General features: G+C 36.7%; 1 protein-coding gene across 9 annotated transcripts; it reads right to left on the reverse strand.

Moving 5' to 3' along the window:
• Window positions 1–42,410: 42,410 nt before the first annotated feature.
• Window positions 42,411–114,711, reverse strand: SS18 (SS18 subunit of BAF chromatin remodeling complex). 9 transcript variants are annotated; one of them, XR_004957051.1, is made up of 12 exons: window positions 114,433–114,563; window positions 111,518–111,594; window positions 104,260–104,344; window positions 78,724–78,877; window positions 74,499–74,720; window positions 65,084–65,251; window positions 64,035–64,139; window positions 61,204–61,296; window positions 60,377–60,499; window positions 56,957–57,090; window positions 44,050–44,216; window positions 42,411–43,970 (listed from the first exon to the last, which is right to left on the reverse strand). XR_004957051.1 is itself a non-coding variant. In XM_036244553.1 (11 exons), the coding sequence occupies exons 1-11, from the start codon at window positions 114,499–114,501 to the stop codon at window positions 44,190–44,192; spliced, it is 1,257 nt and encodes a 418-aa protein (XP_036100446.1). In that variant the 5' UTR covers window positions 114,502–114,711; the 3' UTR covers window positions 42,411–44,189. The 9 variants fall into 9 exon arrangements, 8 of the variants coding, with proteins under 8 accessions (XP_036100446.1, XP_036100443.1, XP_036100447.1 ...); XM_036244553.1 differs by having other exon boundaries at window positions 42,411–44,216; window positions 114,433–114,711; XM_036244550.1 differs by lacking the exons at window positions 111,518–111,594; window positions 114,433–114,563 and adding exons at window positions 93,734–93,823; window positions 101,812–101,890 and having other exon boundaries at window positions 42,411–44,216.
• Window positions 114,712–121,896: the final 7,185 nt, after the last annotated feature.

Consider the following 121,896-nt stretch of genomic DNA (forward strand, 5'->3'; position numbering starts at 1 on the left):
ACAGCTGACCATCATGTCCCCATCACTGCCCCTTAATCTGGGTTAGGATAAACATTCCATATGTGACTTTTATAATCTTTGATATATTTGATTGCAAGCATTTCTTTACTCTGTCTCCCCCACCAACCAGAGGTTGTGAACTAACGCATTAGGCACCACGGCTATCTTGTACACGATTGTATCAGTATTTTGTACTGCCTAGCACAAAGTAGGTACTAGATACTACTTTGTAAATGAATCAACACATAAAGCTCTGAAAAAGTGTGATCATCTAGCAATCCTATTTCTATCATCTATTCCTGACAGCTTCATTTTTTAATTTATAGAATCAAAGATCACAGTATTTCAGAGAGATAGTGATACTTAAAGATGATCTGGTTCACTTACTTTTAGCAACATTCTTCTTTTTTATTCGAAAACACAGTCTTTTGAAGGCTCTGATCTCTAAGTGAGGTACAGAAGAGCTGCTCTGTTTGAAGCCTAGGAGGAGGGAACCAGAGCCGCGTCTGTTCTGCCTCTCATTTTCAAGGAGGTGCACCCACATATACCCCACACAGCTCCTCAGAAACTTAGGGCTCCATGGATGGCACTTTGAAAATTCTAGGACTAGATTAATATCCATAATATATTAAAAGCATCTGGAAATCAATAAGAAAAATGACAATTTAGCCAATACAAAAAAAAAAGTGTGCAAAGGTTATGAAAAGGAAATTAATTGGCAAAGATATTCTAATGGCCAATAAAGATATGTTAAGATGATGATCTCTATTAATCAGGAAATTATAAGTTGAAACAACAAGGAAAAAAGACTTTACCCGTAACGCTGGTATAATACAAATATTGATGTTTTCAAGAAGGTGAGAAAGCACTGCTATGGAAGTAAAAGTTGAGGAGCAACTTCAATTTTAAACTGTATTTTGTTCTTTGAACCAGAAATATTACTTCTAAGAATCTATTCTACAGAAATTCCAAACATGTGCATGAAGGTAAACATCCTTGAACATATCTTTGTGCTTTATTTGTAATAAAGAGAAAGTGAAAACTGCCTCAATGACTATCAGTAGAAGATTTAAATAAATTATAACAATCATACTATGGAACATTATGAAATCATTTTTTAAAGAGTAAATAACAACAAAAACAACAACAAAAGTAATAGCCTATGTAATAGGAGGCTAAATTAGAAGTTTTAACTGAGGCACCAAGATGCAGTAAACAGAGCCTGTTAGTGAATTCCTAAACATACCACTCTATTCAAAGATACAAAAAGATCAACTTATAGGAAGTTAAGAGGATGTCAGGAACACATCTTGGCTGAAAGCTATTGATGCACTATGAGTATCACCAAGGAGGAAGGATTTGGGGTGCTCCCCGAATATCTCAAGTTAAGAGGGAAGAACTCCAGAGACACTACTGAAAGAAATAACAAGAGATACAGAGAACTTGATGTCTGATCCCATGTAAGAAATAGCAAAGGAGAGGCAGGCTGTCTGGCTATTGATGGATGAATTGAATGAGAGGTGGCTGTATTGGGGGTGGCCTGCACTGCCAGAGTTTATGGAAGCAAAAAGATTTGAGTGATTTCCAGGGGCCAGATGTGGGCTGTTGGGAAATTCAGCCAGCCTGATGTCTTCTTGGGACCTGTCCAATTGGGCCAACTGAGAGGGTGGACAGACCTCAGCAGAGAGAAGCTGGAGGTAGCAATGTATTTCTAGGGAATGCATAATTGGAAAGCAGCCAATTGGAAGCCAGTTCATCATCCTTTTCAAGAGAAATACAGGTGGGACGTCCCTAGTGGCTAGGGATATCCCTAAAGAACCCATGCAAACATTCGTAAGAAAGAGTACATTGTTAAAAGCTGCCAGATTCAGAAAGCACAAAATCATCCAACCATGAAATAACTTTCCTGCCTCCTCACGGCAGCTTACTCTCCTGTTTCAACCCTGGAAGTGTCAGAGACCATGGAAGACGCCAGAAGAGGGGTAGAAGGATAAGACGGAGAAAGAATGTGGAGAAAGAACTTGAAAACCCACCTTTCCCAGAAGGAGGCTTCCCACAACAGGTCCTAGCTGAACAAGGGGAGAGGTTTGAGGTTTAACTGTCAGTCAGATTTGGAGTTTTGTTTCTCACGTGGTCTTGGATATTGTTAACTTCTGAATTGGCACTGAATTTACAACTTAAACTGACTCTAGAAATTTTATTGCCCAAAGATGCTCAGAAGAGATGTGGGACTCCCAGAACTTGCATCCAGAAGCTAGAGTAAAGGCATTCCCCACTGAATAAAGGCTAAATGGTCAGGAGAAAATAAACAATTGTTTTCTGATGACAGCCCTGTATGCTCCATGTAGTGATGCGTTAATATTTATCAAGTGCTAACTTTGCTAAGCACAGTGCTGAACACTTCACTGCATAAGATCAGATAAAATGTAGCTACTATCATAGAAAGAAGAACCAAGTGAATAAATCAAATTGCAGGGCAATAGAATCCCATTTAAGTTCAAGACAAACAAATAAAAGGAAGTGTGTGTGTGTGTGTGTGTGTGTGTGTGTGTGTGTGTGTGTGTGTGTGTGTTTGAGTGTGTCTATTTGAAAATATTCAGGAAAATGATGGGAAGGTGTATTAGGGTTTTCCAGTCCTCTTGAAAGCTCAGCCCAGAACTAGACGCATTCTATGATGTCACATTCTTCTGCCGTATTCTCTGGGTCAAACCAGTCCTGCCCAGACCCTAGAGCCTCTGTTTCCCAGTGTGGGAGTAGCATGCACAAGGAGGGAAGGAATTGATGGCAGCCGTCTTTAGAGTCAAGTTACCACAGGATTCCTGACCAACATTCAAATAAACTTGGGGTCCTGTTGACAAGAAAATAGTGGAGAAATAATCGTTCAGAGGTGGGTCTATAATCCAGCCTAATTATGGGACCCCCTCCTGGATCTCAAACCAGAATGGCCATTCATGAGAGGACTACATAGACTCCTTTGATGTGTTCAGTGGCTCACTCAGTTTTAGCTACCATCATTTTTTAAAAAACATAATATATTTTAGCTAATAGAAATTCAGAGATCATTTTATTCAACAAAATATTTTATAGGTGTAAAATCAGGGAGTCAGAGAAATTATATGTTAAGTCCAAGATAACATTAAATGGCAGAGCCAAGTCACTGAGCACAAGTCTTGGGTGTTTCTCAGTCCCACATTCTGCCTCTACCCTATAGGGTTCACAGCATCAGCTGTGTGGTAGAGTTAAAAGAGCACTGGATTAGGAGTCTGAGACCAAATTCCATGTCATAGACTGTTAGTGGCCCCTCAGTACTCAGCCTTTCCTTTTCCATATAAAAGTCCTCCCGTTTTTTTAGGGCTTGTGTGTAACTTCAGCACTGCATTTCCTAACTTCCCTTGTAGCTAGATACAGCCGTGTGACAAAGCTCTGGCCAATCAGATCCAAGCATAGTGTGTGACTTCTCGGCCATCTCTTGACAGCCTAGCTTTCATCCATGGCCTTTTTCTCCCCCTCTTTGCCCCTCCTCCATTCTGGTGCCGACTCCACAGTGCCAGCCAGAGCACTGGCAGCTGTTTGGCACCACACAAACAAGGGCCACACCCCAGGAAGTGGAGGGAAACCGTGCAACTGCCCAGAAATAATTTTTTTTTCCTCTCCAATTTTATTCCTCCCAGCTTTTCCAGTCTTCAGGTGCAACATTACTACCCTCCCAAACACAACACTACTCATCATTTGGGCATCATCTTCAGCTCCCTTGTTTCTGTCATCAGACCGAAACCCCTTCACTACATCTTTCTGATTCTCTCATCATGGTATCTTTTGGCTCTCTCCCCTCTAACCTGGCTCTGCCTAAGCCTCTAGCTGCTTGGTAGTGACAGCTGCAGCTAAAGTGACTTGTCAACCTCATAAGAGGAGGCTTTGCTCACTGTCCCGGCTGTATCCTCTGTTTTTGTCATCACTGTCCACTATGTTCTCTGAGGGCAGTCCATCTTACAAGGCAGAAAAGAAATGGCAGGGGTAGGACCTTCCTTCAATGAATGTACAGTCCTACCGAAGAAACAGTATGCCATTCATTCACTCACTCAGTCCATTTTTATTACATGTTTGTTTTGTGCCAGGACCTGAGCTGGTGCCAGAGACAGAAAGATGACCAAGATATGGTCCTTGAGGATGACTCCTTCCAGAAAGAAAGACAGTAATGTATAAATAGAAACCAGAAACAAATAAACTAGATGAAAATTTATTTTCAAGAAGAAAGTCCCAAAGCCAAGTTTCTGTTTGCCATTCAAGGAAGAACAATGCAAACACCACCCAGAGTCTCTCAGGCCCAGTCTACGCATTTGGAAGAGAGTCCCATTGAGCCCATGCAATAACCTACAACGTGCTAACTTCTGTTGTAATCTCTTAGTGGTTGCAAAATGCCCATCTATCGTCTTAGCTAAATGGGATTTGGGTGATTACATTCCTTCTAGCTCTAAATTTCTATGTTCTATGAAATACATAACTAATGACAGTTATGGTTACCCAGGCACATATACATGAGTGCTTAGGGGTGCTTAGAGTGATAGGAGTGTCTGGAGAGGAGCAAGTTAATCTAGGCGGGTTTAACAGAAGAATGCCCACATAGGCGTTCCAGTAGGAATGAGAGTGCTTTCCAGTCAATAATGCTTCCAAGTTAATAACAGCTACAATCAGAACCCTCACTTCTGCTAAATACAAAGAGTTTATACATTTATGATTCATTAGAAAATAAGACAATACCATTTAATAAAACATTATGGTTTCATTGCACATATTTATTTTCCACACCCCTACTGTTTCTAAAAATGAATTTAAAATCACTTGCAATGAAAAACATCTATACAGTAGAAGGACTTTGTAAAGGATAAGAGAGCATGAGATGTAATAGAAAACTAGAATGACTGAATTGATGAGAACAGCGCAGGTCCTCAGATAACGTTGTTTCGTTCAACATCGTTCATTATGGTGATGAGATGCTGTAGGAACTTTTCTTGTTTATATCAATTGGCCTGTGGTAAAACTGGTTTCATTAAACATCTCGCTGCAGTTCCAACAACCTACCAGTCAACTACATTAGTTAGGGCTTAACCGTACTTATCTCTGAGCTTCAGGGTAGCTGAGACAAAATGTAAAGCATCCTGGGTTACACAGTTCTCATTAACTGATAAAAAGAAGGATATCAGTTTATCAGGATCTCTTTATAATTTTTGAGGATAAACTATTGTATAGATCTTTGTGAAAGGGACATTGAACAATTTGAGAAGAATGTACTCAAGAACAGATTTATAAATACCTTAAATCAATGTTCAATAAAATACCAAAGCATATAATCAAATTACAGTCTGTGTAGGTCCAGGTAATATAATGTGGCTGCTAACAATAGAAACTTATTTTTAGAAGAATTAAAGATCCTGTCCTAGAGGCTCTTTTGTAAAACTGAAAATCTTAAGCTCAATTGCCCACCCAGCTAAACTGTCACTTTGCACAGATGTACTTCTTTGTAATCTGGAACTTTGCCACGGGACTGTGAAAGGTTCTCTGAATTCTCGGTCAACACTTAATGACCTCTTGAGACAAACTAGTCCACCAAGTCCTAGAACATAAGATCACAAAGAGCTCTCAGAAAGGAAAAGCCTCCATGCTCAGTGGACTTATCCTAAACTCCACTGAAAGCCATTGGCAGCACTGGATAACCTTCCCAGTGGACTGGCTCATTCCCATAATGCTGGATGACAGACCAGGGCTGCTGATGCTTCTTTCTCTTTCTGAAAGTTCAAGAGCATGTATTCATGGACAGATGCTGATTTGTCCCTTTAACAGCTCAGGCTTGGTCCAACTCTGTTCACTAGACATCTGCCCGCGGGCTACCTAGCTTCTCTTCCCTAGGACAGGAGCAGCAGTGCTCAGCACCCAATTGCTATTCAAAGAACAGGGACTTCAGAGACCAAAAGTGGACCTTCTGGAATAACACAGGATTCCAACAACTGCTCTCCAAACTTGATTACATGAGAATTTTCTGGAGGATGTAGAATCCATTTCTTACCCTGAAATCTCCAGACTTCTCTAGATCCACAAAGCAGATGCAGAAAGCCCAGCAGTCTTTAAACATCTTTCCCTAAATACTCTGGGCTTCAAAGATCCAATATGCAGCCAACAGAGGAGTGCAGAAAAGAAGGTGGAACAGGTCTTTGTGCCTTTGCACTTGCTTCTTCCAGTTGGATGCACCTGCCTCTCTCTTGTTCATCTGTCAAACTCCTATTCATCCTTCAAAACCCAGGTCAGGCATTATCACTTCCAGAAATACTTCTCTAAAAAAGTCTCTATTATTTTTACTTTGTATAGACTTTATTACTGCCTGTATCATTTCATGTATTTTTTTCTCATGTTTTACTCTAAACTCCACAAAGACAGAGATTTTTATCTTTCTTTGTAATCCTCAATGCTAACCAAGGGCTTTTCATTTTCTAGGGGCTTAATGAGAATTTGTGGAACTATTTGCACAAGAGTTTTAAGTCTGATGAAAATTTTCAAGTGTTGCAGTAGAGATGAGCCAGGCTCCCAGAGGCCTGGGTGCGGTCTTCATACTTCCAATGATGTCTACCATACTTCAAATTAGGTTCTTAAGACTCTTTAGAGTTAACCTTTCAAGACTTGCACTGGTGAGAAGTTGGGATAAGGGAGAATTGTGTGCTCAGTGAGGTTACGGGACATATTTAAGAAAAATGTTTTGAAATATTTACTCTATTGTTGCCTGCTTCTTCCCATTCCTACCACAAATCCACTGAATTCTTCCACTTAAATACTGAGAGCTTCTTTTCTCTTCAGTTGATGGTCAAAAATCTCTCTCACGACAAACTGGCAAGGACTCCTTCCTGACCAAATGGTAGTTAGGCTCCTGAGACTTCTCCTAGGCCCAACTGAGTAGTTTCTTATAAAATCTGATTTAAGCAAGAGCCTTGCTAACTCAGCCTAGCCAGAATCCCCCCTGCCCAATATCTTATCACCCTGATATCTAATTAGGTTTCTCACCATCCACCATCCCCCAAGTGACTTCTGATCATCCGGTCCTGTCTCAGCAAGAATCCTGTCTGGTTGGTTTAACCAGAACTCCCCCTTTGCCCGATGGTTCCTTCTAGTAATTTTCCATACACTGACTGCACCCCCTGCCCCGACTCTGCTCTTTGGTTATAAATTCCCACTTACTCGTGCTGTACTTGGAGCTGAGTTCAATCTCGTGCCACCACTGTAAAATGCCATTGCAATGGCCCCTACGCCTATCTCGACGGTCCTGAGTAAAGTGTGCTTACCATCTTCACAAGTGTCATTGAATACTGTTGTTGTTTTGTTTTGTTTTTCTTTTGCTTTAATAGAACCAGAAGAACACTTCAGGCACTTAACTATTGGGGGGGGGGGTCTTCTAACCTGAATCCAAGGAAAAAGATTCAAATGCATACTTGCAATGTAGGTTTTTCTGTTCTTAGAAATAGGAAAATATTCTCTTCTCGGTTTCACATGGGAGAAAAGAAGGGAAAGCAATCACACTGAGGGAGTGTTTGAGAAGAAAACTGCTGGAGCTTAGAGCACCCCCCGCCCTGTCTGTTCTAGGACTCCCCCCTCACCCCACCGACAGCAGCCAGCCAACTGCCCGACATTCTCTGGGTTGGAGTGACTCTCATAAAGCCACCAGAATTTTGCCAACCTGCATCTCCCCACCCATTCTCTTACACAACCCTCATTTCTTGATGGCCCAGGACATTAGTAAGCTCTTCTCAAACAGAGAGGGAGCATCATCACCTTCAGGACGATGGCAGGAAGGGAAAGCCCCCTAATAGGCAGGAACATATGGAATCCTTTGAAACCAGCCACCCATCTGCACAGCAATGGGAACTATCGTCTCCGTTACAACAGCCGTACAACTGTACAGTGTTCTGAAATATAGACTTTTCCCACGTTCGACATTAGGTAACTCAGGTGCCAAGGTTCCCTTGGTCCCTGCAGAACTCGAGTTAAATGATCTATGGCTTGAAGAAGGAGGTGTAGTCTCTGTCTCCAAGCGATGTGTTTACCCTTGTGTTTCTGATTGTAAGGACACCCTCAGATCCTATCACCCAGCTCCCAGCTAATACCCCAAGTGCTAACATTTTTAGTACTGGGGGCTTGCTTCAAAAATGTGCTTAAAGTTAAAATCTAACCTAAAATATACATTTTCTTACTTGGTGACTGAGGCGTGAAATGGAATCATGTGGGATAAGGAAGTGGCAGAGTAGAACAAAGAAACAATACCAACAACACAGAAATTAGTGTTTTGTGAGCTCTGGGAAACACATGTTTGAGAAAGTTAATTCCCAGGGAAGTGCTTGTGTCTGTGTTGTAGTTTTTTTCTGTTCTACTCTACCACTTCCTTATCCCATGTGATTCTGTTTCCTGGCTCAGTCACCGAAAAGAAAATGTATATTTTAATTTTGAAGTGTGAATTCTGAAACGTCTTTGAAGTGTGCATTGGTGCAACAAAGCTGAATCCCTAGGCCTGACAGATCAGCAGCTGAGGTGAGACGACTAAAAAGAAAGTTGACTTGGCAAGAAAATCCTGGATGACGTTAGGTAGCGAGAAGTAAGTAAGTGGCAAACTAACCGACTGTGGCTCAGAATTGGGTAAATATTAAGACCACAAAATAATAATAATAATAATAATTCAGGCACCTCTAGAAGGCAGGTGGTAGTAATTAACAAGAGAACAAAGACGAGTTTTTGCATTTATTTTTCTGGAAGAGAAGCTCTGCAATGTTCGAGCTCAATTAAGAGAATTCTAATATCAATCAATTCACTTGCAAAGAAGAATAAATCCAGAAGAAAGGTGTGTACCATAGGTTGTTGTTGTTTTTTAATCAGAAGTACCGCCTTTTAAGCACCCAGTCATATTTTATAATGGCGAAGAAGATTATAATTGTTTTTTCGAGACAGTTAGTCAATAATTCTCACAGTTTGCTGTTATAGAGGAAATCTTTGAAGAGAGGGAACTGGTGACTGTAGAGGCACAAGACCTGCAAAAGGTCCAGCACAAAAATGTTCCTTATGTCAAGTTGACAGTTCTACCAACATCAACAGCCACTTGGGGCTTGAATGTCACTCACTATTTGTGTTCTTAAAATTTATTTATCATCATTTCTTTTTGCTTTCCCCCAAAAAAAGGAAAGAAAAATAAATGTAGTATCCCGGGAAGTAAATTTTAATCTCAATAGGAAAGGGCTTTATGCTCATGTGTTATTCTAACAGTATAATAATAACATTTGTATTATCCAAGCAGACCCCTCCTCTGCTCTACAATAAAAATCTATTGTTCAAAAAGAGATGTGATTCCTGAAATAATAGTTATGTTTCAGTCTATTTATTGCAGTAGAGGAGAAAGAATGTTGATTCTCAAGACCTCACTGAACTTCGGTTGGGGGGAGGAGGGGAGGTTGAAGAGGAGATCAAATAAATGGTGACAGAGGAGTCTTGACTGGGTAGTGAGCCCATAATGCAATCCTTAGATGATGTATTATAGAATTGTACACTTGAAACATATATTAGTAACCAATGTCACCCCAATAAATTTAATAAAATAAAAGGGGAAAAAAGATTCCAAAAGTTGATTTGATGATTTTTTTAAAAATTCTACACTGTTGTATGTGGAAAGTCATGTTTATCTAACAGACTTGAATGTTATGGACTCACCAAAACAAAGATACAACTGAAGAAGAGAAGTCTTGAAATAGACAAAGAATCCCTGGATAGCAATGGGCCAGCTGTCCCTCAAAAAGGCTTTCAGTTGACAGTACATCTTTTTGGACCTATTTGGTAAACTAGTTCAATTATCTATTAAACCTCTCCTGAACCTTTCACTAGCAACTTTTCACTGCTATCTGTACTTAAGACAAAGTGAGACAAATAGCCCAAACAGGAAAAATAATCTATAGTAACGCTCACTAAAACTGAGACCTTGGAACATTTCTCTTAAAAGTGAATCACGAAATTTTCAACTCATGACTTTGGTCATTTATTATTTTATTTAAGAACAAGTGTATAGAATCTGAAGAATGTATATGTATGTGCAAAACTGTATGTTTATATGTTTAGATTCTATATGAATCTATGTTTAGATTCAGAGATTCAATCTCTTTAGTGTTTCACATGTTTGAACTCACGTAAGTCAACAAATTTTGAACCTATGAGTTTCTAGAGCAACAAGAATTTTTCAAATCCCCCAGAATGAATATTTTATACTTTTAAAGCTATATAAACAAACCCATATTGGGAAATATTCTACAAATAACTGACTTGTACTCTTCCAAAATGTCAAGGTCATGATAAACACAGACTGGATACTGTTCCAGATTGAAGGAGACTAAAGAGACTTGATGGCTGAATACAATGCATCATCTGGGATTTTATTCTGCTATAAAAAAAAATTATTGGTAAAGTCAGCAATTTGAATAATGCAGATAATAGTCTTAAATCAATGTTCATTTTGTGAGTTTGATGACTGCATTGTGGTTATGTAAAAGAATGTCCTTGCTTTAGGAAACATACAGTGAAGTATTTAAGAGTATAGGGACATCATGTCTGCAGCTTACTCTTCAAAATACAGTTCAGAAAAACAATTATAATTTGTATATGTGTGTATATATATATACACTATGCACACTACACACAGAATGGAGGCAAGTATAAAGCAAATGTGGTATAATATAAAAATCTGGAGAATAAAACTGAAGGACATATGGGAATTCTTTGTACTGGTCTTGCAAGGTCTCTGTAAATCTGACACTATTGAAACTATGTCAAAGCAAAGAACAATTTAAAATATTTTAAATAAAAATGTATAAAATTAAAATTTTTACTATATGCACTCCTACATGACCATTAGCATTAATTAATTAGAGGAACGAGGGTCAAGGCTCCTACTATGGTGTTTTACCCTAAAAAGATGAAGAAGCACTATTTCAAGAAGAAAATGTCCAACAATGAGAATTTTTAAAAAGCAGGGATCATTGCATTCACAGCTTGATATCTGGAGATTCTAGAATATGGACAGGTTTTTTTATGGGTTAGCAATAAATATATGATAAAAATTGAAGATTACTCATTTCAGAAAAATATTATTAAAGGAAATCTCCCCATTCCCTACTATGCTAAACATAGAGGTAGTTTTGGGAGAGTAATGATGGGGATGGAAGTAGCAATATGCATCATCGAAAGAAGTCCCAGCACAAAAATCCCCTAAACTGGACCCTAGGCTTGGGTTCATTGGGTAATTGCTTTAACAAATAGTTTTCTAGGTGTGTGTAAGAGCTCTTCAATGTCCTTTATACCAGTTAATGGATCCCTCCTTCTGAAAGATGAGACTCACTCTCCCTTTTATTTTAACTCCAACCCTTGGGATAGAGAAAAACAATAGTGCAGATGAATGTATTTAGAACAAAGAAGTCAAGTAATGGCCCTAGACAGTCTGTAAAATCTAGTAGAAAAAGCATGTTTTATGTATTTAATATTAGTCATTTGGTCAGAAACTTAATGACTTTATTTTTTTATTAAATTTATTGGGGTGACATTGGTTAAGAAGTTTATATAGGTTTCAACTGTACATTTCTATTATACATGATCTGTATGTATATTGCATTGTGTGCTCAGCACCCAAAGTCAAATCATCTTCTGTCACCATATATTAGACCCCCTTCACCCTACTGCTCCCTCCCTCTGGTAACAACCATACTGTTGTTGGTGTCTATGAGTTTTTGTTTGTTTGTTTTTCTTGTTTACTCATTTGTTGCTTTTAGTTTTATATCCTACATATGAGTTCTAAACTTCTTTTGACTGACTTACTTCACTTAGCATGATATTCTCAAGGTCCATGCACGTTGTCACAACAGCAGTATTCAATCTTTTCTGAAAGCTGAGTAGTACTGCATTGTATATATGCACCACATCTTTATCCAGTCCCTACTGAAGGACACTCAGTTGTTCCCATGTCTTGGCCACCGTGAATAACGCCGCAGTGAACACAAGGGTGCATATATCTTTGCGAATGAATGTTTTCAAATACCCAGAAGAGGGGTTGCTGGGTCATATGGGGTTTTTTTTAATGTCCCCAGTTTTTACATTAACGTCTAGAAGAATGGATTGGTCTCCTCATCCACTTCTATAAAGTTCTCTAGACTAAAATAAGAAGAACTGATCATAAAATATGAATAATATGGCCACATACCAATTCTATATTTTTTCAATTTTAGCAAAATTTCAAAGTGCTTCATTTTCTAATCTAAATATTTTATTAACATAAATATTTGCATTTAACTTTATGAGGACAAAAACTCCTCAACAGAGAACAAAGTAAAGATAAGTTAATGCAAATTGTGCTTTGTTTTAGTCTTACCTGGGTATCTCTAAAAGCCATGTCAATTGTCATGGATTGTCTAAATGTCTGGACACAGGCTTAAATTTTTAGTATTCCCATCTAAGAAATATGAAACCATTTTTCTTCTAATTTGACTTCATGTTCCTTGCTCAATCAGAACTCTACTCACATTCAGCTTGAAGTTTATGGCTTCAGCTCTTTGAGTTATATAAGCTCAAAAAGGTCAGAGCACATTTTTTAGAGAGAAAAAAAAAAAGTGTGTTTTTTTTTCACAGTCACCTGACTCAAATATGGCTAAAGTGACCCAGCTGAAGCTTTCAAAAGACTCACCTACCAATTGGTTTGGAAAGTTTTAAACTGAGAAAATGTAACTATAACCTAAAATGAGACGTTTCAGTAACATATTCTCAAATTACCTTGATTACATACTCTATAGTAACATATGCAACCATTTGTTAGAGGCTTAAACTCACAAAGTTTAAGAATGTAATACAATTACTGTTTGTGTGATACCCTTTTCTAGACTTAAAAAAAGGAATCTAGTATTAATAAATTAATGTTTTGAGTAAAAGTGTTCATTTGAACAAATATGACCAGTAGTCATAAAGCAACATTATTTTTCTCCCACTCACTTTATTTTTTCCCCACCGTCCTTTCAATCAGCCCTGCCTGGAGCTAGTTTCTCCTACTTCTTTGGATAAAAAGTGTCACGGTTCCATAGCTTTTCAGGATACACTTAGGTAACAGAAGTTCCTGCGATGACTCTAGTCCCCCAAATAGTCTCAGCTCATTCATAAAATGTTCGACTCTTGATACTTGTCGAATTTTCCAACTATTCTTAAAGTTGAATGTTCTTCCCTCCTGCACGTAGGACTGATTCAGGCTAGATGTCAACAGTGGCAAAAATGAGCATGAACGACTTCTTTATTAACTCCACCAACCCTGCCCAACCATACTCAACCCAGCTCTAGCTAAGCCGGCAGCCCTGTCGGGGTTGCAGGGGAGTAGGAGAGAAGGGCCAAATGCCCTGTGGTATGAAAACTGCCCCCGAATTCCCAGCACAGTGTTATTTCTGGTTTCAAAATGTTAATGTTGTGTTAACGCTTCTTCCAGTTCTTATGGCCCTAAGTTTAATAAATATTTGCTGAATGATTGAATGACTCTCCTGCTCCACGGAAAAATGCACACTTCGAGGAAAATGTATTCAATTCCATCATCGTGGTTGGCCATAGCTTTTCCCAAGATTTGGCCTTAAGTTGAGATGGGATAATGGCTATGGCAACACCTGAGAGGACCCCAAATCCCAAAGTCCTTTTATAAAGATTCCTGTTTATCACATACTATTGTTCTTTTAGTACAACATTTTGCAGCACCGGAAGTCCTTTTTTCTAATGCCAGTGCTCCTGGGTAGGCCTTCCTTCAGTCACTATCAAAACGGTGCTTCAGAAACTTGGCTGTGCCTAGCCTTTGTCTTGGGCTCTCAGTACAAAACAGCTCCTGATTCTGTCGTGTGGGGTGGGGCCTGAGTTTCTGCATTTCAGACAAGCCCTCGGGTGATGCCGGCCTGAGGACCAGCTCTGAGTGTTCTATCTGAAATTAGCACCAAGTCTGCAGAGCCCCAGAGGGAACCGAACAGCCAGGCCCTCGGGGTCCTACTGTGGGAGGGTCTGAAAATCCTCTGGAAGAGCCTGAACGTGGTCATGAGGCACAGAAAAGGCAGGGCACCAAAACTCTCTTTTGCTTGAAGCTGCCTGGTTTAAAAAAAAAAAAAATGTGCGAAGCTGAGTTCAGCAAAGGGAATGGGTGAGTCTTATAATAAGCCATCTATATGCTTAGCACCCACCTGGGCATCGATGAGAGCCTAGAGCCCTGGATTGTTTAATAAGACCCACTTACCAGGCTCCCTCGACTTTCAAGTTAACATCTCACCGAGGTGACTAAGCGCTAAGCACGCACTGGAGTCGCACCTAGCTCCGTGGCGGCGGCAATATTGTCTGATTGGAGATGATCTTCTTAAAGGCTAGGGGACAGGAGTGTTTGCTAAGTTGGTTTCAGCGAGACTTTCACAGAGCTCCTTAAGCAGTTTGCCTCATAGCAGGCAATATTCCGTCTTCCTCCCTCTGTGGCGTTGTGCAGGGGCTTGGAGCTTCATTAGCCCCAGCTTAATTTTTACCAGATCCCTGCTGAGCATACACAGAGGCAATTTTTTTAATTGGCTATTTTTTTTATATATTTTGTACTTTTCTTTCTTTTTCTCTTTTTAAATTTACACAAATACTCTTGCACGAGGGAGATGAGTCATTGGTGAAATCTGAAGTTTTATTTGTCAGGACATTTTTTCGGCACTATGGTAAAGAATACTCTTCCCTTTTTAGACCTGGACAGCTTAGAAATATATACTTTTATCTTTTTAATGATGGGGAATATCTTTGTATAACAACATAAAGAGAATCTAGCTCTAAAATATTTTCCAAAACTATTGTATATGTAAAATTATATCATTCATTACTTTGCCAAATAAGGTATTTTAATTCCTAGAAAAGATAGTTATGCATTGTGCACTTATCCTGAAAACATCTTTTCTCTTATTGAAAAAAAATATATTTTTTAATTATTGTTTGTCATACACAAGCTTCAGACAAACTAGAGCTAATCTCATTTTTAAGTTTCGGAGTTTGTTGACACCAGTTTGCATTTCTATAACCTGTTTTGAAGACAGGATTGAGTAATGAAGGTGTTTCAATTAGTCAATAGTTATACCTCCTCTTCACAGAAAAACAAAATTTTTTCCTGGTGTTCAGTACATTCTGCGGGTTTTTCTCCAGCTCTGATCTGCACTTCCCATGTTGAAAAGTCTTCTTACTTCTTTTCTATCACTGAAAAGTTAATGTTATTTTAAAATGTCCCCTGTCACTGCCTAGATTCTCCCGAGGAGCATATTCCTTTCCATAGAATGGGCATTTTTGCAACTTAATATCTTACATTTGATTACCACTGGTGCATATTTAAGTGTTGTCTTGCTCATCCTGTTTATTACGTATATGTATTAAAAACTAATAAAAGCAAAATAATACAAAAAATGAGCATTTCATTTTGGCATCCTCCCTACTACAAAACCCCGCAGATGTTTGGCTGCCTGTGATATATTTTGGAGGATGGAATTTGCAACTGTTATAATTAAGCAATACCATTAAGTCACCCGAGAGTAAATTAGAAGCTAAACTGGTGCTGTGTGCTCAGGAACCCAAGATTATGGGCTGAGATCTCTATTCAGTGTATGAAGTCAGCTCCCTTCAAATTGATTCTGAAATAAAAGGTGTTATTTCTATTCCCCACCCTCAAAATACCTAAGTGTATTAAACATGTCCCTAATATTGATTTGGCATACCAGTTGTAATCTTAAATTGTAGGGGGAAAATGTTTTAGTAAATAGAGCTATTCCTATTTTGCTACTACTGTTTCAGTTGTAATGGGCAAGAGAAATGTGTAGGTCTGGATTATTTCCAGGAAGTTGGCTGAGATCCATAGACTCAGTAGTGGTTAAAAAAAAAAAAAAAAAAAAATCAAGAGAAAAAAAGGAGTCCTAGCACATCCTGTTGCAGTTAGAATTAGATAAAGGTAATGACACTTTTCAGTGTTTTCCCTATGTAATACCATCTGGAGAGAGACGATCAAATCCCAACAACTAAAAATACAAATTATCAGGAATCTGAATAGGACATTGATATAGTAGTTGTCATCAAAGGCAACTTAAACAACCTATAATCCAATATACTTAAAATTGTAATCATTAAAACATGTTAATGAATTACCTAATAAAATTAAAATATGTAATCATGAACATGGCACCATGCTAAACTCTTCTTTGACAACAATTTATGTTGACCAAACTAAGACACAATAGTCCAGCCCCTTGCAACTAGCCACTCACATGATGGTCTTTGGAACTGTCTCCTTGCTTTCCAAGGTATGATCTTTGAAACAGTACTATGAGCACAGTCTGGGAGCTTGTTGGAAATGCTGAATCTTAGCCCTATCAAGGCTTGCTGGATCAGAATACATTAAAATATACATTAATGTATACATTAAAATGTTAAAACAAGATCCCTGGATGCTTCCTTCATGTATTTAACTTTGAGAAGCACTGATCTAGAACCTTTGATTCCTACCTTTTTTCATGAAGGCACCCAAATTCACAAAGTTGTTTAGTCACAGTGTAACTCCATCCTTTCTCTACTTTCTCACTTGTCAATCACTTCCTTGATTTTCACAGTGTGGCTGAACTCCCAAAAGTCACACTCCATTTTGACAGGTTCCAAGAATTCTCCCCAAATACCACTGGTGTAGAGGCTAAAATCCTCTCTGTTCTTTTCAGAAGAGCTGCTTCACTGAGCTCCTCACAAAGTATTAATGCTATACATTTTCAGTTTGGTCCTTAGACTGATCTTTCTGCACCTGAAGAGCTGTTAGGATGGATTGCTTTTCTCCTCATGCCTGACATATGTCTCCCCTGATCTCACAATCTGCTGCAACTTGGCAGCCCAAGTATATGAAGTTTTCTATTCTTCTTCCAGTTTTTCTTCTAAAGATATTACTCTGCCTTTCTTCTTCATTGATCTGGGTTTCATTGGTTTTGATCTGATAGACTTTATGCGAAAGAAAACTCTTTGTCAAGTGACATTGGTCCTTTATAGTCAATCCGGAATGTGTCCTCCCTAGAATGACCCCAAAGGCATTCTTCCATGGCCTGCTCAACCTCCCACCTCCTCACCCTACTCTATCAAGAGCAATGGAACAGTGTTCCTCATTCCCTATGATTCTGTTGGAAGGTTGCAAAGGACACCAGTACATGAAGGCACATACCATCTTGACCTTTAACAAAAAAGAAAAAAGAAAATAAAAACCTAGCTGCTTGCGGTTCATTACATCAAGTTCATACAGATACAATCAAAGATTTAATGAGGGTAAAGTTCAATCAATCAGTATGATTACAAGTATATCAACCAAAAGGCCAAGGTCTATTTTATACAAGAAGCAGCCTCTGTAGATTCTTCTCTTCCCTAAATATACTTGCTTCAGCTGCCTCTATGATTATATTCTTTCCAAGACTTTGCTGCATAAAATTTGTTTTTATTTTACTTGACAATTTCAGTACTGCTATGCCTTTCACAATCTCAAGATCATGAATCACTTGAGCAAATAATGAGCCAATGAGCTCAAATCCAAGGGAAACTTCTACAAAGCTGTCTTTTGACTATTCTCACATAGAATAAAGTGTTCCCAGTCATCTGAGAAACAACCTCTGGCCAGCTCCACTACTTGGTGTCAAATTGCACACTATTTTAATGTATGAAAATAAACATTCTTTTATTCATTCAATATATATTCAGTGTCTACTATATGCAAGGAACAAAAGAACAAAGGAACAACTCCTATAGCTAAATGATTTTTTTTATTTCTTCAAGCCTGTTCTTCTCAAATCCATCACAAGGGTCTCCCAGCTAATTGAAAGGCCTCTGTGGCCCTCCCTACTCCTAAACTGTTCGCATCATCCCTGGGAGCTATATCAATTCAGAAGAGCCAGTGAACACTTTCCAGCTCCCCACAGAGGCACTCTCCCAAGCATCTAGAAGAGAGAGCTCTTGATGGAAAATCAAATATAATTTTAGTTAATATGTTTCTTAGTTATCTCAGTTTAATTTTTGTCCTCCCCCCACATGGACCATTTTTCATACTACTTCCAGTGGTAACAATTTCCCAGCCTCTTGAAACTCTGTGTGCTGAGCACTCTGGGACCTAATCAGGTTTTCTGAGCAGCTCCATGCTGTGCTCTCAGCACTCTGGGACAGTAGAAGACAATTCTAAAATAAACTGGAGGAAAATATGCTTTTCTTTCCCTATGCCCACATATGTAGTTAGTTCTCGAGAAGTTTGCTTTTGATAGAGTCACCGATCATAAAACCCTATGATCATGTTAAGAAACACTGTCCCCAAGATGCATCTGAGAGACATCTGATACCAGATGGGGACTTGCACAAGACAAAGGGGGGTACTCAAGAGACTACCTCTCTGCACTGAACACTGGATTTGTACACCATTGGCTGAATAGAGAGATGTACATAATATCTCATTTTGATGAAAGCCCTACTGGTTTAAGCTACCTGTTCCAATTTGGATTATTTTCCTATTGAGATGTTCTTTAACTTGGAAGAACTCTTCATTCTGTTTTCCTAAATGTCCCCTGATAGATTCTTCTCTTTTGTATATGGTAAGTTTTCTTTTTTCGGGAGCTTTCCTTCCAAGCTTCCCTGGAGCACCACACAACCTCTTTTAGGAGATACCATAAGAGAAAATGCAAACAGATAAAGTTCAGACAAATGCTGCCTGGTTCTAAAATGAAAAACAAATAAGATTCAGCCATCACTATGTAGAAAAACAAACCCTATTAATAATAATATGATGCTTCTGATACATTCCCTACGTTATACTTTGTAAATTAGCCTGCCGTTCGCATCAGTTGCCCCTCAGGGTTGGCGAGAAGAGCACTGGCGCCCCAGGTAATATTTTTTTGGCATCCCCTCCCCAAAACAACAAAGCCAGTCCCCCACTGCTCTCTCCTCTCCATTCCTCAGGTCGCCCCAGCTCTCTAATTGGTATTCATCCAACGCGGAACAGTAGCTATCAGTACTTGATTAACAGCCTTGTGAGACCTTGTGCTAGCAGCAAGAGTTGGCTCTTGCAGCCACCATTTAAAAGAGATGCTTGAATGTGAGATTCTTGTTTCAAAGAGGTGCAGATGGATGGGATTGTGCTCCCACCATCTGAATGATCATGGGAGCAAGGGATGTGTGAGGGAGGACATACTGAAATCGCTCTGCAGTGTCCCTTCCAACACTGCTATATACTGGGGAACATTTAAAGTTTGAGCTGATTCTCCATCGCTCAAACATTAATAAATCACTTGACTATTTAGTGTTGAGATACCTTGTATGTCAAAGAGTCTTATGATCTTTGTTCATCTGTCTTCCCCACATTGATCTTTGTGCAATCCAGCCTCTTTCACAAACACCAGCCCCGAATATGGGATTCCTGACTCCCCACCTTGCTCCCACTTCACTGAGTCACAAGAAACTGTATTTTCATCTATATGTATAGACTTACTAGAGAAGAGAGTAACCCATTACATCCAGAGTTCAACTTCTCTTCTGAATGATCCCAAAGGTCTCTAGTTACAAAGAATTTTGCCCATCAAGATTATGATCCCACCATATGGAGATCTTTGCTTTGCTTTGGCATTGGGCACCGGCTTTCAGAAACATGTTTTGGGTCTCATAGAACTACCAAGTATGTTTGGGTTGCACCCGATTTTATAAGCCATGGAGCAACTTGTAAATACTTTTGGATACTGGTGCACATTTTATAAATAATTCTAACAAAGTTTTAATTCTCTAGGACTTCAGGGGTTTGTTACATTCTATTTTTCATTATTTGTTCATTTCCATGTGCCTTATTTCTGCAAACACGACTTCTTGAAAATGGAATTAGGTCCAGATTTAGCAAATACAAAAAGATGATTTGTAACATTTCCCTTGTAAACTGGTTCTGTGCAAAGGCAAAATGAACTCATTTATACTTAGTGAAATATAATTGTAAATTTACACATAAAAGTTGAAGGGAAAATTTATATTTTAAATTTCACCAGTCTCTAAAACTGCTATTTTAACCTTTTCAGGGTGACTAGGCCTCTATCTTTTGGTCAGTCTTATGCCCAGAACCCCACAGGGCCCATATACTTGACTAGAGGAAGCAATGACAAAGTGGCCCCAATGACAAGTTTCTCTCAATAGAACGATTTCTTTTTAGAGTGCTTCATACTCATCATCCTGTGTTGGCTCTGCAGAGTGACTCAAGGAGACAGGAAATGGTTTTACTAGCTAATGTTAAAAAAATAAAAAATCTGAGCTGTTCATACAATTACATTTCCTCTGCCCTTAAACTACTCTTCCAGCAGAAGTCATGAGGGCTCACTCCCTCACCTCTTTCAGGCCACTCAGTTGTCACCTTCTCAGAGAGGACCTCCCTGACTGCCCATTGAACATTGCAACCCCAAAACCCCTATTCTCCTTCTTTACTTGTCTTTATCCAGAGTCACTGCATATGCACACACACACACGAACACACACACACACACACACCAGTACTGTGTAGGTGCCTTGAGAAAGGGGATTTTTGTCATTTCTGTTCACTCCTGTATCCCCCACTCCTAGACTAGGTTTAGTACAGGAGAGACACACTCAGTAAATATCTGTTGAATGAACAAATAAATACAAATCCATAAACATACATATAAACATATTCTCACAACCACATTATCAGTGTAAAGTCTGTACTCCCATATTCACTTTTCCCCTAGATTTCACCTCATAGGTCTGAGCCTATATTTAATATTCTTTTTAACCTGCTTTTATCTCTACAGAAAAGTTTTAAGTGGGAGAAAATGCATTTCCTGTACTTTACATTTTACTGGAGGTAAGTCATGCTTCTCATATGACTAGTCCGTGACTTTATTTTCTCAACAGGGTCCCTCTTCAACTCCCACAGTCTGGATTCTGTGCCCACCAGGCACACAACAGCACTGCCTTTCTTCTCACACAGTTGCTAAATCCAAATGGACAATTTTTCACATCTTTTCTTTTTTCCTTCCCTTCATTTCTTTCTTCCTCCCTTCCTCCTTCCTTCCTTCCGTCTCTCTCTTTCCCTCCTGCCACTTCTCCATGTGCACAATTCATCCCCATCATAGCAACTTACCAGGAATTCCCAGAATGCACTGCATGTTCTCAATACTCTGGCCTTTGCTTATAAGAGAAGCTAGCATTTCCTGGCCTGTAATGGGTCAAAAATGGCAAGGGATGGAAACTGGCATATGCATAATGGAGATTTGACTCATAATAAAAGAATGAATACAGGACTAAAACTGGTGTCAGGCTTGGCCTTACTGGGGTAACAACGATGACCTTCGGGTCCATTTTCCTCTTCCCACTTCTGAGCCTTGCATTTCTCATATTAGTATTCTGTGGGATTTAGATGGCTGTGGAAGTTCTAGCCCAATATTATTCTAGGGTCAATTCTTTCCAGAAAACAAACAAACTCAAAGGTCTCAAAACTGAGCCTTGCCAGTCCTCATGTGCCCATTCCCGAACCAGCCGCTACCATTGGGAGAATGCAACACACAGAGGCCCAGGCCTGAGACACATGCCGCCCCTGGAAGCAGGGAGTGAACTGCTTTATTGGTCAACGTATTATAGATGTCCCCAGTTTTTCCCCATTGCCCGTCCATACCACTCCCATCCCCCAACCCCCAGGCCTTCATCATACTCTTGTCTGTGTCCATGGGTTATGCATATAAAATACTTGGTTAATCTCTTCCCATGCCCCTCTTTCCTCTGAGATTCATAATACCTATCTGTTCTTGCTCTGGACAGTTCTTACCCTATTTCCTCATTTGTCTACAAAATGTGCTTAGACACAGGTCAAGTGTGACTTTCTGTCAGAGTTTTTGTAGATGCACCTTTTCTCCTACCCAAGCTGATAAACTGATACTGCACAGAGCTATCCCCCATTCCCATAACTTCCTTTTCTGTTCCTCCATAAGCCATGATGACTTCCTGTTTGTCTTCACCAGAAAACTGTAACTTATTTATTTGTAGATCCCAGGGCCCAATGCAGTGCTCAATAAGTTTCTTGAATAAAATGAGCTAATGCAGTGCTTTGATGTCACAAAACCATGAGAAATAGATTTTAGGTTCCATTCTGCACATGAGAAAACCTGAGGCTCTGAGAATTTATGTGTATCTCCCATCTTCACTGGGTCTTGGACAAGCTAGTGTGGAAACTAGGTCACCAAGGGTTGGTGCTGGGCTGGATAACTTAACTAAAAGAGGCTAAGAGTGAAGTGAGTTAGCCTTGCACTGAAGTGAGTTGGAGATCGGGTTCTAAATAATGCTGAGAGTTGAGAGAGGAACAAGACAGAAAAATAGGATGCTTGGGAGAATGTGAACAAAAACCTAGCAAGGAGAGTTCTGGATAATTGCCACAAAGCAACAGAGCTAGTTACTTGTCCGATATTTATATCGACTGGCTGTTGGATGGGATTGTTATGAAAATGCTGAGGCTGGGACTCAAAACTGAGGTCCTCTGCTCAAAGTCGAAGGTATTGTATAAAGGTTTGGTTTCCGTAATCCATTTCATGAATTGTAGACGTCATTCTCATCTAACAGTTTAACGAGGAATCAAAAATATTTATTAAAATAATTTCTCTCCATTTTTATGTTAGTAACAGAAGGGCAGAGGAGGTATAAGAAAGTTAGGAAGTACGTTGCTTTCAATACCATGGCTATCAGGATATACCTGTGTTCTCTGGATTTCAACAGGGCCATCCTTGCTGCTTAGTCTTGCCAGGGACAGAGCCTCCTGCATCTGAAAGAGCAGCTGAAGAGCTAGCTGCTCAGGTAAGATGCATTGTTCTTACTACCCATGCTTTCAAGAAGGCACTGATGTGGTGGGCAAAAAAACGCCTTCTAGGAAGGGCGAGTTATGGGGCAAATGACCTTGTGTTTCCTGGAAGGTAAAAATGATCCACAAGAGAAACATGAGTTAATATGACAATATCTTAGCCTACTAATAATGTGATTTGGAGGCTTTTATGGTTCCTATTTTTGGGATAACTATTTAAAAATATTTCACTGGCAAGGTAGACCTGGTATTTATTAATTAGCAAGATTAATTATACATCTGTCCCAACACAGATTGCTTGCAGGCATATTATTTCCAGATTCCTAAAGATTGGTGAATAGCAGTGCAATTAATTCTTAAGTACATATGAGAACATGCTCTCCCCTACTTTATATCTCATCATGTTTATTTCTTATACATGATACTCAAGCAGAACTTCCATTCAGTTCCTAATTTCTCACTAAGGCAACCTGATTCTTTGGAATACTGGAACTAAAATGTTTTTGGAATTTCTAGTACATGAATTACAAAAACTTGGAAATTCACCAAAATGGTGATCCTGAATTTGGTTTAATCTCAAATAACAGAACTGTTATAAGAAATTATCTGTTAATATTTGGTTTTCCTCATGTGGTTTTACCCTGAGACTAGATTCTCCATCCAACTCAAACCCAACTGGGGGAAGGGGGTATATGTTTTTAAAGTATTACTTTTCATGAGTTACGTTAGCATTGAACACTATTCAAATAGTAAGAATAGAAGAATACCTCTGGAATCCTAGGCCTTCAGAGAATAGGAAGATGAATTAATTAGTCTTTGCCCCCAAGAAATTTATAATCTAACAAGAGGATAAGACAGTAGCAATGATAACTTACATAAGAGAGCTTGAAACAAAATATAACATAGATTCAAAAGAAAAGGGTTGGTTGAGGGATAGAGGTTGTTGCATTTGAGAAGGTTCTTGGAGGATTGTAACAGGCCTGTATCAAGGGGAGGGGAGGGCTGGAAAGCTGGGGAGGACATCTGAGAGGGCAGGAAAGCATGGGACCTTCTCACCCCATTGCCCATGGTTCTGAACATGGATCTATAGAAACTGCATGGCTTAAGCTTTTCTGAGAAACCAAATTGAGTATTAAAAACTGCTTCATAGATTTTTATAAATTTTGTTATGTTTTAATCATCACAGTTGTTGATCATTAATCTGCAAGCAAATTCTTACTGTTACCTGGGTGTAACAATCAAAAGAACCTGAACAAATCAAGCTAGTTTAGCAGCTAATGAGAATACACTGTATCTTCTATTTATGATTCACTCTGTTATTTTCCAACTGATCCCAAAGTTGTGGTTCAGAAATAAACAATGTGTAAGGAGGGCTAAAGTCAGAACTTGCTCCTCAGTCCATGCAAATATACTGTTACATATGGCCACGACCAACTGTACCAACAGATGATCCAGCAGCTATTCCACTGAGAAAGTGGAGGGAGTACTTACTTGTGAGGTGTCATCACCCAATGTCCATCTTTCCTTTCCCAATGACATATCGTTCCTTCGGAAATGTTTCAGAGAAAGCACAGGCATGATATAAAATAAATGAAATTTTACAGAATTAACTGTAACCAAGGAGAGGAGCTTATTCTAGTACAAAAGATATAAGGGATTTACACTTGAACTCGGACACCTCAAGTGATCACCTATATCTCTCGGGGTTGCCCTGCCAGAAAAATGGGGCTAATTCAACTCACCTAGATAACTCACAGACACGATGAGAAGATTAATTATTCAGGGTTCATTGAGTGCTTTCAATATGAAAAGCACGATGTATATCAAAACCAGAGCTGTGACTTCAGGGGAGACAATAAACAGCAGGCACAGATGAACTTTTAAAAAAACAAAGGCCCTATTCTCATGTAAATACTCAATAATAAAGGCTATAAAAAGAAAGCTAGAGAAAAATAAAATATAAACAGAATATTTTCCATGAGGAGTCAGCAGATTTTATCAAGTTAATAAATTATTACAATAGAGTATATAAAATCAAATTCATGCAGAATCAGACCAGAGAATATAGTGTGTGGCTGCTGGGATTATCGGGTGGGAGAGATCTCATTGATTTTTGTAGAGCATTGGATCTGGGAGATTTTTTAATTAGGCAAGGAAGATGACCCAGTGTGGGTGGGAAAAGCTTAGAAGATCCCAAGGAACAATACAGCCCAAGAAGTCATCTCTTGAGGTACAGTTATTTTTAACCTTTCAGACCTGCAGGACATAAAGAGAATTTTGAAAACTGAATGCAAAAAGGAAATATTTTGAGAACTTCAGTATCTCTTCCTCATTGTCATGGCCCTAGCATAAAATTGAAAAGGACAGGCAAAGTTTGTTTACAATGAAATAAAGATTCGAGGAAAATAAAATTGAGCTTATTTTTATTTTTACCAGTATATGAGGAAACAAAGTTGGGTGAATCTTCTCTTGGACTGTGATTTGACTAAGAAAACATTGTACAAAATAAAGACATAACCATCAAACACAAAACCTATTAGCGGTAAATATGTCAGCTTTAAAATCAGTGGAAACATTATAGAAGCACTAGACTTAAAAAAAAAAAAATGAGTTATCAGTTAGCTATGGCCAAAACAGTGCCATATAACAAACAACCACAATAACTAGTGACAAACAACAATATGCACTGTTCTCATGGTTTTATGAATCAGCTGGCATGATTCTGCTTCACATACAAGACTGGATCTGCTCCATTTGTCTCTCATCATCCTTGAACCACTGGGTTAGCCGGGCATGTTCACCTTATGGGTCTAAACTCAAAACTAAAACTTCCACCCCATTCTGTTATGCAAAGCAAGGAACACTGCCAAGGCCCAAAGTCAAGGAGCAGGGAAGTACACTCCATCCATGTCATGAGGCTCCAGCAAGGATGTGAATGCAAGGAAGGGTAAAGAACTAAGCCCAGCCCGGCTGGTGTGGCTCAGTGGTAGAGCATCGACCCATGTACCAGGGGTTTGCTGGTTTGATTCCCAGTCAGGGCACATGCCCAGGTTGTGGGCCAAGACCCTAGTGGGGGCATGCAGGAGGCAGCCCATCAATGTTCTCTCTCATCAACGTTTCTTTCTCTCTCTCTCTCTCTCTCTCTCTCTCTCTCTCTCTCTCTCTCTCTCTCTCTCTCTGTCTCTCTCTCTCTCTCTCTCTCTCTCTCTCTCTCTCTCTCTCTCTCTCCCTCTCCCTCTCCCTCTCCCTCTCCCTCTCCCTTCCTTTCTCTCTGAAATCAATAAAGAAAAAGAAAGGAAAACAAAAAACTAAGCCCAAAAATTCAAATCACATTTGTTTCAAAGTTACGTACCAAAAAAAAACCCTCTGGAAAAATTGTTGAGAGATGGAAATCAAGATGAACCTGAGATACAGAAACAAACTTTTAACAAAAGTTTGTTATAATGATGTTTTCAATTTATTTTTTTATCTAAATGTATATTTTCACTTGTGCATGTGGTAACTCTAATAGCTGACATTAACTTACTCTCTTCTTACTGATAAAAGAAATCTAAGGGAATTTTCTTTATAAACAAAGAATTTTAGCCCAGCCAGTGTGGCTCAGTGGTTGAGCATTGACCCGTGCACCAAGAGGTCGCTGGTTTGATTCCTGGTCAAGGCACAGGCCCAGGTTGTGGGCCAAATCCCCAGTGGGGCGCATGTGGGAGGCAACCTATCAATGTTCTGTCTCATCAATGTTTCTCTCTCTCTCCCTCTCCCTTCCTCTCTCTCTAAAGTCAATAAAGAAAAAAAAAAGAATTGTATAATGGCTCTAAACTATGGAGAGTTTAGCGTACCCCCTCCCCCCCCACATGCTGAAAGGTTTGAGAGTGCCATTTCTGTATATCACAAGTAAACTCTTAAAACAGGTTCTACCAAGGTACTGCCGTCAACCATAGAGGTGAATTTCACCTCCATGGATTTTGGGAGTATTTGAAACTAAATATGGAATGAAGACAGTAGCCTCAGGATTTCCATACCATCTTAATAAACTCGCAATAGGCCCTCAGAAAAATTAACTACTAAACACACTTTTGAACTCGAATACTCAGAAAACATTTTCCACCTGCAATATCAACAGTCCTGGTGTAAGTTTCTATCTTTTATCACCAGGATTATTAAAAACAGTGCTTAAAATATAACATTAATCATATAGAAATATTAATAAATCTCTGTGTTGGTGAGATTTATTAATATTTCTAATTAGTGATGCCTAGGAAGTAAATTTATGCAAATTTTCTACAATGATGCCTTCTACAATGATGCCTAGGAAGTAAATTTATGCAAATTTTTGGAAAGCTGTCTGGCAATGTGTATCAGTTAACTGTATGTGAAAATGCCATATCTTTTGACCTAGTAATTCCAATTCTAGGAATTTATCTAAAATAATTAGCTAAATACAAAAAGAAGTATACATAGAATGGTCCATTGTTTATAATAAAAAAGTAGAATCTACTTAAATTCTCAGCAATGGAGAATTTGTTCAACAAGTAATGGTTCTTCTATACCATGGAATATTAGGTAGCTATAAAAAAAAGGCAAAACTAATCATGTTAAAATACCCAAAATACATTATTGACTGAAAAGTAGCAGGTTAAATACCAGAATGTTATGTATAATATTTATGTATATATTCTACATACACCTAAATTCCGCATGCGCTTATGTATGTATAAAAAGCTAACAATAATTATCTCTAGGAAGAAAGGACTGATCTGATGTATGGGGATATAGTTACTGTTGACTAGAAGCCTTATCAATAACATCAAAAGTCAATTAACACATACTTCATATATTGCATGTATTATATTCTGTATTCTTACAATAAAGTAAGCTAGAGAAAATACTTTTAAAATCTTAAGAGAACATATATTTACAGTATTTGTTTTAAAAGGTCCACATATATAGCCCTGGCCGGTTTGGCTCAGCGGTTAGAGCGTCGGCCTGCGGTCCAGAGAGACCCGGGTTCGGTTCCCGCTAAGGGCATGTACCTCGGTTGCAGTTTGTCCCCGGCCCTGGTTGGTTGTGTGGGTGGCGGCCACTCGATGTGTCCCTTTCACATCGATGTTTCCCTCTCTCTCTCTCTCTCTCTCTCTCTCCCTCCCACTCTATCTGAACAAAATATCAAAAAAATAAAAAATAAAAGGTCCACATATAAGTGGACTCACACATTTCAAACCTGTTTTTTTCAAGGGTCAATTGTATTTCCAACACACTAATACAATAGGTATACACTATCTCAAGAGCATTGATATTTAGAAATATGGAGCAAAATTGTTAAGAAATAATGAGTTTTCAGTATTTATTACCTTTGTTTTTAATATATTTAATTGTAAATTTACAAAATTTTAATAATGACGTTTTTAATAACTGGCTTACTAAATTCCTAAAAATTTGACAGTTGGCTCTCATGAGCTGGTAAAAGCTGGTTGTAACACACTGTTGGTCTAATGCAAAATGGAGAGTTCTAGGCTGGGACATAAAGTGTATAGGTAGCAATCAAATCCAGGATATGAATGAAATTTCCCCAGGGAGAATACATTTAATGAAATAATAAGAGAAGGTGGTGAGGATGAAACCGTGGAGGAAACCAACACTTAAAAGTCAGGCAGTAAAAAGTGAGCATGGGGAGAAGATGAGAAAGAGCCAGTGGAGAAGTACCAGCGAAGGCTGCAGAGGGCAATGAGGGGCACCGAGAGAGAAGAGTGACGTAAGAGAGCACGAGTCAGCGGTATGAAATGATGCCAAGAGGTGATCAGAAGGAATGAAAATTATCTATTCATTTAACAGATTGTTTGTTCATTCATTCAACATTTATTGAAAATTACTTTTTGCTGAGCACTCCAGGGAGGTTGGAAATCTAGTGTATTAAAGCGGAACCTCTCAGTCTTACTGTGGGCTGAGGTCCAAAACACATTCCAAATAACACTAACTCACCTAAATAGGGTTTGTTAAGGAAGCAGCATCTAAGACTTTTCCCCCAACACCACCTTAAGGGCATAAAAGAAGTAAAGTTAAAGTGCTGCAATTAGATGAAATATAGTATATTTGGTTTAACCAAGGAGGTAATATTTTTTTCAGAAGATAATTTTATATTTGAGTTTCCAAATATGAAGATATAATATGGTTTATCCTTTTCAGCCTTTTTATACTCTTCCTTGCTCTGCTGTGGCAAACTTATTGATGCATCAAGTCCAAATATGAGTGTACAGATCTCATACATGCTTACTATCTTTTTCACAGAAGAGAAATTATTCCTAGTAATCATACATGCCAGGCCAGAAGCCGTCACCCCTCATGTAAGGAAACTGTCTACTAGAGGAACTTGGAAATGCTTAGAAGCCATAAAATGTTAATAAAGGAAACAAGTTTAACAGGCAGCTTGACTGAACATGGTTGAGTGAATATTATGCAGTAAGGAAAGCCACTTGGAATGTAACAGAATGTTTGGGGAGGGTGGTGAAGAGGGAGGGAGAAACACTGGGAAATAGAAGGAACATTGTTAAGGTAGAATGGGCATGCAGCCAAGGCTATGAGAGATGTAGAGGTGGGGCTGAAGGAAGTTCATGACGGGAGATCATTACATATATCATATAGTTGGCTATGTTGGTGGATGGAGCAAAATAGCATGTTTTCCTAGCAAGTTGTAGAATCCTAATGGTTTACCTCTGGGCACAGAACAGAGGATAACAGAGACCAAAATAAAGAAAGGACTGTTGTCATCAAGGTCATCATTTTTGTCTGCATTCCCATACAAAATTTACTCTGCTAAGATGTTTTATTATTATTAACAAGGGGAAACAGTATATAGTTATGCTTACTATTTTAACCATAAAATTACTGCAGTGCTATAATTTATTAATAAATCACCAGTATGCCCAGGCAAACTACTCGTCCCATTTAAATATGAAATGTATTATTCTATTACACAGCTTAAGTATAGATATTTAAACAGGTTTACAATCCCTTATCCAAAACTCCTAGGACCAGATGTGTGCATATACAGTATGTGATATGACACCTCCAGGGGAATCTGAGTCAGATAAAGACAGACTATAAATAACCTCTACATGGGTCAGGCCAGATTTTGCAGCCAGATGACCTCAGGATAGGTCAGGGTTATAGTAGAACCATGGAGAAGGTATTATGAACCTGTGTTTAAAAGTCCCTGACTTTTAACTCGAACCCATCTACTTTATTACTTCATTTACTATATATAAATCCTAAATTTCTGCATATATCCTAATTCATAACCAACATTCCCCATATACTTTCTTTCAACTAGTATTTATGAAATAGCATTTATATTTAGTGGGTTAAGTAAAATATATTGAAATAGCTCCCATTTCTATATTTTTATTGTAGATACTAATACATTTTAAATCACGCATGGGGCTGACATATTTCTATTAGATAGAATGATTCTATAGTCTTACTGTTGTCTGAGTCGAGTTTCTGCTAGTAGTTTGAAATTCTTCCAGTACGGTTTCAGAGTTTTATATTTTTGCTTGTAATTCTCAATTTTTGCATCTATATTCCAAAGTTATTATGTCTTAAATGGTTTTTCTATTTATTGTTACTTAGGATCCTTCTTTATTCCTATTATTGCTTTTGCTTTAAATTCTACTTTTATATTAATATACCTGTATCTATTTTCTAGCTTTGTTATATTTTTAGTAATATCTCCTTTTAAAAAAATAGTTTCTCCCAACTTAATCTTTTAATAAATAAGTTTAATCTGTTTATATTTATTGTAACTACTGATTTTTTTAGATATAATTCCATCATCTTTTTTGGTGATTTTTGCCACTTTTTCTTCCTTCATTCCTTCCTTTCATCAGATTAGTACATTTTGTTTCTTCTGCCTTTTCCTCCCCTCCCTCTTTTCTGGCTCTAAATGTCTGACTTGTATTTGTTCTGTTTTTGAATGTTGACTCTTACATTCTTTTATACTAGTACTTTTAATATTACTCTTACAACTCTACCTAAAATTTTCCAAAAAAGTCTAACATATATTTTGGTCTTTCTATTCTCCTGACCATGAGAGTCCTGTGTGCTTTATCCACTCACCATGTTTCCTAGCTTGTTATTGTATCTACTACCTAATTAATGCTGCACAACAAAGAATTAAAAAATCAGTGACATTCAGTAAACACGGTTTAGCTTCAGAGCCTGCAGTCTAGTTCAGCGGGGTTAGACTTGCTTAGGCATCTGTGGTCAGCTGGCTGGTTGGCTAGGCGGCTCTACTGTTCTTCACTGGAAGTTGGCTGGTGTCAATTGTGCTGATTTGGCTTTGCCTCACACGTCTCACATTCCTTCAGCAGGTTGGCCTGGGCAGATAGATGTCCATGGGAAAGGCAGAGGTAGAGTGGAAGCAGAACTGTACCAGTGCTTTTACGAAATTATATATGAGTCACATCTGCTAACATCCCACTGGCCAAAGGAAGTCACATAGCCAAACTCAGAATCGAGGGGCAGAAAAACTAATTCTGCCTCTCCAGTGAGAGGAACTGCAAAATCACGTGGCGAAAAGGCATTAACTCAGAGGGGGTAAAGAACTGAGGTCATGAATGCAATCAACCTATTACATTCAGCTTTATTTTCATGCACCCCAGTAAGTGATGTTTCCTATGAATTTTATATGACAAACATCATGTAATCTCTACTCTAATGCATCCCTTTTTTGCTGGATTTTTCCCCCCTTGAAATACATCTATGGATGATAAACTCTCTTGGTCTTCATAAGTCTAAAAATTTTTAATTCTGCCCTCACTGTAAAAATATAGTTTAGCGGGTATAACATTTGATTGACTTATTTTCCCTTAGTACTTCAATCCTGTATCTTTCCATTGTTGCAGAAAATCCTCCTGTCTAAACTTTTTCTTTAAAGGTACTATACCTTTTCTATAAGGTAGTTTTTAGATTGTTTCTTTCTGAACACCATCATAACGTATATGGATATGGATTCAGTTTTCTTTGCCCTGACTGGATTTAGGGTGAATTTGCAATCTGAGTCTTCATAGATTCAATTGTGGAAAACTGTCAGCTTTTATTTATTATTTATTTAAGTATTGCTTTTCTGCCGATCCCTTTCCTCCTAGAACTACCTTGTTAGAACTCTGCATTCACTTCCATCTCTCTTAAATGTTCATAAATTTTGAAAATCATTATTTCTTTCTACTTCAGTATGAGACAATGTGTCAGACTACCATCTAATTCACAAATTTCCTCAACTGTGTCCAGCCTAGGTTATGCCAATTGAGTTTGTTTCAATGGCTCTACAGCCGGCCCTCGTTTATCACGGTAAATCAGTTCCAGACTCCACTGCAATAAATGAATTTCTGCGAAGTAGGATTCTTTATTTATATACCGTCGCCCCAAATATATTTGAAAAAAACCGCAATACAATGAAGCTGCAAAAGTCGAAGCGCGAAGTGGTGAGGGACGACTGTATTTTTCACTTAAGATTTCTCAATAATTTTTATACCTGTTTTACTTCTCCATGTTTTTATTTCATATCTATTTAGAGATCTATATGAATTAATGAATTTATTTCCCTGAGCATCCTAAACATGCATAATTTTAAATGTCAGACTGTTCTATAGAATTTTATGTGATGGAGACCTGGCCGGATGCTCAGTGGTTAGAGCGTCGGCCCACAAACCAGAGTGTTGGGTTTGGTGCCCATTAAGGGCATGTACCTCGGTTACAGTTTGTCCCCGGCCCCAGTTGGGGTCATGTGGGTGGCAGCCAGTCGATGTGTCTTTCTCACATCAATGTTTCTCTCTCTTTTTCTCCCTCCTGCTCTATCTGACGATAAATACAAAAAAAAAGAAGAAGAAGAAGAAGAATTTTATGTGGTGGAAATAAATGTTCTGTCAAGTAATTTACTTGACATATTTTGAAATTTTAGTTCATGGACTTAAAAGTAGGTTTTACTTGTTTTGTTTTTATCCTCACCCGAGGACATTTTTCAATATTTTGTTCAGATAGAGTGAAAGGCAGAGAGAAAGAGAGAAACATCGACATGAAAGGGACACGTCGAGTGGTTGCCACCACACGACCCAACCAGGGCCGGGGACAAATTACAACCAAGGTATATGCCCTTAGCGGGAACCGAACCCCGGTCTCTCCGGACCGCAGGCCGACGCTCTAACTGCTGAGCCAAACCGGCCAGGGCTTTACTTGTTTTTATTTTTCCTCTCTTCCCTACCTTTTCTTCCTTCGGTACTTCCTCTTGCACCCCTGGACCCTTACATCAGATCCAGAACCAAATCTTAGAGAATGTCATGCTTACAATTGTTGTTTTAGAAATACTGCAAGTCTATAATTACCAACCTTCAGTATACCTTGGTCCAGCTCCAGATCAAGAGGCATTTTCCAGCATCATTATCCTCAGCTTCCTCAAAACAAGACCCTGGGCAATGGACAGCAGAAGCAAACTTTTTAAAGCCTCCTTTTGTAGGTGGAAACAGTGCAGGGGGAGTCACGTTCTAGCCTGTAATTTCAAGCAGTAACCCTGGTCCCAATATCCAATTCTGTACAGTATTTTTAGTTTTGATTACTTCATAGAAGCCAATTTCTCAAGTACTACTACCAGCTTTTAGATTCAGAACCCAGGTCCCAGGTTTAAGGCTCACTCACTAGTTTACATTTTTGCTCCAGAGAAATGCTGGTTATCTTTGGTTTGGTTCACTTGTATTTTATCTAATAGTAGTAATATGTGTTTGGAGAGGATACATCAAAGCATGAAATAATGCCTTCTTGACCAGAAGTCTACACGGAATGTTCAAACACACACACACACACACACACACACTGAAACAAACAAAAAACCCCATATACATTCTTTCTGGCCTTAGGTGACCAACTTCCTTGCCCATTTTCTATTTCCAAAGAAAAATTTAAGTAAAAAAGACATATGTTTAGTGATATCAATGATTAAACATAAACTGTTATCTTCCAACAAATTACAGTGCAGCCATTTAATCATAGGTAGATTTTATTTCAAAGACTCCAAGAGTTAAGTGACATTGATTTGCAGCTTGGAATTCAATTCCTTCTTATGAAAATCCAGTTACAACTTATTAAAATTCAAAATCCCTTTTTGGGGGGTATGGAGGATGAATGACTTTCAGAATAGCCCGAGAGTTGTGAATAAAGAAAAACATTGCTGTGTTTATTTAGAGAGTATTACCCCTCGGAGCCAGCGTTTGCACTAATGCATTTTACATTAGCGTGCCGCATCAGGAAATCCTGACTTTTTGGTGCCAAGGGGGTAATTAATATCAGTTCATGTTTTCAAAATGGTTGTGTTTATGTGGGAATGAGGACTGAGCACTAACATGTAGAGCTTGAAGTATGAAAGCTAGCTGTGAAGTGAGATCTTGGGAAAGAATGGAATGCTGAAATTATTAAACAGAAAACAGGATTTCCATGGATAGAATGATATTAGTACTGAAAAGCCAGTTACACTTCCTTGCTCTAACTTACTAAGCATTAACAGAAATAATTCCCTAGTAATAGATACACTTCCTATTGATATAAAATTCTTTATATTGACCTAAGCTGAGTAGAAGCCACTACAAGTATAAAATCAAAATGCTTTTAGTACATCATTTTTGTTTTTTTTTAACCAAATAGAAAAGTTGGTGGGGAAACTAGAATCAAAGTACAAACTGCTTATAGTGAAAGTCACAAAACTAAGGAAACAGCAAGAAAGCAGTAGAGAAAAAATTCCAAAGAACAAATTAAAGCAGAAGCCAAAATGAAGTTAAAAACCTAAGAGAGCCCTGGTTTGGCTCAGCGGTTAGAGCATCGGCCCACAGTCCGGAGAGACCTGGGATCGGTTCTCGTTAAGGGCACGTACCTCGGTTGCAGTTTGTCCCCAGCCCCGGTAGGATCATGTGGGTGGCAACCACTCAATGTGTCCCTTTCACGTCGATGTTTCTCTCTCTCTCTCCCCCTCCCACTCTATCTGAACAAAATATCAAAAAATGTCCTTGGGTGAGGATGAAAAAAAAACCTAAGAGATTTTATGGAGACCTACCTAACATAATTCTCAAAATAAGTACATAGAAAACATGCTATTTATAAAATTTTAACTATACAGATGACAAAACGATAATACTATGTATATGTTACTAATATTTTAAATGAACTAAATCTATTAATTGTTACTAAATACAGTATCTAGTTCATTCAAGTGACAGAAATCAGAGGATGCTCTTAAAGGAAATATAAAGAACTTTTCCCTACTTCATTAATCAGGAATATAAACTGAATGATTATGAAGTACATTACACATATAATACACTATCTTGTCACTCCTAAAAACTATGCCTCCATACAGAATGTCATAGGGTAGTATGAACTGGCCCTTCACTACATGATCTAACATTACCCTCACCTGAGGACATTTTTTTTCCATTTTTTGTTCAGATAGAGGGGGAGGGAGAGAGAGGAAGAGAGAGAGAGAAACATCAACGTGAAAGGGACACATCAAGTGGCTGCCACCCACACAACCAACCAGGTCCAGGGACAAACTGCAACCGAGATATGCGCCCTTAGCAGGAACCAAACCCGGGTCTCTCTGGACTGCAGGCTGACGCTCTAACTGCTGAGCCAAACAGGCCAAGGCACATGACCTAACATTAGAGTACAGGCTTTGCTGCTATAACATATAAGACCTTAATAAGATAGAAGTGCTATTTCTTTTTTTTTTTTTTAATCCTCACCTGAGGACATTTTTGCATTTATCTTCAGATAGAGCGGGAGGGAGAAAGAGAGAGAAACATCGACATGAGAGAAATACATTGAGTGGTTGCCACCCATACAACCCCAACCAGGGCCGGGGACAATCTACAACCGAGGTACATGCCCTTAGCGGGAACCGAACCTGAGACTCTGGTCCGCAGGCTGACGCTCTAACCACTGAGTAAAACCAGCCAGGGCTAGAAGTGCTATTTCTCTCATCTTGAAGTCCAAGCTGATGGATAGTAGAAGAGTGGGCTTCATGAGGGCATGCAGGGGACTTTTGATTCTACCTAGTTGCACTGCCATTCTCTGGAGTATTTTTCCAATCTATAAAGCCAAATCTCACCACTAGTATGCCATGTTCCAGCCCTTGGTAAATGAAAAACAGAAAATGGAGCACACTTTTAAGGATGCAGCCTAGAAGTTGTGTGCATAACTCCAGCTAACATCTCACTGGCTGACCTTAAGTCACATGACCACACATTTTACAGAAAAGGAAGCTATAAAATGTAGTCACTAGGTAGTTAGCCATGTACCCATCCAAAACTTGGGGATTGTTTTTACAAGAGGATAATATTGGGGAATAATCAGTATTCCCTAACAGCTAAAAAATAATGAAAACCTCTCAGAATATTCAGGATTGTTTGTTTTTTAAATACATTTTTATTGATTTTAGAGAGACAGGAAGGGAGAGGGAAAGATAGAAACATCAATCAGCTCCCTCCTGCACGCCCCCTGCTGGCGATGGAGCCCCCAACCTGGGCATGTGCCCTGACCAGGAATTGAAGGGCAACCTATTGGTCAATAGGTCCACGCTCAACCACTGAGCTACAATGGCTAGGCTATTCAGGATTGTTTTATCCATCTATCTTAACTGTAAATAATTATTTTTAATGTAGTTTCATGAGAAACCCCTCAGTATGTTATCACAGTAAAAAGATTACAGCTTTTACAAACATAAATGCATCACTCACTTAACTATGTTCTTGAACTATGGTTTTCTATAAGGAAAAAAATTTAAAAGTACATATACATTTAGCCACATATATTTAAAAGTATATAACATACATACATATATATATACACATGCGTGTGTATGTATCTACATATGTGTATTTGTGCGTATATCATATCCCCCTTTCATTCTCAAAAGTTTCTCAGGTTGAGCAATAAACTACACGATCACTCTATTTATAGGTCTTTATTGAATTAATACAAAGTATGTTGCACTGTCTATTTCTGAAACAATGTTTTAAACAATAAAATGATTTGGTATAGATTTTTTTTTTAAATCTTTGTTGTTGAATGTAAAATATATCACAGATGTTCCACGTTTTTCCCCCATTGACCCCTTCTCCTCCCCACTCCCGCCCCCCTCCCGCTTTTTCCCACACTATTGTATGTGTTCATTGGTTATGCATATAAGTTCTTCGGTTTATTTCTTCCCACCTCCTCAAGCCTTTTCCCTTTGAGGTTTGTCAGTCTAGCAATGAATTTGTACTTCTTAATCTCTTCACCTTTTTCACCCATTCCCCCAATCCCACTCCCAACTGGCAACCAACAAAATGTTCTCTGTATCTATGAGAATGTTTCTGTTCTGCCTGTTCATTTTGTTTGTAGATTCCATTGTCGATAGATATGTATTCATTGCCATTTTGTTTGTTCATATATTTTATCTTTTTCTTCAAAAAGACCCTTCATCATTTCATATAATAACGGTTTGGTGGTGATGAACTCCTTTAACTTTTTCTTGTCTGCGAAAGTCTTTATATGGCTATCGATTCTAAATGACAGCTTTGCAGGATAGAGTAATCTTGGTTGTAGATTACTTTTCATCACTCTGAATATTTCTTGCCACTCCCTTCTGGCCTGCAAAGTTTCTTTTGAGAAATCAGCTGACAGCCTTATGGGAACTCCCTTGTAGGTAACTAACTGCTTTTCTCTTGCTGCTTTTAAAATTCTCTCTTTGTCTTGAACCTTTTGCATTTTGAGGATGATGTGTCTTGGTGTGGGCCTCTTGGGGTTCATCTTATTTGGGACTCTCTGTGCTTCCTGGACTTGTATGTCTGTTTCCTTCACCAAGTTAGGAAAGTTTTCTGCCATTATTGTTTCAAACAGGTTTTCAATTTCTTGTTCTCACTCTTCTCCTTCTGGCACCCCCAAGATGTGAATGTTGGCACGCTTGAAGTTGTCCCAGAGGCTCCTTACACTATCCTCATTTTTCTGGATACTTTTTTCTTTTTGCTGTTCTGATTGGGCATTTTTTGCTTCCTTATATTCCAAATCGATGGTTTGCTCCTTGGATTTATGTACTCTATTATTGAAGCTGTGTAAATTATTCTTTATTTCAGTTAATGCCTCCTTCAATTCTAACTGTGCATCTACGATTTCTGACTGGTCTTTTTTTATGCTCTTGTGGCCCTCACTAACTTTGCTGAGGTTCTCACTAAGTTCACTAAGCATCCTTATAAGCAGTATTTTTAACTCAGCATCTGTTAGGTTGCTTATCTCCATTTCGCTTAGTTCTTTTCTTGGGGTTTTATGTTGTTCTTTCATTTGGGACCTGTTTCTTTGTCTCCTCATTTTGGCTGCCTCCCTGTGTTTGTTTCAGTGTATTACTTAACGAGAGGTATGAGGCTAGCTGAGACCAGATGCTGCTCGTTTGAAAGAATTTAGGAAAAACCTGAAGCAGGATCCAAGACAGGCCAATCCTATGGTTAAGCAAGTGGCAACAGCTTGGGTGGGCTTGAAAGTTGGGTGGGGTGGGGCAGGGCCTCAAGGAGTCACCAGGGCAGGGCTACCATTGTGAGCCAGCTTGCTGGAGTCCCAGATATGGTGACTGTCTGCCGCCCCAGGGAAGGGCTCAAAGGCCTCTGACAGCACGTTTGTCCCGGAGAAAGCCCCCTCTCCAGCCCTTGCTCCAGTGCGAAACAGCTCAGTTCTTCCCTGTATGTCTCTGGTGCCCCTCGAGCTGCCTCCCCTCCAAGCTTAGAGGGAGAGAGTCTGATAAGTTCGTGCGGGGGCCCTTTAAGGAGCTGCCTGGGGCTCCAGCCGCTTCAGCTTCCCTGAGCCTCGGTTCCTGCTGGTTTTTCCAGCCAGAAGTTATGGGGACTCTCTTCCTGGCACTGGAACCCTGAGCAGGGCACCTGGTGTGGGACAGGGATCCCTCAGTCCTCAGGAAGGACCTTCCCAGCTGAGGTATCCTCCTGATTTTTATCCGCCACACGTGGGTGTGGGACCAACCCGTCTCGCCACTGGCCCTCGCCCCTCCGCCCCTCCGCCCCTCCGCCCCTCCTACCAGTCTGGATGTGGCTGCTGCTTTAATTCCGTAGTTGTAGGACTTCCATTCAGGATGATTCCAGGAGGTTTTGAATGATGGTTGTTCCGTAGTTTAGTTGTAACTTTGATGTGGTTGTGGGAGGATGTGATACCGCGCTTACCTACACTGCCATCTTGACCGGAAGTCTAATTTGGTATAGATTTCTTAAATTTTTTTGGTAGTATTAAAATTGAGATTATTTGGGGCATACATGGAGATCATTAGCAGGTTACAAAAAAATTAAAAAGCTTTTTAAAATTAAAGACACTTTCAACAAACAAAAATCTCTGATGTTCTAGTCATTTTACATAAAATTAAATGGAAATAATTCTCTATTAAGAAGCCAGTCATGCCCAGCCAGTATGGCTCAGTGGTTGAGCATCGACCCGTGCACCAAGAGGTCACAGGTACGATTCTCGATCAGGGCACATGCCCAGGTTGTGGGCCAAATCCCCAGTGGGGGGCATGCAGGAGGCGGCCAATTGATGTTCTCACTCATCGATGTTTCTATCTCTTTATCCCTCTCCCTTCTTCTCTCACTAAAAACCAATAAAGAAAAAAAAAAAGCCAGTCATTGTTTATACCCTTTGCAGTTAACTCTTATCTAATAGAAAAACACCTTGTTAAGAGAAAAAAACTCATAACTTTATGCCAATTAAATGAAGTAATACTTAAATGAATCCAGCTAGTCTTTGAAACAGCATAAATCAAACATGCCTTAACTATAATTGATGCTTTAAATAACTTGAATAAGGTGACATCTCAAATCATTGGTTTATTCAATAAGTGATATGAAACAACTCTATCCATAAAGAAGAAAATGTTAATGCTCTAAATCATACTATGTACAATAAATTTTTTAAAAATATAAGCAAATATGGAAATATTTTTACAAATTTGGAATTAGGGAGGTTGCAATAAGCTATGAAATTGATGACACAAAATCTTAAAACATAATACAGTGAAATAAATCATAGTCAAAGTTAAAAAATAATGAACAGACAGAATAGATGTGTAAATATAAAGATAAAAGATTAATGTATATATAGAGAAAACCATATATAATTTTATATATATATAAGTATATGTGTGTGTGTACACATATATTATTTCCCTTCTCTCTCAGAACATTCCAATAGAAAAATGGACAAAGGACATTAAAATGCATTTCAGGGCAACAAATAATAAAGTGTCATTAAGCATCTTAAAAGATGCTCAAACTTACAAATAAATCAAATGTAATTCAAATAAATTCTGAGATAGCATTTTCTAAAGCCTACTATAATTGTAAAAATTAACAAGACTAATAATATGGTGTTGGTTAAGCATTTATCTTTTAGAGGGATACTGTTAAAAATGTACATAGCCCTACATCTACCATAACAAAAATTTACCACATAGAAAGACCCCAACAAGCATACCAAAGAATAAATAAATAAGGAAAAAACCCTAGCCGGGTAGATTATAAAAGCTTTGTTTTTGCAGTAGTAAAAAATCAGAAACAGCCCTGGCCGGTTTGGCTCAGTGGTTAGAGCGTTGTCTGCGGACTAGAGAGTCCCAGGTTCAGTTCCCGCTAAGGACACGTACCTGGGTTGCAGTTTGTCCCTGGCCCCGGATGAAGTCGTGTGGGTAGCAACCACCCGATGTGTCTCTCTCACATGGATGTTTCTCTCTCTCTCTCTCTTCCCCCCTCTCTCACTCCTGCTCCGTCTGAAGATAAATGCAAAAAAATGTCATCAGGTGAGGATAAAAAAAAAAAATTAGGAACAATACAGGAATAGAGAACATTCAAAATATTTCTAACTTTAAAAAAAAGGGAAGTTGCATAATAGTATGGACAGTATAATTCCATTTTTGTTTTAAAAGACAAAGCAATAATTTATGCTGTTTTCTGTGCATAAAATGAAGTTGGAAGAAATATATCAAACCTTTTAATAATTGTTACCTTTAATATATCAAATTAAAGAGAATGTTCGCTTTCTGTATAATCTATTTTTTGTTAATGTCTTAACTATCAACATGAATGATTATTTAAAATGAAAGAAAAGACAGTGATTAATTCGTGAAATTTCTGAGATGGTATCTAATTCACTATTACCACTGACAATACAAAATTTCAGAAACAGAAGGGTCCTTAAGTACCAAGATGTTTTTTTAAAAAAATACATGTCTTTTAAAGATACTCATTGAAATAATTAAAGGACATAGTGCATTCTTCAATTTGTGGGCCGATGTATAGACAACACAAGATTGGCCATAAGTTGCTAAGTTGGGTTACTGGTATATGGGCTCATTACAGCATTACATGTTTGTTTGAAAATTCCACTTGTCTGGTGTGGCTCCATGGATAGTGCGTTGGCCCTCAACACCGCAGGGTTTTGGGTTCGATTCCCAGTCAAGGGCACATACCTGGGTTGCAGGTTCAATCCCCAGCCCTAGTTGGGGTCACGTGTCTCTCTCACATTGATGTTTTTCTCTTTCCCCACCTCTTACCTCCCTTCTACTTTCTACAAGTCAATGGAAAAACTATCCTCGGGTGAGGATTAACAACAATGAAAACAATGGGTCGCTATAGTTCTACAAATAATACTAACATATTCTCAAACAACCAAACTAGCACAGTTAAATACTTATAAATGTTGATCAATAATCACCTGTATTTGTCTTACTAGTATTTTGCTTCTGGAGATTTATGGGATGTTATAATAATCTCTTCATTATAATAATATACACTTTGATAAAATATTTGGTTTTAGAATATACTGTCTATACAGTAATATCAAATTGGTAGAAAGCTACTGGTAAAGCTCTTCTTCCTAGGTATCAGAGGAGTAAGGTAATTTTTGTCACCACCAATTAAAAACTTCTACAAAATAAGACTGTTATAAAACAATTAAACCTTGCAAATGCACTAGTCTCCAGGAAGAAAGTCCTGGAGGAAATTCTGCTTATTAAAATTGCAATTTTAGTTTCCATTAAAAGGAGAATAAGACAACAGAAGATGGGTTGGCAAGACAAATTATTTCTTAATGTCAGTTGAGCTTATTTCAAATGAGATAACATATCTACACCAGGTTGGGTTTAGTACAATTTTGTCTCCTCAACTCATTTATCTAATTCAGTCATCTTGATATAGCCTCATGGACTTCATTTTCAGAGAAAGAATTCTGTAACAAACAGCCCACACAACATGCTGATTACTGAACAGTTAATTCTAATTAACTTGGGCATGGCAAGAGAATTTTGATCAAGTCCTAGAATACAAATATAGTCCATTTATACTGGACTCACTTATATAAAATACCCACAGCATAGTCTCCAGACAAAACAAGGGAGTCAAAGAGATCTAATTTAAAGAAACAAATGAGAAAATTAAAATCACAAATAATTTATTCTTCCGTTAGAGTTGATACAGTTTTAAATAGCAACAAAGTACACAGTGGTGGAAAATTGGCACAGAACCTATAAGCATTTCAATCACAATAAGGCTGTCCATGCTTTATCTGTTCAAACTTGATGTCCATTTTCTACTGACCAAGTTGGGAAAAAATAAAAAACCTATTCCAATCTCAAAACATATACAAACACTCTCTCTCTCATACACACACACACATTGAAATTCCTTCTTTTGATTATAGTATGTTGAGAACAGTATATTTTGCTTTATTCAATGGAAAAAATTAACATAATTCAAATTAATGGCACACCCTCTGTTTTGTTTCCAGTTAGAAGTGGGAAAAACCAATTCAATTATAAAGAATACATCTTGTTCCCTGGGCATAGGCAACTGTGATGAAAATAGCAACTTACCTTTCGGCTACATGTTTTCAGATTATGCTTAAATAACTATGGTTATAAACTTCTCAATGCATGATTTCCTGCCTAATGCAATATCCCTGAATTGAGCTAAAGTAATCAGGCACAGGACAGTCTCAAGTATGATTCAATATGCCATGCTAATGAACAAAGTGATCTAGAATGCCACCTCTATGCTTTTAATACAGATCATAACTAATCTCATCAATAAGCATTTTCCTAAACATCTTTTGGAGTTTTATTAACCAACATAAAAAAGGGAAATACTTAAGTGTCCCTTTAAAAATGGTATTATTTCCAGCTAAGAAAGGTGAAATAAAGGTTTGTAAGTCTCCTGAACTATTCTATTACATAAACCAATTAACTTACTAATGTTAAAAATAAAATGACTGAATCAATGTTGACTCTTCTTTGATAACATTTATAAAATGCTTTGATATTACTACTTCCCTGATTACTCAAACAAGGTAAAATTAACACTTCCATTTTCAGTTATTGCTATTTTAGGAGAGGATTACCATTTCATTTACTTGAAACTGTTACCGAGATTCTTCAGATCCAACATGAAATAATACTTATTGCCTCACATTTTAAAACTGTATTATAAACAATCTTTATAAAAAGGTTTAATCCACAAAACTGGAAAGCTTTAAAAAAATGTCTTTACTCAAAACAGTATCACAGTGCCCTTGATTATCTAACAGATTAAGGGATCTGAATTTTCTCTAAAGAACACTGACAGTGGACACACAGTGTGCTTGGTCTTCTCCCTCAGCTTTATCTGTATAGCACACCATTTTGAGACCAACACAATCAAGCATCCACCATGTTCCAATCCACATTAACAGAGGATTTCTGATTCTGTCCAACACGTAGTGTACCGCCTTGCATATTCACCACATGAAATAAACATAATATACAAAATATTGCTACTGTAAAAAGTGTACATTTCCCTCTTCCCCTTACAAAAGAATCTGTGGAAAAGTATTAAATTCCCTTAACCTTCATAAACATACAAAGCTGTTCACACCTTTCAGTCTGTAACAGTCCATTTGAAACACAGTTCCCAAATCATTGCAAATTGGTTACATCGTATTTTCTGTCCAATGTTGCCATCTAGAGTAGAAATGTGAAATTAGGAGTATTTTTGAGCTACTAAAGCCTTTTAAACAACTAAGCCATAAAGGCTGCTTACTGATGAAACAGCCACTGAGCCACAAGGTTTTTCCAAAAACTAGATGGAATGAAAGGATCTCTTCACAGGGAGGTGTCCACAGTGCTGAGGTGACAATATGGCTGCTAATAGATACTGGCTATTGGAATGTAAGTACTTTTTCACTGCTGGTAATTTCCATACTGTCCCTAAAAGATAAAATTTTAAATACAATTAGATAATAATTTGATCATAACAGTTTGGCACAGAAAATTACAAATAAATCTTAACACTGACATACTATAAAAGCAATTACATTTATAACAAACAAAAATTGTTATATATTTAGGTACATAGTACCTCTGTAATTTCATTCACTTGCAAATGAATTTCAGAATCTTTGAGCATAGAATAGTACTTATCACAGTGATTTGGGCAACAATGAGTGAGAAATTCTGGGTCTAAATTCTGGTGTAGTATATATGTTAGTATATACATTTTATGCTAATGTAACAACTTTGTGACTGTTTACCTTATTATAATTACTACTATGAACTAACATTAAAGATATTTGGGATAAGTGGCAAGGATGAAAAGATATCTGGGAGGGAAAGGTAAAAGAACCTTATAGAGTTGGGCCTTTCTCTGAGGCAATGATAGTCAGACAGGCAGCTGATACATAAAATCAAGGGAAGTTTGTTTTGTTTTTGTTGCTTTTAATAAAGTAGACTTGAAAGCCTGTGTAGGCTGACAGGGCAGGAGAGAAAAAGAGTACAGGTATCAAGCAAGTGATGAAGCAGCAAAATTCTACAACGGAGGTAAATAATGTCCAGTATACAACTTTTAAATTTGGATTTTGGAGAAGGAATATCTTTTACTCTACAACAGAAAAATAAAGAAAAAGGTAGAAGAAAACAGAAACATATTAGAAAATATATTTTTAAACAAAAATTTCTTAGATGTTTTTAAAATAAGTACTCATAAAAGCACCTATTTTCCAAAGACAGTACTCACTGGAAAGAACATAATCAGATAATTGCTTCCCTTGATAAAATTTCCCCCTCCAAGTCACATTAACTACTTTATATCAACAAAGTAGTCTAGAGTTGAAATACCTGCATACCATAGAAAACAGTACCCTAAAAGTTTACATTTCCATAGAAATAGATATACTTGAAAATCTGTTTAATGCCACTATATATCTAATGGATTATTGTATTATAAATAGAATTAAGGTTTTTAAAAAATATTAATGTACTTTATGGCAAAATTTAAAGTCATTGTCTATCTTGAAATACTGGTGAGTAGAATATCAAAGCTAGGATTTGCTTTAAGATACTCTGAAAAGACAAAAATTAGTGTGGGGGTGTATAAAACAATACTGCAAAATATTGATAACTGTTGAAGTTGGTCGGTGGATACACAGGAATTCATGTGATATACCCCTTTTTAGCATTTGTTTAAAGATTCCTATAATGCAAAGTTTAAAGAAATATGTCAGTGCTTAACACATAGGAGTTTATTATTGAATTGTTAGATGACTTAAATACCAAAGCTGAGTTTAAGTCCCAACTCTACCGTTATCTTTCTACTTGAGTCTAAAAAAAATCTCTTTGAGACTGAGTTTCTTGACCTATAAGGTGGGACTATAACATCTCCATCTCTGGATCTCAATTTTCTTTCTAGTCATGGCTCCATTAATTCCTACCTCATTTGTTAGGACACTTAAATAAGAGAGGATATGAAAAAGGGCTTTATAAAATTATAAAGAAGTATAAATAGGCAAGTCTCAATATTGGGGAGAAATGTTCCCCTGATAAATGTGTATAATGAGATATTAATGAAAGTGAGTTGCACATATTGTGAAGAGAGGTTAAAAACGGTTGTGCTATCTATATATGAGCTATAATTTATCTACTACATTATGAATTACATGAAGATAAGAGAAAGTCTTACCTATCCTTTTGCCTCACGTATTGAAAAGTGCCTGACACATGACTTCTCCAACATATGCCAAATACACGGTTGGGCAAAAGTATGTTTACAGTTGTTCATATGGAAAATACAATAATTAATAAATAATAATACAAGAGTAGCCCTGACTGGTTTGGCTCAGCAGTTAGAGAGTCAACCTGTGGACCCAGAGGTCGTGGGTTCATTCTTGGTCATGGGCATGTATCTGGGTTGCAGGTTTGATCCCCAGCCCGGGTCGGGGTTGTGTGGGAGGCAGCCAATCAATGTGTCTCTCCCACGTAATGTTCCTCTCTCTCTTCCCCCTTCCCTCCCCTTCCATTCTATCTGGAAATCGGTGGAAAAATATTTTTGGGCGAGGACTAAAAAAAAAAAAAAGTAATAATAATAATACCGAGAATAAATTCTTGTGTTTTGGTACTACTTTTGCCCCACCTGTATTATATTTAAGCAATTATAAATATGTATTGGACAAATATTATATACTAATCACCATAAAAAATGTGTAAAACAAGAAAGGCAAGACTTACAAATAAATAATTAAAGTACAACTACAGAACATAAGTTCTATAAGAAGTTCAGTAAGGAAAAGGTTAACACAGCTAAAATAATTAGAAAAATATTTCTGAGACTGTGGGAGCCTTAAGAGCATAGTACATTTTAAATAGCAGAGAAAAGCAGAAGGGTCAATTCAAATAGAAGAAGTCGCTAAAGCAAAGGAATGGAGAAAAATAGGTATAGAATGCTTACGGAAGTGGAAATGAGAGAATATACAATAATGAGTAAAATTATTTGGTACACAGAACTTGCAATAATAGAAATAAGAAGTCTGACTAGTACTAATGATAGCTAAATCTTAATATATCTCAATTAACTAAGACTTTTTCACGTGTTAGACACTGTAATAAGTGCTTTATGTCCATCTATAACCTATATAGTAAATATTATCTCCATTTTACACAGAAGAAATTGAGGCACTATGAATTTAAATAACTTGACCCACCCCTGATTACAATGCTAGAACCAAATCAAACCACAGGCAAGCCCAAAGAAGTATACTGTATTATCTGTTACCATTAGCAAATTCTAGAGTTCAAAGTATGAGTTTGAAGCCAGCTAACAATTTCTAGTGATAACTCCATCACTTAACAGTTTCTTGTCCTTGAGTAAGTTAATAAACCTTCCTTTCTCAATTTTCTTATCTGAGAAGTGAGGATAAATATAATCATTGCCTTAAAAAGTTATACAAGGAGAAAAACATGGCCCTGGACAGGTGGTTCAGTCGGTTAGAGCTCTCTCTTGTACACCAAAAGGTCATGGCTTCGATGACTGGACAGGGCACATACCGAGGGTTACAGGTTCAATCCCCAGTTGGAGCACATATGGGAGGCAACTGATGTTTCTATCTCTCTCTTTTTTTCTCTCCCAATTTCTCTCTTCAAACACAAAACAAAACAAAAAAATCAATAAACATCCTTATGTGAGGATTAAAAAAATGAAGAACAAAAACATGAAAATGCTCTGCAAACTAAGTGATGGAGACTCAAAATGATAAAAACAGACATGGTGATGTCTTTGAAGAACTGACATTCTAAGGGAAGAAAGCATGACTATGAACAATAACTACATAGGAACTGTCATATGGAAATAAATGCTGTGCTAAAAAAATCAAAGCATCTACATCATACTTAATGAAACTTTCTCACTGAGATCAAGAGCAAGGAAGGGTGTACGCTCTCACTGTTTCTGTTCAACACTGTGCTGGAACTCCTAGCATACACAATAAGAAAGGGGAAATAAAGGTACACAGATTGGGAAGGAAAAAATAAAACTATCTTTGTTCAGAGATGACATCATCATCTAGGAAGAAGATCCCAAAAATAATCAGCAAAAACCTCCTAAAACTAATAAGCAAGGTTACAGAATAAAGGTTATTACACAAAAGTCAATCACTTTCCTATATACCAGTAATGAACAAGTGGAATTTGAAATTAAAAACACAATACAATTTACATTAGCACACCTTCAAAATTAAATACTTAGGTATAAATCTAACAAAATATGTGTAAGATCTGTATGAGAAAAAAAACTAAAACTGATGAAAGAAATAAACTAAATAAAGAGAGATATGTTGCATGTTCATGCATAAGAAAATCAATACTGTCAACATGTCAGTTCTTTCCAACTTGATCTAAAACTAACACATTCCCGATCAAATCCCCAGCATTTTGTGGATACTGACAAAATGATCCTAAAGTGTATATGGAGAGACAAACTACCTATAATAGTCACACAATATTGAAGAACAAAGTTGGAAGACTGACACTAACCGACTTCAAGACTTACTATAAAGCTACAGCAAATTAAGACAGTGTGGTACTGGTAAAAGAATAAACAAACAGAGCAATGGAACAGAACAGAGAGCCCAGAAATAGACCCACATAAAAATAATCAACTGGCCCTGATTGGTTTGGCTCAGCAGTTAGAGCGCCAGCCTGTGGACCAAAGGATTCGATTACTGGTCAAGGGCACATGCCTGGGTTGCAGGTTCGTCCCCAGCGCCAATTGTGCAGGAGGCAACCAATCGGTGTCTCTTTCACACTGATGTTTCTCTCTCTCTCTTCCTCCCTTCCTTTCACTCTACCTAAAAAAAATCAACGGAAAAATATCCTCAGGTGAGGATTAACAAAAAATAAAATAATCAACTGATCTTCTACAAATAGGCAAAGGTAGTATAATAAAGCAAAGATATTCAACAAATGGTGCTAGAACAGAACATCCACATGCAAAAAAACAAATCTAGAGACAGACCTTAGACCTTTAATAAAAATTAACTCAAAATGTATCATAGACCTAAATGTAAAATATAAAATTATAAAGCTCCTAGAAGATAACATAGGAGAAAACCTAGATGACATTGAATTTGGTAATGACTTTTTAGATACAACACCAAAGGCATGATCACTGACAGAAATAACTGATTAGCTGGACTTCATTAAAATTAACAATTCTCTGCTCTGCAAAGGATGATGTCAAGAGAATAAAAAGACAGGCAAGAAGACAAGACAATATTTTCAAAAGACACATCTGAAAAAGGACTGTTTACCCAAAATATACAGAGCTCTTAAAGTCCTAGCCAGTTTTGCTCAGCGGTTAGAGCTTTGGCCCACAGTCCAGAGAGACCCGGGTTTGGTTCCTGCTAAGGGCACATGCCTCAGTTGCAGTTTGTCCCCGGCCCCAGTTGGGGTCGTGTGGGTGGCAACCAAAAGCTGGCTTTTTGAGAAGACTGATAAAGTAGATAAAAACCTATAGCCATTTTAATCTGGGAGGGGAAGGAGAAGACACAAATAACCAATATAAAAAATGAAAGTGATAATACTACTACTGATTCTACAGATACTAAAAGAACTATAAAAAAGTATTCAACACAGGTAAAATGGACAAATCCTTGGAAAAATATAATTGTTTACTCAAAAAAGAAATAGGTAACATGAATATACCATATCTAATAGGAAATTACATTTATAATTAAAGTCCTTCCTACAAATAAAACTCTAGGTCCAGATGACTTCACTGGTGAATTGTACTAAACATTCTGGAAAAAATACTACCAATTATACATAATCCTTCCAGAAAACTAAAGAGGGGTGAATAGTTACCAACTCACTTTATAAAGCCAGTACTTTTATTTTTTTTAATCTTTACCTGAGGATGTTTCTGTTCATTGATTTTTAGAGAGGAAGGAAGAAAGAGAGGAAGAAAGAGAAACACCGATATGAAAAAGAAACATTGATTGGTTTCCTCGCATATACACTCCAACCTGGAACAGAAGCCAGAACCTAGGATTGCACCCTAACCTAGAATCGAACCCACAACCTTTTGTTTTATGGGATGACACTCTAAGCAACTGAGCCACCCAGCCAGGGCAAAGCCAGTACTATTTTGATTTTAAAAAACAACAACAAACAGACAAAGACATTAAAGAAAAGAGAAGTACAGTCCAATAGCACTCATGAAAATAAAAGCAAAAATTCTTCACAAAATTTTAGCTGATCAAATCCAACAATATCTAAAAAGGATAAATACATCATGACCAAGTGGAGTTTATCCCATGTATGCAAGTTTGATTTAAAATATGAAAATCAGCCCTGGCCAGTTTGGCTCAGTGGTTAAAGCGTCGGCCTACGGACCAGAGAAACCCAGGTTCGGTTCTCGCTAAGGGCATGTACCTCAGTTGCAGTTTGTCCCCAGCCCTGATTGGGATCACGTGAGTGGCAACCAGTTGATGTGTCTCTCTCACATCAATGTTTCTCTCTCTCTTTTCCTCCCACATTCCCTCCCACTCTATCTGAAGATAAATGCAAAAATGTCCTTGGGTGAGGATTTAAAAAAAAATACAAAAATCAAACAATGCAATTTAACATACTAACAAATTTTTTTAAAAAAATTCATTTGACAAAATTCAACATTCATTCTGATAAAAATTCTCAGCAAAGCCCTGGCCGGTTTGGCTAAATGGTAAGTAGAGTGTGGGCCCGCGGACCGAAGAGTCGCGGGTTCGATTCACGTAAAGGGCAAGTACCTAGGTTGCGGTTTGGTCCCCGGCCCTGGGCAGGGTCGGTCACGTGGGAGGCAATCAATCTATGCCTCTCTCTCGCATCTATGTTTCTCTCTCTCTCTCCCCCTCCCACTCTATCTGGAGATAAAATGGAAAAATATCCTTGGGTGAGGATTTCAAAATATAAAATCCTCAGCAAACTAGAAATACAGACAATAACCTCTACCTGATAAAGAACATCTACAAAAATCCTACATCATATGTAAAGCTGATGGCTTTCCCCCTAAGATCAGGAATAAGACAATTGTCCACTTCTCAAACACATATCCACTCTCACTATTTCTATTCAACACTGGCTTGGAGGTTCTGGGGCGGGGGATGGGGAAGGATAAAGGTGGAGACAAAGGGAAGCATTCAGATTGGAAAGGAAGAAGACTGTCTTTATTCACAGACAACATAATTTCTATGTAGAAATTCTGATGGAATCTATAAAAAAGCTACTGAAAATAGTAAGTGAGGTCATAATGTTATAATTTATTTATTTTTATTATTATTTTTTTTTTTATCCTCACCCGAGGACATTTTTCCATTTTTTTTTTTTGTTCAGGTAGAGTGGGAGGGAGAGAGAGGAGAGAAACATCGATGTGAAGGGACACATCGAGTGGCTGCCACCCGCACGACCAACCAGGGCCGGGGACAAACTGCAACCGAGGTACGTGCCCTTAGCGGGAACCGAACCCGGGTCTCTCCAGACCGCAGGCCGACGCTCTAACCGCTGAGCCAAACTGGCCAGGGCCATAATGTTATAATTTAAATGAAATAGCAATATATAAAAATATAACCGTATATAACTAGCAACTAACAAATGAAAATTAATTTTTTAAATCTACAATCGTATCAAAAAATACAGAAAAGCCCTGGCCAGTTTGACTCAGCAATTAGAGCATTGGCCCACAGACCAGAGAGTTCTGGGTTCAGTTCCCGCTAAGGGCACGTACCTCAGTTGCAGTTTTTCCCTGGACCCAGTTGGGACCATGTAGGTGGCAACCACTCAATGTGTCTCTCTCACATCAATGTTTCTCTCTCTCTCTCTTCCTTCCTCTCTCCCTCCAGATAAATGCAAAAAAATGTCCTCGGGTGAGTATAAAATATATATACATATATATAAAAGATTTATGTATAAATCTGACAAAAGCTGTCTATGTAAGACCTGTACACTGAAAACTATATAACACTTTTGAAGAAATGTCATGTCTCCCCAAATTGATCTATAGATTCAGGGCAATTCCAATCAAAATCTCAGTAGGCTTTTATATAGAAACTGACAAGCTGATTCTAAAATTCATATGGAAATGCAAATGACCTAAAATGTGAAAGCAATTCTGAAAAAGAGCAAAGTTGGAAGACTAACAATACCTGACTTCAAGGCTTACTATAAAACTATAGTAATAAAGATAATGTGAAGACAGATATATTAATCAATATAACAGCATCAACTCCAGAAACTGACATGATTATAGATAAGTGATTTTCAGCAAAGGTTTAAACACAATTCAGTAGAGAAAGATTATTCTTTTCAACAAATGGTGCTGAGCAAATTTGCTATCCATTTGAGAGGGAAAAAAACATGCAAACTTAAATTCATACTTCACACTGTATACAAAAATTAACTCAAAATCAGACTTAAATGTAAAGCTTAAAGATAGAAGACTTCTACAATAAAGCATAAGGGAAAATCTTTACGACTTTGGGTTAAAAATGTTTTACATAAAGACTATAAGAGAATTAAAAAGCAAGCTACAGACTTGATTTGAAAAAAAAAAATTTGCAAAGCACATCTGATAAAGAACTTGTATGTAGAATGTATGAAGATGTCAATATTCAATAGTAAAAAAATAACCAAATTTCAAAATGAGCAAACGATCTGAACAGTCATTTCAGAGATGATACACAGATTAGAAAAGCCCAAAAGAAGATGGTCATCATCATCAGTACTGAAGAGATATGCAAAATAAAAGCACAATGAATATCACTATAGTATATGTATTAGAATAGGTAAAATTAAAAAGACTGACCATACCAAGTGTTGCTAACGATGGGAAGGATTGAAACTCTCATACACTACTGGTGGGATGTAAAGGGGTACAATGATGTTGGAAAACAGTTTGGCAGCTTCTTTACAAGTTAAACATGTACCTATCACATAATACAACCATTTCAGTACTAGGTATTTATCCAAGAAAAATGAAAGTATATGTCCACACAGAAATTTAAACACAAATGTTTATAGCACTTTAACTCTAAGAGCCCCAAAATGGAAACCAAAACTTCCATCTATAGTTCAAAGAATAAGCAAATTGTGGTACATCCATATTATAACGAAATATAGCAATAAAGAGATTGTTGATAAATATAATAAACATCAAAAGAATTATGCTGAGTTAAAAAAGCCAGACCCCCCAAAAATGTATAAAATTTTGAAAAATGTTAACTAATCTACAGTGAAAGTAGATTAGTGGTAATCTAGTGAAATTTTGGTGGTGAGTGGAAGAATTTCAAAGGACATTGAAACTTTTAGGAATGACAAATATTTTATTATTTTGATTTTGATACTTTCATGAGTATATACACGTCAAAATACATCAAACTGTACACTTTTAATACGTGCAGTTTACTGTATGTCAATTATACTTTAGTAAAGCTGTTTAGATATATTAAGAAGAACAGGGAAACAGTGAGGCAATTGAGGGTGTTACTATTTTAGATAAATAATGAAGGACTCCTGGACATATGACACAGTGACGTTATCAGAACAGAGATTTGAAGAAAGTGAAGAAGCAAGCATTGCAGGTACCAGGGGAAGAATTTCAAGCAGAAGAGGGAGCACAAAATGTGAAGATACGGAGGTGGAAACATGCTTGCATGCACGCCAATGTGACTGAAGCAGAGTGAATAAGGGCAGTGAGTAGAGGTATCAATGCAGAGTTGAGATAGTGGGCTGGAAATGAGGACAAAGTCATGTAAGGTCTTAATAGGCCATTATAAGATCTGGATTTTACTCTGAGTGAGACTAAAGTCACCACAGGATTTTGAGTAGAGGGGTGGCATAATCTGACCAATGTTTTTAAAATATCACTCTTGGTTCTGTGTAGAAGAACCGGGATGAAAACAGTAGATGCTACTGCAGTAGTTTCAATAAGTGATAGCATTGACTTTGGCTTGGATGAGAGTAGGAGGTCATAAAAAAAGGTAAAGGAATTAGAAGTACAAATTGGTAGTTACAAAGTAGTCACAGAGATGTAAAATACAACATAGGGAATATAGTCAATAATATCATAATAACTACATATGGTGCCAGGTGAATATTTAAAGTATCAAGGGGATCGCTTTGTAAAAGATATGATTGTCTAACCTCTATGCTGTACACCTGATATTAGTACAAAATAATACTAAATGTAAACTGTAACTGAAAAACACAATTTTAAAAAATGATTAGATACTGGATATATTTTAAAGTAAGAATGATAAAATTTGGTGTTTGACAAGATGTTGGATTTCCAAGAAAGAAAGAAGTCAAGGATAACTCAGGCTTTTAGCCTAAGGAACTGTAAGAATGGATCTGCTGTTCACTGGAATGAGAAAGATAGATGGAGAAATAGCAGCCCCCTAACAAAGTTTTCTCTCTCAAATTTCCCCTCTTTTAATTCATCCTGCACATTGCTACAAGATTCATTTGCCTAAACCATTACCATCATTGTATTACTGTTGGGTTTAAGAATCTGTATTGGTTTTCCATTGTCTTAGCTATCCTGAAGAAGTGAACTGAACTACTTTCCCTAAAATAAAGAGATCATAAGTGTTTGGGGTTGGGGAATACAGATGAGGTGAAACATAAAACAAATGTGCAGAGACTACTGACACAGAAGAGCTAAAGTGGTCCCCTCCTCATAGCCTTTCTAGTGGGGAAGTGGATGTGGCTAGCAAACTTCATGGGTCTTTATCCACAGTACAGTCCCAAGTTCCTAAGAACTTAAGGGGGTGGAATAATGATGATGACAAAAGAAGTACAGTTGACCGTTGAACAATATGAGGGTTAGGGGTACTGATCTCCTGCATAGTCAAAAATCCATATATAACTATAGTCAGCCCTCTGCACAGGTGGATTCCCAACTGTGGAGTTCAAGACAGGTTTCAACTGTGTGGCTCAAATGAATGGCAGTCAATTGAAAAAAATCCACTTATAAGTGGGCCTATGCAGTTCAAATCTGTGTAGTTCAAGGGATAGCTGTATATCAAATATCTATCATATGTCAAGCATGATATTATATATCATATGTTTGCCAAGTGTCAAAAAACATATATCATATTTACCAAGTGCCCTAATATGGCTTAGAAGAGTCTTACTAATCTAACCCCAATTTATCTCTCCAATCCTGCCTCTTCTTACCCATGCTTCTGCTTTACTGAACCACACATCTCAACATGTCCTTTGTGAATACACTTCTGACTAGAATACCTTTCCCTACCCTATATCTACCTGGCTAATACCTAGTCATTACGTATTAGCCCTCACACTTACATAATCCTTCCCAAGGAACATTTTCTCTTTATCTAGGTTAGGAGCTTCCTTCCACAAAAATCTTGCCTTTCCTCATCCAAATACTTCTCACACTATATTATGTCATCTGCTTACTTGTCTGAATCCCCTGTAGACTTACGTTCACAAAGGCAGAATCCAAGTCTATCTTAGCTCCCAATACGCTGTAATCTTAGGTACTTGGCATATACATGTTGCTCAAGAAACATTTACTTCATCATGTTAATTTTGGGGATTTAGAAATACACTGATTTAGAGAGAAAATGATTAGTTTAGACCATGACATGCTCAAGTTAAAGAAAATGGCAAGACACCAAAAAAGAGATGTTCTATATACAGGTGGAAAAATGAAGTTGAAGTTGGATTAAGAAGAGTGAGTTAAGGTTAATGAAAATATAAGACAGGATAAATAAAGAAACAAAGAAAAACACTGAGCCAAGAATTGACAGGATGAAAATAGGAACATATGTTAAATGCCAAAGTGAAGTCAAAAAATGATCAAGACAATTGCTCCACAAGCTATAGGGGCAATGTCTCTTTTACCTATCTAGGACCTAATGTAATGTCCAGCACACGTCAAAAATTAATAAAATATTTTTTGAATGAGAGAATAGATGACCAGAATGTCTCTTTTTAAAAAGTTAACTTCTTAAATTGATTAGAATGAACTTAAATGTTATCTGCTTAAGAATCTTGCCCTTAAATACTCACTAGCCAAGACTTATTATGCTTTAAAAATTTAATAAATCCTCAGCCTAATCCTTTTAGTTCTAGTGTACTTTTTTCAATATTAGTCATCTGTCGTTTCCTTTACCCTTTTAGTTTCAGTCTCTTATGTCTCTTTCATCTTTATCATTTAAATAGAAAAGTGTCAGTACAAACGGGTTGTAGGCATGAAAAAGTGTTACTAAAAGAAATGCTCATTCCTCAGTATCTAATTATCACCACATTGAGTTGTTCCTCAAACAGATCATCTGACCCTGAAACCATAACTTACCAAAAACAAAAAACAAAAAAACCTACTTGAGGTAGCTTAAGTGGTGAATAGACCAGATTATCCTTACCAGAAACTCATTAGCAAACCTGAAATCAATCTAAAGAAATTGCGAACACAATAAATCATTCATACTATAATTCAGAGCACGTATGAGAGGATTCACAGAAGTATGACTGTGGCACAGGTTAAATCTGAGAAGTTTACTGTTGAAAAGACAGAACCTAAATAAACACTAGGTTCAAAAGAATACAGTTGTCTTAAGATACACATCTCTACATCTTTGAAAGTAGAAGGAAAGATAACAGGGGAAGAAAGATTATTAAGACTTGAGATAATAGATATGTGCATGGAAGGAGGCAACAGAGACAGATTGTAAGTATGAATTTAAAAAGAAGGGATATCATGGATGTTATTAAGGAAGTACAGTGCTGGCAGGAAGATAAAGGGAACGGGAATTAAATAGAGAATGAGAATGAGAGAATATGAATGAATAAAATGCTGGTGCCTTGAGCTAAGACATGTTTTACATGTTAGAGTAATTATGATCTACTGTGCTGGCATTTTATGAAAAAGAGTTAAAAGTAAATAGGTTTCATCCCTGGCCAGTTTGGCTCAGTGGTTGGAGCGTCAGCTTGCAGACCAGAGAGTCCCAGGTTCGGTTCCCGCTAGGGGCATGCACCAAAAAAAAAAAGTAAATAGGTTTCCATTGGTCAACTCATGTGTTATGAACAGGAGAAGGGAAAAAAGAGCCTTCAAGTTAAAATATTTAACCTAATCAACAATGCACAAACAATGTGGCAATCACACAGTTGGCCAAGTAACTTACCTGGTCATATCCATAAGGCCTCTGCTGTGGTGGCTGTGGTGGTCCAGGCTGTGTTGGTCTATACCCTCCATACTGCTGACCTTGTCCCTGTGGGTAGTTAGGATACTGAGGACCTGGACCACCCTGTGACGGACCTGCAAAAATAATTAATATAAACAAGAGCCCAGATGAAAACATAATTCCCTAAAACTCTAAAAAGGTTTAAAATTGGATGTTATATTTTAATATCTAAACTAAAAAGGATAGTTTGGTATTTTGATTTTTCTCAAATGCTTTTTGAAATAAATCCCAAAGGTTATCATAAGAGTGAAAATAATTTAAGGATACCACTATATACCAGATGTTTGATTCAATGTAACTTATTATGCTATGTATTAGCCATTAAAAATGTCTTCGTTAAAATGAATAAAAGAGATTCAGGAGCTGTAATGCAGGTTAATTCCATATTAAAAATATTCATCTATATTAGAAAGTTAACCAATATAAGCAAGAAGTAAGAAAAAATAAAAAAAAGATGAGAAGCAGATTCAAACTAAAATATTGAAACAATTTCTGAATAAAGTTTGGGAATCAATGATATTTACAGCTGTATGACTCTAGATTTATACTTGCAAAAACTAATGGAATAAAAAAGAATGATTTTACATGTAAATTCTAGATTTATATTTGCAATCACCAAAAAAAATGCTTTATGCTCTGCACTGACAAACTTATTTTCACAATACTTTCAAACAGAAAATAAAGAGGACTTGATAAGCTACAAGTTGCATGTTGGAAACTTGATTCCAAGATTACACTCTGTATACCAATCGCCTTTAATACAGTACTTAACCCATAAAAATGAATGATTTCAAATTTCAAGGATAGCAAGGGAGCAATTAGGTTTGCCAAACAATATGTCTATTTCATAAACTCTACTACCATTGTCTATTATAAAGCTTACTTTATAAAGCATAAGCTAAAAAGCTTTGATACTTACAAATGTTTTCTAACAACGGCTACTCAAAACCTGCCATAAAAACGATTGTGGAGAAAAGTGCCAAAAGAGAACGATAAATTTTCAGGCTTAAATAAATTACATCAGTCTATTATTTTACTTATTTAATTATACATTCAATTATTAAAACTTCTAAATTTTCTCTTAAAAGGAAGTTTGATAACTGAAGTCTATTTATAAGCAAAATGGGAACTTATTTAGGATTTCTGATGTCTAACAAAACAGTGTTTAGCTACCTAAACCAAAAGTATTTCACTTTCTTGCCCTGGCTGGTTTGGCTCAGCAGTTAGAGCATCGGCCTGCGGACTAAAGAGTCCCGGGTTTGGTTCCCGCTAAGAGCATGTACCTCGGTTGCAGGTTGTCCCCGGCCATGGTTGGGGTCGTGTGGGTGGCAGCCACTCAATGTGTCTCTCTCACATTGATGTTTCTCTCTCTCTCCCTTCCGCTCTACCTGAAAATAAATGTAGAAATGTCCTCAAATGAAGATTTAAAAAAAAAAATTAACTTTATGCTTTCTTCCCGCTGAAAATAATTATTTCTCTTAAATCAGTAAGTTTACCTGATTTAGCCACATATTCATTTTCATGCAAGTACAATAAAACCAGAATACCCCATTTATTCAAAGTACAAATATTCAATGGTCATTAAATGTTTCCATTTGAGAAGAGCAATAAAGTCTCTTTGTAAAAACAAGAAATCCATGGAATATTTCTAAAGTCATATCTGAAATTAGGAATCCAGAACTTATTTTGGGGAAAATGCCTGGCTGCCAATACCTGACTGAATTTCAGTGTTTATGCTGAAGGCAGGAGAATTTTCAGACTAATCTTAGTTCCTGGATTTGCTATCAGAGTAGAGATGGGTGTCACAGTAATAGGAGAACTCACATCAATGAATAAAAAAGTAAGAAGAGCCTGGCCAGTGTGGCTCAGTGGTAAGAGCCTAAGCCCACAGACCAAAGGGTCAAAGGTTCAATTCCTGGTCAAGGGCACGTACCTGGGTTGCAGGTTCAAACCCCGGCCCTGGTTCGGGTTATACAGGAGGCAACCAATTAATGTGCCCTTCTCACATCAATGTTTCTCTCTCTCCCCCTCTCCTTTCCTACCTCCCTTCCTCCCTCCCTCCCTCCTACTCTAAAAATCAATGGAAAAATATCCTCTGATGAGGATCAACAACAACAAAAAAAGTAAGAAGACACACTGATGTAAGAAAGAGACCATGTTAGCAAAAGATGTCAGATTAACATAACAGCTCCTTCTCTTTCATTAAAACTGTATTTTCCTATTTCAAATAAAATTGTTCTAGTAGCCTGAAATTTAAGACTGAGATATCAGCTCCTTATCATTTCCCACTCTTTATCTAATAAAGTTATATTTAAAGTCAGATATCCAGCTAGGAGATATGGGAAATATGGCTAAGATTTCCCCACACTCTGTAAGATACAAAGCTGCAGTAACTATACCCGCTCTGTGGATATAGTTATCTAGAGACTGAAAAAAATACTATTTTATGAATTCTGAATAGACCACATTTGTACTCTAAAGATCAATATTATCTTTCATAGTAATAGTCATTCATATTTTTTAATTAAATTTATTGGGGTGACATTGGTCAATAGGATCATATAGGTTTCAAGTGTACATATAAATGCAAATCAAAATTACAATGAGATACCAGCTAACACCTGTTAGAATGACTATTATCAACAAGACATGTAATAACAGGTGTTGGAGAGGTTGTAAAGAAAAGGAAACCTTCATTCACTGCTGGTGGGAATGTAGACTGGTACAGTCACTATGGAAAACAGTATGGTGGTTCCTCAAAAAATTAACAATAGTTACAAAAGTCTTTAGTTTTAGAAACAAATTTGTTTATCAGATAATGTAGATATGGTTAATAAACAACCAATTTATCAGTTTTCCAAGCACATACAAAACTATTGGCTGGTCATAAATGCCAAATAGATTTAAGAATTCGTATTTCTTGTCTATTATATGACTACAGGGCATTATCTCTGGTAAATGAACCATCTCTAGCTTGTTTCTTTTTAAATAGATTAACAGTTTATCTAAGAACATTTTAATATTTTTCTTTATTGATTTTAGAGAGGGGAAAGAAGAGATAGAAACATCGATGACAAAAAACACTGATTGGCCGCCTCTTGCATGCCCCCCACTGGAGACTGGGCCCACAACCTGGGCATGTGCTCTGACAGGGAATCAAATCAGCAACCTCTTGGTACTTGGGTCGATGCTCAACCAGTGAGCTACACCAGCGGACATCTAAGAACATTTTAAATAAACACTAATAATAGACTGAGGTAAAACTGTGAATTTTCAAAAATGATAAATATCCACTTCCATGTTTCAAAACATTAATCACCAGGTTTTGGGGGAACAAAAAAAAATGCAGTAAGCTATTACCATAGCCCTGCTGCTGTCCTGGATAGCCCTGCTGCCCTGGGTACTGCTGCTGCTGGGGTGGATATCCCTGTTGAGGAGGTGGTCCTTGGTAAGCATCTTGCTGTTGGCCATACTGTGAATTTCCTACAGTATAATTGGAGAAGAGGAAAAAAACACTGAGAAGTTTGCTTAACTAACTTTTTCCTCTAAGATGCAGAGCCAACAACACAAGAACAAAATAAAATGCCATACTGATTTTTAAAAGTTAACAAAACAAAGAAAAAACTCAAACCAAACAGAAGGATTTCGGCCAAACAAACTGCAGTTAAAGCCAATTTTGCAAGGTTGAACTGCAGCATTTTCAGCGTCTCTGCCATACGAGCATTACATTTACTGGAACATCACAGTCATAAGATCATGACTATGCTAAATAAAATAAAAAAGACAAAATTAAAGACAGCTACAAGAGCACACACTAGCTACACAAGATCAGCAAGCTGTTTCCTAAAGGCACTATACTTATATGTGAAATAATACATATGTAAACACACACACAAAAAAAGATTGAATCTATGGATTTATGTTCAAATAGAAAATTTCCACTGAGGAAAAAATTATTTTTAAATGTTTTAGTCTTTTTATTGTTGTTAGAAATGGAAAGTCATGGTTATACATTTTAAATATTTGTAAGGAAATTATTTTGATTGTTCTGGGCTCACTGTAATTTTCAAGACAGCCAGCAACTATTACTCTACAAGAGCTTTGCATGGGTAGAAGTTCTTATGCAAGAATTTTCGTTCCTGTAGAAGGGGATATATATGTGTATGTGTGTGAAGGTATATAGATACCTCCTTCGTAGTAATGTTGTGAGGAATCCTCATAAGGCCTATCGTAGCCTTGTTCAGGATACGACGGTTGCTGATAACCGTAATCATTATGACCTACATCAATTCGACAAGAGACAGGAAGAAACGTTAATGGCCACTGAGTGAAGACCCTAAATATATTTTAACTTTCAGATAAAACTGAAAAAAAAGAGAAAGAAATGGAAATACATAAAAAATAATCTCAATTGCATTAGCCAAATATTTACCAATGTGATTGTTTTCATATCGAAATAACGTGCAAGTTTTCTTAAAAGCAAAAAACAGTAATTTTAGAAACATTACACTTAGTCTTAACTCTGATAATCCTCATTGAGGGGGGAAAAAAAACTTTATCTTCCATTTTTTAAGAGAATGAAAGCATTTAGGCCTTTCACATGTAAATAACTTGAATTAAATTAGAATGAACAATGGAAGCAATTATCATATTTTGTCAAACATTTGTTCTGCTGGTTGCCAATTCCACAGCATATGCTAAATAATGCAAAATATAAAAGAGCTCCATAAGTTTTTTTCCCCTGAATAAATTTTTCACATTCTATTTACTTGAATAAAATATATGTTTCTCATAATGGTTTTAGATACAAAAATATATTGCTTAATGCTGCCATTATAGAAGCCTTTGGAAAGTATTTCTAGGGTAACATAAACATACCTTCATAAAATTACTATTGTTATTAAATGCTACAGTACACCTTTACTTTTAAGACATGATAAATTTCACCTGCAAGATGACTGGACTTCAGTGAAAAATCAATACGCGAGTCCTTGTAATTAAATTGCACAAAGAAAATGCAAGAAATAACTTTTCTGTTAGCTAAAATCTGAACTACATTTTAGTAGAATGCCTAACTAAGGAAAGAGGAATACAGTTATGAATAAATGTTATTCTCAGTGCTCTAGTATTCCAATGTTCCCAAAGCCATTTCATAAATATATCTGCATTAAGGGTTAGCAAACTAGGGCCTACAGTATAAATACAGCCAATGGACTGTTTTGTCAATGAAGTTTTAATGAAACACAGTCCTGACCACTTGTATTTTCTATAGCTATTTTCATGCTACAACAAGAGTCCAGTAGTTGAGATAAAGACAATGTGGCACACAAAGACCAAAATATTTATTCTCTGGCTCTTTACAGAAAAAAGTCTGCCAACTCCTAATCTACAAATTTACTGGCATAAATATCTAACATATCCAATGCGGTCTAAGAAAATTAGTTGTTATAAATAATCTATGTAAATGTCACACAAATATATTAATACACATTTATGCAAAATGATATTTAATATTTTAAATTTCAATGTAATAAGATGATTTATAGAACCTTAAAGTTCTGATATTTATAAAAATAAAGTATCTATTTTGAATAAAAAGATCCTATTTATAACAATACACATTTCATATTTCAAGAAATACTCAGAATCAACCAAAATAACAGGATCAAATTCAACTCAATTACTTAAAATGTATTTTAAAAATCAAACAAACCAATAATTTATATTTAGCAAACTTCCTAATAAAATTTAACAACCTAGATTTCACCTTTTAAAAATATCTATAGTCTAAAATATTACTTAATACAATGTCTACATGGAGGGGGTCACAACGCACTGAATAATTCAAGGCAAGAAAACCTGAGGTAAAAAAAAGTAAGTCATTTCTAACCAGAATTATCCATACATATCATCACTATCACTGTTTGCTCTGCCTATAAATAGGCAAAGTCTCTGCATTAAAACTAATGTCCTTACACTCATGTACCTTTATGCTTTACACACTGATAAAAAATGGCATGCAAAATGATATTTTAAACACACCAAATTATATCTTCTTGCTAGTTTACATTAGCTTCCAGTAAATGGTCCCAACACTTCAGCTTTAAATTCTTAGTTTCCCCTAGTTTCTCCTTTAAAGTAGTTTACCTTAAATACAACAAGGGAGTTTACTATATAAATGAAGACTCTGGCAAATTCTTTCACAGTGAGATAAATCATTCTGTGACATGACTAAACCACCTCAAATTTATCAATTTTATTTGTCTGAAGTCCTTTTCTTCACCATGGTATTATAAATTTTTCAAACATACAGAAAAACTGAGAAAACTGAACTGTACAGTGACAGCTTACTTGGATGCTTGGATTGTCACATCTTTACTAAGCACTTTTTCACAAACCACCTTCCTACTTAAAAAAATACACCATTTAGCTAAATAACTAAAAATGCATTTTCTAAATGACTTTTCTATTCCACTAACTCTCTATACAACTATATTATGGCTATAACTTAGCCTCTAAAATTTCTCAGATACAAATACAAATGTACAACAAACCATAGTTCTTTAAGACATACACAACATTAACGGAAATGACGAAACAGAAAAAAGAACCTTAGAAATTCTGTGTAGTTATACAATGCATAAACCAATAGGTGACCTGTACGCTATATGAATTATCTCAATAAAGCTGTTATTTTTAAAAGTACATTGGTAACACCAGCTTTGGTTCAAAGGAACAAATTCAAATATACATAAAAGGATCCTCTTTTATATAAGAAAGGATTCTAATAACAGAACATGATCCCCGATGGTACTAATATGGAATATCTAAATAAAATATACTTTGAAACAGATTATATACTAATGCTATCATTAATGCTTTAAATTACTGAAGTACTCTAAATTTAGAAGAAACATATCATTAGTTTCTTCACCCACACTGAAATGTTTTGAATAGCTACCTACATTAATATGGGGCAGGGATAGAAACTGGGAAAGTTAACATTAGGAGAGATTACCATCAGGGTAATATTGCTGGTTCATGCCTTCTGGAGGACCTTGTCCACCATGACTGTATTGGTCCCCGTAATAGTCTTCCTGGCCTGAGTACTGCTGTGGTGGGCCTGAAAAACCACAACCAGTCAAGATATAAATAATTTGTTCATTAGGTCATCAAAGGCTTTCTAATCTGATGTTATGAGAGAGCATTTCTCAGCTATAGATTCCCCTCCCATGCTTTAGCATTTCATATACTTTTAACTTCTCTTATATACAAACATACATAAACACTTAGCCAACACCACATTTCACAAAAATTAATGTTAAGACCATACAATATCAAATAATACCAACTCAAAAAAACATATTAACTTCTTAAAAAGAGGGTCAAACCAGTAGAAAACTAATTTCCTTTTTATTTTTATATTAAAGCAGTTTGAGATAAATTAGAGTTTCTTTCTGACCACATATTTAGTCCATTCTCAAAACTAAAATAGTATTTTCTGAAATAAATTAGCTTTTGATAAAAAATTTTATGATGTAATCTTTTCCCAAGAAAGAATAAAAGAAATCTGGCCCTGGCCAGTTTGGCTCAGTGGTTAGAGTGCTGGCCTGCGGTCCAGAGAGGCCCAGATTCGGTTCCACTAAGGGCACGTACCTTGGTTGCAGTTTGTCCCCAGCCCTGGTTGGGGCATGTGGGAGGCAGCCACTCGATGTGTCCCTTTCATGTCGATGTTTCTCTCTCTCTCTCTCTCCCTCTCTCTCCCTCTCTCTCTTCCTCTCTCTCCCTCCCACTCTGTCTGAACAAAAAATGGAAAAATGTCCTCAGGTGAAAATTTAAAATAAAAAGAAATCTGAAATCTAGGTACCAGGAAGTTCCTATCCAATTTGTGACCCTTTGTACCTACTTTATCCACTACCTTTCAGGAAAAAAATATAGTTTGTTTTTTTTTTTTAAATCAAGAAATAAAAGCCCTAACTTTGCCTAGATGAAAAGTTCATTAAAATGGAAAGCTTTCCAACTACTGTTGTTTATATTAAGTGGGAAATTTTCCAAATGAAATCTTACCCTGTTGAGGTGGTCTATAGGGAGGAATCTGTCTCTGACCCATCATATGGTTGCCTTGGTTAACTTGACCCATCATTCCCATAGGTGGCTGCTGGCCTTGGTAATGCTGCCCACCTCCTTGGGGCATATTGTACTGTTGAGAAGGAGGTTGCTGATGCATCATTGGACCTGAAAACAGACACACACAAAAATTATGAACAGAATATTTTTTTTCATATTAGATAAACATTTTAAGAAAAATATAAAAATCTTTTATCATCATATAGCTCCGAAAATATATAATTTATTATAATAAAAATTGACTTTAAGTAGTAAGAACAAATCTTTGAATTAAAGTACACATAACTAAAATAATCTGTAAACAAGGGAAAACATCCCATCCATGGCAGCAGATTTGAAATTCATCGGAGGAGCCTAGTAATCTTTTTATAAAACAAAGTAGATATAATATATGAATATCCTGCATATATGTATTTTTTATACTATGTGGTATATAATACCTAAGTATATTACCCTTTTAGAAAAGATAGAATCCTTATGCTACACAGAAAATATATACCAAAACACAGTAAACTTCACAAAATCACATAGCAGATGAGTAGTCAAACCAAGACTACTAATTTTTGGATATCTATTTTTTTCTTTTTCAATGACACTTATTACATAATGATAGATTGGGAAACTATGCAAACATAAATATCCTTACATTGGTGAAACTTCATAAACTTTCATTTTAGACAAAATTTTAAAGGGTCAGCTTTCCCTTTCTAAATATAAGATTTATAAACTAAAAAGGTCTTCCTGAAAACAAAGAGTTGTAGTGCTCAATAAATTCTAACACCTAGGCAGAGAATTGCAACAAGCCAGACTCAGAAATCAGAACTATGCACTTGTCAAAGTACACAATACTGAAGTAGCAAACTACCACTGCCATAGTACCACACTGGCAACAGTAAAAGTGTATCACATGAAATAGTCAACATAAAATTGTGTGTTACCATCTAACAATGTAAGCAGCTCCTCAAAGGTTCACTGGGTCAAGTTATGGTATGGGAGCTCATCATTCTACCATTATAACCATTACTGTCTCAGAAGTATGCATGAGTTATCCCCAATGTATACTGGTTAAATAGCTACATACTCCCTTTTAGCAAAAGAAGACAATTTAAGAAGAAAGGCAAAGGATTAGAGAGCCTAGAAAAGTTAATATATGCACCTCTGTGTTATAGCAGTGCTATTTACAATAGCTAAGATCTGGAAACAGCTGATGTGTCTATCAGTAGATGAGTGGATAAATAAGATGTGGTACATTTACACAATGGAATACTATGCAGCTGTAAAAAACAAGGATCTCTTATCCTTGAGACAGCATGAAGGGACATAGAGAGCATTATGCTAAATAAAATAAGCCAGTCAAAGAAAGACAAGTATCACATGATCTCACTCATACATAGAATCTAATGTACCAAATAAACTGACAAAATAGACCCAGAGACATGGAAGCATGGAACAGATGGGCAAATCTTAGGGTGGGGGGGAAGGAAATCATCCAAAGAACTTATATGCATATATGCATAACCCATGACACAGACAATAGTGTCATGAAGGCCTGGGGGGGAGGGTGTGGAAGGGACAATGAAGGGAAAGAGGGGGGACATCTGTAATACTTTAAACAATAAAAACAAATTTAAAAGAAAAAGAAATTTAAAAAAAGATAAAGGACCAGAGAGCATAGAAAAGTGTTACAGTAAAAACTACCCACATGAGCCAAAAGCTCACTCTTTATTTAAATAATATTTCAAAACAAAACACACTCACCTTGTTAAATATATAACTGACCTACAATAGCAGCAACAACACAAGCAGAAAGAATTCAACTCTCCTCCATTGAAGAACTATATTATTTAAAATAATACTCTATAAGAGCTAGCTCTTTTTCTCCTATTCGCTTTCTTCTATTCTACTACATTTCTCATTTCTTTTTCCTTCTAATTTTACCATTAATATAAGCTTTTCAAAGGCTACTCTGGGATTTTTCTTTCAACAAGGAAATAAACTCTTAATAGCAGGGAGAATGGAGTGGGAGAGAACTTAACATTGAATGCACTTAACACTGCCAGACATACTTTCACTATTTATTTCATGTAAATCATTAATAACTATCACAAGTAAGGATCCTAATTTTCAAGATTTTAGTCAAGAAATCCAAAGTTCAAGATTATAATAGATATCAAATGGGAATCAGAAAAAACTAGTTTCCAATTTCAAAGCCCATGTTTATTCCAATATTCTTCACTGCTTCTATTCAAGCTATAGCAAATTTGGTAGTTTAGAACAAGTTATGTAACAAAAGTTCCAAAATAGTGACTATTTTAATTAAGGTAGAATTTTAAAAATATATTTTATAGTCCTGGCTGGTTTGGCCCAGCAGTTAGAGTATCAGCCCTCGGACCAAAGGGCTGCGGATTCGACTCCGGTCAAGGCCACATACCTTGGTTGCAGTTCAATCCTGACCCCAGTTGGGTCATGTGGGAGGAAGGCAGCCAGTCCACGTGTCTCTCTCCCATCCATGTTTCTCTCTCTCTCTCCACCTCCCTCCCACTCTATCTGAAAAACATACTCGGGGTGAGGATTGAAAATAATAATAATATAATAGGCTGCATGATTGGGCATTTGTGTAACTCATTTTAAGTAAATGGAAGTTTTGCCTTGTCTTTCTTCTCCAACACTGATTAAAGACTTGTCGTAAAAAAAAAAAAAAATGTAACTATAAAACTAAAGCATATAATATGCATTAGAATCAAAATTAAAAACAAAGGAGGAAGAAAGCAAAACCATAATGGCCGAGGGAAAATCCAAAAGGACACAATGACAACAAAATTCTAAGCTTTGCTCTAAAGGAGAAAAGTATTTCTAGTTTAAGCCCTAGATAGAAAAGACCATGGCACTTGTGCTTTATCTTTTGGGGCTGTCAGCAGTTCCTATCCCAAAGAGCTCAATTACCATCCTTCTTTTATTCTCCATCACTGTCCTCCCTCTGAGGATCCTTGACATCACTCAGAATCAAGCCTAAAAAACACAGAGAATGCAGGACAGCAGTGCTAAAACAATGTTTTTATCCTTTTCTTTTAATTGAATTTATTGGAGTGACACTGGTTAATAAAATTGTATAGGTTTCAGGTATAAGATTTTATATCATCTGTATATTGTATTGTGTTCACCACCCCAAGTCAAGTCTCCCTCCATCACCATTTATCCCCCCTATACCCTCTCTTACCACCCCCCAACCCCTTTACCTCTGGCAATCACAACATTGTTATCTGAGGTGTTTGGTGGTTATTATTTTTTTAATCCTTGCCTGATGATACTTTTCCATTGATTTTCAGATAGAGTGGGAAGGAGGGAGGGAGGGAGAGAGAGAGAGAAACATCGATTGGAGAGAGACACACCAAGTGGCTGCTTCCACATGACCCCAGTGCCAGCGCAACCAAAGTACGTGCCCTTGATGGGAATTGAACCCGAGACTCTTTGGTCTGAGGGCTGATGCTCGTAATTATTGAGTCAAACTGGCCAGGACTAGTGGTTAGTTTTTGCTTAATCCCATCACCTTTTTCGCCCAGCACCACAACCCTCTCCCTTCTGACATCTGTCAGTCTGTTCTCTGTATCTATGAATCTGTTTCTACTTTGTTAGTTTATTTTGTCCATTAGATTACACATATAAATGATATCATATGGTACTTGTCTTTCTCTGACTGGTTTATTTCACTTAGCATAACATTCTCCAGGTTCATCCATACTGTCGCAAAAGGTAAGATTTCCTTATTTTTTTTTACGGCCAAGTAGTATTGCATCGTGTAAATATACTACAGTTTTTTAAATCCACTCATCTACAGATGGACATTTGGGCTGCTTCCAAATCTTGGCTATCATAAATAATGCTGCAATGAACATAAATGTGGATATATATTTTCAAATTAGTGTTTTTTGGTTTCTTTAGATAAATTCTCAGAAGTAGAACCGCTGGGTCAAAAGGCAATTCCAGTTTTAATTTTTTGAGGTCATTCCATACTGCTTTCCACAGTGGATGCACCAATCTCAATTTCCACAAATAGTGCATGAGGGGTCCTCTTTGACTGCCTCCATACCAACACTTGTTTGTCGATTTATTGATGATAGTCATTCTGACAGGTATGAGGTGATATCTCACTATGATTTTCATTTGCATTTCTCTGATGATTAGTGATGCTGAGTATCTTTTCGTATGTTTATTGGTCATCTGTATGTCCCCTTTTGAAAAGTGTTATTTAGGTCCTTTGCCCACTTTTAATTGGATTATTTGGTTTTTTGGTGTTGAGGTATGTAAGATTTTTATAAATTTTGGATATTGTAAATAATGCTTTTTACCTTTTTTCTTGAAGCCCTATTTTAAAAAGTATGACCTCAATTCTGATTGTTTAGGAAGTATATACTTTCCTTACAATAATAAAATATGCTACACTGGCAAATGTGTATTATTATTATTGTTGTTGTTGTTATTATTATTATTTGGTTAATCCTCACCTGAGGATACTTTTCCATTGACTTTTTAGACAGAGTGGAAGGAAGGAAGGGAGGAGTGGAGGGAAGAGAGGGGGAGAGAGGGAGAGAGAGGGAGAGAGAGGGAGAAAGAGGGAGGGAGAGGGAGGGAGAGAGAGGGAGAGAGAGGGAGAGAGAGGGAGAGAAAGAGAAACACATGGATTGATTGTCTTCCAAACGACCCAGATACGAGGTGTCCCTGACCATGGGCTGACACTCTAACTGCTGAGCCAAACCAGCCAGGGCTGTGTGAGTATTATTATCTCTTGAGATAGTAATAAAAATAAGAGAGCTAAATCTCAAAAGGTACCCCAGATAAGTTCTAAAAATCTGTACTACAGAGTGAAGATTACAAAGTGAGACTGTTATAACTATTTTCTACAAACAATAACATCACACATTTTTATATACTTAAAGGTTTCCACCTTGTACAGAAATCATTTTGATGTTAAGGTGCACTACATAGTCTGATATTGCATACCCAAAGATACTTTTAATATCTTAATTGTCTATAATATGTTCTTGAAAAAGAGTTTTAAAAGGACATATAACAAATGTTCATCACATTATTTCTTTCCATTTTTAGTTGTACACTCTACTGAAACAATGTCATATCTTAAACCCATGTAAAATATTCCCAAATCACCATATTTTATATTAGTAGAATTCTTTGCTCTGTTAATACATAGTTGTATCTTAGTTACTACTTAGTTGTCTCTTAAGTTACTGGTCAAACAAATAATTTTTAAGACAACTATTAAGATAACATTGTTTTCATTAATCTGTAAATAATTAAAATTATAGAATTTTTAAAAATAATATACATATACATTTACATCTTCAGATGCAAACCAATACACTAAAGCTCTATAAATCATATCATTAATCTATAAATAATTTTTAACTGACTTTAGAGAGAAAAAAGGAGGGGGAGAGGGAGAGAGGGCAACTGAGAGAGAAAGAGAGAGAGAGAGAGAGAGAGATTTATTGTACCACTTATTCATGTATTCATTGGTTGACTTCTCCATGTGCCCTGACCAGGGATCGAACCGTGTACTGGAACGATGCTTCAACCAAATGAACTTCCTGGCCAGGGCAATCTATAAATTATTTTAAATAAAGGTAAAAAATAAAGCTAAGGGTTAATGAGCACTTATTACGGACCAGGCTTACTAAGCTCAGAGCTTTATGTCTATTATTTATCTAGCCAAAACCTATGAAAGAGCATTATTACAAATTTCACTTTATAGGTAAAAAAAATTTATCACTCACAAGCATTAAGAATCTTTCCTAAAGTTGCATAACCAGTAAATGGTGAGAACTCTAAAGCCATGCTCTTAACCACTATGTGTACCTCCCCTCCAAAGTCAAATCATACTTCTCCCATGTAATATCTCCCAGGAAAGCAGTTCTATATAACATTTCAGTAAAACCTCAATATAATGGACTAATTCGAGTGAGGGGCTGTCTGTTTAAGCTGCAAGTCTATTATATAGTAAAGTAGATTTTCCAATGCATGTGTTAAAAAATTGACAAATTAGTTTACCTGTTTTTACTTATGTACACACGTTTGTGTAATTAAAATTGAGTATGTATGAAAAGTTTCACAGAACTTTTCACAGAAAAGTTTTCTATATTTATTACAGTAATTTTAAATTTACAGTCGGCCCTCATTTATCACAATCAGTTCCAGCAGACTCTACTGAGATAAATGAATTTCCACGAAGTAAGATTCTTTATTTATACTATACTGAATAGGTCTAATAAATTTGTGCATTCACTAGTCACAGTAAGTAAACAAATGCACATGGCTGGGGTGTGGCTTAATGCAAGCTGGAATACTGGCCTGCAGGCCTTAAAACTGCTGCAGAAAGTCTCCCCACTCAACAGTAGAACCAATTACTTAGAGTGATGCAGTGTGATCATGTGCTGATCATTCGCTGAACACAGTTTACAAGCAGTGACTCTTGTATTTAAATATGTAGACTACAGCTGTAGATATGTAGTATTTATTTATTTCGGGGAAATTACTATAGTGTTTTTTCCAACATATGGCCTATTCGCTAATATTTGTTAAAAATAACAGTGAATTAATAACAAAAATACCATGTTAATTATAAGCAAATCTTAGTAAAAAGCATTTGAAAATTAACACGGTGTTAACTTTCACATATGACATACAGACCAGAAATTTGTCTGTTAAATCCAAAGTCTGGTCAATCGAGTTCTACAAAATTGAGGGTTTACTGAATCACTATCATACAAAAAGTACAAAAATTTTCTTCACCCTTCCTATATCTATGTTATAATGAGAATTAGACTATGAAACTGCAAACACCCTCCCCAAGCCTATTTTCTCATTCATATATTATCTATTGCTCACATTTTACTAGTCATTTCTTAACCATTCAATCTCAAAATAAACCATGTACAGCTCTCATTTGAAGATATTACTACTAGTTTCTTTGCAAGAAAATAAGTCCCTATATTCCAACAAACTGAATTAGCTAGACCACTACCTAATAAATATCCATTTAAAATGACAGGAGTCTTTACTTAAAACATATATCTGTCCTCACTGAGAGTTTTAAATAGTTCATAATAAGACATTTACAAATACAAAAGCAAGAATAAAAGAAAAAGAACCAAGTAACCCTAAAAACTTAGTAAAGTCACTACAACTAGTACAAACATAGCTGAGTTTCTAAGCAACCAATGAAAAATTAGAACCATGACAAATTTTAGATAGTAAAAATGGTAGCAGTTCATTAAGAAATTTTTTGGTTGTTAATCCTCACCTGAGGATAATTTTTCCATTGATTTTTTTTTTTAAGAGAGTTGGGTGGGGGGGAGAAGAAGAGGGGAAAAAAGTAGGGAGGGAGAGAGAGAAACAAGGATTTTAGACAGACACACCAGTTAGTTGCCTTCCACATGCATCCTGACTGGGGGCTGGGGATTGAACCTGCAATCCTTTGGTGCTAGAGCCCACGCTCTAACCACTGTGCCAAACCAGCCAGGAAAGAGATATATTTTATTTTATTTTTTATCCTCACCAGAGGAACTTTTGCATCTATCTTCAGATAGAGAAGGAGGGAGAGAGGGAGGAAGAGAGAGAGAGAAACATCAATGTGAGAGAGACACATCGAGTGGTTGCTACCCAAACAACCCCAACTGGGGCCGAGGACAAACTGCAACTGAGGTACATGCCCTTAGCGGGAACCAAACCCAAGACTCTCTGGTCCCCGGGCTGATGCTCTAACCACTGAGCCAAACTGGCCAGGGCTATTTCTTATAAATGCATCTAGACTTTCACCTGCAGTGTCCTGTTTCAAAAACTACTACCATATGATCAAAAGTTCCCAAATATGTCATTTAAATAAGTAATAATTACTAACATAATTAAATAATTGCAATTTAATTGTTTCTTTTTAAAACAAATTTCTCAGAATTAGTCATTTTTCATTTTTTTTAACTTCAGAGGTCCCCCCATAAATATTTTTCCTTGACTAAAAACCCCCCAAAAACAGTAACTATTTTCCTAAATGCATATTGCTGCATTATTTTTTTCTTCTTCAAATCTTAAGTCATATCAAACTATGCCACAACAACTTTCATTTTTTTGTGTACATTCTAACTTTTCTTAACTATAGTTTCTAAGAAACGTGCCATCATTACTGTAGTTGCTGTCAGAATCACTTTCAATTTTCTTGCTCTCTCTCTCCTGGTAACCAACTATATGAAGAGACATCAGAATTCCATTCTGATCTAACAATGATTGTATCTTGCTGTTGGTTTGAATTTTTAATTGCCCTAATAAAAAGAAAATAATATTCCATCATGGGCACTAAACTTCAGAGGAATAAAATAAACCAAGCACCAGTTTTATGAGGCTACATTCAGACCACTTACTGTATTATCTCCCTTTGTTTTCAGTATATCTCATAAAAACTACAGAATATATCTTCTGTTAATATTTGAATTTAGAATATATTATTTCATCATGAATAATTATCAACAGATTTAACACTAACGTTCTTTATCTGAATTAACTTTAGTGATTTGTTTTTTCATAATCAAAATCCAGAAAATTTTATTGCAAATACATTAAATCTAACTTATACTCTTAGCCTCACCACATTTCATAATTGAAAAAGCTTTAGGCTGGCAATATGCCAAATGTTTTAACAGGCAATTAGCAGAACAGAGCGCCACTTACCGGTTTTTAGCTATTATTCACAAAAATACTTAAAAGAGAAACATGATAAAAATTTCATTCTCTGAAATTGGTAATAAACTTTAATAGACTTCACACCATTCTAATACAAGAACATAGCAGCACCTCCACTAAACACTGTAATAACAAATTATGTTACAATTACCTTTAAGTGTTGAAACTCAGCATCAGAAAACATCCATATAAATCAAGGAAAATCCATATAAATTAATATATCCATAATAAGTAAAATGAACCACAGAGTACATTATTTTTAAGGGGTTGTACTTGCAGCAATAAAATTATATTTTCTCAACTTTCTAGCTCTAAAGCAAATGTTTGGTTATTCATTAATTAGCATAAGAAAAAATTCCAAAAATATAGAATCTAAAATAAACTGTCCCAAAACACAAAAATAAATAACCTTAAAAAGCTAAATTAAGCTAGTTAATATCTAAATGTAAAAAAATATATATATTTTAAGCTAGTTTCAAATTCAACATTCCTTTTAATTGCTATTCACTTCAAACTTACATTTTTATGCATCAACGAACAACTTGAAAATTTTGTTTTATTTTCAAAGGCTGATGCAGCATTCTAGTTAAGAATAACAAAACTTCTTTACCTTGGTTTGGTTGCATATTCATATTTGGTCTGGGGCCATAGTTTCCCATGGGTTGCCCTTGACTCATCGTCATCTGATTCTGTACTGGCATGCTCTGTGATGATGGCACGGAATGGTTATAACCTCCCATGGATCCATGGCTACTTGAAGGCATGTTCATGGAATTGTTTGTCATATTGAGTTGATTGGGTCCAGGTCCCTGCATAGGCATATGGTTAGGCCCTTTGAAGAAAAGCGATCAAAACCAAAATATGAAAGTTAAACAGATGGTCTGTACAAAAAGAACCCTAGAAGTTTTTATTTTCGTATTATCATAATAATACCAAACAATAACTTTACTATTTAATCAATAGCAAACAAAGAAAATGCTTTACATGAATGATAGCAGATACAATGAGGTGAACTTATTCCCATTTTACAGATTAATAAACTAATGTTTCTGAAAAGCCAAAAACATTCTGAAAAAGAAGAGTAATGAGGACCAGTTTTATAAGAGCAAAAAATAAAGCTGGTATAATTAAGAATGTGTGTAGTATTAGCACATATATAAACTAACAGATTGCCTGGCCGGTTTGGCTCAGTGGCTGAGCATCAACCAAGAGGTCACTGGTTCGATTCCTGGTCAGGGCACATGCCCAGGTTGTGGGCCCGATCCCCAGTAGGGGGCATGCAGGAGGCGGCCAATTGATGTTCTCTCTCATTGATGTTTCTATCTCTCGCTCCCTCTCACTTCCTCTCTCTCTAAAAATCAGTAAAGAAAAAAAATTAAAAAAAAAAACTACAAGAGGTCATAAACATAATCAGAGTGTTTGCTTTGCTTATAATATAAAAAGGCAAATTAAAATTATAAGACCCATTTTTTATCTCTCAGATTGTCAAAGATCAAAAGTTTTAATCCAACTATTATGAAGAAAGAAGGTCCTTCATACATTGTTCAGGGAATATATACAATAAAATACATGTAACTTTAACTCAGCAATTTTAGTTCTGGGAATTTATCTTATAAACATACAAGTTTTTGTGTGCCTGTGTGTACACATACAAAATAGTGTGTGTTGACTTGTTTATTTATATTTTACAGACATATCCATAGCAGCATAATTTTTAACACCAAAAGAATAACCTATACTTCTACCAGAAGGAAACTGCTCACATAAATTATAGGCATCCATAAAAAAGAATGCAATGCAATCACCAAAAGGAATGAGGCAACTCTATATACTGAGCGGTCTCCAAAATATACCTTTACATACTCATGATATCTAAGTTATACTTTTAAAAGGAAAAAAAATAATATATAATACTCATGTATGCTATTTTTTAAATACGAATAAACAAATGTATATATATGTTCTATATACACAGAATATCTCCTGAAGGACAATTAAACAGCAATGACTCTGGAACAGTGTCTAGAGAGACAGAGACTGTATGCCTTTTGTTACCTTTTGATTTTGGTACCATATGCATGTACTATATAGTCTTTTTTTATAAGATCAGTTAACTTTTTTAAAGAAGAAACCTGAGACTAAGAGGTTATCTGACCAAGAACAACAGTATATAAACAGCTAAGCAACTTAGATTATAAAATATTAAAAACAAAACTAAAGTAGTAAATGTAAAGCCTAAATATAAATTTGTGTGCATAGAAGAGCTGGCTAAATGCTACAAAAACTTTTTAAATAAAGAAAATATAAGTAATTGGACTTCTAACTTCTCTTACACCTAATTATAATTATCTATAAATTGTTTTAGAAACCCAAACAGTAATCTGGACAACCTAGGTCATAAAACCTAGGTTGAAAATCTCTGGCTTATAAAAACTGTAACTACTCCAGATGGCCTTACACAAAAACCAAAATGTCATGTTAATAATCTTATTGCTGTTCCACTGCTTCTTCAGCCTTAGGCTTGAATGTTATATGGAGAAGTTAAGTCCTAATTAAAGGTAGCACTGAAAAAATAAAATTAAAAAGAATCACAAAACTTCTGACCTACTATCCTATATTAGCACTACCCTTCCAGTTTTAAAACACTGTTCCCGCCCGGTCGGTGTGGCTCAGTGGACTGAGCGTGTCCCATGGACTGAGAGATCCCTGTTCGATTCCCAGTCAGGGCACATACAGGATTGTGGGCTTGATCCCCAGTAGGGGGCGTGCAGAGGGGCAGACAATAGATGTCTCTATCTCTCTCTCTAAAAAAAAAAATCAATAAATAAAAAAGAACACTGTGTCCTGATAAACTAAATGTGGATTTAGCAAAAATTTTCCCCTGACTATACAACCTGACAAGTATGTATGCCTTTACTCCCCCCTCCAAATCACTGTGGGCCACGTGAGCCACTGACTGTGGCAGGCTTTAGCAGGAAATAGAAGACAGCCACTAAAACTCCATCAACCCACCTATGTGATCAATTACACATCTATCTTCTATAAACGAGTTACCTGTCTTCTTTTGCTCTGTGCTCTCTTTTACTTCACTGTCTACACCCACCAACCCTGGTCACCAATGCTACCAATCAACACAATCAGCTAAGATGACATTCTTCTAAGAATGCGAATTACTAATTTTAAAAATAAATTGTTGTTATTTTCATTTATTTTCATTACTGCTTTTTATATAAGTACTTTCTTTTTTTATTTTCTTTTATCCTCACCCGAGGACATTTTTTCATTTATCTTCAGAAAGAGCGGGAAGGGGAGAGGGGGAAAGACAGAAGAGAAACATCGATGTGAGAGAGACATATCCACTGGTTGCCACCCACACGACCCCAACTGGGGCCAGGAACAAACTACAACCAAGGTACGTGCCCTTATCGGGAATCGAACCCAGGACTCTCTGGTCCACTGACAGATGCTCAAACCACTGAGCCAAACTGGCCAGGGTAGTACTTTCTTTTTTTTTTTTTAATCCTCACCCGAGGACATTTTTCCATTTTTCACTCAGATAGAGCGGGAAGGAGAGAGAGGAAGAGAGAGAAACATCGATGTGAAAGGGACACATCGAGTGGCCGCCACCCACACGAACCAACCAGGACCGGGGACAAACTGCAGCCAAGGTACATGCCCTTAGCGGGAACCGAACCCGGGTCTCTGTGCACCACAGGCTGACGCTCTAACCGCTGAGCCAAACCGGCCAGGGCAGTACTTTCTTTTTAGTAATGAAAATAACTTTTGTCATTAAAAAGGAATAACATTCTCATATTAAATGTAATATGGGTATAGGTTGTGGCTGTTATAAGAACAAATATTTTAAAGATACTTTTCAGCCCTGGCCAGTTTGGCTCAGCAATTAAAACAATTCCAGTCAAGGGTATGCACCTGGGAGGTTGCAGGTTCAATCCTGGGCCCTGGTCGGGGTCATGTGGAAGGCAACCAATCAATGTGTCTCTCTCGCATTGATGTTTCTCTCTCTTTCTCTCTCTCTCTCTCTTTCTCTCCCCCTAGCTACCCCCTCTCTCCATCCCTTCCACTCTCTCTAAACAAGTATCCTCAGGTGAGAATTAACAACAACCAAAAACTTTTCAGATTAAAAATTCAAACCAGCAAGAAGGTAACTAAATAAGCACCCAATGGCCTAAAATATATCCTAAGTGGTTCTAAACTTAAAATAAGATAAATAGTAAAGGAAATGGCTCATTATGTAAGAAAGCTGACATTATTTTTCAGCTTTCAATTTTGCTTTAATATTAACTTCCATATTTATATTATGCTAAAAACACACAAATCTATACTCAGCTTCAATAGTATCAATGAAAAAACACTAAATACACTGGCAGTTAAGAGATTATTTTGTTTCTTTTCCCTGTGTGTTTTTCCAGGACTACTGTTTCTGAGACCAATAAATTTTTAATACAAAAGTCAGGGAAATGTTATAATACCTTTTTATAAACAGATTTTAATCCTTAAGCCATGGCACTTTACTGTCCTTTTTTTTCCAAAAAGCTTCTAAAGCCAGCTGTATTGCATAGTTTCAGACAGACTAAATTTAGCCAGTTCTGTTCATCAGAGGAATGCTGTGTGTCAGCTACATCAAAGCCCAAGGGCAGCCTGATAAACACTGAATACAGGTCACGTAGCTCTGTAGCTAACAAACTCTAAGAGAGCTTGTACTCGGGGGCATTCAAAGCAGTTTTGTCATCAACAATCTAGTATCCCTTGAGCCCCCATGTCGTTTCAGTTGCTAAGCAACTCTGGTGTTAATGTCTTAGAGGAGAAAAACTTACCAGGCATCTGGCCGTTCATCTGGTTCTGCATGTGTGGTGCAGGAGGACCCCCACCTACCATTCCATCTGAAGGCATGTTGTGAGAGCGTGGAGGTGGGGGAGGGCCACTCTGATTCATCCCTCCAGGACCCATAGGCATATTCTGTGTGGGTGGCTAAAAGAAGACAGTTTAGTAAAACAAGAGAAACAGTTAGACTTAATATATTAAAGATGCATATGGTATAACAGTTGACTATATTATTAAATTAAATAGAAACAAAAACAAATGTATTTCAATTTATTTTAATGCATTTTAATCATGGACTTATTAACATTTAATATGCACCCAAAATGTCACAATATTGTTAGCATGAATATATCACCCGACCACCTCAGACCAAAAGAACACAGTAAAAGTATATTTTAGTTTATAAAAATCGCAATGATGAAAATAAAAAGTTTAACATTCTAAACAAAAAGAATTTCCATTTATTTATGTACAAGGATTCTAATGTGTCCATTGTTGTTGTTAAATTATGTTTTAAAAATTAAGTCTCCCATCATTATAAATATATAGATACATTTACTATTAATGATAAATTTTACTTAAAAAAAAAAAAACGGTAACAAAAAAGTATTAAGAACTAGAAGACCCAAAATATAACATACTTTATAGTGTTTAAAGCGGGGGGGAGGGTTTGGCGGGAGAATGTTTTAAACCACCAAGACTCAGTTCAGCCCAACATTTTTGTGCCGACTGCTCCTATAGATCGGAAACATTACTGACGGCCTCCAAGGGTACAGAGACAGCTGCCTCAAAAGGATGCCTTTGGCAAATTTCCTAATGAAAGTGTGAAGAAAATCACTGACTAACCTTGAGAGTTCACAAAAGAGCGAAAGGAAAAACAGAGATACAAGGTGGTCTGCAACACCTGGCTCCCTTCTTGGGGATATTTTGATAGAGAAAGCAAATGGTTAGTTTCTTTCCAAACCCCCATTTTTAAGCCGGCAGGAGGATAGGACAGTATTATTCTTTTATTTCGACCTTCTTTCTCTGCTACTCTAGGCTCTTTCCTATAACTCAGTTATTTTATTTCTCCCACAATTTTTGATGGCCAATTAGTGACTTTGTCTGTACTATCCAGATATTGTGAACACAATCCTCTCTGGAATGATTAACAGATAAACATTGTTCTTTAGCCATCACACATAAACACTCAAATCTCCAACCATTTAATAATCACTAACATTTACAAAAATAAATACTCTAACACTCATTTAAAACTCATAATCTTAGTTTCTTCACTACTAAATCCAAATACTAATTGTTCTTTATTAAATTTTCTTTAATTCTAATCTTAAGTTCTTTATTCAATCTGTATTCTTTAAACACTTAATGATCTTGTTCAATTTTCAAAAAAATTACCAAATATCAACTCACTGTCACATATCTTAGTTTTAAATTATCCTTTATCATCCTTCAAATATGGCTGACCTTGACCCCCATTTGAATATCAAAATACTTCCTCCTATTATCATATCCAAAGTTTCTATTGAAAATTCATGTTCTCACTCTCAATACGTATCAGGTTTTCATTTTCCTGTGATTCAATTCATAAAACAGAAGTATTCACAGTTCCCATCCTAACAAGAGTAGTTTGCATTAAACTAACCCTGCTGCTAATAAAAGTTATTTAGACAAATGTAAAAACTCTTTGAAAAGTTAATCTAGACAAATGCACACAGAGAAACAGGAAGGGTTACAACTCTTGAAAGAAGGGAAGCACAGATCAGGTCGACAATCACCTTGAGCTTTCTCCTTGACTTTGCTGTGTAACAGGAAAATACAGAGTACAAGTAGAAAGTGGCAGTTCTACTGGACTGAGTAAAAGACAGTTAGTTTTGGGCTATCAGAGAGCTAGAAACAAAAGAACCACAAAGAGGGGGAAAATTCAAGAAAACAGCAATCAGGAAGTGAAAGAGCTAAGCAGAGATGTTAACTTCTGCCCAGTGCTGGGGGGAAAAAGATTGGAGTTTAGGCTCCACCAAAATAGAAGCACCTTCATAAACAACTCAAGCTTTCTATTGAGACTTCAAACAAGCCTCTCCATAGATTAGGACCAAAACTGAAATAGATCGAGGCAGCCAATGAATGTTCTCTCTCATCGATGTTTCTGTCTCTCTCTTCCTCTCCCTCTTCTCTCTCTAAAATCAATAAAGAAAAAAAAATTTTTTAAAAGGAACAAAAAACCTGAAATAGATCAACCATAAAACATTTTATAATAAACCCTCAAAAGGCTCAAGGTGATCCCCTAGTATTTTGCCTAAACTCTTAGAGGAAAACAAGAAGTCCCTACAATTGTTCGGTCATATCTGGCATTCAATTAAAAACTACAAGTCACATTGCCTGGCCAATGTGGCTCAGTGGTTGAGCGTCAACCCATCCACCAAGAGGTCACTGGTTCAATTCCTGGTCAGGGCACATGCCCAGGTTGTGGGCCCAATCCCCAGTGAGGGGCATGCAGGAGGCAGCCAATCGATGTTCTCTCTCATCAATGCTTCTATCTCTCTCTCCCACTCCCTTCCTCTCACTCTAAAATCAATGAAGAAGAAAAAAAAGAAAAAAGTATGACAGTAAAAATTACAAGTCACGTTAAAAAACAAGAATAAGCCCTGGCCACTTTGGCTCAGCGGTTGGAGCATTGGTCCGCAGACCAGAGAGGCCTGGGTTTGGTTCCCGCTAGAGGCACATAACTCAATTGTGGTTTGTCCCCACCCCGGTTGGGGTTGTGTGGGTGGCAGCCATTCGATGTGTCTGTCTCACATCGATGTTTCTCTCTCCCTCTCTCTCCCTCTCTCCCTCCCTCCCTCCATCCTTCTCTCCCTCCCACTCTATCTGAGGATAAATGCAAAAGTGTCCTCAGGTGAGGATTAAAAAAAACAAGAATAAGTGGTCAACACCAATTAGGATGCTTATAACAACAACAAAAAAACCTACAGGAAGTAACAAGTATTGGCAAATGTTTAGAAAATGAAACTCTTATAAATGCTGTTGGTATTGTAAATAGGTACAGTACTGTGGAAAACAATTTGGCAGTTACCATATGACCTACCAATTCTACTCCTGGTATAGATCCAAGAGAATTAAAGAAATACATTCACATTTGTACACAAATGTTCAAAGCAGCATTATTTATAATAGCCAAAAAGTTGGGGGAAAAACAAATACCCATACTGATGATGGATAATAAAATGTGGTACATATATCCATAAAATGAAATATTATTTCAGTCACGAAATAGGATGAAGTACTAAAGCCACACACACATTGCATAATATTCCATTTATATGAAATGCCCAGAAGAGGTAAATTCAGAGAGGCAAAAAAGAGGTTGAAGATTCATCACTGAGGGATGAGCAGAAGCATGAATTGGGATTGACTGTCAACCCCAATCTGAAGTGATGAAAATGTTCTGTTAATTTGGATAATGATGACAATTGCACGGAACTGTAAATATATCAAAAATCACTAATACTTTTAAAAGGTCAAAATGAGCACCGGCCAGTATGTACGGTGGTTAGAGCGTTGGCCCACAGACCAATGAGTCACAGGTTCGATTCTGGTCAAGGGCACATACCTCAATTGTGGTTCGTCCCCGGCCCTGGTTGCGGTCATGCAGGAGACAACCAGTCGATGTGTCTCTCTCACATAGATGCTTCTCTCTCTCTCCCCCTCCCACTCTATCTGAACAAAAATGGGAAAATATTCTCGGGTGAGGATTAAAAAAAAAAAAAGGTTAAAATGGTAAATTTCATGTTATGTGAATTTCATCTCAGTTTTTTAAAAAAGAGTAAATGGACAAGCAACAGAAATAAAAACTAGAAAAAAGACACATAGGCCATTCACATTTTGGAGTTATCTGAGAGACTGTAAAATAACTGATTGATATGTTTAAGAAAAGAACAAGACAGATGGAGAATTTAGGCCAAGTCCTAGAATTCTTAACAGTCAAATGGAAATGCCAGAATTGAAAAATATCATCACTGAAATTAAGAACTCAGTAGTTTAGTTAGAGCAAAAGCAAGAATTAGTGAACTGAAAAAAAAAAAAAATGTATAGAAGACATGACACGCCAAGAGAAAATAAAGGAAGAGAAAATAACAAAAAAGGTGTAAAGACATGTACAACATGGTGAAAAGATCTAATATATATCTAACTGGAGTTATAAAAGCAGAGAAGAGAAAATGAAACATCCATAACACTCAAAAAATAATGGTAAAGAATTTTCCAAAGCTAACAAGAAAAGAGTCTCTAGCAAACACGTGAAACTCTACAAACCTCAGTATGATATGAAGTAAACCATATCTAAAAACATCAAAGTCCTAAAACACCAAAGTCAGTGAGAAATACCTTAAAGGTAGCCATGAAAACTAAAACACATTATCTTCAGGGTAATCGCAATAAAACTAACAATTTCTTTTTATCAGAAACAATAAAAACAGAATATAATAACATAACATCTTTAAATAACCCAACCAACCTAAAGTTCTACACTGAGAAAATATCCTCCAAACATGAATATGAAATAATAGTTTTGGACAAACAAAAGCTGAGAGAGCTCATTAAAACTGAAGGGAATTCATCAAACTAAAAGAAAATGACACCGAATGGAAGCAAAGAACTAGAAGAATTAATAGAAAGAAATATATAGATAAATATACATTAATATTGATATTTAAAAAACAGTAACGATGACTGGTATTTTTAAACATACATATAAGTATAAAATATATGACAAGACTAACACAAAAGATAGGATAAAGTTAAATTGTGACAATTTTCCAGTTTTCAAAAAGTGTTAAATTTGACCACTTCTATCACCACCTCCTCTGCTACCACCATGTCATAAGCTAGTACCATCATGCCTCTCATGTTGAGTACTGCATCACCCAAGGACATTTTTTTCCATTTTTTTGTTCAGGTAGAGTGGGAGGGAGAGAGAGGAACAGAGAGAGAGAGAGAGAGAGAAACATCGACGTGAAAGGGACACATCGAGTGGCTACCATCCACACGACCAACCAGGGCCGGGTACAAACTGCAACAAAGGTACATGCCCTTAGCGGGAACCAAACCCGGGTCTCTCTGGACCACAGGCCGATGCTCTAACCGCTGAGCCAAACCAGCCAGGGCTGATTTTTTTTTTTTTTTTTAGAGAGGAAGGGAGAGAGAAAAAAACATCAATGTAAGATTGAGATTTTTAGAGAGAAAGGAAGGGAGAGACAGAAAGAGAGAAATTAATTTTTTTTAGAGAGAGAAAAACATTGACGTGAGAGTGGAACATCAATCGGCTGCCTCCTGCATGCTCCCCTACTGCAGACTGAGACTGCAACCTGGGCATATGCTCTGACTGGGAATTGAACAAGCAACCTTTTGGAGCATGGGATGATGCTAAACTAACTGAGCCACACTGGCCAGTGCCTTGCTCTAGTTTTTTCCTTTTCCATAGCTTTTACCATCTGCTAACAAGCTATATAACTTAATTATGTATTATGCCTGCCTTGCTTGCTAGAATATAAAACTAAAAGAGAGCAGGAATATTTGTTTTGTTCACTGATGTTTCAAAAGTACCTATTGCCTGTCACATACTTAATATTTAGTAAATAAATTAAAAAAAAACTCTCAATTTAATTGATTTACCATAAAACTAAAAGTAATTGACAATTAAATGTTTCTTTAAAATATAAAATATCACTATAAGAAATAATTTTGTTTAATAATCATTATCTGTATAGCTGTCATTAGTAAAGTTCCCCACAAGGAGGCACTAAAATGACACATAGATAACTTAAAAATAAAAGTATTCAAAATAGGATATATGCACATTACCAAAAGCTGATACAGACATGACCTCTATACACACAAATGAAAGAGCCTTGATTAGTCAACCAAGAATAGCTCCAAAAGTCCCATCAGTATTGTATTTGCCTTACTTCCTACCCATAAGTCAGTGTTCCAAAAATGAGTTCTACACACACTTTCCAGTTTAGGTCTCCTTGATTCCTTACTCATTCCTACAAGAAATTTCAGGATGCCATCATGAGTAGCCTTGAATTTACTAAGACTTTCATTCTCACTGATTTCCTCAACTTAATAAATCTCAATTGTCATGTATTTTTGCTCCAACCCAAACAGCTAACACAGAAGTCAGTCCTACTATAAAATCTAGCAAGCTAAACTTTAATAACTAATAATTTTTCCCACCTGTTTTCACAGCATGATGATTTTGCAACTTTCCAAAGAGATTAGGACCCAAAATGATTCACCCACTAACAATACTGTCGCAGGTTTTAGTAATAGGTTCCTCACTAAATCCCTTCTTTCTTTTATAACACAGCAAACACTCCCACCATAAAGTTCAACATCAAACCACCTCAGCTCTGACCCTGGATGGATGGCTCAGTTGGTTGGAGCATCATCCCACACACCAAAAATGTTGCAGGTTCGATTCCCAGTAAGGGAACATAACTAGGTTGAGGCTTTAATCCCGGTTGGGGCACATGTGGGAGGCTATCAATCAATCAATCTCTCTCTTTCTCTCTCTCTCTCTCCCTCCCTCCCTCTCTCTTCCTTCCTTCCCACCTCCCTCATTTTCCCCCTCACTCCCACCCTGAAAATCAATAAAAACATATCCTAGAGTGAAGATTACAAAAAAACTACCTCAGCTCTAAAATACTCTGATGATGTTAATCACCAATAATCACCAAATAGTAATCTTAAAGAACAAAAAGTGCCAAGTATCCAGACCAGAATAATTCTCTAGATATACTTTAAAAACAATTAATTATTCCTGAAACATGGGGGAGACTCTAAGTTTTTCTTAAGACTGTAAAAACACCATCCATTAAAAAAAAGGAAGATATGTTGGTTTAATCTTATTTTTTTATTTTTACTTTTTATCCTCACCTGAAGATATTTTTGCATTTATCTTCAGATAAAGCGGAAGGAAAAGAGAGAGAGAAACATCGATGCAATACATCGAGTGGTTGCCACCCACATGACCCCAACGGGATCAGGGACAAAGTGCAACCGAGGTATGTGCCTTTAGCGCAAACCGAACCCGGGCTCTCTGGTCCATGAGCCGACGCTCTAACTGCTGAGCCAAACTGGCCAGGGCTGTTGGTTTAATCTTGAATGTATTTTTTTATATTGTTTTTACATCTATACTGATCTGGCTAAAGCACAAAAGTAATGAGTAATCAGTATAAAAACAGAAAAAATAGGAATGGGAGTCATTGCTAAAAGCTTCATATGCATACCTCCAGAAAGGTTTTAAAAATTCGTGTGTGTGTGTGTGTGTGTGTGCGTGTGTATTTAGTTTTTGAGAGTAGGGTCACACCATTCTGTTATCTTTTGTTCTACTGTAGGCATTATTCTTTATCAGTATATAATTCAATCTCATTCAAAAGTATAGAATTCAACTGTATAACTGTAACAGTTTTAATGCACCCTCAAAACTGACACTTGTTCCTAGCCTGTTTTTTTTTTTTGTAATATAAACAATGCTTAAATTAACAGCCTTGTACACTTTTCTGTACTTAATCTATGCAAATAAGAGTGAACAACTAGCCCTGGCCGGTTTGGCTCAGCGGTTAGAGCATCGGCCTGCAGTCAGAGAGACCCGGGTTCGGTTCCCGCTAAGGGCATGTACCTCGGTTGCAGTTTGTCCCTGGCCCTGGTTGGTCGTGCGGGTGGCAGCCACTCGATGGGTCCCTTTCATGTCGATGTTTCTCTCTCTCTCTCTCTTCCTCTCTCTCCCTCCCACTCTATCTGTGCAAAAAATGGAAAAAAATGTCCTCGGGTGAGGATAAAAAAAAAGAGTGAACAACTTAATTTCCAACATTTAGGTTTTTTTTCCTAGCTACACAGCAAAGAAATTCTGCTCCCTGTAGAGGTGAGCTAGATACATTATTTTCAATTAATGAAAAAGGGACAATCTTTAGGTTGCCTAGTACATTAGGAAGCTACTTTCACTTATTTAATACAGTTCTACAAAAGTATAAATATACTCACACACACATATATCTATACATACAAACACACATACTAACATTTATATTCCTCACAATAAGACATATCCAATCTCTTTACATATTTGGACTCAATTAGACAGTCTTCTGAATTTTAAATATACTGTTGAGCAAATAGTTAACATGATTTTTGTATAGGATTCTAAAAAGACAAGACAGGCAACAATACTGGCAAAATGCTACCTATAATATATTAATCCAGAGAAATGTGCCCCCATAAATAAATTCTCTACAAAATACAGGGTTCACTTCCCTTGTCATACTTGCCCTAACAATTAGCAGATTACTTTTTCTGTTTCACATGTACTTACATATACAATATTCTAAAATATCATGTATTATACAATCTGTTCAATTTTCTTTAATTTCATTTATAGAATTTTAAGGCATATTAAAGATTTTACTTTACATTTTTTTAAAGAATCAAATCGATATCTTCAGTTTCTCCTTTTTCTCAAGTCTTCCTCACCTCAAGATCAGATCACTGATGCCTTAATTTATACTACTGGGTAGGGCAGAAGTAGGTTTACAAGTGTTCATATGGTAAATAATACAACTAATAATACAAGAATAAATTCTCTGTTGTGTTTTCACAACCGTAAACCTACTTTTGCCCACCCCTGTATTTATATTGGCTTTTATTTACATAAAAAACAGGTGGCAGCAGGCTTTTGCATGACCTTTTTGTAGTTTTTGATGTTCTAACTAAATCAAAGTATTACTTATGCTAAAAATTAAGTTAAAATTTATAAATAAAAAAAATTATAAATGAAATACAGTCTGCTAATTTTTAAGATGTTCCACAGCTCTAAGCATGTTTCCTTCACTTCACTTGGATCACACCTGTAAACAGTAAATTCTATAGTATCAAATTTTAGTCACTGAAGTACCTTAATAGATGTTCTACAAGCAGAGTCACTGAACTTGACGACTAATCTATTATCATTTTTACTGAAGCCTGTATAATAAAAGGCTAATCAAGTGTTGCCCAAAGGTTGCTCAGAACTTCAAATATAGGTGGCAACATCAAAAAAATAGAATTTAGAAAATAAAAATATATAAAATACAAAACTCACTATAAATCAGTTTTTATTACTACTACAGATTTTAATTCTTTGTGCAGAACATCTACTAAACAAAAATTATTTTTTTTAAATCTTTAATATTGAAGGTATTACAGATGTTCCTCATTTATCCCCCATTGACCCCCTCCTCCTCACTCCTGCCCCCCTCCCGCCTTTTCCCACACTATTGTCTGTGTCCACGGGTTATGCATATAAGTTCTTTGGTTTATTTCTTGCCACCCGCCCCCAACCCTTTTCCCTTTGAGGTTTGTCAGTCTAGCAACCCATTTGTACTTCTTAATCCCTTCACCTTTTTCACCCATTCCCACAACCCCCTCCCATTTGGCAACGAACAAAATGTTTTCTGTATCTATGAGAATGTTTATCCTGCCTGTTCATTTTGTTTATAGATTCCATTGCCAATAGATAAGTATTCATTGCTATTTTGCTTGTTCATACATTTTATCTTTTTCTTCAAAAAGACCCTTCATCATTTCATGTAATAATGGTTTGGTGGTGATGAACTCCTTTAACTTTTTCTTGTCTGGGAAACTCTTTATATGGCCATCGATTCTAAATGACAGCTTTCCAGGACAGAGTAATCTTGGTTGTAGGTTCTTGCTTTTCATCACTCTGAATATTTCTTGCCACTCCCTTCTGGCCTGCAAAGTTTCTTTTGAGAAATCAGCTGACAGCCTTATGGGAACTCCCTTGTAGGTAACTACCTGCCTTTCTCTTGCTGCTTTTAAGATTCTCTCTTTGTCTTGAACCTTTTGCATTTTGATGATGATGTGTCTTGGTGTGGGTCTCTTGGGGTTCATCTTGTTTGGGACTCTCTGTGCTTCCTGGACTTGTATGTCTGTTTCCTTCACCAAGTTAGGAAAGTTTTCTGCCATTGTTGTTTCAAATAGGTTTTCGATTTCTTGTTCTCGCTCTTCTCCTTCTGGCACCCCCAAGATGCGAATGTTGGCACGCTTGAAGTTGTCCCAGAGGCTCCTTACACTATCCTCATTTTTTTGGATTCTTTTTTCCATTTGTTATTCTGATTGGGAGTTTTTTGCTTCCTCATTCCAAATTGATGGTTTGCTTCTTGGCTTTACCTACTCTACTATTGAATCTGTGTAAATTATTCTTAATTTCAGTTAATGTCTCCTTCATTTCTGATTGTGCATCCTTCATTTCTGACTGGTCCTTTTTTATGCTCTTGAGGCCCTCACTAAGTTTGCTGAGGTTCTAAGTTCACTGAGCATCCTTATAAGCAGTATTTTGAACTCAGCACCTGTTAGGTTGCTTATCTCCATTTCGCTTAGTTCTTTTCCTAGGGTTTTATGTTGTTCTTTCATTTGGGACTTGTTTCTTTGTCTCCTCATTTGGGCTGCCTCCCTGTGTTTGTTTCTGTGTATTACTTAACGAGAAGTATGGGGCTATCTGAGACCAGATGCTGCTTGTTAGAAAGAATTTAGGAAAACCTGATGCAGGATCCAAGACAGGCCAATCCTATGGTTAAGCAAGTGGCAACAGCTTGGGTGGGCCTGAAAGTTGGGTTGGGCGGGGCCTCAGGGAGTCACCAAGGCGGGGCTACCAGTGTGTGCCAGGTTGCTGGAGTCCCAGATATGGCGGCTGTCTGATGTCCCAGGGAAGAGTTCTCCAAAGGAACAAAGGTGTCTGACAGCACGTTTGTCCCAGAGAAAGCCCCCTCTCCAGCCCTCGTTTCAATGCCAAACTGCTCAGTTCTTCCCTGTATGTCTCTGTTACCCCTTGAGCTGCCAACCCTCCAAGCTTAGAGGGAGTGTGTTCGATAAGTCCGTGGGCAGGCCCTTTAAGGAGCTGCCTGGGGCTCCAGCTCCTCAGCCTACCTAAGCCTCAGTTCCCGCTGGTTTTTCCAGCCAAAAGTTATGGGGACTTCTCTTCCTGGCACTGGAACCCAGAGCGGGGTGCCTGGTGTGGGACAGGGACCCCCTCAGTCCTCAGGAAGGACCTTCCCAGCCTAGGTATCCTCCTGATTTTTATCCACCACACATGGGTGTAGGACCAGCCCATCTGCCTCCGCCCATCCTACCAGTCTTGATGTGGCTGCTTCGTTAATTCCGTAGTTGTAGGACTTACATTTAGCTTGATTTCAGGCAGTTTTGAGTAATGATTGTTCTGTAGTTTAGCTGTAACTTTGATGTGGTTGTGGGAGGACGAGATACCATGTTTACCTACGCCGCCATCTTGACCAGAAGTCAACAAAAATTATTTTTAAGAAATTTAAAATTTAAGAAGTATGTACATCTGGTTAAATGAGGGTTTTTTGTTTTTGTTTTTTTTAATATATTTAAATGTATTTTTATTGATTTTTTTTTTAGAGAGGAAGGGAGAGAAATAGAGAAACATGGATGTGAGAAACATGGATTGGCTGCCTCCTGCACACTCCCTACTGGTGATCAATCCTGAAACCCAGGCATGTGCCCTGACAGGAATCAAACCGGGACCTCTCAGTCTATGGGACAACACTCAATCTGCTAAGCCACACTGGCCAGGCAAATGATGGTTTTTTAAAAATTTACACTCATAACAAATTAGTGAAAAGCCAGATAAGCAATTCTAATCAGCTTTCAGCCTTGTTTTAAAATTAAGAGACATGCTTTTACACAAAATATTAGTGAATGGCATCAATGTCAGTCAAGTCTCCAAACATACCCTTCATATGTATTCAGTAATTGAATCCTGCTAGTCTTGCTTCAGATATTCTTGAATCTGACTTAGCTTTCCATTTATATTTTTCAATTGTATACTATCTTCCTCTTTATCATCATAAATTTTTACTGGGTACCTCCTACATGCTGAATACCATAACTTATTGTATTTAATCCTAACAACATTAAAGAATTAGTATTACCTTTCTCATATTGTAAAAACAGTTCATGGTACTCAACATCAGATGAAGTTGATAATACAGGAGTAGGAATCATATTTTCCTGAAGTTTTGCATATCCTCAGAACATCACTAAATATTACATTTTAAAAGCATTAAAATATAAGGTCCTTAATTCCTAGCTGCATGGTAGAATCACCTGAGAAGCTTTTAAAATGTGTAGCCAAGATAGAGAATCACTAGGATGGTGATTATCCAGGTCCTTTCCAGCTCTAAAATTTTTAATTCTGTGTAAATATTTCCAAACTGTATGCTACCACAATAGCAAGGCTATTTTCTTCCTAATTTTCTCCAAAAAAAAAATTAACAAAACTTTTTGTGATTTAAACTGTTCTCTCATCCATCATACTTTCTTAAACCAATGGCGCCTACAACTTTAATATGCTAAAACTCAGCAGATTGCAATAATAAATGAATAATAACTAATATTGGGCTAAAATTTAGAAACATAATTTCTTCAAAATATGTTTGAGAAGACTTGCATACACATAATACAGTCATATTTTCTACTACTAAAATTATTCCCAGTTCATATGATAAAAATAATTATGTCAACAGTTTGCTGTTTCAGAAAGTAAACATTAGCTCTGAGAAGCAATATTCAAATGATGCCTCCAGAGTAAAATCAACCTCTTTAATAAATGGTGTTGAAAAAATTGGACAGCTATGTGCAAAAAAATGAAACTAGACCATCAACTTACACCATACACAAAAATAAACTCAAAATGGATAAAAGACTTAAATGTGACCCGTGAATCCATAAAAATTCTAGAAGAAAATGTAGGCAACAAAATTTTGGACATCATACGCAGCAGAATTTTCACTGATACCTCACCTAAGGCAACAGAAACAAAGGAAAAATGAACACATGGGACTACATCAAACTCAAAACCTTCTGCACAACAAAAGAAACAATCATCAAAATGGAAAGGGAGAACATCATTGCCAATGATACATCAGATAAGGGGTTAATTTCCAATATATACAGAGAGCTCATACAATTCAACAAAAGGGCCCTGGCCGGTTTGGCTCAGCGGTTAGAGCGTCGGCCTGCGGTCCTGAGAGACCCGGGTTCGGTTCCCGCTAAGGGCGCGTACCTCGGTTGCAGTTTGTCCCCGGCCCTGGTCGGTCGTGCGGGTGGCAGCCACTCGATGTGTCCCTTACACATCGATGTTTCTCTCTCTCTCTCTCTGTTCCTCTCTCTCCCTCCCGCTCTACCTGAACAAAAAACAAAAAAATGTCCTCGGGTGAGGATTAAAAAAAAAAAAAAAAAACAATTCAAAAAAAGGAAGACAAAGAACCCAATTGAAAAATGGGCAGAGGAACTAAATAGACACCTCTCCAAACAGGACATACAAATGGCTATGAGACATATGAAGAAATGCTCAACATCACCAATCATCAGAGAGATGCGAATTAAAACAACAATGAGGTATCACCTCACACCTGTCAGAATGGCTGCCATCAACAAATCATCAAACAAGTGTTGGTGAGGGTGTGGAGAAAAAGAGGACTCTAGTACACTGCTGGTGGGAATGCAGACTGAAATACCACATGATCTCACTTATATATGGAATATAATGAATATAACAGTCTGAGGAATAGGGTAGACCCAGAAACACGGAAGTAGGGTACAGACAGACAACCCTCAGAAGAGGGTGGGGTGTGGGGGGTGGGAAGAGATAAACCACAGAACTTATATGCATGTATGCATAACCAACGGACATGGACAACAAAGCCAGGGACGGTGTGGGGGGAGGAGAGGGAGAGAGTGTCAATGGGGTAAAAAAGGAGAAACATCTGTAAGAAAAATAAAATTAAAAAAATGATGCCTCCAAGTTTTACCAAGGTAGATAGGACCCAATATACTTAAACTAAAGGAACAAGAGTAGTATACATTTTTAATTTTGTCAGCTTTTTATAAATATTCAGTCTCTTTCTGTGTTTAGTTGTCAGGTAAGATGCTGGTATGTATGCCTACCTAGAGACTACATGCCTCCATTTCTGATTTGTTGCTTCTTGGCTATGGGCTTAAAATTTAAAAAAAAGAAAAAAACATGTTACAATATATATAAGTTTAAGAATAATAGTTTCTATTTTAAACTTAAACAGGCATACCTCATTTTTTTATTTTTTTTTATTTTTTTATCCTCACCCAACGACATTTTCCCACTTTTTGTTCAGATAGAGTGGGAGAGAGAGAAAGAAAAAGAGAGAAACATCGACATGAAAGGGACACATTGAGTGGCTGCCACCCACATGACCAACCAGGGGCGAGGGACAAACTGCAACCGAGGTACATGACCTTAGCAGGAACCGAACCTGGGTCTCTCTGGACCACAGGCCAACACTCTAACGACTGAGCCAAACCGGCCAGGGCGGCATACCTCATTTTATTGAACTTTGACTTATCAGTCTTCTCAGATGCTATGTTTTACAAATTGAGGGCAAGAGTCTCCACCAGAAAGATTATGACTTGCTGAAGGCCCAGATTATGGTTCTTAGCATTTTGTAGCACTAAAGTATTTTTAAATTAAGGTAAGTACAGTATTATTTAGACATAAAGCTACTGCACATTTAACAGACCACAGTATAGTATAAACATATCTTTTATACACACTGAGAAACCAAAATATTCATGTGACTATTGAGATGTTCACTTTATTGCTGTACTTGCTTTATTGCAGTGGTTTAGAAACAAGCCTACATTATCTCTGAGGCAAATCTGTAATGTTTCTGTAATAAGAAAAGAACACACAGGGCCCAAACTAAGAAGTAAAATGTCTATAAGTTATTTTTCTCATAGGTCTTTTTCCATTTATTCCTGGCTTTTAAATTCTTGACTTTCTATCAAATAGGAGAAGCTTGCTAGATCTACCTTAGTTCTAGGTACATAAAATATTACTATAAAATGCATTAATTCTTTTTTGAGGACATAAAAAAAACTTAAAATTGAACCTACTTTTAATTATGAGAACATTTCCAATTCCCACAACCAGTTAAATGAAGTACCATGAAAAACTTCATTCTGGAAAACTTCAATAAAACCATCCTAAAACATAAAGAGTTCTTTTAAAGGTCAACATTTCTCAAATGACAATTAGTAACTAGTATATTCTCCCTTTCATCAGATTGGTTGTATTTCTTAGGTATTCTCTTATTCTAGTTTTCTCAAATTCACCTTACTTCCTATTGTACATCCAATCAGTTGCTTTCCTTCTAGATGATTTTCCCCTCTCTAGCCTCTCTTTTCTTTTATTGGTTCAATCACCTTTTGTTCTCCCCACTATGAGGATATATTTATTTCTATTCTTTCTAAAACCCTTCCTTCTTTGTTAACTCAGCTTCCCAAGAAAATGACCTTCAAATTACCAATTTTTTAAAAACAAAAACTAGACCATGTAATTTTAAACTCTGACCAATATGAAGAGGCAAAAATTTATTTCAAAATATACAAATGTCAATATTTATATCCATTAGTAAATTATGACATAAAATGGTGACTATGTGGTAAATGAGTTAACTAATGGTAATTGTTTATAATGAAATGTCACTTTCCTTTGTGATGATTCTTAACCAGGTAATGGTAAAATAATATAATATTTTATCTGAATGTAAATGGTAATAATTTTTACTGTCCTATATTTGATCTATAGGGGAAAATCTTAATTCTATAATAAACATGCAAAAGATTCAGTAAGACTTTATAAGTTAACAACAGGTGAGAATAAAATAGTAAATTCTGAATTACAGATTTTGTTTGCTGTATCATAATAAATTTCTATGGTAAGCTCAATTTTACCCCGATGGCATCTCAAGAATTACAACCTTCCTGAGAAAGGAAAAGTAAATGAGTAACTAAATCTCAAGATAGATGATCTAACCAAACATTCTTGTGTTCTTCATAAAAGCTAAAGAGAACATAAAACATATCTGAGAAGCTGTATGCCTAAGACTTTCAGACATTTCCACATTTTATGGAGACAATATTTCAAATCAGGACAAACTGACAATCTCCATGTTTTGCACAGTACCATAAATTAGAGAATCCCAATTGACTGGGTGGAAAGGATGAGGAAGAAATACAGAATTACCTGAGGACACTTTGCAAACTGCACCCCTTCACAAACCCACAAGATCGTGATAACACTCTCTAGAGCAGCAGTTCTCAACCTGTGGGTCGCGACCCCTTTGGGGGTCAAATGACACTTTCACAGGGGTCGCCTAAGACATAAGAGTAGCAAAATTACAGTTATGAAGTAGCAACAAAAATAATTTTATGGTTGGGGGTCACCACAACATGAAGAACTGTATTTAAGGGTTGCAGCATTAGGAAGGTTGAGAACCACTGCTCTAGAGGTAAATGTCCCCCTCCCTATCCTTTATGCCCTAACTTGAGAATCCCTACCATAATTTGAACATGTTGAGAATATATCATGTCTTAAAGAAGTGCTAGAACAAGAAAAAAGGCTATGAATCACTGAGTTAGAGGTGACCATGGTGATATAAGCTAAATGCTTAACTTGCCACTTAAACCTACAATTTAGTCCCTAAACTATAAGTAGATCCACTCATTTAACAATTTCTAACTCAACACCTAAGTACAGAAATAATGCTAAACAAGGAAAAAAAACAAAAGTGATTAAGGCATTCATTTCCATAACAATTCAATAGAACACTCAAGATACTGCAGCTTGTAAACTTTAGATTGAAGATCTGTGAAGACCTAGCTAAATCCTACCCTGACATACAAACTTAAGAGCAAATAATGAATGACTAAGGCTTTTGTTTCCATCCTAGGAGCAACATAACTTGATAGCATAATGTACAAACTACTTTTAGTAGGGCCTAGGTTCAAGTCCCAGGCTACCACGTACCAACTACATATCCCTAGGCATGTCATATAACCTGAGACTTAGTTTCTTCAACCTGAGAATAAGACTAATATCTTAAAGGGTTATAAGGAAAAAATACTGAAAAAGGACCCAATGCATAGTACTCATTCTGTAAGTGTTTATTCTCTCTCCAATGAAACAGTTATATTTGAGAATCTATATCTATGGATAGCAAAACAGAATTCAATTCTAATACTTAAAAGAATCATCTAGGATAATGGCAAACTAGGACATTCCAACAACCCTCCAATGAGGATAACAAAAAAAGCTGGCCAAAACATTTTTAAAGTATGTTTAAAGATATGGAAGAGTGGACAAAGTAGCAAAAAATAATTAGGTCAAGATTCAGGAGAAGAAAGAAATCCAGAGAAGCAAGCCCAAACTTGGGGGTACTTTTGCTATAAGCATGTTAGCCAATATAGAAAGCCTGTTGAGATATCCCAAAACTGATGGAAAACATCAACCCACAGATTTCAGAAATCTCAACAAACACCAAACAAGGTAAGTATAAAAAAATTCACACTTAGAGATATCAGAGTAAAAATGCAGAACACTCTAGACCAGTGGTTCTCAACCTTCCTAATGCAGCGACCCTTTAGTACAGTTCCTCATGTTGCATGTGGACGTATCTGCATGTGGGCAGACCTGCCTGGAGATTGATAGAGGAGTGGTGTCTCGGTTCCTAAGATCATCCGAAATATGTGTTTTCCGATGGTCTTAGGCGACCCCTATGAAAGGGTCATTTGATCCCCAAAGGGGTTGCAACCCACAGGTTGAGAACCACTGCTCTAGACCAAGAAAAAAATCTTTAACACAGTCAGATTACCTTCAAAATAGTAACATTTACACTGACAACTAAATTTTCAATAGATACAAACCAGAAAATAATAGAATCTATTCCTGGCAAAAACACCCTTTAATGATAGTGAAATCAAGGTATTTTCAAATCACATACATACACACACGAAGCAAGAGACAAACAAACCTGAAAGTAATTTGTCACCAGCAAACCAGTACTAAAAGAAATACTAAAATATGTTCTATAGAGTAAAAAATATGATCTGAGAAAAAAAATAGTAAACAAAGGGAGGAATAAAAAGCATCAGAAATGGTTAGCAATGACAACTCTAATGAATACTAACTTTTAAAAAAAGTAATAATCACTTGTAAGTCAACATACAGAAATTTAAAATATATGACAACAGCTATCACCGAGGGAATGAATGAAAATAAAGTATCTAAAGGTCCATGAACTATCTGGGGATGCATACTGAAAACTTCTTGTTAACCATTAAAAGAATAGTAAGTATATAATTATAAGTATATAATTTCCACACTAGCAAAGAAGAAAAACAAAGAAACAGTAAAAATGACTAGCTATAAAGGAAAAAAGAATAGAAAAAAAGGAATATACAACAGATTTGAGAAAAACAAAAACTGCATTGTATAATGGTATGTTTAACTCAGATTATGTGAGTGATGGTGTTCAGTAGAAATCAATTTAATGTTCCAATTAAAAGACCAACATTTCCAGGCTGGCTTTTTTTTTTTTTTTTTAATCTACATGTTGTTCACAAGACAAATAACTCTAACACAAGGAAATGAAAAAGTGGATATACCATGCAAAACATGGTATCATATAACATGATACACTGATATCAGATAAATATAGGGACAAAAGCATTAACGATAAAAAAAGGGAGTGGGGGAGTTGGGAAAAGATAAACTAAAGTGCTTATATGCATATATGCATAGCCAATGGACACAGATAATAATTTGTGGAAAGCAGGAGGAAAGAGGATGGGAGCTGGGAGGAGGGAGTCAATGGGGGAAAAAGGGGAGGACCTCTGTAATACTTTCAACAATAAAGATTAAAAAAAGGGATATTTTATAATGACAAATGTTACAAAGAACCAGAAAGCCATAACATTTCTAAATATATATGTATCTACTAACAGTGCCTCAGAATGGACTAAGCAAAAACTTGAAAGAGTTGTAAGGAAAAGTCAATCCACAATTATGCTTATACATTTTAAACATACATCTCTCAGTAACTGATAGAAGAAAACAAAACATCAGAAAAGTTAAAAAAAGAATCAAACAAGATTACCACCCTTTACCTAATAAATATATATAAGATTCTGTAGTCATAGGTTAAATACACATTCTTTTTAAGTATATATGAAATATTCTGTAAAGACTGACCATATGCTGCACCACAAAACAAATCTCAAAGAATTCCAAAGAACTGAAATCATACAAAATGTTACCTAACCACGGTGCAATGAAGCCAGAAATCATTAAGAAAATGATAAAATTTCCATTATTGTGGAAATAAAATATATTTATAAACCCATCTATAAAGAATAACAATGGAAATTAGAAAACATCTGAAACAATGTAAATATTCTACATATCAGAACTATCACTAGAGGAAAATTTCTGCCTTTAAATGTTTATTAGTATGGAAGTATGAAAAGTGATGAAGCAGACATCCACCTCAAAATTCAGTTAAAGAAGAACAAACTATACCAAAAGAAAGGGAAAGGAAATAACAAAGGTCAGAAATCAATCACAACAAAAAATATACAAAAGAGCAATGGTTCACAAAGCATGGTTCTCAAGACTCTTTTAGGGAGTCAAAACTATTTCCATAAGAATACTATTTCCATAAGAATACAAAGATGATATCTGCCTTTTATGCTATGTTGATATTCACAATGATGGTACAAAAACAAAAAAGTGGATATAACTGCTAGAGCCTTAGCATGAGTTAAGGCACCAAACTACTATAAATCATTATACTACTGACTGCCACAGACTAAGTTAAAAAAAGAAAGTCATTTTCACTTAAGAATGTACTTGATAAAGCAGTAAAATTACTCATTTATTAAGTGCTCTATGTCAATTAAACATTCTATGACAAATGAGAAAATAATAAATGTTGCACATCAAAGTAAGATAGAAACACATTGTGATCAAGTTGCCTGCTGATCTAGGTACCGTTTTCTTTCTTTTTTTTTTTTTTTTTATCCTCACCCGAGGACATTTTCCATTTTTTGTATAGATAGAGTGGGAGGGAGAGAGAGGAAGGAGAGAGAGAGAGAGAAACATCGACGTGAAGGGACACATCGAGTGGCTGCCACCCGCACGACCAACCAGGGCCAGGGACAAACTGCAACCGAAGTACGTGCCCTTAGCGGGAACCGAACCCGGGTCTCTCAGGACCGCAGGCCGACGCTCTAACCGCTGAGCCAAACTGGCCAGGGCCTAGGTACCGTTTTCATGGAACACCATTTTTACTTCAAAAAACTATTGCTAGAGAAACTATACTTATCCACACACGGGGACATTTTCTCAAAAAATGAACATAGCCTGGAAAACAATTAACAGTATTTGTAGCCAATGTTCAAATTTGACTTTTCAAGCAAGAACTAGGAATTTGGCAAACTTATTCTCTACAGTCTTGAGCTTCAAGCATCCTAATATTTCCAGACCTTTCTGATGAGACTGGTAGTAATATGGTGATTTACCAAATGTGATTTTTGGTATCATATAATGAAATACGTCAATATTTAGGGTGCAAAACTCAGTAAACTTGTATTTTTCTAATGACCAAACCATGTTACAAAATTATGCGCGAGTAAAAGATCCATCTAAAATGCAAGACATGCCCTGGCCGGTTTGGCTCATCAGTTAGAGCATCGGCCCACAGAGCAAAGAGTTGCATGTTCGATTCTGGTCAAGGACACATATGTCGGTTGCAGTTCAGTCCCAGCCCTGGTCAGATCGTGTGGAAAGCAACCAGTCGATGTGCCTCTCTCATATCGATGTTTCTCGCTCTCTCTCCCCTTCCCTCCCACTCTATCTGAAGATAAATAGAAAAAATATCAAGGTGAGGATTAAAAAAATAAAATAAAAACAAAATACAAGACAGACCAATAAACTTTAATGTACCAGACTAAGATACAATTTCAGATTTCATATTGCAACCTTAAAAAAGAAAACACTCGTTGAGATCTGCTGTACTATCAAAGATTTTCCAAAACAATATGAAAAGTCTATTAAAATATTCTTCCCTTTCCCAACTCCATCTGTGTGAAACTAGATTTTATTTTACTTCAACTTAAACCTATTATGCTAGATTAAACCCACAGATGACAGTACAGTGGTTTTCCATTAAGCCAAAAACATTTAAAGGAAATTTGCAAAATGACTATCAACAATGTCATTCATATCTCACTAAATTTGTTCTCAAGATATTTTTCCTGCCCTGGCCGGTTTGGCTCAGCGGTTAGAGCGTTGGCCTCCGGTCCTGAGAGACCCGGGTTCGGTTCCCGCTAAGGGCATGTACCTCGGTTGCAGTTTGTCCCCGGCTCTGGTCAGTCGTGCGGGTGGCAGCCACTCGATGTGTTCCTTTCACATCGATGTTTCTCTCTCTCTCCCTCTCCTACTCTACCTGAACAAAAAATGGAAAAATGTCCTCAGGTAGGGTTAATAAAAATAAAAAAAAAGATATTTTTCCTTTAAAGAATTTCATATTAATTAATACAAAATGGGTTTATTATTATTCATTTTAAGTGAATAAATATTTTTCATTTTCTGTTTTAATTTAAAAATAGAAAAATGCATAAATATCTCTACATAGTCTACATAAAGTTCTTTGTTATTCTCAATAATTTTTAAATGCCAAGAGGTTCTGAAAACAAAAAGTTTTATGCTGCAATAAAGATCAAAAACAGATTCTTGAAAAAAAATATGTACACATGGCAAGAGTGATAAAAAAACAACATGTTTTAAAGAGAAGACACAAATAAACTATTTTAAATAAAGAAAATATCACTAAATATCCTAAGGACATTAGAAAAGTAAGATTATTTTATGAATTTCATGGCAAAAAATTTGAAAATTTAGATAAAAAGCTCAAAAGCCCAACTTACAAAAATGACAACTCATAAAACACAAAAATATATAAATTATCCCATAACAACTAAAGAAATTAAGTAAAAGCCTTCTCACAAAGAAAATGCCAGATTCAGATGGCTTCTCTAAAGAACTATACCAATTATTTACGAAACAGCAGCTCTGGCCAGGCCAGTGTGCTCAGTGGATGGGCATCAACCCATGCACCAGGAGGTCACCAGTCTGATTTCCGGTCAGGCCACATGCCCAGGTTGTGGGCCAAATCCCCAGTGGAGGGCATGCAGAAGGCAGCCAGTCGATATTTTCTCTCATTGATGTTTCTATCTCTCTCTCCCTCTCCCTTCCTCTCTCTCTAACATCAATAAAGAAAAAACAAAATTAAAAAAAAAAATGGCAGCTCATTATGCAAATTCTTCTAGAATATAAAAATGTAAGTAAATTCTCCAGCTCATTTTATGAAGTCAACATAACCTCATAATAAAAACCAGACAAAGGCTTTATAAGACAAAACATTAAAGGTCAATTACACTAATGAACAAAGACATAAAAATCTTGATCGAAATTTTAACTAACTGAATACAGCAACTTTTTTAAGACCATGATCTGAAGAAAAAAATAAACAATACAAGTGGGTCATGAAAAAGTATGTTAATTACAAGAAATCAAGATTGACTGAATATTAAAAAGTAAATTAGTATAGTTTACCATATTAACAGATTAAAGAAGAAAAACTTATGATCATCTCATTAGATGTAATAAAAAGTATTTAATAAAATTTCACATTCATTAAAGATATTAACTCTTAAAACAATAGAAACAAAAGGGAACTTCCTTAATCTGATAAAATGTTATCTACAAAACCCTATAGCAAACATCATATTTCACAGTCAAACAGTGAAAGCTTTCCCTTTGTGATAAGCAACAAGATAAGGATGTCCTGTATCGCCACTTCTACTTAGGAATATACTGGAGGTCCTAGCCAGAGAATTAAGGCACGAGAAAGAAATAAAAGATGTAAGGACTGGCAAGAAAGAAACACCCAATAATTCACAAGTAATGTTCGTGAATATATAAAACTGAAAGTATCTACAGAAAAATTTATTAGGGTTGAACAAGACTGTGAAATTCAAAATCAATTGCATTTCCATGTAAACAGCAATCACATAAAATAAAACTTAAAACACAAAGACAACATTTAATTGCTTCAAAATACTTGAAATACCTAGCAATAAGTCCAACGAGACATGCGTAAATCCTCTGCAGGGAAAAATCATAAAACTTCACTGGTGGGTATTAAAGAACTAAACAAGTGAAAATACAGACAATGATCATGACTTGAAAGACTCAATATTGCAAACATAAAAATTCTCCCCAAACTGATTTAGAGTCAAGGTACCGTCAATGAAAATCGTAACAGGGTTATGTTGGACACGCTGAAATTTAAGTGTATATGGAAATGCAAAGCACAAATAGCCAAGTTATTCTGAAAAAAAATAAGGAATAAAGAACTTCTCTAATACACATTAAGATTTATTAGACTATGACAAGTATGACAAAATAGTGGAATTTATAAAATCAAACCGGAAACAATTAGAGCTCAGACACAAACATATGTGGACACCTGATATATGATACAGGTGGCATGACAAAATAGAGAAAAGATCCTTTTGTTTTTCCAATAAATAATGCTGGGACAGAGAACTATCCATATGGAAACAAAATTGAACCTATTCCTCACACTATTAACAAAAATACATTCTACTTAGCTGGTAACCAAGTTCATATCAATAATTACACAAAGGGCCCTGGCCGGTGTGGCACAATGGTCAGAGTATCAGCCCTCGAACTAAAGGGTCTTGAGTTCAATTTCCAGTCAAGAACATGTACCTGGGTTGCAGGTTGATCCCTGCTTGTGGGAGGCAACCAAATGATGTCTCACTCTCGTATCAATGTTTCTCTTTCTCCTCCCCCTCCATCATTTCCACTTTCTCTTAAAAAAAAGAAAAAATATCCTCAGGTGAGGATTAACAAAAAATAAAAATAGAAGTAGTACATAAAGAATTATTTCCGCCCTGGCTGGTTTGGCTTAGCGGTTGGAGTGCTGGCCTGTGGACCAGGTCACAGGTTCAACTCAGGTCAAGGGCACGTACCTCTGTTGTGGTTCAATCCCTGGCCCTGGTTGGGGTCTTGTGGGAGGCAGCTAGTCAATGTGTCTCTCTCACATTGATGTTTCTTTCTCTCTCTCTCTCTCTCTCCCCCTCCCTCCCTCCCACTCTATCTGAAGAATCAATGGAAAAATATCCTCAAGTAAGGATTAAAAATAAATAAATAAATAAATAAATAAATAAATAAATAAATAAGAGGTTTTCTTAAAAAAGAAATTATTTCAGATTAAAAATAAAATGTACTAATTATATATCCTTAGGAGGATATATATTAAGGAGAAGCATCTTACTGTTAGTGGAAAACTTGGTAGTGTTATACTGAAATTAGTTTTTATATAGTATATAGCAAATAACAATTAAAATAATGTCATCAAGGTAAAAATGAATGCCCCAAACATATAAATTGTGGTATCTAAATATCAATTCCCATTGAAAAAGAAAGGCTTGGAAACATAGCTTGGGCAGAACAGTTCTGGGACAAAAATATAATCAATCCAATGTCTGTCTCAAGTCCTGAAAGCAAAGAAACTCTGTAAGAATACTGGAATCATTTCAGAAGGACACAGGAGTCAAATGAAGGGGCTCCCACTGACCAAAGATGAGATAACTTGAGTATCTAAGACTGTAATGGACTTAAACCCATTAAAAATATAAAAATCTGTAAGTTTAGATTTTCCATTACTAAAAATGGAACAAGCAGACATGTTCTTCCTGATATGATACAATAGGCAATACACAGCATCACCAATGAAATACAAAACTAAACCTAACTCTCATAAAGCCTCTAATTATTCAATTATAGCAAATAAGAGATGAGAGGAATAGATCATGTTAAAGGATCATGAGGATAAAATTAGCCAAATCCAGAATGTGAGAAAGTCGACAAAATGTATGACCTAGTTTCTTCAACAAATAAAGAGAACAGAAAAGATAAACTGATACAGACTGAAAGAGACTTAAGACATTATCAATTAATGCAACATCTGGACCTCGTTTGGATTCTGTGGCAAATAATCATTAAAACATTTGTGTGGGGTTTTTTTTAGATAATTGGTGAAATTAAAAACAGTCTAGGTATTACAAGACATTAAGAAATTTTGGTTTTGTTGGGTGAGATAATAGTTCTTATCTGATAAAGATGCATACTGAAGTATATACTGGTAAACTTATAAGCTATCTGGGATTTGCGTTGAAATACTACTGATTTATTCATAAATTCATTGTGCAATTACATAGTAAAATAAATAACTAAATAGGTGGATGGATGGGTGAATGGGTAGATGGATGACTTCCTCAGGGAGGAGATCAATTCTAGGTGAATTAATTAAAATTAAATATGAAGGCAAAACATTAAACCTTTTAGATCATATAGGTAAATAGCTTCATATTCTCAGGAGGGGGTCAGGATTTATAAACAAATCTCAAAAATCACTAAACAAAATTGTGTTACATCATATATAACTCTATAAAGATTGTCTACTTCACGCTATTTTAAAGGTACTTACTGCTGGTAAAAGAGACTGCATGTTTTGATTAGAATCTGCTATTGTAGCAAGGTAGACCAAGTTTGTATGCAACATCTGCTGATACCTATTAAAACAAAACAAATACTAATATTAAAAAATGTTCTTCCTATCTGCTTACACACGTTACAATCATTTCTCGAGTTTAATAAAAACATTTGTTACCTGAACATCAATAGCATTTCATTTTTTCCTAGTTCCTCTGCTAAATAATTCCACTAAATAAATTCAAACAATGATGATAAAATCAGAGGTGTTACCATGTGCTAAACATTGTTACAGTTAGTTTATATACTTATAAATCTCATTTAATTCTCAAACCAACACTATGAAGTGTTATTTTCTCCATTTTACAGATGAGGAAACAGGTTTAGAAAGGTTAGCAACTGGTACAAGACTGCATAGCTTAGTAAATGAAGTAAATGAAATATGTACTAACTCTATAATGGCACATATGCTTTTTTAAGAGGTCTAGAATAAAGGAATTCACTGAAACTGATATGCTTATTCCCTTCCCTCTGCCATTTTTATGTTGTCAAAAACCTCAATCCCAGGAACATTCAACATGCTCTGCTAAAATGCAGAAAGGAGGTGGGAACCACATATTCTTTCCCTTCTCACTCTTACAGCAGTGGCCAACAATTTGTGCCTGCAGTGGTTGGTTATACCAGCCATCTATCAATAATAGGTGCTTCCAAAATTACATATATATATATATATATATATATATATATATATATATATATATGCTTAGGCACAGAGACAGAGTAAATAATAGTACATCAAGACCATTAAGAATTAACTATAAAAAATAAAACAGATTCTCATTACTGGAGCAAAGTGGTTAAACACATTTATAGTGATCTTCTTATGAATTAAAAATTATCCAAGACTATACGAGATTAAAATTAGAAGTAACTCAATTTACTAGTTTTTATAAACCCTCAAAACACAAACTTAAATCCTACACCACACTGTTAGGCTGTTTTAGAATTTCATTTAATAAGAAATATAAATATAAATTAAATAAAAATAAGTAAAAACTTTATTCAGCTCAAAAGTCTTCTAATATAGATATCAGATTAAATAGTTTGCTAAAACACACACCACAAAAGGAATCTGACTAAATTTTTTGCTGCATTATTTTTTCCTATTAGAGATAACTGGTTTCACTACTTTTAATTATATCTCACTAAACTTAAAGCTTCCTCACTAATAAATTTATGCTTTTTTGTTTATTTTTTTCCAGATTTATTCAGGTATAACTGATACACACAGAACCACACATATGTAGTGTGTACAATTTAATGAGTTTGGACATAGGCGAATACCTATGATACCATCACCACAATCAAAGTAATAAACATAGAGTACTTCCCAAGGTTTCTTTGTTTTCCTTTGTTTTTGTTTTCTATTGTTTAAAAACAAGTCTCTTAATGCTCCTCCTCACATATACATTATATTGTTGCTCAATCAAACCTGACATATTGTTTGTTATAGTGACCCTTATATAAATAAGGACCGATAATTATTATTTTATACTCAAGTATTCATAATGGTTAATTATGTTGTCAAAAGTCTTCAAACAGCATTAATACGTACCACTAGCTGGAACTATTTCATTATTCTATGGGGATTGTAAATAAAATTTAAGATACAGGGTTCCACAACTTTGCCATTTTTTAAGAACCAACCTGTCATTTTTAATAAGAACATAACCATTTCAAAGTCTACTCCTTCAAGTTTTCCTTTCCTTCTCTGAATACTAGTATGGTTACATTATACTCAAATATGAGATATGCTGACCATCCTACTGAAAAAAATCCAAACCTAAAAGATGATTTATTCACGATCCTTTAAGAAAAAAATCTGATTATGTTGATTAGTACTTAAATACTGTTAAATCTCATCTGCCATGCTCTTAAGGCCTCATTTGTAAAATGGTTAAAGGAAATCTCAAAGCCCTTTGTGGTTCTAAACATCTACAAATAAAGCATTTTTATAGAGTACTTTAATTTTAAGCCATTTCCCCAACCATCGTAACTTTTAAGTTTAAAGTAATTTCAAACTTACAGTTTTAAGGATAATATAAAGAACCCCAAATATCTTTCTCCCACATTGCCCAATCATTAGCATTTTACATTTGTCTTATTCCATCCTAAACATATATACCAACATATACACGCATGCAAGCACACACACTTTTGTCCAAAACCATGAGTCAGTTATAGACATAATACCCCGTTACTACTAACACTTCATTGTCAATTTCCCAAAAACAATGACATACCCCATGTAACCACTGCACAACCACTGTAACAAGAAAATTAATATTGATGCAATATTACCATCCAACCCACAGAACCCATTCAAATTTCTCCAATTATCCCAATATCCCTAAATCTTTTCACCTGATGTAAGGCAGTAGGTAAAAATGATCATTTTTAACTAGCAGGTTCTATTTTGTGTAAATTTGCATTATTTTTACAGCATTCTAATAAGCTTATTCAAGGCTCAAAGATGAGCATTAATAAAAATACTATATATTCAGCCCTCGCCAGTTTGGCTCAGCGGTAGAGCGTCGGCCTGCAGAAGAATTAGTCTCAAGTTGAATTTCGGTCAAGGGCACGTACCTCAGTTGTGGTTTGTCCCGGCCCTGGTCAGGGTCCTGTAGGAGGCAACCAGTCCATGTGTCCCTCTCATGTGGATATTTCTCTCTCTCTCCCATTCTCCCCTTCTCTCTCCCTCCCACTCTATCTGAAGATAAACAGAAAAATATCCTCAGGAGAGGATTAAAAAAAAAAAAATACTACATACTCATTCTTTTATAAGTTTGTTTAAATGTTATCTAAAAAGAAATAAGTAAATATTCTAGGAAAGTCTTTAGCCAAAAGATCTGGCTTTAGCCAAAACTACTGATATGATAATGAATAATAGATTCTCCTATAAATATCAAAGAAACATTTTCCTGAGAAATTTTTTGTTTATTCTATAAATAGTATTACATTTGTCACTGCAACAGTTTTTTTTTATGTATATGATTCTAAAGTAGTCTACATTAATAAAATAAAAGGGTATATAAGCTAAGAGCAGATATAAAATATATTTATTTTATTTTTGATGATTCCAAAACATCCATCATTAACCTATTAAATGAGAGGCAGTTCACTTCCCAAAGATTCCACTAAGAGCTACTACATCAATTACCTTGAATAAGGTAAATTAACCATCCTACCATAAAATTTATTGATATAATTTAAAAATGAATCCAAAATCAGATTTCATTAAAAAAAAACAAAAAAAAAACTTTACCTAGGAGCTATGATGATTGTTTTTTTAAGACAATAGGAATACAATTTATAGGAAAAAAGTCATCTTCCTAACAAGGGATTTAAAACCACATTCCTTTATATTATGATGAATACAAATTTTATGCTTAATAATTATTGACAGCACACTCTGAAACAGCTACACTCACTCTAAAATACAAAAAATAAATTTATATACTTAAGCAAACATACAGATTGATTTAAAAAATGTTCAAACCAAACATCACAAAGAGCAATCTTACATTCTCATGTTACCAGAATTTAAAGGGAAGAGGATCTATGCATATAAGCTCCACAATTGATTCACTGACTCATATAAGTGCAATAGCAATATATGAGTGTTAGCATGTGTATATGTTTGGGTGATGAGAGTACAGTGTTCATTATCTCATTTTTATGTATCTGTGCTTTCTAATTTTCTATAATGCATATACTGCTTTCATAAAAATAAAATTTTCAATTTAAAAAAAACAGTTTCAGGCAAAGTTATCACATCTTAAGGAATTAATTAAAATTGAACTATTAATTCCTAGATAGCTGTCATTTGCTGATGTTCCTCTTTACTTTCCTTTTACTTCTCCTACCATAAGAAATATTTACAAAGATTGAGACGATTTTTTTTCTCTTCATTCACAAACCAAACCTGACAGCTTAAGAAAGAATAACTAAAGAATTCTTAAGAATGAAGTGAAATCCATCAGAAAAAGCAGAATTTAAGATTCTACTTAAATCAATTTAAAGCCCTTTTGTATCAAATATGTCTAGAAAATGAAGTCTATTCCAATATGAAGATAATGGGGGAAATGAACATATATACAAAATAGGCTAAGAATAGACCAGTATAAACTTTTGCTGACCCAAATTAGTTCTAGATGTGAGTACTTCCTATCCATGCCATATACTGCTGGGACCCTTAATAAGCCAGTCCTGTGCCATAAAACCCCTTGGTTGTATCTAGGGTTTTAAAAGTTATAAATGAAAGTAATTCTAATCAGATCCTCCCAACTTTTATCATCCCATGGCTGACTTGATGATTATCCATAGTCAAACTAAAGAAGTAGATAAGCTAGTTAATTCTCAAATATATTTTATTTGAAAGAATATATTCAAACATAAACAGATAAGATTCATCAAAGAAACAATATGCATTAAAGAAATGAAAATGGTCATGTAAAATGCAAAATGTGTTGTGATTAGAAAATAACGTATCCTAGCACTCAGACTTAAGTTTCTAAATATCACTCTCCCAGAAAAGAAACAGGGCTTCAAAAAAGGAGTGATTCAAAACTGGGACTGAAAAAAGTACAATATAAATTTTTTAAAGTGCAAAAAAATAAGAAAAGTATAAAAAATAACAGAGACACATCAAAAAGCCAGCTTGATGGGTTACCAGTGGCCAACATTAGGGACAATTTGAGAAAGAAAATAAATAGTGAGTTACATATTATAACCTAGAGAATACAATAAGAATCCCTACGTCCATTCAGATATAAAAAATGAATGAATGAATGAGGGCAAGAGATGGAAAATTTCTTTCTTACAGTAGAATTCCAAATAAATGTAGAAGGAATGGTGGATTTAGTCACTATTTGGCAACCACCATAAAAATAACTGTTTCAGTCAAGTATCATTGGTGGTCGGTGATGGGGGGAGAGGGGGAACATCTTCAATACTTTCAACAATAAAGATAAATTAAAAAAAAAAAAAAGAATCAGCCCTAGCTGGTTTGGCTCAGCGGTTAGAGCACTGGCCCGAGGGAGAGTCCCAGGTTCAGTTCCTGCTAAGGGCATGCACCTCGGTTGCAATTTGTCCCCAGCCCCGATTGAGGTTGTGCGGGTGGCAACCAATGTGTCTCTCTTCCATCGATGTTTCTCTCTCTCTCTTCCTCCCTCTCTCCCTCCTGCTCTATCTGAAGATAAATGCAAAAAATGTCCTCAGGTGAGGATAAAAATGTGGCTCAGTGGTTGAGCACTGACCCATGCACCAAGAGGTCACTGGTTCAATTCCCAGTCAGGATACATGCCCAGGTTGTGGGCCAAATCCCCAGTGGGGGGTGTGCAGGGGCGACTAATCAATGTTCTCTCTCACTGATGTTTCTATCTCTCTCTCCCTCTCACTTCTCTCTCTAAAAAAATCAATTAGAAAAAATTTAAATAAAAAAAAAAATCATTGGTGGATGCTAAAATTAATGTGAGAAAGTATGATAATAAACAGCATATGTGTGTCTCAAGGTATCTCCCCAACTAAATAGATAAGAATTATAGAGGAAAAAAATATTAAATTTACAGCAGAGAAACTGGCAGGCACCACCTTAACTTAGTGACCGAAGTTATCACAAATATTGGAACAAATACTGGGACAAATCATATGGCTACCTGAGGATGCACTGAGGACACATCATATCTGTGATACTCCTGCCAAAAGTGCATAATGTTAATCTAATCAATACCACCCAAACCCAAACTAAGAGGCATTCCACAAAATAACTGCTCTGTACTCAACAATACCAATATCATGAAAGAGAAAGGTGAAGATCAGTCAGTTCCAGATTAAAGTATACTCAAGACACATAACAATTAAATGTAGTATCTGATCTACTTGAGAACAGACCAGTGAGATCCCTAGAAACGACAGATGAGCCCCAAAACAATGGTGAGGATAAAATATTCTAGAGCTATAGTTTAAATGGTAACCACTAGACACACTGAAATGACTAGTCCAAAATAACTGCATTATTAGAATAAGATGCACAATGGATTTCAAAGACTTAGTATGAAACAAAAAAATGTAAACTATCTCATTAATATTTTTATAGTTTATATTGAAGTGATATAATAATAAAATGTTATTAAAATTAATTTCTCAGGTTTCTTTTCACTTGTTTAATGTGTCTACTAGCAAATGTAAAACTTCATATGTGGCTTACAATATATCTCTACCAAATGGTGTTGTTCCTGAGACTTTTGATAAAATATTCAACTTGTTCCACTCCATCATTAAGGGATACTGTTTACTTCAGACATAACACTTCAAATTAACAAACTAGGTTCTAATGAATGATGACCAATTTTCTATTTATTAGATATGACTTTTGTTTTCTCAGTCACATATATGTACATAACTAAATATCCTATATATGTGAAGATCTAACTTCTCCACAAATCAGACCATACATAAATTTGAAGTCATTATTTTATGATGCAGGACAAGAAGTGTAAGAAAAATTAATACCCATTCCATCGCAAATTTTTCTTATGTAAAAATCAAGAAAAGGCCCTGGCCAGTTTGGCTCAGTGGTTAGAGCGACGGTTCATAGACTAGAGAGTCCCGGGTGGGTTCCCACTAGGGGCACATGCCTCGGTTGCAGTTTGTCCCGGCCCTGGTTGGGGTCGTGTGGATGACAGCCAGTTGATGTGTCTCTCTCACATGGATGTTTCTCTCTCTCTCTTCCCCCCTCTCCCTCCTGCTCTATCTGAAGATAAACGCAAAACATGTCCTCGGGTGAGGATGAAAAAAAAAAACAAGAAAAGTCACACAAAAATTTGTAATATGTGGTCAAAAAAGACCACATATTGTATGACTCCATTTATATGAAATGGCCACTAGGCAAATCTACACAGACAGAAGGATTAGTGGTTGCTAAGGGGTGAGAAATTAGGTGTTGGGACATAGGGACTGACTGCTAATGTGTATAGGCGTTCTTTGGGGATAATGAAAATGTTCTGAAATGGACTGAAGTGATAGTAGTACAATTCTATGAACATTCTAAGAACCTTGAATTACACACTTTAAAATGGGTGAATTGTTTGGTATGTGAATTAGATCTCAAAAAAGCTATTATTAAAAAGAAAAGTAAAAAGTAAACCAACACAGAAAAGTAAAAATCTTTTAAAATTTCATATAAATCTTACTGAGAACACTCTGAGGTCTTTCCTTTATTCTGATAGTCCATTATACACTGAATGAGATGGTTATTTTCATCCAACATCTGAAATAAAATTAGAAAAAGTTTATTGTAAATCTAGTATATCAAGTAAAAAATTTTTAAATCCTTCAGATTTCTAGAAATGAACCCACTCAGGTCTTTTAAATCTTAGTTCACACTTCTGGAATAATGTCATGTTTAAACAACAATTTTTTAATAACTCTACACCAATTATTCTCCCTCTGAGTTATTACCTGCGGCTGAGAAGAAAAAATTTGGAGTTTCTTTTGTATTCAAACAATTACCTCTGCTATATGTCAGAAGCTTTAGCCTGTTAAGACTAAAAGTTGAATCCAAAATGGCTTTGTATCATTCAAATGCTTTTTAGTAGTAAAGAAAAATTGTCCTTATCCAGAAAGAAGTAACTACATGAAAACTTTAGCCCAACAGGGTTGAGGAGAAAGCTGGCTAGTTTCCAAGTTATACACAGTATGGTTTTGTGATTCTCCAAATATGGAATCATATACAGTAATTTCTATGTATGTATAATATGTATTGCTGACTTTATGAGCTTAGCTTATAATCAAGTTGTACCAAAAGTTTAAAAACAAAAGCATATTGATTTATCATTCTATCATCTTGTAACAGTTTAAGGCAATACTGGCTTTAAGGGTTAAATAATTCATCTAAAGAAAACTGGCACTGAGGAAATAGTAGTGATGTCGCAAAAGACCAGTTAATTTTAGTACCAGGTTTGCTAGTCTGTGCAATCCACTTAAGATTTCAGGTTCTCAGATTTATGTGTAAGACCAAGGGACAGCAGTAACTTTCTCCTGTACCTGCCCACCTTTCCATGAAAGCATGAAGTAGAATAACATGATCACTCTATCTCCATAATTTAGTTAATGCAACTCTTTTAATTAAAAACAGATCCATTTAACATTAGCTGTGACTTTTTTTTCTGCAAATGAATCATAATCTTCACTTGCTAGAAAAAATATATATTAACATTCCCCTCTAAAAAGTGCAGTTATTTCTTAAATAAAACCATTGAAAGTCAAAAAAAATCCTTAAAATGCATAGTCCAATCTAACAATCTCACAACATATCTTCTTGGTAGATTCCTCAACCTAAGAAACTTCGTCATTAGAGTATCTGTCTCATTTCTAAAATCAATCCCTCCCACTATAGTATGAGGCACTTAATTTGGAATCCATTTTCCCTTCTCATCTGAGGATGAAAACTAACTGATCAGCATCTCCTGCACTAAATCACCTATGAGAAATATCTTAAGATGTATGTAAGAATAACTCTGTAGGGAAAAAAAAAAAAAAAACAAACAGAAAAACTCAGGACTTCCCTACAGTCCAAAACTAAAAACCCACCCCACCTCCAAATATGTTTTGCATATGTGTACCCAGAGCTGTTTGCCAGGCTGCAGACTTAGCCCAATGCACTATATGAAAATACTGCACATGCAGGCACATAAAGCAACAGTTAGGCAAATGTCAAATGCCACACTACAAAGAACCTGACAGTAAACAGAAGTTGAGAACAGACTGACAGCTGTCAGAGGGGAGTGAGGTTGGGGGAGCTGGATGAAAAAGTAAAGGGAGTAAGCAAATAAAAAAACAAAAAACATACTCATAGACACAGACTACAGTAGAGGGAAAGGAGGGTTGGGGGCAGGTAGAAGAGGTTAAAGGGGAGATAAATGGTGACTGAAAAAGACTTGACTTTGGGTAGTGAACACACAATACAATATATAGATGATGTATTACAGAATTGTAGAATTGTACACCTGAAATCTATATAATATTGTTATTAACCAATGTCACCCAATGAATCCAATAAATTATTTTTATCTATTGGGCAGTGGATGGTGCCCTAAACAGTACTAAAAGATGACTTTTCTTAAATTTTCATCCTTGTTCCAGTGCATAAAACAAAACTGAAATGTGTAAGGTAAACTTTGAAATTTAGCAAATAACTTTTCAGAGTCTGTCTGAGTAAAACTCAGACTGCTGCCTTGCTCATAGGTAACAAGGAATCGGCAATAAAGAACCCGTGTCCCTAACTGGCGGTAACACAGTAACAAGAGGCAGTACTAGCCCCCTAAAAGGAACGCAGTTCCCTGTGTATTTATCTTGACTTCTGCAATTGGTCACGATTACCAGCGAGTCTCCATCGCCAGACAGTAAGCTCTATGAAGGCAGGGACCATGGCTCACCCATGTAGCCTCAGAGCCTAGACTGGGCGCCCAATGAGTATTTATTTGCTGCAGATGTAAATGGGTATGGGGTGAATCGGGAATGGCGAAGACTCGGAGGTAACCTCGATGTCCCTCTAGCTCTCCCTCGCCCGCCCCTCTGACTCTACTTAGGCTCCTGCAGTATCCCCCAAGTTCTCCTGGGAGCTCCCCAACTCCGCCCGAGTTTGCAGCGCCGCGGCGGGCGGTGACTTCCCCTCGGCCTCCCGCGACCTCAGGTCGTGTCCACAGGCAGCAGCCACGGCGCGATGGGCGGGGCGACTCCGAAGTAACTCCGGAGCGACGCGCGGGGCGGCGGGGGGCGTCGGCTCCGACAAACAGCCCATCCCCGCGCGGCGCCGCCGCCGGGCGCACGCGCCCCGCCGCCCGAACGCCGCCCCATCCCTAGAGAAATACGGTTACTTGGGCTTTTGTGCCTGGAGGAAATGCCCCCACGCGGGAAGGTCTGCGTGAGAGAACCGGTTCGCCGCCTTCCGCCACCCACTCAGGCACAGCCCGCGACTCGGTTCCCACACAGCCGCCTCCCCAGCAGGCCCGCCTCCGCCCCCGGCCCGGCCGACTCCCGGCCCAGCCCCCGGGGTCTCTCCCAAAGGCGGGGTGGGCCTGGCATCCCTGTCCCCGCGACGTTTCACCTTCTGAATGGCGGCGGGAGTGATCTCTCCCTTGCCTCGCTGTCTCGGGGCGGCGAACGCCACAGACATGTTGCCGCCGTCACCACTATCGGCAAGTCCCGAGCGCTTCGGCTGAACAGCAAACTGGGGGAAAGACGCCGGCCTCTCAGGCTGAACCACCTCGGGAATGCAGGGAGGGGGGATGCTCCAGCTCCGACCGAGCAGGCTGCCGGCCGGGCCTACAGGAGGAACTCCAGCCCATACACGTCCTCTTTCTGCGTGGGACTTGAGAACTAGAGCCCGGTGGAACTGCCCTGTTCTTGGTCGACCTGTCGTCCCTCGACCTTCCCTTTTCCGCCTCCCCCGCCCCTTTGCGTTAATGGTAGAGCCGCGCCCCAGTCCTCCCTCCGCTTCAGCGATTCAGGAAATGGTCCCGCCGCCGCGGGAGAGGGAGGCTGGGGCAACTCCTGTCACAGGAAATGCGAGCGGCCCGAGCCGGCCCTCCCCTCTCACGCGGGTGCTGCTTGCTTCGCCTCCCCCTCCTGCGGATGCGTCCCTCCAACTGCGTTTCGGGGCTCCGCTCTTGACCTAGTTTAGTTTTCCAACTTTATCCTCCCTCCTCCTGGGAAGAAGTGGCCGCCGGACTTGTCCCGGCACCTGGGAGAGGGGAGGAAGGTCAGGACCCGGGGACTAGTGCCAACCCGTGGAGCATCTGCCGCGAGGAGGCGAGGTGGATGGGAGGACTAGGTAAACGCGGATTCGCTGGTTTAAACGGCTCGGCTACGCCCCAGACGCGCACCCCGGAATCCACAGTCTCACGCGTACAGTCGTGTCTTAACCACTGGAAAGTGAGCTTGACCCAAAATCGGGAAACGAAGGCTGTGTCCAGTATTCAGGGGCGGTCGGCCAACTTGGCAAGAGAGCCAGAGGAGAGGAGTTCGCTTCGTTGGACAAACTCGTAGCTGAAATGTGGGGTCGATTTCGTCTGACTTGGCTCTTTGGAATTACGTTTTGAAACAGGGAACTCTCTTTTCTTTTTAAGTTATTTATTTAGTGCCTCGTAAATTAGGCCCAAGCTATCAGGCTTCAAATCAGGATGAAGAGAAAAACCAAAGTTCTCAATTTGTAGAAGAACATGGGGAAATACGGGTAATGTGTGGTGTGGGTTTTTTTTTTGTTTTGTTTTTTTTAGTTCTAGAAATTTAATTTATATATAACACAAAGGAAACGTTTATATAAAATATCACCCAACGTTGATGAGGCTCAAAATCAATTTCTCATTTTATATATAAAATAAACTAGAAAAATAAAGGGAAATGTGTATTTTAAAGTTTTCTGTTTCAAATATACGCAAAAAGTAGTCATGAGTTTCAGTCATTCAGCAAATTTGGATGTTGTTCTATTTAGTAGGCTTTAATGCTTGCCACCTAGGATACAGCTGAAGGAGCTGGACATGGGGCCTGCTCTCAAGGAGCTTATATTCGTAATAGGGCTGACAGATCAGAAACAAATATGTATATATATAAAGTTCTAAGAAAGACTAGCAAACAAGGGACTGAAAGAATGGCAGGGGCCCTCACATGAGTTAGGATGGGAAGTCTTTGTTATATTTAAACTAAGACCTAAAGGATGACAAAACTCAAGCTATCCTGAGAATAAAGGGAAGACAATTTGTATTCCTACTAATAGTTATTCTTATGAATTGAATTGTTTTTCACTATCCTATGCTTGAAAAAAAACACTGGTATTTCTGGGTTTTTTTCTTTTTTATCCTCACCCGAGGACATTTTTGCATTTACCTTCAGATAGAGCTGGAGGGAGAGAGGGGAGAAGAGAGAAACATTGATGTGAGAGAGACACACCCACTGGTTGTCATCCACAGGACACCAACCGGGTTGGAGACAAACTGCAACTGAGGTACATGCCCTTAGCAGGAACTGAACTCAGGACTCTCTGGTCCGTGGGCCGGCGCTCTAACCGCTGAGCCAAACTGGCCAGGGCTGGTATTTCTGGATTTAATGTAATGCCATCAAATTGGAAAAACTTCTATTGAACTCAGAGCTGACACTAAGCCTTGTCCACCACTAACATGTTATGTCCAACACCTGGCTTTTATCATCCTCTTATCATTTATCATCTAAGTGAGTAAAGATACCTAAGTACTAGTTAAGAACAGTATTTCAGTGGGAAAAATTAAAAATATTTTTACGGCTCCAGTTCTATCTGCCTAACATATGGCAATGAAATCTTAAGAGTAACATGAACTAGTAGGAATAGTTTGAATTCTATATCCCGTTTAAAAAGAAAAAAGGTGCCAAGGGTACTTATTTTCCAAGGAGGTACCTTCTCTGTTTAAATGTCCTGCTCCTCAACAACAGGAAAGGAGATCAGATGAAAACGTAGTACTAGGTCAACCCATGGTGTTTATTCCTTCAGGGTAGCAGAGTAGGGCCTAGGGTGCTAACAGACCCCAGGTATGAATCACCATAATCTTTCCTGTGATCCACCTGTGCCATAAAAATACCATTGTTTTCCATGTGTCCATCACATGAAATCTGTTGGGAAGTACTGAAGTAAAGGTTTAGCACAAATACAAATCATCTCCCTAAGAGAAAACCCTTTAAAGGGACCCTATCTTGCCCTGGCCGGTTTGGCTCAGCAGTTGGAGCATTGGCCTGCAGACCAGAGAGTCCCGGGTTCGGTTCCTGCTAGGGGCACATACCAAAATAAATAAATAAATAAAATTTAAATAAATAAAGGGACCCTATCTTATTCTCAAGCTTCCTTGGTAAACAAGGTCAGCTTAACTTGGAAAAGCAGAAAATTCAAAGAGTAAGAGGAAAGATTACAGCCTAGAAGAATTCGCTTAGAATTTTGGAACCTTCATAACTGTAAGAGCCTGGAGTTAAGGAAAATAGGGGCACCTAATAAATCCTGTCTCACTTCACCATTAGTTCCGAAGAGAAAGGAATTTCAAGGTACATACAGACTGAGTGGTAGTAGAGTTGGAAGGAAACAGAATAAAGAAACCCAGCATTTAGTAAAGGAGAAAATGAGAATAAAGATGGGAAGTTGACTCAAGTCTCAGAAATTACTTGGAACTTAAAAATGAGCTAACAGGCAACCATCTCCCCCACAAGAAAAAGCAGTCCCATTATTTAAACTGCTCTGGATTGAGACATCTGAAGATGGAATTGAGGTCACATAAGGAAGAGGTGAAAAGTTTTTGAGAATAATCCTAATAGAAGAACATATACAATGGCTCAAACTAAGTAAAATATCGGCATGAACAATTCATTCTTTTTTTTTTTTTGGTGATTGGAATTTTTATTTTTTTATTTTTTTATTTTTATTTTTTATGAATTTTTTTATTTATTTTTTTTGCTACAGATATTTTACCTTTTTACCCCATTGGCACCCCCCACCCCACCCCACCTCCACCCCGTCCCCGGCTTAGTTGTCCAAGTCCATTGGTCATGCATACATACATATAAGTTCTGTGGTTTATCTCTTCCCACCCCCCCAACCCCCACCCCCTCTCCTGAGGGATGTCAGTCTGTGCCCTACTTCCATGTTTCTGGGTCTACTGTATTCCTCAGACTGTTATGTTCATTATATTCCGTATATAAGTGAGATCATGTGGTATTTGTCTTTTTCTGCTTGGCTTCTTTCACTTAGGATAATACTTTCCAGGTCCCTCCATGTCGTCTCAAAGGATGAGAGATCTTTCTTTCTTACCACTGCATAGTACTCCATTGTGTATATGTACCACAGCTTTTTTACCCATTCGTCTACTGGTGGACACTTGGGCTGTTTCCAGATCTTAGCTATTGTAAATAGTGCTGCTATGAACATGGGGTACATATATTCTTCCTGATTGGTGTTTCAGGCTTCTTAGGGTATATTCCCAGCAGTGGGATCACTGGGTCAAATGGAAGTTCAATTTTTAATTTTTTGAGGTAGCACCATATTGTTTTCCACAGCGGCTGCACCAGTCTGCATTCCCACCAGTAGTGTATTAGAGTCCCCTTTTCTCCACACCCTCGCCAACACTTGTTGTTTGATGATTTGTTGATGGCGGCCATTCTGACAGGTGTGAGGTGATACCTCATTGTTGTTTTAATTTGCATCTCTCTGATGATTAGTGATGTTGAGCATTTCTTCATATGTCTTTTGGCCATTTGTATGTCCTGTTTGGAGAGGTGTCTGTTCAGCTCCTCTGCCCATTTTTTAATTGGGTTCTTTGTCTTCCTTTTGTTGAGTTGTAGGAGCACTCTATATATATTGGAAATTAACCCCTTATCTGATACATCATTGGCAATGATGTTCTCCCATACAGTGGGTTGCCTTTCCATTTTGATCATTGTTTCTTTTGCTGTGCAGAAGCTTTTTAGTTTAATGTAGTCCCATGTGTTCATTTTCTCCTTTATTTCTGTTGCCTTAGGTGATGTATCAGTGAAAATTCTGCTCCGTATGATGTCCGAAATTTTGTTGCCTACATTTTCTTCTAGAATTTTTATGGATTCACGGTCACATTTAAGTCTTTTATCCATTTTGAGTTTATTTTTGTGTATGGTGTAAGTTGATGGTCTAGTTTCATTTTTTTGCATGTAGCTGTCCAATTTTCCCAACAACATTTATTAAAGAGGCTGTCTTTACTCCACTGTATGCTCTTGCCACCTTTGTCAAATATTAATTGAGCGTATTGCCTTGGGTCCATTTCTGGGTTTTCAGTTCTGTTCCACTGGTCTATATGCCGAACAATTCATTCTTGATTATTTACACCAATGAATGTAAAGTAGACACCATATGAAAAAGAAGTAAGAAATGTATCCATGTTTGATTTTCAAATGTTTCAATTTTTAATTTGTTTTACGTGAATTTGTTTATATTCTTGAAATGTATTTCACTGAATTGATGAAGTGCTCTAGGGATATGCTCAACATTTAGTAAAATTATATAATGATGGCATTAAAATTATCTTAATCCACACAAAAAATTATCACATGTGCAGATACAAGCATTTAACGCTGTTTTATAATAACGGAATATACATACTATCAAATTTGCTGATATTTTAAGGCCCTGTGCTGCCATAAATTCTTAGAATACATTGGGAAGGCACAGACCAAGCCTGTCTGCTCATAATTGGTCTCAGAGCAAAACCCCTCAGGTAATATCTTTCAAAATATTTCTGCTGTCTCCATGGCATTTGATGAGTCATTTTGAGTTGTGGCTTTCACAGATTTCAAGACTATAAGAAGAACAGCATACATCTATATATAACCTTTATTCTAGGCAAGAACAAATCACCTTTCCCAATTCTCCATAAAATACTTTATTTTCAGTACTCCACAAGATTTCATTCAAAGTAGACGATAGCAAAGCCTATTTAGGGCATTTCCATCTCTTCCTACAGTATCAAACAATGTATGAATTAAGGAAGGGCTGACTCAATTATATTTTGGGGGATATTAAGGAAAGTATTGCTTTTAAAAAAATAGTTTCTATGTGAAGCTCTATACAACCTTAACTCACTGTGACAAATGTACAGGTTTAGAGTTGCCAGTTATTCCACCTATGGCATGACACTGGACAGGTCATTTCTGCTTTCCATTTGCTTTACTGAAAAACAACTACTCTGTCTAAAAGGCTATTAGAAATCATGTGTTTATTTATTTAGCATTTATTATGTACAGCCAATGTACTAAGCGATTATCTTACATTAGATTCTTTAAGACTGTCCCAAATTTTAACAGGTAAACTATGTAAAAACACATGGGATATTGTAAATTAATAAATAAGGATATGATTTGTTCTTAATCTAATAAGGAGAAAAATATGTACTTGAAGACTAGAAAAGGTTCAAAGTACTTGATAGTGCAGTCTACCCTTGGGAAATTTTCTGGCTATGATTTAGAGATCAAGTGATCTTTTTCCAATTTAGATTGTTCTCTGACCTTTGTGCATGATTTGCAGTTACTCTAATAAAAGAATATAATAACTTCTTGAACTGCTTCACAATTTATAGAGAAGATTATAATATACTAATTTCCCTAAGAATTGTTATAATTAACTAACTTTTCTATGAATTGGTAAGGTAGGCATAATAATTCCATTCTTACAAAGATGACAACCTCCCAATACATAGAACCTGTGAATATGATAGAAGATTCCAGATAAAATTAAAGAGGTAAATCAGTTGACTTTAACATATGGAGAGTAACACGGATTATCTGAATGAGCCCAAGGCAATCAAAAATATCCTTAAAGGAGGAACAGTTGAGATTGAAGAGTCATAATCAGAAAAATGGCATCTTGAGAAAGACTTGACTGGCTTTGAAGATAGAAGGGGGTCATGAGCCAAGGAATGTAGGTACCTTCTAGAAGCTAGAAAAGTCAAGGAACTAGATTCTCCCCTAGAGCCTCCAGAAGGAACATCATCCTGCTAAAACCTTAATTTTAGTCAGTGAGGCCCACTTTGGACATCTGACTTCCAAAACTGTAAGATAATAAATTTGTATTGTTTTAAGCCATTAAGTTTGTGATAATTTGTCACAACAGCAATCTGAAACTAATACAGTGGGTTTTTTCCCATCTAACCATTTATGGGTGAATTAGGCAATGTGCACTAAAATATTGTTAAGTCACTCAATATCTTACAAATTACTGTCCTGACATATATTAAGCTAACCTAACAATCACATCTATTATACACCTTCTTAAAAAACAACAGTATAATAGTGCAGTCCCACAGAAAACATGATTTCAGCCTTGTGGCCTCCAGAATTCTGAAAAAATTAATGTCAGCTGCCCTGGCCATTTTGGTTTATCCGTTAGAGTGTCAGCCTGAGGACTGAAGGGTCCTGGGTTTGATTCCCAGTCAAGGGCATATAACTGGATTGCAGGTTTGATCCCTGGCCCCTGTGGAGTCATGTGGAAGGCAACCAATCAATGTGTCTCTCTCACATCAATGTTTTTCCTTTCCTCTCCTCTCCACTCTGCCTCCTTCCCTCCCTCCCTTCCACTCTATCTAAAAATCAATAGAGAAATATCCCCAAGTGAGGGTTAACCAAAAAATAAAAATAAAATGTCTGCTATTTTAAGCCACCATTTTGTAGGAACTTATGACAGCAGCCATAGAAAACTAATACAGAGGCCAAGATAATTCAACAGAAAAAGGATTGTTTTGGAAGAGCTAGATGTCCATGTTTTTAAAAGTAAACGTTGACCTTTTCTTCACATATACAAAAAGTTAAGTTGCCCAGCCAATGTGGCTCAGTGGCTCAGCATCAACCCATGCACAAAGAGGCCGTAGTCCAATTCCCAGTCAGGGCATATGCCCAGGTTGTGGGCCCGATTCCCAGTTGGGGCATGCAGGGGGTGGCCAATTAATGTTCTCTCTTATGGTTGTTTCTATCTCTCTCTCACTCTCACTCTCTCTCTAAAATCAATAAAGAAAAAAAATTTTTTTAAGTTAATTGA

Source organism: Molossus molossus, unplaced genomic scaffold (assembly GCF_014108415.1).
Source record: "Molossus molossus isolate mMolMol1 unplaced genomic scaffold, mMolMol1.p scaffold_m16_p_6, whole genome shotgun sequence".
NCBI lineage: Eukaryota > Metazoa > Chordata > Mammalia > Chiroptera > Molossidae > Molossus > Molossus molossus.

Coding starts and splice junctions, on each gene's coding strand:
- SS18 (XM_036244553.1), bottom strand. CDS start 114,501: ATGTCTGTGGCGTTCGCCGCCCCGAGACAGCGAGGCAAGGGAGAGATC. Junction 61,297..64,034: donor CCAGCAATATTACCCTGATG/GTAATCTCTCCT, acceptor GAATTGATGTAG/GTCATAATGATTACGGTTAT. Junction 57,091..60,376: donor AGGACAGCAGCAGGGCTATG/GTAATAGCTTAC, acceptor TTATTTTTGCAG/GTCCGTCACAGGGTGGTCCA.